At 43.3% G+C, this 129,935-nt stretch overlaps 1 protein-coding gene, 1 long non-coding RNA gene and 1 pseudogene across 3 annotated transcripts; 1 reads left to right on the plus strand and 2 right to left on the minus strand.

Moving 5' to 3' along the window:
* Nucleotides 1-16,192: 16,192 nt before the first annotated feature.
* On the minus strand, nucleotides 16,193-24,330 carry LOC308640058 (putative ATP-dependent RNA helicase DDX27). The gene is made up of 8 exons (XM_081312115.1): nucleotides 24,229-24,330; nucleotides 22,909-23,055; nucleotides 22,241-22,300; nucleotides 21,837-22,016; nucleotides 21,325-21,368; nucleotides 21,149-21,235; nucleotides 20,207-20,312; nucleotides 16,193-16,363 (listed from the first exon to the last, which is right to left on the minus strand). The coding sequence occupies exons 1-5, from the start codon at nucleotides 24,313-24,315 to the stop codon at nucleotides 21,354-21,356; spliced, it is 489 nt and encodes a 162-aa protein (XP_081168241.1). The 5' UTR covers nucleotides 24,316-24,330; the 3' UTR covers nucleotides 16,193-16,363; nucleotides 20,207-20,312; nucleotides 21,149-21,235; nucleotides 21,325-21,353.
* A 35,502-nt stretch (nucleotides 24,331-59,832) lies between these two features.
* LOC308640057 (double-stranded RNA-binding protein Staufen homolog 1-like) lies at nucleotides 59,833-110,166 on the plus strand (annotated as a pseudogene). The gene is made up of 10 exons (XR_014024369.1): nucleotides 59,833-60,082; nucleotides 85,295-85,433; nucleotides 86,501-86,666; nucleotides 97,995-98,093; nucleotides 103,601-103,808; nucleotides 105,235-105,378; nucleotides 108,298-108,444; nucleotides 109,577-109,652; nucleotides 109,822-110,066; nucleotides 110,149-110,166. The product of XR_014024369.1 is annotated as a double-stranded RNA-binding protein Staufen homolog 1-like (transcript).
* A 1,870-nt stretch (nucleotides 110,167-112,036) lies between these two features.
* Nucleotides 112,037-120,921, minus strand: LOC308640062. The gene is made up of 3 exons (XR_014020162.1): nucleotides 120,878-120,921; nucleotides 114,674-114,881; nucleotides 112,037-113,619 (listed from the first exon to the last, which is right to left on the minus strand). It is a non-coding gene; the product is annotated as an uncharacterized lncRNA (long non-coding RNA).
* Nucleotides 120,922-129,935: the final 9,014 nt, after the last annotated feature.

A 129,935-nucleotide genomic window follows, 5' to 3' on the forward strand; every position in this document is an offset into this window, starting at 1 on the left:
CTCTGCAAACTGATCACCAAATAGCATCCAAACTTCAGTCAGATCATGCTCCTACTCTGTTCAAAACCCTGCTGTGATCCATCTCATGAAAGTGCTCAAGGCCTTACCACAACCTACAGCCCCCCCTCCCCACCAACACCTTATCTTCCTGACCTAATTTCTCCCTGCTCTCCAGCAGTCCTGGTCCTTCTGCTGATCCATGAACACACCAGGCCTGCCCTGCCTCGGGACCTTTGCACTAACTGTTCCCTCTTCCTGACATGTTCTTCCTCCAGGTCTTCATTCAAATGCCATCTTCTTGCTGAGGATGTCCCTGGCATCCCCACCCACTTCCCTGCTTTCTTTTTCTCCATTGCACTTAGCAGTATCTGACCCATTATTTATCTCTCTCCTCTCCCATGAGACTGTGGTGGCAAGTATTGCTGTCTTTTTGTTGTTTCTTGCTGTGTCACAAAGGCCCAGCACAATGCCTGTCACATAGTACTCGCTCATAGTGTTGAGTGAAGGGGTGAATGAATGAAGTCGAAGAGGCCAATAATTGCAGAATTTGAAATCAATGTTAGTGAGGTGCAGATGTAACAGGGTGGTAAGTGGGGAGATGGTGGAGTGATCAAAGTGAGGGACATGTAGTAACAGAAGTTTAGTTCAAGGAAAAATGTTTATGAATTCTAATTTGAAACTCAGGATTTGCTGGCTCCACTTATCCAACTACTCCTGCTCCTGGGGAATAACTTCACTTTTCCCACTCCTTGCCATAGCTGCCCGTGGTTATCAGAGCAGGGATTGCAGCAGAAAGCAGAGTTAGGTGATACAGTGCCCCAGGATGTGGCCACATAGGGACACCAGGGCTTCATATCCCTGGTATCTGAGTCACTTATGTGATCGGAGTCTCTAAGGAGTCCACGAGATCTGGGAACTGGTTGGTGGCCCCATGGGTACCCTTTGCACAGGGCTGGAAGCAGGAGCATGCTTATCTCTGAGACTCCAGGCCTGTTGCATAGTGAGTCTCAAAAAATTCTTTTGAATGAGTGATATGGTGAACGAATAGGTGAGTGATCAGGAAAGAGTCAATGACTGGATGGATGGATGGATGGATGGATGGATGAGTGGATATGTGGATGGATGGGTGGATGGATGGGTGGATCGATGAGTGGATGATGGATGGGTGGATGGTTGGTTGAGTGAATGGGTGGGTGTATGGATGACTGAAACGATGGAAGAATGAAAAGAAGGAAGAATGGATGATGCTGAAGGGATACATGGAGGGTAGAGGGCAAAGAAAGGGGAGTTGGGAGCACAGAGATGAGTAGGAGACTGGATGGTGAAGAGATGATGAATGGCCAGGAGGAATGGATAAGTGACAGGTGGATGGCAGCTGATTGGATAAAAGAAATGGATGGATGGATGGATGGAAGAAGGAAGGAAGGGAAATGGCTGAACAGGTAGATGGATGAAAAGATGAGTGAGCTAATGAGAAGATGGAAGGAGAGAATAGGAGGCCCCGGGTTCAACCCCAGCACCACACACACGCACACACACACACACACACACACACACAGTAATAGTATCCCATAGGGTAGCCTGGGCCTCCAACTAGATATGACATATCAAGGATTTGCTCCCAGCATGCAGCAGGTGCTCAATAAACACTAGCTAAGGCTTATAGCAGTGAAAATGACCCATAGCTACACTGCCCACAGTATGGAGTTGCTCCCTTTCCCAGTAGGAAAAGGAGGCACATCACCAATGTGATGCAATTTCTATACAGTTCAAAAACCTGCCAGGTGTGGTGACACACACCTGAAATCTCAGCGATCTGGGAGGCTGAGGAAGGAGGATCACAAGTTTGAGGGCAGCCTCAGCAACTTAGCAAGGCCCTAAGCAACTTAGTGAGACCCTGTCTCAAAATAAAAGGCTGGGGTTTTAGCCCCTTCTGGATCCAAACCCAGTACCAAAAAAACCTTGCAAAACAGAACTATAGAGTGGTATAGAAAATACATAAATATATTCAGTCAACCACACTGTTTGCAGATTCTGTATTTGCTAATTCACCTATTTGCTAAAAATTATTTGTAACCCAAATCAATACTTGAAGTACTTTTTCAGTTACTTACTGACAAACAGAGTGGGCAAAACTTTCAAGTTGTCCAACAGGCACACTCCCAGCTGAAGTCAAACAAGGCCCTGCTCTGTCTCGTCCAGCCTCATTCAGAGATGACCACATGATGGAGACCGCAGGGGTGGAGCCCGGGGTCAGGGGGATGGACCTAGTGGGGCACCTCAGGCATCACTTAACACTTATCCCTCTGAAGGATTATAGACCTCCCAGCAAGCCTTAAGATTGCAATCCAGGAAGGATACGTGTGCACCTGTTTCCTCTGGGAGTCGGTTCAGCATTCATTCAGCGTTTTTAGACTAGAGCACCATGAATCTCGAGAATGGCCTGCAAGTGTGTATTGATATATTGATATGCACACAAATATGATAGGAAATACAAATGCCTAATTCAGTGTGTGTGACCTCTGAGGAGAGCAGCGAGGAAGGGGTGGGAGGAAAACCAGCTCCAGGGGCCTTTGTCAAGGTTTGTTTCGGAGCCTCCCTCGTAAAAGAAGGCAGGTGCTAGGGATCCGTGTCCTTGAGATGCTCCACACAGTGGGACATTCCTGGTGATGGGGCCCCTGGCCCTTCTGGTCCACATTCCAAGTCCACAGTCCCCAGTCAGGACTGGAGACATCAGGGAAAGGCAGGCTGGCAGAACCACGGAACAACTCGGAGCCAGAAACATGAAGTCCGCCTCCAGGAATCGCACACCAGCTGCCAGACATGTCCCTGGTCAGCAAGGTGGAATGTGGGGAGGGCTTGCATCCAGGACCTGGGGTCACTGCGCTGCAAAACTGGACAGCCTTGCTTCTGGCAACTGCAAGTTTTGTGTAAATTCTAAGAGGTTTAAAATTTAGGCTTCCAGCAAGCCGTCTTTTAACCTACCTATCCTGGCAGAGTTGAAGCACTCAGAGGAGGGAAGGAAGGAGGGAAGGAAGGAGGGAAGGAGGGAGGGAGGGAGGGAGGAAGGGAGGGAGGAAAAGGAGAGGAGGGCTCCCAGGGCTCCCACTGGCCAAGCGTGTGTGGCCGAGCGGTGTCTATCCCACACACACACACACACACCAGAATGCTGGTGCAGGGTCCCTGTCGCCAAGCACAGTGTTGTGCAGTGGATCCCAGAGGGACAAAATCTTGCTTCACAGCGAAGGATACAGAGGCTGACATCGCCCAAAGCCACCGCAAGGTGGCGCTGTTCCCACATTAAGCCTGCCCAGTTTTTCTCTGATGAAATTCTAGTGCAATAGAAAAGGGGACAAGGGGCGGTGAGGCAACTGCTCCTGAAACCCTGGAGACCCAGATGACATCGTGCCTGCTGAGCTGGCAGTGGCCAGACCGAGTTTCCCCATTCTCCTTAGACACGCTCTGCCGCACCCGACAGGCCCAGCTCACCAGGACGTGCCTTTATCAGTGGTCCAGGCTGACAAAGTCCTCTGAACCTCACAGGCATGGCCCCCTTGAGGTCCACCCTCCTCTCTGTCTACCCAAAGGACTTTTCTAGAACACAGTTCTGACCTGTCACCTGAATTCCCTTGGTGGTGCCTTTTTTGATGGTGGATCACAGATTAAGAATTTCCAGCCCTAGTGGCTGAAACCCAGATGCTCCTGAGAATTGCTCAAGTGTCAGCAGCCCTCCTATTTAACAGTTTATCCTAACTCGTTCTCTCATCCCCTCCAGCCTGCTTCCAGGGAAGATGAAAAATTACTTTTCCCCAGGGTATAGTCACAAGATCCTGGCTTGGCCTCACCCAGAACAGGGGGGGCAGGTGCCAAAGGAGCAAAACAGGAAGATAAAGCTCCCAGGCTCCCAGGCCCATCAGTCCTGCTCCATAGAAAGGGGACTGAGGGAGAGGGAGAGCTGATAGCACCGTGTGGCTCTGCAGGCCTGATCCCCCTGCCTGGTCCTGCTCCTGGACCCCAGGTCCCAGGCTGTGGCAGCAGAGTCCCTGTGGGTGGGGCCAAACTGGGGCTTCAGCTCTTCAGCCCTGGTCTCCTCATGGAAGCAGACAAAAGTTGGGGGGTTTTGTTTTGTTTTGGGTGCCAGGGATTGAACCCAGGAGCACTCAACCACTGAGCCACATCTCCAGCCTTTTTTTTTTTTTTTTAGAGAGAGAGAGACAGGGTCTCACTGAGTTGCTGAGGCTGGCTTTGAACTCGACAACCTCCTGCCTCAGCCTCCTGAGCCCTTGGATTACAGGTGTGCGCCACCACCACACCTGGCAGACCAAAAGTTTTTCCAAGACATTTCTTCCCCAAATTCAATCAGGAGGAAGTCTCATTTGCTATGATTTGGGAAGAAAACACACTCAAAATCACTCTTTCCTGGCGCTGCAGCTGGACTCCCACCACTCTGAGAAGGCAGACCCTGTCCCTATGGATCACTGAGGGGGCCCATGCCCTGCCTGCTTCTCTCTCTCTCTCTCTCTCTCTCTCTCTCTCTCTCTCTCCTAAAGGAACCTCCAGCTATCTGGGTCTCCTCCCTGACATAGAACTGGGTCATATCCACTTTACAAGGGGACAGAGTTCAGACATTTGTCCCTGTGGAATTTAAAAAGGACCCTCCCGACTAGCGACTCAACTAGAAGATCCCCCTAATTTCAGATCCCAGTGGGTGGGTACCGAGGGACTTTTACAAGAAATGCCTGGACCCACCGGAGTCCCAGGGTCACAGGACGCCTCTACCTGCCCGTTTGCTTCACGCCTCCCTGATGTCGCCTTCGCTCTCCTCACCCCTCCGCCCTCCCAAACCCTGCCAAGCATCAGCCCTTTCCGGGCTCCTGATCACCTTCTCCGTTTGCCTCACGACCCCCACCCCCTCCTGCAAAGTAGCGCGTGCGTCCCCTCCTCCCTCTGACTCCGCGGTGCCCACCAGTCGGGGTCTGTGTGGCCCACGCTCGCCCCTGAGCTCCGGGGCTCAAGCGATCCTCCCACTTCAGCCTCCAAGTAGCGGGGACCTCAGGCTCGCGCCCCCGCGCCCCAGCCAATGATTTATAAGTATGTCCTATAGGGTGTTCAGGTCACGCCTAGCCTTAAAGAGGTTATTAGCGAATTGTCTGAAATTCAAGTTCAACTGGCCGTCCTGTATTTGTTATGCCCTAAATCTGGCAGCTGACCCCTCTCCAGGCTCTCCCAGCCCCCAGTCTCAAGTTTCACAAGGTCCCCCTTGTGAAGGGGCCTGTGCCCTCTTGCCTGCGCTTGGCTCCGGCGCCCTCTGTGCCTCCCACTTCTGTTCCAGCCCCAGCGCCCTGCGCCTGTGCTGGGACCCGCCCTCTCCAAGTCCCGCGCGCAGTCCTCGCGCCCAAACGCCCTCAGCTCTCCACCTTCTCATTCCCGAGACCCGCTCGCCCAGATTGCGGCCCCGCGCATCTTTCCCTGACGGCCACGCTTTCCTCCTAACCGTCGGTGCCCCGCTGGCCGGCGCGCTCTCCTCCGGGTCCCCTCTGCCACCGGCTGGCGCGCCGCTTCCACGCCCTGATCCCGGCTGCGCCGCTCCCCCTCGGTGCCCCTGCCCCACTCCCCGACTCGGCTCCCGCTGGGGCCCCAGGCACACCAGCGCGTCGTCTGCTCCGCAGTCCCGCGCGGAGCCGCACGCCTAATCGCGGAAGTAACGCGGAGGCCCTTGGGCGATTAACGTCGGGTCGCGGCCACACAGCACCGTCCTTAAGGGGCGAGAGAGCGGCCGGCGGCGCCCTCTCCCAGGCCACCGCCGCCACTACGGCCAGGACTAGCTCCAGAAGCAGGATCCGCGCCACGCGCCGCGGGACCCTGGCCGAGCTCAGGCAGTGCATCCGGACCTCCAGGAGGACCGACCCAGGGCGGAGGCTCCCGGCCGACCCCTCCCGACCCACCTCGTTCGTCCTGTCCAAACTTCGCACAACTCCTTGTGGTGACAAAATGCGAAGATAATAGTCTCCATAACTTTGTAGAGCCCTCATTGTCCCCTAGTCCCGGAAGATAGAGGGATACAGGGGTCATCCAAAAATATTCTAGAAATATATTCATAAGGCAATGTATTTGTAGAAAACCACAGTGCATTGTTGAGGCAGTAACAGTAACAGCCACTGTAGTATAATAGCCACTGTTCTCTAATGATAGCAATACTACAAGAGTCACTGCTACCATTAATGAAATAAGAACAATAGCCACGACAATCGCCAAGTACAAGCCAGGAGCCAGGCTGTGTACTAGACTCTAATGTCATTACTGTCGCCCAAACCTGAGTCACCTGCATTTTTGCCACATTCCTACTATCTTAACTATCTTTTCCAGGATATTTCTTTTAGTGGACTCACTTTTTAAACTTCAAACAATTTAGGATTGCTTTAACTATAAGAGAATGAGAAAACAAGCCACAGAAAATGTTTGCCCCCAAAAAAAGCACATCTGATGAAGGACTGCTATCCAAAATAGACAGAGACATGCAGAGCCCAACAAGAAAACAAACAGCCTGATTTATACATGGGCAAAGGAACTAAACAGACACCTCACCAAAGACGAGGTACAGATGGCAACTAAGCATTTGAAAAGATGTTCAGCATCATATGTCATTAGAGAATTGCAAATTAAAACAACCAGCTACCACTTCCTGACTTATTAGAATGGTTAAAATCCAAAAAAACAGTGGCAACACCAACTGTTGGCAAGATGTGTGGCAACAGGAACTCTTGTTCATTGCTGGTGGGAATGTAAAATGGTGCAGCCACTATGGAAAACAGTTGGGCAGCTTCTTACAGAACTAAACGTCCTCTTGCCATATGAACCAGCCAGCCTGCTCCTTGACATTTACGCAGAGGAGTCACAAGCTTGTGTGCCTTCAGACGTTCACACCCAAATGTTTATAGCAGCTTTATTCATGATCACCAAAACATGCAAGCAGAAAAGATGTCCCCAGTAGGCAAAACAAACGGTGGCACATCTACCCAATGGGAGAGGAGCGCTAAAAGAAATAAACAATCAAGCCATAAAAAGACATCGAGGAAACTTAAGTACTGATTACTGTAAGAAAACAATCTGGGGCTGGGGCTGGGGCTCAGCGGTAGAGCACTCGCCTAGCACGTGGGAGGCCCTGGGTTCGATCCTCAGCACCACATAAAAATGAATAAGATAAAGGTATTGTGTCCAACTACAACTAAAAAATAATTTTAAAAAGAAAGAAAACAATCCGAGTCGGGCACAACGGTGCACACCTGCAACCCCAGCTCTCAAAAAGCTGAGGCCAGAGGATCCCAAGTTCAAGTCAGTCTGGGCAACTTAGCAAGACCCTGTGTCAAATGAAACATGAAAAGGGCTGGGGATGTTGGCTTAGCCTGAGAGCCTGGGTTTGATTCCCAGCACTGCAGTGCAGTGACACTATTCTGTTTGATACTATAATGATTGACACCTGTCATTACACATTGTCAAAACCCATAGAATGTCAAGGGACAACACCAAGAGTGAACCTAGTGTAAAGTGTGGACTTTGGGTGCTAACAAAGTGTCCCTGTAGCCTCATGGATATAACAAAGGTACCACTTTGGGGAGGGGTATCGATGGTGGGGAGGATGGGGGGCAGGGGCTCTGAGGACTCTCTGTACTTTCTGCTCAATTTTACTATGAACTTAAAACTGCTATTAAAAAGATTGTCTATTTTCAGCCAGGTGCGGTGGTGCACACCTGTGATCCCAGAAGCTTCAGAAGCTGAGGCAGGGGGATCGCAAGTTCAAAACCATCCTCAGCAATGGCAAGGCCCTAAGCAACTCACTGAGACCCTGTCTCTAAATAAAATACAAACTAGAATTGAGGATGTGGCTCAGTGGTTAGGTGTCCCTGAGTTCATTCCCCCATACCAAAAGAGAAAATTTTAAAAAAAAGATTGTCTATTTTTAAAAAGAAAAAGAAGAAAGATAATTATCATCATAAACGGAAAGCCTGCAATATTTTTTATAAACCAAGGGAGACAGAAGGTGGGTAGAAGGCAAGAGGATGATGCTCAATGTGAGCAAAACCCTCATGTGTTGGGGCAAAAATCAATAGTTAATATCTAAATCTGTTAAATCAACAAATGGCCACATAAGCTCCAGGGAAATAACTAGAAGAAACAGCTACAAAGGGCCAGAGCTGTGGCCATGACAACTGTGCCTATGAAGAAGCTCGATCCCCTGGTAAGTTACTTTCGAGTGTAGAAGTGCAGACACATTGTTCCACCAGCCCAGTCCTGGAGACCTAAAAAGTTGGTCTGTATTTGAGGAGAACTGGGAAAGAAATGGAAAGGGGGGGGGCTTGAGCATGAAGCCGGCAAACGAGGACATCAAGTGCAGTCTCTTTGGAGGATAGAGTGTTGACATCAAAATTACAAAATCCTGTACCTTTTGATTCAGGAACCCTTATGGATGGGGGGGTTCGTGTCTAGAAAATGTGAGTCCAAGGTTACCTGCTGCTCTGCTGTGATATCAAAAGTTTGGAGTCTATCTCGGAAGCTGGCCAAGGAGTGAGGGTCCATCTCTGCACTGGAATATTATGAGCCCCTGAACATAATAAAGAAGCTGTCTATGCAGTGATCAGGAAGACCTCTACAATGCATTATTAGGTGACAAAGCAAGGGGCATGATGCCATCTCTGTTTATCATCTCAGGCTGTTTATATTATGCACTGATTTCAGTGCAGCCTGTGTCTGGAAGGAGATGCGAGGTTGCCCTTCAAGGTGGGGACCAGAGTAGGATGCTAGAGATGGAGGAAGAGGATCCAGCTTTTCTCTCTTTACCTTTGGTGGCTTTTCACATTTTAATCACATGCTTTGTATTATCTCTTCAAATAAATGTGGGAAAAATGTGAAGTCATTGCCTCTGGAAAACTGAACAGGGAGTGGGAAGAAAGGGGTGGCTGCTTTTAATAGAGAGAGAGCACATATTAAAATGCAGTTTACAAATAAAGATTTACAAATGTTTCCAGAGAGAGGTCCCAGCAACACGGAGGCCAAGTGAGGACACAGTTAGGACCTCCTAACTGTGGTGTGTGCCCGAGACACAGCCCTGCGGTCTCCTATGAAGTCCTCAGCCTCCTTCGTCTGGTTTCTCTCTTTCCTGCCAGATTTGAAACATCCAAGTGACTGGTGACCCAGTTCCCAGAAAACCTCCCTTGCTGTCCTTTGCAAGGGCCCTGGGGGCTGCGAGCACTTGGCAGATGCAACATCTCCAGCCACAAGGAGAAACTTATCCTCCTGCCCACTGGACAGGGATGGTGGACACACCCAAGTGTGCAGCACCCTGTCTCCGTGGACCTGGGCTGAGTGGGCTGTGCTCCGGGTGAGGGCAGGGTCCCCTCAGTCTCCTTCACTGTTCATTTCTGTGTCCTCATCTACTGCTGTGTAGTGCGCCGCCCCAGACCTCAGAGGCTTCTTGTCATCTCAGTGTGCTGAGGGTTAACAGGGCTCTACTGGGTGGTCCTCACTCCAGGGTCCCCCACGCAGTTGCTGTGGTAAAGTGGCTGCCGCTGAGGTCCTCCCAAGGCTGGACTGGGTGTCCAAATGCTTTCCATTTTCACACACATGGCACTTCTGCCAAGGTGGCTGGGACAGCCAGGGGCGGGTGGGGCATCCTTTCCCGTCAGCAGGGAAGGAGCCCGTGCACTGGGGTGCCCCAAACAGCAGTGAGACTTCAGCTTCTCCTCTATACAAAGGAGCATCTCAGGGCTGCCAGGGGTATCCAAAGCAAAACTCCAAATGTTCCAGAAGCTACCAGGAGACAGGAGATGGAGCAAAGGGTCATTATGGGTAAGGAACCTCTTCTATCTTCAGCGCCTTCGGTGTCTTGGTGTCTTGTCTTGAGCTGACCCCTGCTGGGAGCATGAGTGGGGGACCACCTGCCTGGGAGCCAGGCGCTGGAAGCAGCTCAGAAAGAGGCCATCTTTTCTCAGTTTAAAAGAGGATGCAGTGCTTGAGGCTTGAAAGGAATCATAACAAAAAGACTAATTTACACGGCACTTTGAGTTTCATTCTTCATAACCACGACGGCCACACAGGGCATGGAAGGCAGCATTGAGCTTACATCTGTAAGAACTCTTACTACTCTGCAAGGATTCTGGCTGTGGATACGTACAGGGCAGCATTCCTCTGGGGAGCAAACTTCTGGAGGGTAATAGGCGCCCTGTTATCCACATTTGGAATATTCTATAGTTCCTCCCTGGAACTAGTAAGATGACTAATAAATGCTCAATGCCTAGCTGCTATGGTAATGTCCTTCGCAAGGAGGCTCTCTGCTAGAGTCTTGTCAGCCTCGACCTTAATCTCAGACACTCAGCCTCTGGGAATAAAGGCGCTCTCTTAGACAACACCAGTGTGTCACTGGGCCTAAGCCTGCCCACATAACAGTCACTTTATACAATGAGCAGTATGTGCTAATGACATCAATGACCTAATGTGACCTATGGATATGAATAAAGCTGGCAGCTCAGATGAGCCACTTTTACTTTGCCCTTGCCCCTTGCTTGCTTCTGTCTCTCTTTGTTTTTATCTACATTACTCAATAATAAGAAAGCAAATAACTCAATAAGGGAAAGAAAACAAAAGTTGAATGGATGCTTCACAAAAGAATATATTAAAAAATTGGGCTGGGGTTATAGCTCCGTGGTGGAGCATTTGCCCAGCATGCACAGTGCCTGGGTTTGATCCCTAATAAGGAAAAGACGAAGAAAAAAGGAGGAGGGGGCTGGGGATGTGGCTCAAGCGGTAGCGCACTCGCCTGGCATGCATGCGGCCTGGGTTCGATCCTCAGCACCACATACAGACAAAGATGTTGTGTCTGCCGAAAACTAAAAAATAAATATTGAAAAATTCTCTCTCTCTCTCTCTCTCTCTCTCTCTCTCTCTCTTAAAAAATATTAAAAAAAGAAGGAGGAGAAGGAGAAAGTGAAGGAGATGTGAATGGCCTATAAGCTCATAAGAGACGTCCACCAACTAGTCATAGGGAAAATGCAAGTGAAAATCACAATGAGACAGCACGTCACACCCATTAGGACACTTTTAATTAGACTGATCACAGCAGCGCCAGAGAGGATGTGGAGCCCATGGAACTCACTCACAGCTGATGCCATGCAGAATGTGTCAAACCACTTTGGAAACCAGCCTGGCAGATTCTTGAAGAGTTAAAAATGTATGTTTCAGTGATATGACCCAACCACCATACCAGACCCAACCACTGTACCCAGGGGTGTCTGCCCAAGAGAAACTATAACATTTTTCCATGCAAAGGTTTGTATACAAATGTTCAAAGCAGCTTTATTTGTAATCCCCACCCTACCCCACTTCACTCCCAGAAAAAAAAAAAGAGCTGGTGATATAGCTCAGTTGGTAGAGTGCTTGTCTTGCACACACAAGGTCCTGGGTTCAATCCCCAGCACCACACATACACACACACACACACACACACACACACACACACACACACACTTTAAAAAAAAACTAGAAGCAAACTAAAAAGTTCATCAACAGATAAAATAACAGACAAATTACAGCATACCCATACCATGGAGTACTACTCAGCAATGGAAAGGAACAAACTGTTGATATTGACAACATGCATGGCTCTCAAAATCATGAAGTGAGTGAAAGAGGCAAGGTGAAGATATGCACATGCATGTGTTGCCTGATTCTATTTATATAAAATCTACAAGGTGCAAACTAATTGGTAGTGACAGAAGTAATTACATAGAGGAGGGGCTGTGGGAGGGAGGAAGGGATGTAAAGGGATACAAGGAAACTGAGGTGCTGCAGGGGTTCTCTATTCTGATTGCGATGATGATTTCATGGACAGATCTACTCAAAAATAATCAAATTACACTCTTCAAATATGTGCTATCAGCTGGGGCTGGGCTCAGTGGCAGCGCACTTGCCTGGCATGTGTGAGGCACTGGGTTTGAACCTTAGCACCACATATAAATAAATAAAGATCAAAAAAATTTTTTTAATGTGCTATGTCGTGTGCTTCACTGATACTTTAATGAAGTTGGGGGGAAACTGAATCAAAATTAAAAAACAGCCAGGCACGGTGGTGCACACCACCCAGCATCTCTGGAGGCTGAGGCAGAAGGATGGAGACTTCAAAGCCAGCCTCAGCAACTTAGCAAGGCCCAAAGCAACTCAGTGAGACCCTGTCTCTAAATAAAACACACATTAGGGCTGGGGATGCGGCTCAGTGGTTGAGTGCCCCTGAGTCCAATCCCCAGTACCAAAAAAAAAAGAAAAGGGGGGGTCCAGTTTTTGCCCCCAAGCCTCAGCCCATTGCTCAGGAGGACTGCCTCAGGCCCCCAAATGGACCAGCTCAGTCTTCCAAACACAGACACCTCCTGGCTTTGAGCCCAGGGTCTCGGGGAACAAATTCCCATCTGGAAACGATGAAAAATGTGAAGGCTCAGACAAGGACTTTACTTACACCTTCTGTCTACATTCCAGGAGGGCCACAGAGCAAGACTGCCCAGGGAGATAATGGAGTCATTAATCTCTGTCCAAGCAGGGCACCCCCTGCCAGCTTCCATCTGGGCAGTTAAACCAGCCGCAGCCCAGGGTCAGCCTCCATGGTGTCTGCCGGCAGAGGAGGAGGGCACCGCTGGACCCTGTGCATGGCTGCTCCAGACAGGCAAACCTCTGGGCGACTTTGGGACAAGCAGGCTGAGCCGTGCATGAGTCCTCAGTCCTGACTGCTTAGTAAGGAGACCCAAGGCTCAGGCGGACATGGCCCTCCTGGGCAAGTCCTGGCTGGAGCAGATGCCTGACTTCAGACTGGTGAGAGGGCCCATTTGGGCACCCCTGTTTCTCTAACTTGACCCTAAATCTTAGCTCTTTGAATGCTGCCGGGTTACCTGGCTCACAGCTAGTCCCTGTTCCCCCACTTCTTTCTTTCCTCACTAACAGCACCGAGAAGTCTCAGGAGGTGCCCTGTCTCCCACCCTAGATGGTACACCTGGCCTAGGCTTCCCACACAGAGCCCGGTCCAGCAGCCACAGCAGCCCTGGGAGTGTGTGGGCAGAAGCTCAGGGACCCCAGCCCAGACCTGCTGCATCTTCACCCTAACAAGACCCCTGAAGATATGCGTGTTCATTCACAAACCTGACTGAGCAGGGAAAATGCCTGCAGAGTTTTTATGGTACCAAAATCTGGAATCCTTCACCAGAGCTCTTGCTGAAAGGGTAAAGTTTCTAAGCTGCAAGGCCTGAGTTAAAAAGTGAAGGACCAGGTATTGTTAAGTTCCTCTGCTACACCCAGAACCTGAAATTCCTGAGGCAGTTAAGACAACGCCCTACTGGCCATTTAGCCTAGGGCCCTGTGCAGCTTGTCACGTAGGCCTACAGGGCCCGAACCAATCTGTTTGAATGTGTACCCTGCTTAGGAGTGACCAATCACCCCCGCCCGACCTGTTCCTGCCCATGAATGTGCTAATCATGTATGAGAGTTGTTGTTCAATTTTCCCGCGCCTCATGCTGATTTGTTCTGATGTATGCAAAGCCCCCCCCAAAAAAAGTGTACTTAAGCACTGCTCGACCCCTCCCTGGGGCTCTGGGCTGCTCTCCCTTCTTGAGTGAGCACGGAGCCCCAGCACACTGGAATGGATCCTCAATAAACCCCTTCTGCAATTGCATGAGTCAGTCTCTTGGTGGTCTCTTCCTCCGACTTTTCGCCGGACCCTTACATTGCTTGAGTGGATCCAGAATATATCTGGACTTCAGTGTTTTTGAAGGTGGAGTGCATACAGTGTGTGAACTTTCACAAGACCCCTTGCTATTTTTTTACACATATATGCTCATTATCCACCACCCAGGCAAAGGCATAGAACGTTACTAAGACCCCAGAAAGTTCTCTCTTGCCCCATCAAGGTAGGATGACAAATAACCCGAAAGGTCCCTGGCAAACCAAAACAAGTCGGTCACAGTACTTCAAGGTCTGGACTTTGTTGGGTGTGTCAGAGTCACCTGGAGACCTTGCTAAACCAGATGGCTTTGCCTCAGCCTCAGAATGTCTAATTCAGTAGGTCTGAGGTGCAGCCCTGGAATCTGCACTTCCAGCAAGTCTCTCAGGGGATGCTGTGCTGCCCCCCCCCGCCCCCCCCCCACTACTGACTTTTTCAGAGATGAGATGAGGCTGAGAGGAGTAAATTCACTTGCCCGAGGTCACCCAGCCCAAAAGTACAGGCAAGTACAAAAAAAATTTTTCCCCCAAGCACTAGGGATTAAACCCAGGGGTGCTTTACCACTGAGCTATATCTTCAACCCTTTTTAAATTTTATTGTTATTTTGAGACAAGGTCTCACTAAAGTTGCTGAGGCTGGCCTCAAAATTGTGCCCCTCCTGCCTCAGCCTCCCAAGTAGCTGGAGTTGCAGGCTTTCCTCCTCACACCCAGCCCATTGTAAATGTTTGTAAATAAGGGTGTTGAGTCAGTTAATGCCTGACTTGGGCCTTGGATCAAGATTCCAAAATGTTCAATGTGGAACAGCCACTTTTTCTGGCTGCTTTCCCGATGCCCTTTGTGTGTCTATGTTTTAAGTAATATGTTTATTTAAGGACACAACTAATTCTAGGCCAGGAAGTTACCCAGGTGATGTCGTGCCTGGCTGGCCATGGTCTAAGAGACAGATGCCTGATCCAATGAGTTTTCCAGCTGCCTTTGGATAAAGCCCAGCCCCTGGTTCACATGGCACCCTTGGACATACAGGCAAATATTATTTCACCATTTTCTACCAAATGCTGAGCTGGCTGCACTGGTAAATGATGAAGTTTAGGTTGGAGCTGGTTGCGGCCCTTTCAATGGATGCTTAGCTTTACAGCTCAATTTTCCTTCTTGACAGAGAAAGTCTGGGAAATTGGAGCCCCATGATTTAGAGATCAGCAAAATTCTTCCTTCGCAAAGGAAACCTGTTGAGCCAGGTGTGATGGCACACGCCTGTAATCCCAGCAATTTAGGAGGCTCGGCAGAAGGAGCGGAAGTTCAAAGCCAGCCTCAGCAACTTAGTGAGGCCGTAGGCAACTCCCTGAGACCCTGTCTCTAAATAAAATACAAAAAAGGGCTGGGGAAGTGGCTCAGTGGTTAAGCACCCCTGGGCTCAAGCTCCAATTCAAAAAAAGGAAACTTGTTGAATGTTTTTGGAGAAATGTTTGGGGTTTAAAGTTTTGGTTCCACCTTAACAAATCCAGGTCCAGATAAGCGCGTGTTTGATGTTGGTTATGTGCATCAAGTTCATCATGGACAAGTTCCTCAACAGCTGTAGTAGAATGCAGGACAGAGTTCTGTGCGACTTCACCAAGTTCACTTCCATCTCAAAGCCTTTATCCGCCATTTCTTCCTTCCTTCCTTCCTTCTTTCCTTCCTTCCTTCCTTCCTTCCTTCCTTCTTTCCTTCCTTCCCTTCTTTATTTTTGGTACCGGGGATTGAACTCAGGGGCACTCAACCACTGAGCCACATCCCCAGCCCTATTTTGTATTTTATTTAGAGACAGGGTCTTACTGAGTTGCTTAGCACCTTGCTTTTGCTGAGGCTGGCTTTGAACTCATGATCCTCCTGCCTCAGCCTCCCCAGCCACTGGGATTACATTACAGGTGAGTGCCACCATACCCGGCGGCTTGCACTTTCTGTTCCCACTCCCAATGCTCTTTCCTTTCGGATTTTCACATGCCCAACTCTCCCATCATTCACGTCTTGTCTTACATGTCCCATCCTCGGAGGCCTGCCCTGAGTATTTATAGGCAAAATGGTCCCGGGTCATTTTCTTTCCCATCTCCCCATTTTATTTCCTTGATATCATTTACTACTGTCTGAATTATCACCTCTCTGTATTTGCTTCCTTGTTGACTGCCTGGCTACAACTAGAATGAAAGCCTGAGGTCAGGAGCCCCGTATTTCCCGACTCTGTCTGTTGAAAGGCCTAGGGGCAGCCAGGATCGAACCCAGGCCACACGCATGCCAGGAGAGTGCGCTACCGCTTGAGCCACATGCCCAGCCCCACATCAGCCAATTTTTAAGTGGACTCAAGAGAACATACAGGCCTTTCCTAGCCCCTGCTTCCACAGAGTGAGCCACATCCACCTTCCACCACATCACGGGTCCCAGGAACTGGCACCCACCCCGACTCACCCACAGCCAGACAGGTGGTGATGTTACAGAACTGGGCCAGTTGCTTGGTGACGGAGTGCACCTGGATGCCCAGCTCCCGGGTGGGAACCAGCACCAATACCCGGGTCACAGGGCCCTGGCGGGGCTTGCAGATCAGACGCTCCAAGACAGGCAGAGCAAAAGCTGCTGTTTTACCTAGAGGAGACAGCAGGGAAACAAGAACAGGTTTGGTTCACTCCATGTTCAGGTTTTTTGCCCGAGTACAGAAAATCTGTAAGTCCGGGCAGGGGAACATAAAATACCTTAAAAAAGTTTTTTTTTTTTGGCTTTCAAACTATATGGACTTATAAAACTGCATAGGAAATGTCAAAAAAGCATGAAAATAAAGAATAAAATAAATAAAATTGAAAATTACTCAGAATTCAGGTAAACTATTTTCTTTTTTTTAAATATATATATATATATATATATTTTTAGTTTCAGGTGGACACAATATCTTTATTTTATTTTTATGTGGTGCTAAGCATCGAACCCAGTGCCTCACACATGCTAGGTGAGCAGGCTACCACCTGAGCCACAGCCACAGCCCCAGGTAAACTATTTTCTTGAGTCGTTTTTGTTTTTTTGTGTATTAGGGCCTCATACATTCTAGGCAAGCGTTCTATCCCTGAGCCACATCCCCAACCCTCCCTTTTAAAAAAATATTCTTTATTTTTTTTAAATGGTTGCATAGCATTCTAGCATATGAGTATCTCTACTATAAATTAACTGATCCTTATAGTTGGATGTTTTGGTTGCTTTTCACTAATATACAATGCAGTGATGAATATTCCTTTTATATAAATTCTCTGCTCCCATGAAGGGCTTATCAGGGCAGGGCCAAGAGGTACTAGGTAGGATTAAAGAAAGACAACCTCCACCTGACCCCTTGACTCCCGTGACCTAGAACTAGCCTAGACCTCCTCTACTGCCTCAGACAATCTACACAAGCTCTACCTAACACAACTGTATCAACACCGATTTCCTGGTTATGATATTGACCTACAATAACTTAGAATGTTACCACTGAGTGAAGGATTCAAGGGACTCACTTCTTTTTTTTTTTTTTAAAGAGAGAGGTGAGAGAGAGAGAGAGACAGAGAGAATTTTTAATATTTATTTTTTAGTTCTCGGCGGACACAACATCTTTGTTTGTATGTGGTGCTGAGGATCGAACCCGGGCCGCACGCATGCCAGGCAAGCGCGCTACCACTTGAAGCCACATCCCCAGCCCCGGGACTCACTTCTTTATTTTTGCTACTTCCCGCTGACCTAAAGTAACAAAGTTATAATTTTTTAATCCACTGCTGTAGATATTAACTCAGTGGTAGATAAAGTATTTAACATACGCAAGACCTCAAATTCAATACTTAGTACCAAAAAAAATTTTTTTTAATTCTTTTTTTTTTAATATTTATTTTTTTTAAGCTGCAGATGGACACAATACCTTTTACTTTATTTATTTTTATGTGGTGCTGAGGATCGAACCCAGGGCCTTGCACATGCTAGGCAAGCGCTCTACCACTGAGCCACAACCCCAGCCCCTTTTTTTAAATTCTTTACCCTCTGAATTGTGTTGGTATCTCTTAATATCAGTTAAAAATATTAATTTGTCGTGTATGAAAGAAATAAATAATTTTTTAAAAAATTGATTTGTGCTTGGTGGGGTGGCACATTCCTGTAATCCTAGCAACTCAGGAGGCTGAGGCATAAGGATTGCAAATTCAAGGACAGCCTCAGCAACTCAACAAGGCCCTTTGAGATTACATACCCCTGGGTTCAACTCTAGACAAATGATGATGATAATGAGGATGATTTGCTACATGTAAACATTTAAAATATACAAGTAGGGCTGGGGTTGTAGCTCAGAGGTAGAGCGCTCACCTAGCATACGTGAGGCACTGGGTTCAATTCTTAGCACCATATAAAAATAAAGATATTGTATCCACCTATAACTAAAAAAATTTTTATAAAATATGGGGCTGGGATTGTCGCTCAGCAGTAGAGCGCTCGCCTAGCACAGGTAGGACCCGGGTTTGATCCTCAGCACCACATAAAAATAAAGACATTGTATTGTGTCCATCTACACCTAAAAAATAAATATTTAAAAATAAAATAAAATATAGGGCTGGGGCTGGGGCTCAGTGGTAGAGCACTTACCTAGCATGGATGAGGCACTGGGTTCGATTCTCAGCACCAATTAAAAATAAATAAAAAAATAAAGATATTGTGTCCATCTACAACTAAAAAAATAAATAAATAAAATAAAACATACAAGTAGATCACCAATATATAGGCATATATAAAAATTCACCAAGCTGCCAGGTGCAGTGGTGCACACCTATAATCCCAGCACTCAGGCAGGAGGATTGCAAGTTCAAAACCAGCCTCAGCCCCTTAGTAAGGCTCTCAGCAATTCAGCAAGACCCTGTTTCTAAAAAAAATACAAAAAAGGGCCATGAATGTAGTCCCCAGTGGTTAAGTGGCTCTGGGTTCAATCCCTGGTGCCAAAAAAAAAAAATCATCAAGCTATATACTTTGGATGCAATATGTGAGTTTTACAATATATAAGTTATACTCAATTGAAAAAGCAGTAAATGAAAATTAGCAAACATAAAAGCTGCCACAAGATACAATCAAAGGAACATCCTGTGGGTGCACACGGACTGGCAGGAAAAACATCCAAGATTACCCATTTAGTGAGAAAGGCCACACGCAGCCACATGTAGTCTGCTACCTTGGGCCGTGGCACATGCTGGTGCAGCTCTACGAACTGCACTTAAGTTAAATGTATTCAATTGCATCTGCATTTGCCAAGAAAAATGCAAACACTCTGAAGTATCTGGTGGCAAAACACATTAGTGGGGGAGATGCAAATGGGGCAGATGGGGGAGCTTTTCACTGTCCCCCTTCCCAATATATTTGCATTTGAATCATTACAAAAAGAGAAATGTTGTAGAAATTAAAGAAGCTAATTATTACAAACCATCATCCCTAAAACCATGATTTTGTCCCATGTTCAAAATACTGAAGTGAGCCAGTCTTCTCGACCTCTGCTTACACATCTTTATTTTTTAGTGTAAATTAGTATAGATAACTAAAAAACTCTTTTAACACTTTGAAGAGTGAATCCATATATTGCCAATCTGCCTCCAAAAAGAGCATGTGAATAAACTATGACAATTCTCAATTTGTCACAGAAAAAAAAATGAGAAAGAGGCAGAAATCTAACAAAACTTCAGAGTGCGACGTGGCACCTGTTGGTTCCCCTTCGCTGGCTATGTGGTTTGAGAGAAGGGACTAAACACTGCAAAGAGTGCCCCAGAAGGTGCTGAGCATACTCTGCCCCCTGTCATGTCACTTGTGCCCTGAAGAGAGCACTGAGGCTCCCTGGCCCACCCCCTGGGGGTCAGAGGAAGGCAGGCTCCCAGGAACAGGCTGACTTGCAGGCTGTCCTAGTCCTGAGACTACTGATTTGTAGTAGATGGAGTTTTGATTTTGTCCTCTTCGCAGCATCTTAAGGACTGGACTATTCAACCTGCTTTTCCCTCTGCTCCTTGCTGTGGCTGTAGGGAGCTGGGGCACAGAGGTGACCTTCTAGGAGGTCCAAGGCAGAGATGCCTGGGCTCCCATATGCACATGCCTCTGGGACTGGCAGTGCAGGCTGTGTGGCACTCTCTTGTGTCTTACCCCACCATAGAGGACCCTTCCTGTTTCCTCAGGTTCCCTCCAGCTACTGTCCTCTTGAGGGGGAGATGCCAGAAACAAACTCAACATTCTATAAAATGCAGCTATGAAGACAAAATGGAAACTCGTCAACTCAAAATTCCTCCACACCTGCAAAAGCCATTAACATCACCCACTGAACATGAATTTCTGAAGACTTTGTATATAGTTAAGAAATCCAAGCACATTTAGCAAGCCAGCGTGTGAAGTCAACTAAAGCCCTATTTGGGGTGTAACATCCTCTTCCACCACCCCAAGTCCCCATCCTTTCACCTGTCCCAGTGGCTGCACAGGCACAGATGTCCTTCCCCAAGAGACCCACAGGAATGCACGCCTTCTGGATCGGGGTGGGCTGCCTGAAGCCCATGGCTGTAATGGCCTGAAGAGAAGGAGACAGAGTCAGACCAGGCAGGGGAACAAAGAGGAGTCTCAGCAGGAAACAAACAGGTCTGCAGACAAGACCCTCCAGGACACTCATTCCAGACAGGACTGAGGGCCTGCAGGCGGTGCTGCGCTAGCCAGGGAAGACACATCCATAAACAATAGAAAACACAAAACCGGCCCAGGAGCCAGGTGCAACTCAGGAGGCTGAAGCAGGGAGAACATAAGTTCGAGGCCAGCTTCCGCAACTTAACAAGACTGGAAAGAACTTTGAGAGAGTCTCTCTCAAAACAACAAATAAAAAGGGCTTGGGATGTACTCAGTGGTACAGCAGCCCTGAGTTCAATCCCTGGTACCAAACCAAACAAATGAAACAAAACCACCCGTACCTCAGGAAACTCACAACCTGGGAAAAAGGAACAGACAAAAAGACAAACACAGTCCTCGGAAGGCACGTGCTACAGACCAAGATCACAGCAGCAGGGGGCTGGGGAGGTGGGCGGAGAGGTGGGTGCACAGGGGTCTCGGCCAACGCTGAGGGGGTGAGGGAGAACTGCAACCGATCTCTGGGAGAAGAGTCTTCCAGGGAGAGGAACAGCAAGTGCAAAGGCCCCGAGGAAGAGGCTCTCTGGCCGAGCGAGGCAGTGAGGCCCGAGAAAGAGTGCCAAGAGACGCCACAGAGGGGACAGGGAGGGTGGAGCCTTACAAGACAGTATAAGGAATTTGGCTTTTTCCCCAAGTTAAAGTGGGTGCCACTGGGGGACAGAGAGGGGCAGCAAGGAGCCCACCTGGGCTGCTGTAAGGATCCACCCAGCTGCCCAAAGAAGCCACTACCTTCAGAAGCGGCCTCGACAGGTTCATGTCCTGGAAGGAGAGGTTTTCATCATACTGCGATGCATCCTCAAAGAAGCCTCCTGCTTCCTACACAGGAAGACAACGACAGTTCAGCAAACGGGGCCCATGAAAACCCAACGACCTCATGGCTGCCCGGGCCCCAAGCCCACGCTCACCTGTCCCTTCTTCTTCTTCCTCCGCTCCTTCACTTTGAGTGTATCTATAGAGAGGACGCCTGCTGAGCACAGCGGGGGAACCAGCACCTGCATCTGCCCGCCATGTCCTCAGCACCGGCCTCACCCAACCTGACACACGGGGCTTCTGCCACCAGCCCCACTTCAAACATGAGGACCCCAGGTGCCAGCGTGATGAAGTGACTTGCTAAGGTCAGGCAGGAAGGGAACCTGGCAGGTGTGGTCCAGGCTGCCCACACTGTGTCCTCTCCACACATGGTGACACCTCCGCACAAACTTCTGCCCAAGATACCTCCTGGGCTACCTGGGTGAACCCCATGACGTGGTCACCTCAAATTAAGTCTGAGTCACAGAGGCAGCTGGCAGCTGTGTGGGACTGCAGATGGGGAAAGAGGAAGCCGCCATTCCATGTAACAGCAGCAAAATCCCAAAGACCCTGAAACCTAAGGAGGAAGTGCCCCGGGGCACAGGGACCAACCCGCCACCACGCACACCTGCTTTGGTGAGGATGTTCTCCTCAGCTGCCAGTACTTGCTCTCAGACTCCTCCTCTGCCGAGCCTGCCTCCTCCTCTGTCCCCGCCAGGTCCCCCTGCTCCGGGTCCCCCAGCTCCTCGGGCTCCGGGCCCACCTTAGCTTCCTTCTCCTCCAATTTCCCGGCCTTGGCTTCTTTGTCCTGGGGGATAAAGAGAAGAAAGCAAGAGTGATTACAAGTTTCAGGAAATTCACACTCTAAAGGGGCAATACTGAGTCTGGAGTCTGGGCAGACACTGTGGGACTCCTCCATGCACAGCCGTAAGAGCCCTGCACGCTGCACCCCAACCCAGGCTTAAAGAGACAGGCACAGCCAGGCTCACAGGACGACGCCTGGGGAAAGGTGACAAGTGGCTCCTGTCTCACCTCCGTTTTCCTTTTCTTTCGCACTTTCTCAATCTTCTCATCTAAGGTAGTGGCTGCCCTCTGCAGATAAAAATAAAGAGAAAAAAAGAAATATGCATGTAGGAGAGATATCAAGCAAGGTTTCTGAAGGTCAGGTCTTAAACATAGCTCTGTAATTTTTTAAGTCAAACAAGGTTTGTAATGTTGGGTGCTCCTAAACCATTGGGCTGCTGTTACCAGATTTTCTGTAAAAAATGGGACCTATGTTGCCCAGGTTGGCTTTGAACTCTGAGGCTCAAGGGATCCTCCCACCTCAGCCTCCTGAGCAAATGGGAGTACAGATGAGCACTATAAAATCAAGAGGGCATGTCTTAATACGTCTGAGTTCATTACCCCCCATTCCAGAAAAAGCTGTCATGTAAATTTTATAAGAAAATAAATATTTTTGATACTTCTAAACGTTAACTATAGATTTATGAATGTTTGTAACTAGCCTGCAATCAATCAATTTTGCAATATCTTATACTTTAGTATTAATCAAGACTATAGGTCCCCTGTGATTTCCGTTCCCCATCCCATACATTTCACAGGATTCTGGTACCTGCTGAATGTCAACAGGGCAAGAGGCTGTGATGTCGGGCTAGTCCCAAGACCCACTGTCTGGAGCTGCCTGTGACTGTCCATCTCACCTTCTTCTTGAGCTGGCTCATGACATCAAACAGGGCCCAGCTGCCATCATACATCCCCTCCTTCTCAGTGAAAACGAACTCAGGGTTGAAATCGGCACTGCGGTTCTTCTGCAAGGCCTTCTGCTTTCGGCCCAGCACAATGGGCCCCTGGGAAGAGGACAGGCAGGGTGATTGTGAGGTGAGATGAAAGAATAGTAGGAAAGGCAGAAGGAAAGGAGGATGTCCAATAAGAAAGTACAAACATACAAGGCTAAAATAGAGTGAGAAACCGACCAAGCTACAATTTTCAAGACACCTCTCACAGCAACTGACAGCTCAAGATGACCAAAAAATGAGTAGGTTTGAAGAAAATCTGATCGACACAATTAACAAGCTTCATCCCAAGGTACCTGTGCAAAACACCACACCTACCATATGAGAATGCACATGGAAACCAGAAACCTCGAACTCACAGAAACAGAGAATGGAAAGATGGATGCCAGGGGCTGGGGTGTTGGGGAAATGGGGAGAGAAGGAAGAAGCTGTCAAGAATGACTACAAGGGCTGGGGATGTGGCTCAAGCGGTAGTGCGCTCGCCTGGCATGCGTGCAGCCCGGGTTCGATCCTCAGCACCACATACCAACAAAGATGTTGTGTCCGCCAAAAACCAAAATAAATAAATAAATAAATATTAAAAAAAAAAAAAGAATGACTCCAAGCCTTCTGGCAGGATGGGAAGCTGAGGGAAACCAGAAACTGGGCCTTGTAGGAGATGAATCTGTAAAAGTCGTGGGACGTACAAAAGGCGTGTCAAGTAGGCAGGTGAGTCTCTGCAGAGGGAAACACCTGGGTGAGTCTCTGAACCGTAAGCACCTTCTTTGTGCTCACGGTCTGTAAATCATCCCACCTCAACGCAGGCGTCAGCGCCCATCTCGGTTCACTGCGGTCCCCAAAGTTAAACACCACATCTAGCACATGTAAGTAGTCAATTAGTGGCTTGATGAACAGGTGAATGGATGGATAACATTGCTCTCTGCGCAGGAACCAAGACTGATTTCACCTCTGGATCTCTATTACCCAGGGCCTGAATTAAATAGCAGGTCATTGAATGGATATTGAGTTCAGCAAAGCGACACATAATGGCACGGCCAACAGCAGAGGTGGGGAAAAGCTAACAGCGGGCAAACTGAGGAAGATCCCGGGGTCCGAGTGAGACCCTCCCCAGGGGATGCTGAGGATTCAGGGACAGCGACCTATGAATCACCGGGAAGGGAAGATATCAAGGACTCCCGAGGGTCTGCACCCTGACCCAGCCGCGCCCCCACCCCCGCCGGCTCTTACCTCCTCCTCCTCGTCTCCGGAGTCAGACTCGGGCTCCACCTCGTCATCTTCGCCAATGGTCCCGATCAAACCGAGCTCCGCCAGCATGCTGAAGCAGCAGCCACTTCCGGTGACGTGAGGAGCAGGCCCTCACTCTTCCGCAGTCTTCTCATCGACACCGCGCATGTTCCATACGTCACTTCCGTTCTAGGAAGGCCCGCCCACGCGGCTTCATTTCCCGAGCTCAGCGCGGCACGCGGCTGTGGGGGCGTGGCTTGTATGACGAAATCAATGGGCGGGGCTGGGTGTAAATAAAATTCCATTGTCTGTGTTCTCAGAAAATATGGGATTCTTTGAGGAGGGTGCGAGACTTGAAGGAAAACTTCCAAAGAGGTGTTTGATAAGCTGTATATGACTGTATTTTTGGACAAAAAATTGTGGCAGAAAGTACAACAAACGATTAGCCGTTATTATCCCTGGGTAATGGAATTCTAAGGGATTTTTCCTTAGATTTTTCACCCACAATAAACATTTACTTTCATTAAAAAAAAAAGTAAACATAAGAATAGCTAATGCGGGGATAGGAAAGATAGTGGAATGAACAGACACCATTACTGTATGTATACATGTGACTACATGACCAATATGATTCTGCACATGTACACTCAGAAAAATGAGACAATATATCCCACCTACGTATGATATATCAAAGTACATAGATGCATTCTACTGTCATGTATAACCAATTAAAACAAATTTAAACATTTTTTTAAAAAGAATAGCTAACGCTTACATAGCATTTATTATATACTAGTACTGATCTTAGTACTTTTGCACATATTCACTAACTTAATCCTTACCACCCCAGTCTGGAGGAACCATTCCTGTTGGCATTTTACAGATGAAGAGACTGAGGTTCAGAAAGGTCCCAGAGTCACAGAGACAGTTAATAACAAAGCCAAGAGTATAATCCAGGCAATAGCTTCAGTTCTTAGGAAAGAAGGACTCAAAGCATAGCAGAAATTTTCCCTTCATCTGCTTATGAAGATCTTACTTGTTAAGTCAGCTAAGAATACCTGATCCAGGCAATTCCCCCTGAGCACCACCTCCTAGATGAAATCACCGGTACTACCTAGCCTCCTTTCCAAATCAATATTTTCTTCTTGAAACAGTCAGACCACAAAAGTTGGATCCATTGTTTTTTTCTTTGTTGCAGTTTTGCCCATTTTTTTTAGAGAGAGTGAGAGAGGAGAGAGAGAGAGAATTTTTAATATTTATTTTTTTAGTTCTCGGCGGACACAACATCTTTTGTTGGTATGTGGTGCTGAGGATCAAACCCGGGCCACACGCATGCCAGGCGAGCGCGCTACCGCTTGAGCCACATCCCCAGCCCAGTTTTGCCCATTTTTAAGTGTACAATTTGATGTCATTAGTTACACTCACAATATTGTGCAATCACTTTCCAAAGCTGTTTCATCACCCCAAACAGAAATTCTGTAACCATTAAGCAATAGCTCTCTCACTCCACTCTCCTGCAGACCAGGCTAAACTCCCATCTACTTTCCATGCCATGAATTGACCTATCCTAGATTTCATATAAGTGGGATTATACAGTATCTGTGCTTTTGTGTCTGGCTTGCTTCAAAATCATGATATTTTCAAGTTCATCCGTGTGCTAGCATGTACCAGAACTTCATTGTGGCTGAATGGTGCTGCACTGTATGTAAAGACCACATTTTGCTTATTCACTCATCTGTTAGTGGGCACTTGGGTTGTTTCCACCCTTTGGCTACTGTGTATAATGCTGTGATGAACATTGTCACACAAACATCTATTTGAGACCCAGTTGTCAAATCTTTGGAGTATATTCCTAGTAGTGAAATTTCTGGGTCATATTATTTCACCCAGCTTTCTGAGGAACCACCAAACGGATTTCCACGAGGTCTGCACCATTTTACATTTCAACTTACATGATGTATGATAAGGCTTTCCATTTCTCCACATCCTCACCAACACTTTTTTTTTAATGATAGTCTCAAATGACTGTGTGTGTGTGTGTGTGTGTGTGTGTGTGTGTGTGGTGCTGGAGATTGAACCCAGGGCCTTGTGCATGCAAGGCAAGCACTCTACCAACTGAGCTATATTCCCAGCCTGCAACTTTTTTTTTTTTTTTTTTTGGTACTGGAGATTGAACCCAGCGGTGTTTTACCACTGAGCCATATCCCCAACCTTTTTTATAATTTATTTAGATACAGGGCCTCATGAGTTGCTCAGGGCCTTGCTAAGTTGATGTGACTGGTTTTGAACTTGTGATCTTCCTGCCTCAGCCTCCTGAGCCACTGGGACTACAGGCATGTGCCACTGGGCCCAGCATTCAGATGACTTTAAACGGTGGTGGTGGTGGCGGCGATGGCAGTGATCTTCGAAGCTTGTGAATGAAGAGTAGCTAACACTTGGTTGAGTGATAGCTCCTGGGGCAAAGCTTCTTCACCTACAGATCCTAAGGGACGGTCTCTCTCGTAAATGAAAATCTCCCTTGGGAGCACATAGGTACAAAATCTGCACAGCTTCCCAAAGTCCATCCCTTCAGTCCATGTGAAAACTCTTGTTCCAGACAGACAGTGGACAGCAGAGGCTCCATCTGATTCACCTTCCACCCAGCTCCGCCCTCCCCCAGCCAAGCTCCTGTCTCTACTCACGTCTCTGTGTCTCACTTGGATGTCTCCAGCAGCCTCCCTGGTCTCCCTGGTCTCGTTCTTGTCCAGAGCCTTTTGCATGGGCTGTTCTGACGGCCTGGAAGGCTGTTTCCTTGCTTCACGCCTGCCTCTTTCCCATCCTCAGGATTCTGTTGGAATGGGACTCCTTGGAGACGCCTCACCACCCAGAAACTGAAAGCGTTCACCTTGCAGAGCCTCCATCTCCTCGTCTTTTATTTCCCTCAGGGCATTTAACATACTTTGAAATCACTGTGTTTATTCATTTGGGGAACTCGCTTGTGGTCTGTCTTTGTAGGGAGCTCTGGGAGGACAGGTCCTACTCCACCTCGTCCACTGCGATGGTCCTACTGCTTCCTACAGTGCTTGCAGGGTGGGTGTTTAGTACATTGTAGGTGGATAAAGGAGGATGATGGACCTGGGTTTTCAGCCACACGTCAGTGTTTGCTCACCCCAAGTAGACGACACGGTGCTCTGGATCCTCCACCCCTACCGAGATCCGGAGAGCAGGAGTCATCTCTGCACAGAGGAGCCAGGCTCCCCAAATGCTCCTGGTGAAGGACCAGCACTTTGCATCTCCAATCCAGAGAAGACTGGGACTCTTCTAGAATACAAGAAAAACGTGACAATGTCAGTTTACCAGCAAATCTTCTGGATGCTTGTTCTCAACTTCTATATTTATATTGTCACAAGCAGGTGATAAGCAGTTGACAGAAGGCCCCTGTCACAGACCACTGCCTTAGAGCTCAGCACCACACGTAGTCGGTGTCAGTGTTGAGAGCACCAGCTTGGAACACTTGGGAATCCAGGACAGTCACATCACACAGGACTGAAGGCAAGGATGGAGCAGGATGCGGTGGCCACGCCTGTAATCCCAGCAGCTCAGGAGGCTGAGGCAGGAGGATTACAAGTTCAAGGCCAGAGTCAGCAACTTAGCAAGACCCTGTCTCAAACTAAAAACTAAAAAGGGCTGGGGATGCAGCTCAGTGTAAAGTGCTCCTGGGTTCAATCCCCAGTACCAGAGGTGGGGGGAAAAGGCAAGGAGGGGGATGAATAGACTCCATGAGTAAAGGATGAAGAGCAACTACATTTGTGTGCCCCACTTGGTAGCCACTAGCCACATGCAGCTATTGACCACTTGTAACATAGCTATAGGAGAAACTGAAGGTTTCATTCTAATTTTTTTTTTTTTTGTAGAGCAGATTGACCCCAGGGCCTTGTGTGTGCTAGACAACTGCTCCACCACTGAGCTATGTCCCAGTCCTAATTTTAATCTTAATTAATTTACACAACCACATGTGGACAGAGACAACTGCTTTTGATGGTGCAGTTGCATCGAGTTATGCCACTGAACACTCAATGCCACTCTCTCCTTTATATCTCCTGATAGTTGATAGTGAATCCATTTCCAGGAACTATCCCTCCTACCTCCTCAATTCTGGTCCGGTCCTGTCCGACTGCTTTCTCTCTCCTGCAGCTCAAGGGAAGACAACACCCTTCCAGGGGCATGCATCCTTGATTTCTCTTCTGCCTCGGTGCTCCCTCCCCTCTGTCCCTTGTCATCACCATAGCCTGCCAATGTCGTCTCCTGCAACGTCTGGCAACTCCATTTCTCTCCCCCACCTCTCATAGTAATGAACTTCATACACGGCGCGGCTCCCTGCATCCAATCAGGGTGCTTCCCCTGCCCCATGCGCTGTTAAAAATCCTCATGTGGCTTCCCAAGTTTTATTAGGATTAGTCAAACCCCTTCCTACAGGGCCTAGAAGCCTCTCCTTGGTTCGACTCCTTCTCACCTCCAACCCCTGAGTCAAACCCTCCCCTTCTCCCTTCTTTTCCTTTCTCACCCTGACTCTCTCTCCTTTTAGTAAAAGGCTTTTATGGTATCCTTTTAGTAAAAGGCTTTTTGATGCGATTCTCCTTTGGAGCAGCAGCTGCAGTTGCAATTCTGCTTCCATTTGTAGCCAGCTGACTGAGGGGCTCCCCCACCAGATTGTCCGCAACATGAGAACCAGTGCTTGGTCTGCTTTGGCTCCAAATATGATTTTGCTGCCTGGCACAATGATGGTGTTTATTGGTGATTTGATATCAAGGCAGTTTAGCAGGGAGGTTGATCGCACAGCTTCCTGGGTTCAAATCCTGGCTCCACCTCTTATTAGCTGTGACATTGGGCAAATTAGTTTTGGGCCTTCGTTTTCCCTCCTGTACAATGGCAACAGAATAAGCTGGGCCTGGTGGCACATGGTTGTAATCCCAGTGACCGTGGAGGCCAAGGCAGAAGGATTGCAAGTTCAAGGCCAGCTTGGACAATTTAGCACGACCCTGTGTCAAGATGTAAAATAGAGCTGGGAATGTAACTCCGTGGTAGAGGCTCCTGGGTTCAAGTCTAGAAACACACACACACACAGAAGGCGATAGAATGAAACTCGGGTCTCGAGTTGTTAGAGGACTACAAGTTTGGAAACAGCACTTGGCACATAGAAACACCTGATAATGTCAACTATTGCCGTTCAGTGAACATGCATTATTATGAAATACAAGGATGCTCCCCCACCCCCGGGGCTGAGATCCTTTTCCCCTGCATGTGGCAGTAATCATGACACCATGGTCCTCGCAGTCTCTGCCTTCTACTTCCTTCTCCTCGACGCAGGAGCAGATTTTTAAAAATGCAAATCAGATCCAACCACTTTTTTGTTTAATACCTCATTTAAGGGTCACAAAATCAAGGCCTGATGCTAATTCAGAGATACCAAGACATTTTTTTCCCTTCATGTCAAAAAAGTTCTCAGTCTTGGCACTACGATGACATTTGGGTCTAGTGGGGACCGTCCTGTGTGGTTGATTAGGGTGTTCAGCAGCATCCCCCAGCCTCCATCCACCAGACGTCAGTGGCATTTCTCACCCGCTGTGACAACCAAAAATGTCTCCAAATCCCCCTGGTCAACACCCTGCTGCTGACGTCGGAGCCTGCAGGCTGCAGCCAGCCCGGGCTCTACTGGGGATTGTCCACGGAGGCCGCCCGCCGGCCCTGGAAATGGTTCAGTTTGTGTGTAAGTTTGCAGGGCTGCCATAGCAAAACACTATGAAGGAGCGACCTCAGCAACGGTGAATGGGCTCGCAGTTCTGGAGGGTGGAAGTCCAAGGTGCAGACAAGGCTGCTTCCCTCTGAGACCTTCCTTCTCCTGTCACTGTAAGTGGTGTCTTCTCTCTGCGTCTTCTGCAGACTCCTGTGTGTGCCTGAGTCCCACAGTCCTCTTCTCACACCCCAGCTGTATGCAATTAGGGTTCACACTGACAGCCTCCATCCAGCTGAATGACCCCTCCAAATACCTCCCCTGGGGTATTGAAATACAGCGCCCTGAGGTCCAGGGAGTGAAGACTTCAGCACAGGAATGGGGGAGACACTGATTCACCCCTTCCTGCTCCCGACCAAAGCATCACCCACATCGTGACCGAACAAAAAGCTTTACTTTAAAGACACATTCAAAACAGCATCAAGGGGATGTGATTCACACTTTGTCCAGTCCACACACTTGTGTGCACAGAGTCATGCCACCTTGATCACAGCCTAGTTCTCGGACACATTCTCATCACCACTTAAAGAGACCCTGTGCCAGTGACTCCTTTTCTCCCCCCTCCTGCTGATCCTTGGCAGCCACTCACCCACTTCCTGCCTCTAGGGGTTCACCTGCGCTGCCCGCTTCATATGAATGGACTCATGCAACCGTGGCCTTTTGTGATGGATGGGCTTCTCTCACCTACAGTGATGCATTCAGGTTCATCCATGCTGGGTTGTGCATCAGAACTTTATTTCCTTTTATTGCCAAATAGTATTTCTTCATATGCGTATACCATGTTCCATTTATCCACCATCAGTTCATGAACTAAAACTTATGTTTTCTTTTTTTTTGAGATAGGCTGTCTATGTTGCCCAGCTGGTCTCTAACTTGTGGGCTCAAGTGATCCTCCTGTCTCCTGGGATTACAGGCGACTTTGAAGCCCATCTGGGCAATTTAGCCAGACCCTATCTTAAAATAAAATTTTTAAAAGGGCAGCGCATGTAGATCAGTGGTAGAGTGCTTGCCTGGCATGCATGAGGCCCTGGGTTCAATCCCCAGCCATACACACACACACACACACACACACACACACAGAGAGAGAGAGAGAGAGAGAGAGAGAGAGAGAGCGCACTAATGTACTTTTTGAGACATTGATATTAATATGCAATGTTGGTGAAGGTGTGGAGGAAATGGGCAATCTCTTATAATTGTGGTGGGAATATAAACCTGTAGAACATTTTCTTTAGAGGCAATTTAGCAAAATATGATAAGAACACTAACATGAGCATGACCCAGAAATTTTACTTTTTTTTTTTGAGAGAGAGAGAGAGAGAGAGAGAGACAGAGAAAATTTTTTAATATTTATTTTTTAGTTTTTGGTGGACACAACATTTTTATTTTTTAATTGTATGTGCTGCTGAGGATGGAATCCAGAGCCCCGTGCATGCCAGGCGAGAGTGCTACTGCTTGAGCCACATCCCCAGCCCCCAGAAATTTTACTTTTAAGAATTTATGCTTGGCTGGGGATGTGGCTCAAGCTGTAGCTTGCTCGTCTGGCATGCGTGCGGCCCGGGTTCGATCCTCAGCACCACATACCAACAAAGATGTTGTGTCCGCCGAGAACTAAAAAATAAATATTAAAAATTCTCTCTCTCTCTCTCTCTCTCTCTCTCTCTCTCTCCCTCTCCCTCTCCCTCTCCCTCTCCCTCTCCCTCTCCTCTCTCACTAAAAAAAAAAAAATTCTCTCTCTCTCAAAAAAAAAGTTTAAAAAATAAAAAAGAACAAGTGTGGAATGTAGCTAAGAGGGTAGAGCACCCCTGGGTTCAATTCCCAGTACCACATACTCACACTCACAAAACAGTGATTGCCCCTGGGTAGGGAAACTACAAAATGGTATTGGGGAACATATTTTTGTTCTTTGATTTTGTGTAGCTTCATCTAATTTTTTCAAATTAATAAAGTATGTTAGGGGCTGAGGTGTAGCTCAGTGGTAGAGCGTCTGTCTAGCATGCAAGAGGCCCTGCTTTTGATTCTCAGCACTGCAAAACCAAAATTTAAAAATAAAGTTATTAAGCTCCTCTCAGCTTCGAACCAGCCGTCCTCTACCTTGCTTCTTGGGGCTGGGACAGGGCCTGGGCTGGGGCTGGGGCAGGGGCGGGGCAGGCCTCCGCAAACCACCTTTGCACTTTGCCTACTGCCGGCTTTCTAGGACCTGCCTGCAGGGGGCGCTAGCAAGAGTCTGGCGACTTGGAGGCAGCAGGCACTAGCTCCTTTTTCCTTTTGACTGACATGCTCAAGTGGCAATTTATTCCAACTTGCAGGGACTTTTGTTTCTTTGTAGAACTCACAGAAGAGGTTCTCTGAACCCTCTCGAGGACGAGCAATGGTGAAGCAGAGCATCCTCCGCAGCTGTTTGGGTCCTCGCTCACAGGAGCTTCCCGGGACTCAGACGTAAGCACCAGATGGCTGGTACCTCTTTGTAGATCTGAGCTTCTGCTGCATGGGGCCCTTTCTGCAAAAAAAAAATATATATATATATATATAGTGTTTGTGTGCATGTCAGGGTTTGAAGCAGGGTCTCCTGTATGCTAAACCACCTGGCTATATTATGCCCCCAGCTCCCTTCTCTGTAAACTTCTGAGTTTTAATAATTACAGCCTCATTCCTCCATAATACTAATTGCAATTGTAATGCAATTGCCACCTCTGTAATACTTAATGTTGTTTTTTGCCTTTTACATTTCCAACATCTAGTATAGTGGTTTCAAGATATGTCTACAGATTCTTTGATTTCCTCCCTCCAAGAGGGAGAACTTAATTCCCATTGCTACTGGAGACTGTACTTATTATTCTTTTTTTTTTAAAGAGAGAGTGAGAGAGGGGAGGGAGAGAGAGAGAGAGAGAATTTTTAATATTTATTTTTTTAGTTCTCGGCGGACACAACATCTTTTGTTGGTATGTGGTGCTGAGGATAGAACCCGGGCCGCACGCATGCCAGGCGAGCGCGCTACCGCTTGAGCCACATCCCCAGCCCTTATTTCTGAAGAATATGATGGGGTTTGAGCCAGGCACAGTGGCACACACCTGTAATCCCAGTGATTAGGGAGGCTGAAGCAGGAGGATCACAAGGTCAAGGCTAGCCTGGGCAATTTAGGAGACTCTGTCTCAAAATAAAAAATAAAAAAGGTCAGGAGTGTAACTCACCCCTGTGTTCAATCCTCAGTACTATATATATGTGTGTGTGTATATATATAATTTATTTATATAATATATTTATGTTTATATTTGTTTTTATTTATATATTTATTTATATAATATGTTATTTATTTATAAAATAAATATTTTATATATATAAAGACTGGCTGTCACCTTGCTTGCTTTCTTGAATTACACTCTGGAAGAAGTTAGTTCCACATTCTGAGGATCAAGCAACCCATGGGGAACTGAGGGGCCTCATGAGGAATGGAGGCCCTTTGACAACAACCAGTAAGAAGGCCTCTGTCAAGAGCCCCCTGAGGCACCATCTTGAAAGTCCCCCCCCAGCCCTCATGGGCCTTCAGATCACGCAGCCCCTCCTGACAGGTCGGCTGTGACCTCCTGGGTCCCGAGTAGGTCCCGCAGCTCCACCGGTCCTGGATTCCTCACCCACAGCCACGGTAAGCTTAGGTGATTTGTTGTGCAGAAATAAGTGGCTGATTCCTCTGGCCAACAACTCTTCACACCACAGAAGCACGGTCACTCCAGGTGGAGTGGGAAGCTCAACATGAATAAAAGACACTGGTATAAAGATGAACCAAGAACTAAGGCAAAATTTTTTTTTTTTTAAAGAAACACATCGGCCCTCAAAAGTTTTGGGTAGCGTTCCTGAGAAAACAAAACTCCCAGAACTGCCACTCCTTCAGCAATGCTGGGGCCACTCATCCACCTACAGATGAGATCTCCTCCTCCCCAGAATGGCCCCCCTCCTACTTGTCAGAGCACCAGATGGTCCCAGGAGCACCGGGCATTTCCCTGCGTCATACTGGGGCCCTGGGAGCTGCAGCTTTGTTACATACTTAATAGATGGGCCAGATCCAGGCTGCCTTCCTGTCTTCATTCCTGAAGTGATTGACAAGGGATGAGATCCAGTTCGGTGTGAAAATCATGAAAGACTTACCCTAGAATGAGCAAGTCCCCTGAGATCCTGGAAGGACAACAGTGTTGAAGGCTTCAGAGATTTGCTTCACCTACCCATAAATCCATCCCAACTTTCACCCACAGCCTGCTCCCTTACCATGCTCATTTGATCTTTGATTCTTTTTTTTTTTTTTTTGGCAGGGTATGGCTACTAGGGATTGAACTCAGGGGCACTTTACTACTGAGCTATATCCCTAACTTTTTAAAATTTTCATTTTGACCTAAGTTGCTCAGGTCCTCACTAAGTTGCTGAGGCTGGCCTCAAACTTGTGATCCTCCTGCCTCAACCTCCTAGGCTGCTGGGATTACAAGCATGTGCTACTGTGCCCAGCTTGGATGTATGTTTTCTATTATCTGGGGTTCTAGGATAGAATTTTGGGTCACCTGTTAATGCTAACTTTTTTTTTTAGGAACTCCCAAACTCCTCAAAACACCATTTTTCTAAAGCCACCAAACCTCACTTTCCTTTACAGTGAATTTGATTCTTAGCTCAAGTTCCATATCCATTGTGCAGTGCTGTCACTCGTGGGCCCAGGCGCATGGAGACGCATCCTCGGGGGATTGGATCATTACTGAAGCAGCGGAAGGGGAATCTGGCGGCAGGCAAACCGCCTTCTAGAGCTTTTGCTGAGAAACACTACAGGTCAATTCTCTTCATATTGTTGGCTAAAGCGAGTCACATGACTATACCCGACATCCACAGGACAGACAGGTACAGTCTCTGAAATGCTGAAGGGGGAAAGAACCAGAAGCACTCAAAGAATGTCATTAATGGCTACTGTGGGGATGTTGCATAAAGACTTGGGGAGGGCCTCTGAGCTGACATGCACTCTGAGCCTTGGGATATCAGCAGCAGCCTGTGTTAAGATGACCAGGAGAGAGTCTAGGCAAAGAGAACAGCAGGGGCAAAGGCCCTGGGGGTGGAACCAACTTGTTTTGTTTGAGGAAGAACATTTACAGGGCAGAGTGAGTCAAGGAGACAGCAACAGGAGGGAGGTTCCTTCTGCACTCGAGAGCAGGAAGAAAATACCATCATATCTTAGGGAGCCGTTGGGATTTTGTTAACTTATAAAAGACAAAGTCCAAAGTCTTGAAGGTTAAAACACTTAGGGATGCCTAATCAATGTGTTAAAAAATCAGGATGGAGTCCACTATGAAGTAACACTGGGAAAACAAGCTGGCTTTCTCTCTTGAGCATAGTCCATTGGTGTGATTCCCTAGAAAGATGTGTAAAAAGGAAGAAAGAAGGAAAGAGCGAGGAGAGAAAGGCTGAGCGTGGTGGTACACCTGTCCTCCCAGCTACCTGAGAGGCTGAAGCAGGAGATCATTTGAGCCTAGGAGTTTGAGACCAGCCGGTGCAAAGTATGGGATCCTGGCTAAAAAAAAAAAGTATAAGCATTTGAGAGAAAGTATCAGAATTCAGTGAGAATACACTGTGAGAAAGGAAGGGGTGGGGCAGGAGCATGGAGAGAGGACAGTGAAGGGGACCAGGTGTAGCTGGAGAGGGTGAGTAACTTCTAAAGTTCGTAGCACAGTAGAGTAACTATGGTACTGGAGATTGAACCCAGAGGCCCTCAACCACTAAGCCACACCCCCAGCCCTTTTTATTTTCAGTTTTGAGACAAGTTCTCGCTACCTTGCCCAAGTGAGTCTTGAACTTGAGACCCTCCAGAGTTGCTGGGATTACAGGTGTGAGCCACCACATCTGGATAATGATATATTTCAAAATTTAGCAGGGATTCGAGGTGAGCTGGCCCTGGCACCTGTCACCGCATGGATCACTGGCTGATTCGGCTGCTCTGGCTGCTGGGTGTGTGCCCCTTGCCCCCTCACGCTCCACGTGTATCCCTCCTGAAGCTGCACTCAGTGAAGAGGACCAAGGTCCCCATACAGGAAGACCAGAGGACTTCTTCAGCTGAGAGTACAGGAGTAGCTGCGCTCCTGGCCAGAACTCCACCTGCGTCCTTAGGGCCAAACAGCTAGTAGAGAGGATTTTGCATGTTCCCTACACAAATAAAGGATAAACGTTTGGGGGATGGCCGCGGCAATCACCCTGATATGGTCATTACACATGGCATACATGTGCTGAAATGTCTCGCGGTATCATCCTTGAAGAAAAGAAGGACGGTAAAAACCATGTACCTGAAATGCTCCTCTCCATCCCCAGGAACTTGGCCAGGTCAAGGGAACAATGAGGGTGGATCTGAGCCAGAATGTTAGGTAAATATTCTCCCCAAGGACACCGGTTTTCTCTCACATGTGCTGGGAGTGGGGCAAGCTAGTGTCACAGGTAGAAAGCGGCTCTCTTGCCTGCCTGCCAGGCTCCTTGGGTTGCTGGTCATGCAATGGGACAGAGCAAGCTAAGCTAGTGATGTCACTGCTTCTGTAGCCTAACTTACAAAACCTCTGTCCCCATGGTAACTGGTGTGGAATGGAGGGCGCTGTGAGGACAAGTGCCACTCTTCCAGCCATTGGCCCCTGGACAAGGCACTGTGAGGGGGGAGCCTCTCTGTCCAGCCTGCTGCCCCTGGGCCTTCCCTGTAGGTGTTTTTCAATAAACCTCTTGTCTCACATGCCATTGTGGGGTACTCTCTTTGGTCTCTCAGCAACCTATACCAGTGCCCTAGCTGTGGACAGTACACATGCTGTACCCTATAAATATCTGCAATTATTATGTCACTTTAAAACAAGAACCAGGCACAGGGGCACATTCCTGTGATACCAGTTATTCAGGTGGCTGAGGGAGGAAGAACACAGGTTCAAGGCCAGCCTAAGCATCTTGGTGAGACTGTCCCAAAGATTGTTACAGAGGGTGGACGTGAAATGTAGCTCAGAGATGGGATGCTCCTGGATTCAATACCCTGAAGAAAATGAAGAAGGAGAAGGAGAGGGAGTGAAGAGGAGGAGGAGGAAGAAGAGGAGAAAGAGGTAAAGGAGGAGGAAGAGGAAGAGGACTGGAAAGTCTAAGGCAGGAGGATTACAAGTTTGAGGCCATCCTGGCCAATTTGGTGAGTCCCTCTGCAACTTAATGAAACCTTATCTCAAACTTAAAAAACAAAAAAAGTGCTGGAGATGTAGCTCAGTGGTTAAGCACCCTGGGTTCAATTCTTGGTACCAGAAAGAAAGAAAGAAAGAAAGAAAGAAAGAAAGAAAGAAAGAAAGAAAGAAAACAATTCCATTTACAATAACACCAAACAAACAAAATACTTAGGAAGAAAAGTAAGCAAGGAGGCAAAGACCGGTACACTTAAAACCTTAAACCTATAACGCATACTGAAATGAAACTTTAAAAACACAAACATAGTTGGGTGTGGTTACACATGCCTGTTATCCAGCAACTCTGGAGGCTGAAGCAGGAAGATCTCAAATTTGAGACCAGCGTGTGCAATTCAGAGAGACCCAGTTCTACAATAAAAAATAAAAAGAGCTGAGGATGTAGCTCAGTGGTACAGCATCCCTGGGTTCAATCTCCAATACCAATAAACAAAACAAAACAAACAACCCCCAAATAAATGAAAAAAATCCCATACTTATAGATTGGAACAGTTAATATTGTTAAAATGTCCATACTACTCAAAGGGATCTACAGATTTAATACATTTTCTGTCAAAGTCCTAGTGACATTCTTTGCAGAAAAAGCCATTTTAAATTTTACTCTAAAATTGGTGCATGCCTGTAATCCCAGCGACTCAGGAGGCTGAGGCAGGAGGATCACAAGTTCAAAGCCAGGGCTGGGGATGTGGCTCAAGCGGTATCGCGCTCACCTGGCATGTGTGCTGCCCGGGTTCGATCCTCAGCACCACATACAAACAAAGACATTGTGCCCGATGAAAACTACAAAAAAAAAAAATTAAAAAAAAACAAGTTCAAAGCCAGCCTCAGCAATTTAGCAAGGCCCTAAGCAACTCAGCGAAACTGTATTTTTAAATAAAATATAAAAAAGGATCTGAGGATGTGGCTTTGTGGTTAAGCATCCCTGGGTTCAATACCCAGGATCTAAAAAATAAAATAAAATAAAAATAAATAAAATTCAGGGGAGCCCCAAATAGCCAAAATTAATCTTGAAAAAGAACAAAATTGCAATTCTCACATTTTCTAGTTTCAAAACTTATTACAAAGCTGCAATGATCAAAAAAGTGTAGTACCAGCTGGGTGTGATGTCACACACCTGTAATCCCAGCCGCTCAGGAGGCTGAGGCAGGAGGATCTCGAGTTCAAAGCCAGCCTGAGCAAAAGCGAGGTGCTAAGCAACTCAGTGAGACCCTGTCTCTAAATAAAATACAAAATAGGGCTGGGGATTCGGCTCAGTGGTCAAGTGCCCCTGAGTTCAATCCCCAATACCACAAAAAAAGTGTAGTACCAATATAAAGACATATAGACTAAATGGAATGGAATAGAGAATTCAGAAATAAATCCTGAGAGCTGGGGATGTGGCTCAAGTGGTAGCGTGCTCGCTTTGCATGCGTGCGGCCCGGGGTTCCATCCTCAGCACCACATGCAAACAAAGATGTTGTGTCTGCCGAAAACTAATAAATAAATGAATAAATATTAAAAATTCTCTCTAAAAAAAAAAGAAATAAATCCTGAATATAAGTTCAAACTGTTAATTCCAATGTTTTTACTTTTATGATGATGGGGATCAAACCCATGGCCTCTTGCATGCTAGGTAAGCTTCTATCCCTGAGCTATATCCCCAGTCAACTGTATTTTTTTTAATTTGCAAACTATGCTTTTTAAATTTTTTTTTATTTTGTAGTTGTAGATGGGCAGAAAGCCTTTATTTTATTTGTCTGTTTTTATGTGGTGCTGAGGATTGAACCCAGGACCTCACGCTTGCTAGGCAAGTGCTCTACCACTGAGCCACAGCCACAGCCCACAAACTATGCTTTAAAAAAATTATTTATTTTTTAGTTGTAGTTGGACACAATACCTTTACTTCACTTATTTATTTTTTTTAAGTGGTGCTGAGGATCGAACCCAGGGTCTTGTATGTGCGAGGTGAGCACTCTACCACTGAGCCATAACCCCAGCCCCAAACTATGCTTTCAATACATTCATAAATAAAATGTCTTCCAATTTTTAAATTAATTAATTAATTTTAATTAGGTATGCATGACAACAGAATGAATTTTGGTTCATTGTACATAATTGCAGCACAACTTTTCATTTCTACGGTTGTACCTGATGGAGCGTCGCACCCTTGTGCAGTCATACCTGTACCCAGAGGCATGTCCATCTCATTCCACCATCTTTTTTAAAAAATATTTTTAGTTGTATATGGACACAATACCTTTATTTTTTTATTTATATTTTTACGTGGTGCTGAAGATCGAACCCAGTGCCTCCTGCGTGCTAGGCAAGCGCTATACCACTGAGCCACAACCCCGGCTCCCTCATTCCACCGTCTCTCCTGCCCCCAAGCCCCCTCCCCATCAACTGACTTTTAACAGGTGTGATAAGAGCATTCAACAGGGACAGGGCAATTTTTTCAGCAAATGGTGTTGGGAAAAGTGGATAGTCTAGCTGCAAAGAAAAAAGAAACAGGAAGAAAAGAAGTCCTATTCTTACCTTATGCCACATCTAAAAATCAATATAAAATGGATCAAAGACCTAAACGAAAGAGCTAGAACTATAAGACTCTTGGAAGAAAACACAGGGACATGTCATGGTGTCACCACATTGGATTTGGAAGTGATTTTTTTGGACATTTCAAAAAAGAAAGAGGTTTAGAGGCTGCCAGTAGCTTGGGAGAAGGAGAAGCGGAATAGAAAGTGGCTGCTAAGGAGTCCTTCATTTATTTTGGGGGTGATGCAAACATTCTGAAATTAGACAGTGGTGACCGTCCACAACTTTCTGAATATGCTAAAAATCTACTGAATCGTACACTTCAAAGGGGTGCCTTTCCTTTTATGGCATGTTAAATTACATTTCAATTAAAATAGATAAGTAATTCCATTAATTAACAATAACATGTTATAAAACATTGAATAAAAAAGAAAAATTGGGGCTGGGGATGTGGCTCAAGCGGTAGCGCGCTCACCTGGCATGCGTGTGGCCCGGGTTCAATCCTCAGCACCACATACAAACAAAAGATGTGTGTCCGCCGAAAACTGAAAAATAAATATTAAAAAAATTCTTAAAAAAAAGAAAAATAAATGAAATTTAAATCTAATAAAGAATAGAATATTTGCATAGTTTCAAAATATCTCTGCACAAAGCTGGGTACAGTGGAGCATGCCTGTAATCCCAGGAGCTTGGAAGGCTGAGGCAGGAGGATTGCAAGTTCAAAGCCAGCCTCCACAATTTAGTGAGACCCTGTCTCAAAATAAAAATATAAAAATGGAGCTGGGGATGTGGCTCAGTTGTTAAGCACTCCTGGGTTCAATTCTTGTTACCAAAATAAAATAAAATAAAACCTCTGTACAAAAGGAGAAAGAACAATTGAGCAATTATACAGATAATTATACAGATATGAAGCCCTGCAGATGTCATCTCTCTCAAGTGATCAAAGTGAACACCATTAGCAGAAGGACAAATCTCAGTCTTGTGGCATCTGATCGAATACAATGAGGACACAGCAGTATCTCGGTGATTTTGCAGCTAAAGATGTATAACCTGAATTGAATCATGAGGGCCCCTCAGTTAAACCCAAATGGAAGATCATGCTCCAAATAATTGCCCCCCAATCTTTGTAAGTGTCAAGGCATAGGGCACAGTGGCACATGCCTCTAATCCCAGCAACTAGGGAGGCTGAGGCAAGAGGATCCCAAGTTCAAAGCCAGCCTCAGCAACTTAGAGAGACCCTAAGTAATTTAGTGAGACTCTGCCTCAAAGTAAAAATAGAAAGGTCTTGGAATATAGTGCAAAGGTATAACACCCTTGGGTTCAGTCCCCAGTGCCACAAAAAAAGTAGGACCTAAGCAGCCAGGTGTGGTGGTGCATACTTGTAATCCCAGCGGCTCAGGAGGCTGAAACAGGAGGATCATGGGTTCATAGCCAGCCTCAGCAAGGACAAGGCACTAAGGAACTCAGTGAGACCCTGTCTCTGAATACAATATGAAATAGGGCTGGGGAGGTGGCTCAGTGGTCGAGTGCCCCTGAGTTCAATCCCTGGAACCAAAAAAAGAAAAAGAAAAAAACTAAGACAAAACAACAGAACATAGAGTGTGCTTCTGAATGCAAAGTTTACAAGAACAACACTGAAGAACTTTGCTGCAAAAAAACTTTATTGAACGAACTGGTAATACCTGAAAGGAATTTGAGGACTAAATGATACTACTCTATCATATTAACATTTTTATTCTATTTGTTTATTTATTTATCTATGGATTTATTTATACTGGGAATTTAACCCAGGGGTGCTTAGTCACTGAGTCACGTCCCTAGCCCTTTTTAAATGATTGTATTTAGAGACAGCGTTTTGCTAAGGTGATTAGGGCCTCTCTAAGTTGCTGAGGCTGACCTTGAACTTTTGAGCCTCCTGCCTCAGCCTCTGAAGCTGATGGGATTGTAGGTGTGTGCCACTGCTCCTGGCTTAGCTTAACATTTTTACTTTGATGGCTGAATCATACAGAAGAATGTACTAACCTGACAAACATCCACCGGAGTGTTTGTAGGCATGAGATGTTAGGCCAATATTTACTTTCAAATAGTTCAGACAACAACAAAAATATTTGAACCATATTAACTTTTCTGTAAGTTTGAGATTGTTTAAAAATAACACTAGGACTGGGGTATAGCTCAATGGTAGCATATATGCTCAGCATGCGTGAAGCCCTAGGTTCAATTCCTAGCACCAAAACAAAACAAAATAAAAAATTCTTTTTTTAAAAAAATTTATTTTTTAGCTTTAAGTGGACACAATCTTTATTTTTATGTGGTACTGAGAATCGAACCCAGTGCCTCAGGCATGCTAGGCGAGCACGCTACCACTTGAGCCACATCCCCAGTCCCCAAAACTTCTTACACTCATTTCTAGTAAGGTTTCATACTTTCTCAATCAAATTACTTTAACACTAACCTTTTCCTTAATTCATAATCTTCTTCTTTTTTTTTTAGTTGTACTTGGAAACAATGCCTTTATTTATTTTTATGTGGTGCTGAGGATGGAACCCAGGGTCTCACACATGCGAGGTGAACACTCTACTGCTGAGCCACAACCCCAGCCCCATAATCATCTTTATATATGGTTGAATATATCGATGTTTACTATTTCTTTGACACTAAAGTTTTTATACACAGTGACAGCATGCACACGGAGTCCTATAAGCTATTAAACCAGTTCGGGCTAACTCAACCAGGAAGGGATTCACTGGAAGGCCAGGAGATAGGTGGTAGCCCCTGTGGGCAACAGCTCTGCCCCCTAGAGAACGTGTGATGATCTCGGGCACTTGATTTACCTACTCGGTGCCTCAGTTTCTGCATCCATAAAATGGAGAAAATTACAGTATGCACTTCAAATGTACGTGGTCAGGGTTAAATTAATTAACACATGTAAAGCAGGTAAAACAGGGCCGGACACAGTTAATGTGACATAAATGTTGCTTATTGTCATTTGAAATTGTCCAAACAAGCTAATCAGTGACCCGTGCAGGCTCTGAATCCAAGTCCACCTGGAAGGCAAGCTTGAGCTCCTTACCACAACAACCCTTGACCACATGAGCTGAGCCGCGGTTCTCCCTCTCTTTTCCTGAGCTGATGTAAACCAAAGGATGTCCCTTGTGCCATCCCACCAACATTTCTTCCTCTTACATTCTCCCAGCATATAAACAAAACCTGTCCAGCCAGTCAGTCCCTTTGAGGAGCCCAGTTCGTGCCTACAGCCTCCGAAAGCTTTTGCTTCAACGGTGTACTTTGTTTGCCCTGGGTAAAGTTGTTCTTTTGAGCTGAGGACATTTAACCTAAGGAATTGCCTCCCTGGTCGTTGATCTAAGCCTGTAACAGCTGCAGCTGTGATGTCACCTTGCTTCATGCAATGTTTGCCTGTCTGTCTCTGAGATTAGTCTTCCTACTGGCATTTGATGGAAAATATCAGGTCGAGGGCTGGGGTGTAGCTCAGTGCTAGAGCAGAAGAAGCCACACCATGGGTTCAATGGGTTCAATTCCCAACACCATGAGAGAAAAAAGAAAGAAAAAAAAGGAGGAAAGAAAAAAATATCAAGTCAATATCTGAAAGAGTAATTGCTTAAATTTATTATGATTATTACATTTTTTTGGTATCAGGGATTGAACTCAGGAGCACTGGGGACGTGAGCCACATCCCCTGCCCTTTTTATTTTTTTGTTTAGAGACATGGTCTCACTGTGTTGCTTAACATCTTGATTTTACTGAGGCTGGCTTTGAATTCGAGATTCTCCTGCCTCAGCCTCCCAAACTGCTGGGATTACAGGTGTGCACCACCAAGCCAGGCGGTTCTTAAATTTTCTGAATCTTATGCTTTGACATCCAGAAAAGCAAGCTGGCCCAGGAGATGCCACCCTCTCCAGGGTGAGCCCATTCTGAGAAATGGAGAAGGGGTCAGCAGGGAGCAAGTGACCCTGAGTATACAGCCCCAATCACTCCTTATTTAACTTTCACATGCCAAGCCCACTTTTCCCCTGCCCTAAATCACCCCAGGGCCGGGAACCAGGCAGTAGAGACCCCCTGATGCCCCTGATGACCCAGTGCCCTCTTGAACTATTCCACCTAGCCCATCCTCCTCGGCTTGCCCTGCCCTGCCTTTTCTATGACGACCCAAGTAAATACTGCTCTGGCTTTGCCCTCCCTCCTGCCTTCTGATTGATGGTATCCCACAGTCACACCATGGAGCAGACATTAGGGACTGAGTATTTTTTTAAGAGAAAGTTTTATTTATATTCCTTGCTAAAACACTAAGAATATTAAAGAAATTGGTGACTGTGGATCTCTGGGTGAGGGTTGAGGTCACAGGACAGTGGGTGGAAGGGCTATACGAGCCAGATGCCAAATGCAGTGGGAGAAGGCAGGAGAGGGACCAGGACACGGCTTGATGACCCGTCCCTGCACTCCAGTCTCATTGCCAGCTTTCTAAGCAAGAGTGGCCACTTGGATGGAGTTCTTCAGTGTGACAATGTGGCTAGCCTCAGAAGCAGCAGAGGGACTAGAAAATGTCACTTTTTAAAAAATGAACATATAATTACTCCCTCAAATAAAGTAGCAGTTCTATTACAATTTTTTAAAAATGGAGTAATAGATATTATTAGAAAACAAATGGTCCCTTCCACATCCTAGAATACTTGTATCAGAAGATATTACAACAGGAATTCTAGTAGCTTCAAAAATTAAGGAGCCATCTAGAAAATATTTTAACTTATAATTTAACAATTAAAAGGCAAACAACCCAACTTAAAAACTGAGGAAAGGATTTGAATAAACATTTCTAAAAACATAGGGCTGGAGATGTGGCTCAAGCGGTAGCGTGCTCGCCTAGCATGCGTGCGGCCCAGGGTTCGATCCTCAGCACCACATACAAAAAACAAAGATGCTGTGTCCGCCGATAACTGAAAAATAAATATTTAAATTCTCCCCCCCCTCTCTCTCTCCCTCTCTCTTTAAAAAAATAAAAATAAAAATAGAAATAAAAACATTGTAACTGTGGTGATGGAAATATCAATTAATTTGATTGTGGCAATCAGTTCACAGTGCATCAAGATAGCAAATTGTTGACACTCCTGGAGTATACAAAATTTCTATTTTTCAATTTTACGTTAATAAAACTGGAAAAACAAATAGAAGTTCTCCAAAGATCACATACAAATGGTCAAAAAGTACGGGAAAGGTTGCTCACCATCATTAGTCATTAGTGAAATGCAAATCAAAACCACAAGGACATACAAGTTCACAGCACCCATGACAACTGCTGCCAAAATATGGAAAATATAAATTGTTGACAAAGAATGTGTAAAATTTTGAATTCTTTGTAGGTTGCTAGTGGGAATATAAAATGGGATGGCTGCTGTGGAAAATAGTTTGGTAGTTTTTCAAAAAAGAAAACATAGAGTTAGTGTATGAACCAGCAATTCTATTCCTAGGTAGACACTCAGAAGAATTGAAAAACAAGTACTCAAACAAATCCCTGTATGTGAATGATCATAGAAGCACTATTCACAATTACTAAATGGTGGAAAAAACTCAAAGTGTCCATAACAGATAAATGAATAAACAAATTGCAGTATATCCAAATAATGGAATATTATTAGGCTGTGAAAAAAATGTACTGACACATGCTATTGTGAGGATGAGCCATAAAAGTTCATTATAAGTGGAAGGAGTCAGACACCGAGGGTTAACGTTGTGTGATTCCATTTAAGTGAAATAGTTAAACCCAGTGAAAGCAGATTGATGGTTTCCAGAAGGTAGTAACTGTTTAATGGGTACCAGATTTCTTTAAGAAGGAAAAAAGCCAGCACAGGGGCACATGCCTATAGTCCCAGTGACTCAGGAGGCTGAGGCAGCAGGATTGAAAGTTGAAGGCCAGCTTCAGCAACTCAGCCAGGCCCTAAGTAACTTAGCTAGACCCTGTTTCAAAATAAAAAATAAAAAGGGCTGGGGGTGTGGCTTAGTGGTATAGTGCCCCTGGATTAAATCCTACCCCTCCCTCCAAAAAAAAAAGATAAGGGGAAGAATTAGGGATGATATGAAAGTCATTTTAAGCTGGGTACAGTGGCACACACCTGTAGACCCAGATATGTGGGAGGCTGAGGTGGGAGGATCACTTGAGCCCAGGAGGATCAAATGCCAGTCTGGGCATCAGAATGAGGCCTCAGCTAAAAAAAAAAAAAGTAATTTTACCATTTATCAAGATACAAGCCATATATTTTTTTTTAAATTTGTTTTAGTTGGACACAATACCTTTATTTATTTATTTTTATGTGGTACTGAGGATCGAACCTGGCGCCCTGCCCATGCTAGGTGAGCCATCTACTGCTGAGCCCTGACCCCAGCTCCAACAAGCCATAATTTTTAACCAATAAGCAGGATGCATGTTTACATGTTTATATAAGGTGTGTTCTCTTTGTAAATTAAACCCAACAAAAAGTATAAGTGCCAAATCAATCTCCTCCCCCCCCCCTCTCTCTCTCTCTCTCTCTCTCTTTCGTGTAAATAAAAGTCTATGTTAGAAAAAGAGTTGTGTGTTCTCTGACAGCTCTAGAGTTTGGAAATCTAGTAATGTAGCATTTTTCTTCACCAGCAAGAGGAAGAGGGTGAGGGAGAGAAGGGGCAGAGAGGCGGGGGGACAGGGGAGACAAGGAGAGAGAGGGGAGCTGGTTTCCCATCTAGGTCTAAAGTAACTAGGAAACGCAGTTTCCCCTGGTCTGTGAAGCACTCCATTTCTGAAGGTGGCTGATTTCTAACCTGGCATTCCATACCCAGCCAAACTGTCTATGAAGTGTGAGGCTAGAGTAAAGATATTGGCAGGTTTGCAAGGAATCAAAAAATTATTTTTTATGTCCCTTTGTTAGGTAGTGAGTGGAGCATGAGAGAGAAAACCCTGCAAAAGAACTCGGGGAATCCCGGACACAGGGACGTAGAGAAGGAAGCACCAGTGGGTGCCCCAGTAGCCCAGGGATCTAGAGTGCTAGTCAGTAGGAAATGGAATTAGAGGGTCCAGCATGTCGCCAAGGGAAAAGAAAGCAAGGTAGGGAGGAGGAAACTTAGAGGTTACCTGCTGTTTTTAATCTGTTGAGAGGTTTCCATTTCCTTGGGAGATTCTGTGGATCAACTGTAACAATACATAGACAACTAAGTGAGCCAATTTGTCGAACAGATGGACCCCATGGGGTGTAGGCAGAAAGTGAGTTTATTCTTGGATGCAAAGTTTATTCTTTGTTCTTTGCATGTTCAATTTGTCTTTGTGAAGTCAGTTCTCCCCGCCCCCCTCGAAGGAAGCCTGGGGCAGGTCCTCTGCTGGTTTCAGTCACTGTCAGGGTTGCTCAAAACCCCAGACTGAGTTCGAAAATTAAGATGTCCCCACATCTCCAGGGCTGGGGTTGTAGCATGGTGGTAGACCACTTGCCCAGAATGTGTGAGACCCTGAGTTCAACCCCCAGACCTCCATAGGTGTGCGTTAAGTTAAACCATATGACATGGCCACTTTTGTGAGTCATAAGTGGTTGAATGTTGGCAATTTCATTGATTTGTTTAAATCATCTCCCCTTTGGTCCCTTAGGCCTGCTGTGGGCTGGCCAGCTAGGGAAGACAGGGAGCCTGGGGTGGGGGCCTCTCTTTCCCTACCCAGGCTGTCCGCTCCCCCTCCACTCTTAGGCAACCTCTGACTCCTCCAGGAGCCTTGGAAGCCGGAGGGAAAAGAGGTGGTGGGGGCACTCTTTGACCTTGGCAGGTCTTACAAGAGCACTTGTGCTCATTCATAATGAGAAATGACTTCCATGAGGCCAAGGCCTCCATGAATGACCAGAACGCGTTCAATCCTTATTGAAAGAATGAATCCCTTTGGCGTGGTCCCTCCTGTATCACACAGAAATTCACCCTCCCATATACAAGTTACCTTAAGATAAACAAGGGATTCTGCTCCAGGATTGTTTTAAACTTATATTGTGAGGGAGTTGTTTCTCCCCACATTGGGTTATTTGATATTAAATTTGAGAAATAACCAGTTCAGTTAAGCCAACAGGGGCTTCTTGTTGATCTGGAAGTAACTCACGGTATTTACTTCTCACCTCACTTCCCTTGAAACCCATAACACTGCTGTACAAATCCTGTCAGGTTTTTCTAGACCAGTAGAAACAAACAGATATGTTAAACTGAGCACTGTGGCCCAAGCCTGTAATCCCAGCAGCTCGGGAGGCTGATGTGGGAGGACCATAAATTTAAGCCAGCCTCAGCAATTTATTGAGGTCCTAAGCAACTAAGCAAGACTCTATCTCAAAATAAAAAATAAAAAGAGCTATGGATGTGGCTTAGTGGCTAAATACCTCTGGGTTCAATTCCTTTAAAAAAAATACAGTGAATATAAAATCTACCATTTGCCTGAGGAGGTATGCAAGAATGTTGATAATTGTTTACTACAGTAAAAAATGACATCAATCTAAATGTCCCTCAGTATAAGGCTGGGTAGATATAAGATGGCATATCCATTTTATGGCATACTATGACAGCAGTGAAAATTAACAAATTATAGCTTTGTATATAAATATAGATAAGCCCCTGCAGAATGCAGTGTTGAGTAAAACGAGCAAGTCACACAAGAATTCAAGTGGTATGAGGTCACTAATATAAACACTTAAAATTATAAAACAATATTGTTTTAGGAAGTCTTCATTTAAAGTATAAGCATATAATTTTGCCACACCACAGGACAAGCAAGCACTATGCTATTTAGACTTTTGGTTTCCAAAACTATGAGCTAAATAGACTTCTTTTCTTTTCCAAAGTCGGCATGCCTCAGATGTTTCATTATAGTAACAGAAAATGGATTAATACAATATCTCAATTAGAGATCACTTTCTTACTTCATTTCCCAGGTACTCAATTCTCTTCAAGCGCAAATACAGTTATCACTTTTTTTTTTAATACCAGGAAGTGAACCCAGGGGCACCTAACAAATGAGCCACATCCTCAGCCCTGTTTATTTTTTTATTTTGTGACAGGGTCTCAATAAGTTGCTCAGAGCCTCGATAAATTGCAGAGGCTATTTTTGAACTGGGATCCTCCTGCCTCAGCCTCCCAAGTCACTGGGATTACAGGTGTGGGTCACCTGTGTCTGGCTATCACTTTCTTTTGTATAATTCCAGACCTCTGGAATCCAGAGGTGCTCTGGATTACTAACAAATGTGATGTATACCTGTGGAAAATTTTCTGAATTTTCCTCCCTTGATCAGTTTGATTAGAGGCTTATCAGCTGTATTGATTTTCCCCATCCCTCCAAGGAAGGAGAATTTTTAAAGATGAATTTTCTCTATTTTCCTGCTTTCAATTTCATCAATGTCTGCTCTTTATTTCTCTTTCTTTTTGCTTGCTTTGGATTTGATTTATCTTTTTCTAGTTTCTCAGGATGGAAACTTAGGTGACTGATTTGAGATTCTGTTCTTTTTTAACTTCACTCCTTCCTCCTTCCTTCTTTTCTTCCTTCCCTCCCTTCTCTCTGTTTCCCTCTCCCCCCACCTCTTTTGTAGGGATTGAACCCGGGGTACTCTACCATTGAGTTACATCCTCCCTTTTTAATATTTGAAACAACAACAAAAATTTTTTTTTGAGACATCTCTCTAAGTTTCCCAGGCCAGACTCCATGTTGAGATCCTCCTGCCTCAGCCTCCTAAGTAGATGGGATTACAGCCATGCACCACCTTGTCCAGCTTTCTGTTCTATTATAAATATTTAATGTTTCAAACTTTCCTCAAAATATTGCTTTAGCTACATTCCAAATTTTTGATATATTGTAATTTTATTTTAATTCAGATCACAATACTTTTAAATTTCTCAACCGTGCTAGAAACAAACTTACCAACTAGAGTGTAGCGGGAGGTCCATTTTGCCGTGGCTGCAGTACCAGTTAGCACGCCGCCTTCTCAGGTTGATTGTTAGCTTAATTTTCCCACCCCCATCCGGGAGGTCCATTTATCACAGCCTTCTTTCCATCCTGGATCCTGGTACATTCTTGTTGACTTTCACACACTTTCAGATAGCAAAGTTTATTTTGTCAAGGATCAGAAATATTCAGAATCATGTACCTACCACTTTAGTAGCATATGGAATATTTCAATCACCTAAACACCTAAAAATTCTTCAAGGTAGCCTTGCTGAAGTCAATGACATTTCCCTTTCCCAATCTTTGATCTCTGGTTTGTCTTTATGTTCCCCGCCCCCCCCCCCCGGAATGTCATATAAATTAAAGCAAATAATATATAGGCTTTTGACCTAGGTTTTTCTTTTCCTACCTAGAGAGGCATCCACGTTGTTTAATGAGCAGAGCTTCTATTCCCCATTACAACGGAGAAGCGGATCATTGTACAGATGTACCACGTTTGTTTATCCATTCACCTGTTGGAGGACATTTTGGTTGTTTCCGTGTTTGGGCTGCTATAAATAAAGCTACTGCAAATATTAGGATAAGGTTTTAGTGTGAACGTGTTTTCATTTCTCTTGAGTAAATGCCCAGGATTGGGATTGCTGGGTTGTATGGCAACTGTATCTAACTTTCCAAGAAATTATCAAGGGCTGGGGCTGGGGTTCAGTGGTAGAGTGTTTGCCTAGCACGTGTGGGGCACTGGGTTCAATCCTCATCACCACATAGAAATAAACAAAATAAAGGTATTGTGTCCATCTACAAAGAAAAATATTTTTTTTAAATAAAGGAAGTCTGTACCACCTTATATTCTCATGAATGACATGGGAACAATAACTAAAAGTGCTTGCTCTGAATTCTCCCATTTAGTATTGTTGTTCTGTACTGGGAATTGAGCCCCAGGGTCTTGCTAAGTTGTGAAGGCTGGCCTGGAACTTGTCATCTTTCTGCCTTTGCTGCCCAAGTTGCTGGGATTACCAGCCTATACCTTGTATAGGTATAGGCTGCTATTTCTTTTTCTTTTTGGCAGTGCTGGGGATTGAACCCAGGGCTTTGTGCATGCAAGGCAGGCACTCTACCAACTGAGTACATCCCAACCCTCCTGTTGTTATTTCTAAGAACAATATGTTATTCCTTTCCCTGAGCCATCTGTTACTATGTTTCATTCATGTTTCTATTGGATTGTTAATCTTTTCATTATTCATAGAATCTATATGTTATAAAATTTGGCTTTCCTGTGATTGAAATGTAAACTTTTTTCCACTTGGTCATTTATTTTTTTCACTGCTGATTATATTTTTCTTTTAATGAAGTCAAATGTATACATCTAAGCCAGATCCACAGATCTCTTCTTTTTTCCATATTTTATATTGTCACATTGTAATTGTACAGAATGGTGGAGATTCCTTGTTACCTATTTGGACATATACACAATATAACAAGATAATTTGACCCATATCTTTTCCCAGGATTTCCACTTTCCCTCCCCTTCTCCTTCCCTGGGTCCCTTTCTCCTACTCTACTGATCTCCCTTTAATTTTCATGAGCCAGGGGCTGGGGATGTGGCTCAAGCGGTAGCGTGCTCGCCTGGGATACCTGCGGCCTGGGTACGATCCTCAGCACCACATACCAACAAAGGTGTTGTGTCCGCCAACTAAAAAATAAATATTAAAAATTCTCTCTCTCTTTAAAAAAAATTTTTTTCACGAGCCATAGATATTTTTATTTAAGGGTCCTAAATTTGTCATTATAAAGTCTCTTTCCCCTTTAGTCATGAAAGAATTCTTCCAGCCAGGCCTGGTGGTGCACACCTGTAATCCCAGCTACTCTGGGGCTGAGACAGAAGGATCACAAATTCAAGATCAGCCTGGGTAGTTCAGCCAGACCCTATCTCAAAACAAAATAAAATAAAAAAACCCAAAGGGGCTTTGGATGTAGCTCAGTGGTAGAGCACCTTTAGGTTCAATCTCCAGTAATGTGGGGTGGGGGTGGGGGTGGGGAGAACTCTTCCAAGATTCTTCTGGCCTTTTATAGTATTCTTTTTTTTCCCATTTAAATCCTTTATTCATTCATCATCTTTCTTGGTACACAAGATGTAAGGATTTAGTTCCTCCCCCTTCCTGAAGGCTACCTTTTGGTCCCAAGCTATTTAGTGAATGAAATCCATCTTTTCCTCAACAATTCAAAATAACACCTCCCCATCCCCCTATACTGGGAATTGAACCTAGGGACACTCTACTGCAGAGCATCCCATCCCTTTTAATTTTGTTTTGAGTCAGGTTCTTGCTAAATTGCTGAGGCTGGCCTTGAACTTGCAATTCTCCTCCCTCAGCCTCATGAGTTCATGGGATTACAGGTGGCGCCATTACACCTGGCCTCGAAATACCACTTTTACTGAAATATTAAATTCATATACATGTTATGGTCTATCTGGGAACTTCTCTTCTACCAACTTGTGGAACTAATCAGGCAATTAATTGTTTTAATTAGTAGTGCCTGGGCTGGGGGTATAGCTCAGTTGGTAGAGTGCTTGTCTTGCATGCACAAGGCCCTGGGTTCAATCCCCAGCACTTCGAAAGAAAAAGAAAAATTAGTAAGGCTTTATATTGTTTGCCATTTGCTCAGACATTTTCAGAATTTTTTTTAGTTTTTCTTATTAATTTTTCCATAAGGGGGCTGGGGATGTGGCTCAAGCAGTAGTGCGCTCGCCTGGCATGCATGCGGCCCGGGTTCGATCCTCAGCACCACATACAAACAAAGATGTTGTGTCCGCCGAGAACTAGAAAATAAATATTAAAAATTCTCTCTCTCTCTCTCTCTCTCTCTCTTTAAAAAAAAAAAAAAGAAAAGAAAAATTAGTAAGGCTTTATATTGTTTGCCATTTGCTCAGACATTTTCAGAATTTTTTTTTAGTTTTTCTTATTAATTTTTCCATAAGGGGGCTGGGGATGTGGCTCAAGCAGTAGTGTGCTCGCCTGGCATGCATGCGGCCTGGGTTCGATCCTCGGCACCACATACAAACAAAGATGTTGTGCCTGCCGATAACTAACTAACTAACTAACTAAATAAATAAATAAATATTTTAAAAATTCATCTATTTACAATCCTGTTTGTGTTTTCACTGGGATCTCTTATATATCTATATTAACTGATATCTTAAAACTAGTCAGAGGATATCTAACCAAGAATATAGCTTACATTTCTCTTTTCTCAAGTCCTTTTTGGGTCCTTCTGTAGAATTTAATATTTTTCTTTATGTGTGTTGTGTACAATTCTTGTTAAGTTTATTCCTAGGTATTTTTTTTTCATTGCTTTTGAAATGGGGTCTTCCATTGTGTCTTCTAATTATTGACTCCCTGAGCTTTCAAAGATCAGTGAAGCTATAGTTTTTCATCAGTGGATGGAAATCTATCATGCACCTACTGTCTACCTAGTGCTACATTAGAGGCCAGGGACACCATGGTGACAGTCTGAGTCCCTTCTCGCCTGGGAGTCATGTGGCTAGTCCTACCGAAACAGTGATACTTGGCAAGTAACTGAATAATTATAAGGGTGCAAAGTTCTCTTAAGAGGCTAGGGGTGGTGGCAGAGCAAATCTGTCAGGTGTTAACATCTGGTAACATCCTCACCCAGGGCTCCAGTTACCACCCAAACTCACTGACTTACGAGTCTGTAAACCTGGCCGACTCTCCTGTGAGTTCCAGACCTGCCTGCTTGCTGGCCACTTCCACCTTACTGTACACAGGCATCTCAAGCATGAAACCTGGAAAAAGAAAATCCTTACCCTTCAGATATCTAGCAGTCATTATTTTTTTAAATGCCTTATAATCAGTATTTGTTTGTTTGTTTATTTGTTTGTTTATTGGTACTGGGGATTGAACCCAGAGGTGCTCTAACACTGAGCCACATCCCTAGCCCTTTTAATTTTTTTATTTTGAGACAGTGTCTTGCTAAGTCCTTAGGGCCTCACTAACTTGCTGAGATTGGTCCCGAACTTGGAATCCTCCTGCCTCAGCCTCTTAAGCTGTTGGGATTACTGGCGTTTGCCAGTCTCCTTGTAATTAGTTTTTTTTTTTTTTTGTAGCAGGGATTGAATTCTGGGGCACTCAACCACTGAGCCACATCCCCAGCCCTATTTTGTATTTTATTTAGAGACTGGGTCTCACTGAGTTGCTTAGTGCCTCACCATTGCTGAGGCTGGCTTTGAACCCACAATCCTTGTGCCTCAGTCTCTCGAGCAGCTGGGATTATAGGTGTGTGACACCACATCCGACCTGTAATTAGTATTTTATTTATTTATTTATTTATTTTTTAAAGAGAGAGTGAGAGAGGAGAGAGAGAGAGAGAGAGAGAGAGAGAGAGAGAGAGAGAGAGAGAGAATTTTTAATATTTATTTTTCAGTTCTCGGCAGACACAACATCTTTGTTGGTATGTGGTGCTGAGGATCAAACCTGGGCTGCACGCATGCCAGGCAAGTGCGCTACCGCTTGAGCCACATCCCCAGCCCCTGTAATTAGTATTTTTAAAGGATACATTTTATATATTACAAGAATTGCCTGAATTCTGATATCGAGATTTAAGAGTGTGAATGTACCATGACTTTAAACACACAATCAAAGCCATTCATCACCGCTCATCAACCTGCTCTACCAGCATTCCGTAGCCGTTACTCGGGAACATCCGTCAGATGGCTTAAGATAACCCCCTAACCCACCTAAGGAGCGTTTCCTGTATTTTACATGGATGTTAGTTTTCCAGGTGATGGTCTCTTCACTTTCTTTTTTCCCCACTTTGATTTCTTAAGTACCCAACTCTGCAAGCATGGTTCAAGGGCTTAGCCTGGTTCAAAGAGAACGGGGGAAAGGATACAACCAGGGCTAGCAGTCATCTGATATCTCTCCTGCCCTCTCCCCCATCATATCCATGTCCCCTACATTCTGCTAAGTAACTCCTGAAACCATCCACTTCCCTCTCACATCCACCATCACCTAACCCAGGCCACTGTCACCTCTCACCTGCTTGATGGTTGCAGCTAATTCGTGGAGCCCCACTGGGACCTCTCTCCAGTCTTCTCTAACCAGACCAGCCAGAGGATCTTTGCAAAACTAAAATCTGAGCATCTTGCCTGGCACAGTGGCGAACACCAGTGATTCCAGGAGCTTGGGAGGCTGAGGCAAGAGGATTGCAAGTTCACAGCCAGCCTCAGCAAATAAGTGAGGCCCTAAGCGAGATCCTATCTCAAAAAATTAAAAGGGCTGGGCATGTGGCTCAGTGGTAAAACACCTTTGAGTTCAATCCTCAGTCAATCAATCAATCAGACAATCTCACTCCCTATTTCAAACTCTCTGGTTGCTTCTCATTGCTCTTTTTTTTTAAATATATTTTTAGTTGTCAATGGACCTTTATTTTTTTATTTACTTATATGTGGTGCTGAGGATCAAACCCAGGGCCTTGCATGTGCAAGGCGAGCACTCTACCCCTGAGCCATAACCCCAGCCCCTTCTCGTTCTCTTAACATGAAGATAGGTCATCTTAACAAAGGTCCATGAGCAAGATACTTTTTTTTTTAAGAGAGAGTGAGAGAGGAGAGAGAGAGAATTTTTAATATTTATTTTATTTTTTAATTCTCAGCGGACACAACATCTTTGTTGGTATGTGGTGCTGAGGATCGAACCCGGGCCGCACGCATGCCAGGTGAGCGCGCTACCGCTTGAGCCACATCCCCAGCCCGAGCAAGGTACTTTCTGAACTTTTCTGGTCTCCAGTCTCCTCTGAGTCACATTCCCATCTACTCTGAATGGCAGCCACAATGGCTGTGTGTGTGGTGTGTGTATTTTTAAAACCTGGGTCTTACTATGCTGCCAAGGCTGACCTCATACTCTTGGGCCCAAACTATCCTCCCACCTCAGCCTCCCAAATAGCTGAGACTACAGGAATATGCCATTGTGCCTGGCCCACATGCTGTCCTTGATCTTTGCTGCTTCCCTATCAGAGGTAGAGGTAATTTTTCTACCCTTGGATCTAGGCAGGATTGAGTCTCTTGTGCAGTCAACAAAGCACAGTGGATTTTGCTCTCTGTGATGTCCAAGGTCAGATCACCTGAGCAACGTGGCTCTGCTTGATGGGTGAAATATTTACCCTTAAAGCTTTCAGCTGCCATGTGAACAACTGGACAACACTGAAGCCACCATACCGTGAGGAAGCTCAAATTCACTCCTATGGAAAGATGAGATAGGTTGACTCTGTTGTAGTTTGTTGCTGGTTGCTAATAACAAAACACTGGAGACCCGGTGATTTACACAGAGGAGGCTGGAGCTGGGCACATGCAGAGGCACACGACTAGAATTTCAGCTACACCAGAGACCTAGGAAGGAGGATTGCAAGTTCAAGATCAGCTTGAGCAACTTAGCTAGACCCTGTCTCAAAATAAAAAAAAAAAAATACAAAGGCTTGGGATGTAGTTTAGTAGTAGAGCATGCCTGGGCTTAATCTCAGGTATTGCAATAAAAAAAAATTAAAAAAAAAAAGAGAGAGAGAGAGAAGGGGCTGGGGATGTGTCTCAGGTGGTAATGCACTCACCTGGCATGTGCAGGGCGCTGACTTCGATTATCAGCACCACATTAAAAAAAAAAAGATGTTGAGTCCACCAGAAACTGAAAAATAAATATTAAAAAATTCTCTCTGTCTTCTCTCTCTCTCTCTCTAAAACAAAAGAGAGAGAGAGAAAAAAAAGAGGTTTATTTTCCCTCACTCCCAGTCTGGGAAGCCCATTATCAGGCAGCAGCATCTGTTCAGCCTCTGGTGGGGAAGGTGCTTTTTCAGTGCTTGGTGGAAAGTGGGAAGGCCAGTGGCTCATGAGGAAAAGGGAGGATACCAGGATGGACTTGCTTTGAACCAAATAGTTCTCTCAGTAAATCCAGTTCCACAAGCTGCATAAATTTGCTCATGGGAGAAAGGCACGAATCCATTTGTGAGGGCCCCACCCCATGACCTGACTGCCTCGCACTAGGCCCAGCCTCCCAACAGGCCCCTCCTCCCAACACTGCCCTATCGACAGTCAAGTTCCATCATGAGTTTCAGACCAGGAGTTTCCACCATGAGTTCCACCATGAGTTTCAGTGTTCACACTGTAGCAGACGTTGAGGCCTTGGTCAGACTCATGTCTTACTAGACCTATGAAAGAAAGCAAAACAATGATCGCTATTCCTCTAAGCCACGGAGTTTGGGAGTGATTTGGGTTGGAGCAATAGTAACCAGAACCCGGGCTACATGCTGTCCTTCCCAGGGCATGCCCCGCTGGAAACACTCTCTGGGTCCTTTCTGCCTAGTTACCACTTACTTATCCTTGGGAGCTTTGCCAAAGCTGTAATGCTTCAGGGCATTTGTTCCCTGAACCCCTGTTATGGTTTGGATTTGAAGTGTTCCCCAAAAGCTTATATGTGAGACAATTCAAGATAGTTCAGAGGTGAAATGATTAGATTATAATATTTAACCTAATCAATAAATTAATCCACAGATATGGGTTACTGGGTGGTAACTGTAGGCAGGTGGGGAGAAGCTGGAGGTGGTGGGTCACTAGGGGCTTGCGTTTGTGGTTTATATTTTGTCCCTGGTGAGCAGAGCACTCTATGCTTCCTAATTGCCCTGTTCTGAGCTGCTGCTTTCCTCTGCCCTCCTGCCATGACCTTCTGTCTCACCTTGGGCCAAGGGCTATGCAGCCTGTCATCTATGGACTGAGACCTCTGAAAACATGAGTTTATCTGACCAGGGCCAATGAGCCCTCTGTGCTCTAAACCTGCCCTGGGTTGGTGCATTTACACAGAAGGGCAGGCATTGCAAATGCAAATGTCAACAGAAACAGGAAAGTAACATCACTGAGGCACGGTCAGGCCAGAGACTGTGGTGCAATGAAAAGGACACGTCCCACCTGTAGGGTGCAGTGCTTCCCAGTACGCTCTGCACAGCCACATGGGCCTCCTTAGTCCAGGAAGGATAGAGAACTAGATGATTATGTGTTAGAGTGATAGCAAGTAATTTTTTTTTTTTAGATTTCTTTTTTTTTAGAGAGAGTGAAAGAGGAGAGAGAGAGAGAGAATTTTTTAATATTTATTATTTTTTAGTTCTCCGCGGACACAACATCGTTGTTTGTATGTGGTGCTGAGGATCGAACCCGGGCCGCACGCATGCCAGGCGAGCGCGCTACCGCTTGAGCCACATCCCCAGCCCATATAGCAAGTAATTTAAACTAAAAACAAAAAAGAAAAAGAGTCCCTCCCATGAAAATCTCAAGATATAACACTCCCCGTTTTGAGAACTACTCTGAATTTTGGCTTTGTGTAACCAAGGAATTATATAATAGGGTTTCTTAGGCTTGTATTTTTCTATTTGGACCTAAAGGCTGAGAGTCAAGTTCTCTTCCAAGGTCCAGTTGACCTCTTGATTACTGCCAAGTAATTTAGGAATCATTTTTTTTCAGTTGTAGATGGACACAATACTTATTTATTTTATGTGGTATTGAGGATTGAACTTGGTGCTTCACAGTGCTATGCAAGTTCTCTACAACTGAGCTACAACCCCAGACTGCTTTCCTTTTTCTTGGAAAGATGGAAATAAGAATTAGTGACTATAAAATATGTTACTCTAAATCCTGTGTTCCTTCCAAGATAAACTAGAAATATATATATTTTTTTAATATTTATTTTTTAGGTTTTTTTTTAAGGTGGACACAATATCTTTATTTTATTTTTATGTGGTGCTGAGAATCGAACCCAGTGCCTCAACCATGCTAGGCAAGCACACTACCACTTGAGCCACATTCCCAGGCCTAGAAATATTTTTAAGAAGAAACGGGAATAAGCAAAGCTCATGAAAACCCAAGGAGAAGTTGATTTTTTTAAATCAATAAATCACCTTTCTTATTTTTTAGCGTTCCTACTAAAAAAAGAAAAGCAAAGGATTTTCCCATTTCTTTCAATGTAAACAATCACCTTCAAAGAGACTGATTGTGCCCGTGACCCCAAATTTGCTTTAGGGAAACCCTTGAGTATCTGCATCTTTACTGGTGAGTTAAGGGATCCATTCTGCTTGGAAGTTAAATTTTGAAAGAAAAAAAAATCCCTTTCAGGAGAGGACTGAAATTCAGTTTAACTGAATTTGCTTAGGACTGTCTTGGATGGGCACTAAAGGGACTGACCTGTGACTGTTTTGGGTGTCATGAAATTCAGTGTCATTGTACTTTACACCAAGTAAAGTAAGGAGGCCAGGCGCAGAGGCGTTCTCTAAGGCTTGGGCAGCCTTCTGAAGATTTTTTGGAGGGCTTCAGCCACAGTATCTCATGTTGTAAATTTTACAAAGCCAATTACATTTATTTGGCAAGGAAGATTGAGCAATAGATTGAGAGAGATCGAAAGAGATGGAACTCGGGGCCTTGCACATGCCGAGCACGCTCTGCCACGGAGCCACCGATTTTATTTAAGAGTGAAGAAACAGGCCCTAGGGAGTCGCAGAGTTCCTCATTCACTGTTTCCGGACCTCGCTCCATCCGTGTGTCTTCCTAGAGCTCCACAAGCGCCCCCTCCACCGGCCTGGGGCAAGAGAGCTGCTAAGAGACGACGAGGTTATCTAGGGCTGGGCCAAAGCAGCAGCGAGCTGGCACTTCCGCTTTCTGTCTCACGTAGCAGCTGATTTTATTTGCCCTGTTTCCCCCACTAGAACGGAAGCTCCACGAGGGCAGGGATTTTTGTCTCTTCTCTCCAGTCTCAGTTCTTCGAGCAGCACCATCCTTACACATAACAGGCGTTTAACAAACTGTATAGAAGGCGGAAAGAGGGATTGGGAGCGGGGAGAAAGTAGTGGTTGAGAAAGGAGAAAAGGGCTGACAGACGGAAGGAAGCAGGAAGCGTCAGGGAGGGCGGGGAGGCCCGCGGTCTAGGCAGCGCTTTGGGTCCCCACAAGCAGCGCGCGACTCCTAGCCGGACTACAACTCCCAGCAGGCTTCGCGGCCCGCCCCTCCGTGGCTCCCAGCGTGCCTTGCGAACGCAGGCTCCGCGCAGTGCCTGCCGGGACTTGTGGTCTCCGCCAAGGGTGGGGGGTGGGGCCAGGCATGGAGGCGGGCGGGGGCCGGGGGCGTGCGCCGGCCCCTCCCCCGTCACTTCCTGCCGGGCTGCGGGCGCCCGAGCGACTCTTCAGCATTTGCGCCGGCGGTCGCTGCGTCTCTCTCGGCTCCCCCTTCCTTTGACCCCCGGCCCGGCGGCGCCCGCCTCCTCCGCGGCCACTCCGCCTCTTCCCTCCCTCCGTCCCTTCCTCCTCTTCCTCTTCCTTCCTCCTTCCCCTCCTTGCCGCCGCCGCCCAGGACCGCCGGCCGGGGGACGAGCTCGGGGCAGCAGCCAGGTGAGACGGCGGGCCGGGCCGGGCCTGGCGGGGCCCGCGTCGGCGCCGCGGCCGCGGGGCAGCGGGCGGCGGGCGGCGGGTGGGCTAGGCCTCGGCGGGCGCGCGCCCGGCTTCCCAGGCGCGTCCCCGCCCGCGGGGCCTTCCCGGAGGAGGCGGGTCCTGCTGCGTCCCCTGCCCGGCGCCATCGTTCCTCCTCTCCGGCTCGGACCAGAAACAGGTGCCTCGGCCGCCTCGGCCGCCTCGGCCCCCTCGGCCGCCTCGGCCCCCTCGGCCCCCTCGGCCCCCTCGGCCCCCTCGGCCCCCTCGGCCCCCTCGGCCCCCTCGGCCCCCTCGGCCCCCTCGGCCCGCGCGCCGAGGCGAAGTTGCTCCGGGCGGGGTCCCCGCCGCGCAGACCTCCCGGCCCGGGCCGGCGGCGCGGTGGGTGCGCGCTCCAAGTGTCCAGCGGGGTGCAGATGCGGCCACCGAGAACTCTTTGTGCCGCGTCGGAAGAGGGCTCGCGCCGCGGCTGCCTCTTCAGGCTGTTGGGTCCAGCGACGTGGGGCGTGTGGAGCGCTTATCGGAGCGCCAGACCCCTGCGCGTCCCGGCACACCGCCCGCGGGGTTTGCGAGCGATGCGGAGGTGTGCGGCGGGGGCCGCGCGGACGGAAGCGGACCTACCTGCGCGGTGGGCTCCTGGGGCAGGAACGCGCTCGCCCGCCCGCTCGCCGCCAGCGCCGGCTTTGTGTTGTGCTCGCATTGGCTCCACCGGGACGCTCCGTAGCAGGCGGGCGGTAAAAGGTACATGCTGCTATTTCCATCGTCTCTGTTTGACCAACTGCAGGTATTCGGCTCTCGCGGTATGCGCGACCTGTCCCCGTTTCTGCCATCAGCCAGCTTCTCGTTGTCATTCCATTTCTGGGAAAGTTGCTGGCAGAAGCTTCCCTTGAGTTCAGCAGACCTTTCTGAAACACTCGCTGAGTGTCAGGCTCTGGAGGGGAGTGTACCATGTTAGAAAAATGTCCTTTCACGCACTACCTGATTTCTCCCTTTATAAGCCACGACTTGGCTTTGATTCCTCCTCCGTTCCTGCATGCAGACTTCCCTTTGAAGCCCTGGCCCCTTCTCCCTGTTGCAGTATTGCTTGTGTGGAAGTTTTCTTCTGTTCCGGCGCGCGGTTCAGTTTGCTCTGCCACTGTTGTTGGGGACCTTCCTAAGGCCACTCTTCCCTTCTGCTTATAGCTTTAATTGTTGATAGGATGGAGGAAAAAGACTTAGACGAAGTTTTGTTGGATTTTGATCATTGAAGAATCGTGTGCTTACCAAATGTAGATTACATTGCTACTTGTTGAAGTAAAAACTAAAAATTCAGCTGGAGTGCAGAGAGAGGAGTTTGGTCATCACAGTGACAGGTGGGATATTAAGTACACAGAGTTGCATAGGTATACCCATCTTTGAGGAAACACAACTGGTAGATGTTAAGGTTTACCAGAGTGTAACTGTGTGCAGTGTCGAGAGTGATTCTCCTATACCTTAGGATCCTTTTAGGCAGTAAATTTCCTCAGTGAACTCAGATTGGTTTTTACAGCCATCTCTCAATGATGCTGTGTCCTCTTTTTCTTTTCTTTTTAAGTTATTGATGGACCTTTATTTTTATTTATTTATTTATATGCAGTGCCTCTCACATGCTAGGCAAGTGCTCTACCACTTATCTATAATCCTTTTTCTGACACTTTCCTAGAATTTTCTGATAGAGTCAGGAAATAGTTTCTAGTTTAAAATCATTTTTCTAGTCTAAAATCTTTGTTTAAATGACTCCCCCGGCCACAATCTTATTACTGGGGATTGTACCCAGTGGTGCAGAACTAATATCCATAACCCCCCCCCCCCCATTTTATTCTGAGACAGAGTCCTGCTAAATTGACCAAGCTGGCTTTGAGCTTGCCATGGTCTTGCCTTAGCCTGTGACTGGCTGAGAGTACATCCATGTGATGCTTCTCCTTTGCTTGAAAAACTTAAAACACTTGACAATGGGAAGCCTACCTTCTGCCATATTTACGAATTATAGTGGTGCCAGGGAAGTGGTGTTGATACACTATATAACATAAAAGTTTTTTCAAAACTTTTTTTATTATGTAAAATATACAAAAGTCAAATAGTATGGAGGACCTTATGTATTGGTCACTCAACTTGACAATTATTAACTCATAGCTAATGAGTCTTATTTCCTGTTGTGCTCCTTCCCCTAAACTGGATTATTTTGAAACATCCTAAATACCATGTTACAATATTAACGATTTTGACTTTTACCAAATTGCTCCAGGCTGTTAACCTTTTACAAAAATTAGTATTCTGGTGGTGTTTATTTATTTATTTTGCTGGAATTCTCATCTCAGGTTTATATGTAATTACTTTGGGGGGGGCGTTGTGTAGTTGAATTGGCTCTTTTTTTTTAATTTTTTTTTAAAGAGAGAGTGAGAGAGGAGAGAGAGAGAGAGTTTTTTTTTTAATATTTATTTTTTAGTTCGCGGCGGACACAACATCTTTGTTGTTATGTGGTGCTGAGGATCCAACGCGGGCCGCACGCATGCCAGGCGAGCACGCTACCGCTTGAGCCACATCCCCAGCCCTTGAGTTGGCTCTTGATTCAGTGCTTTCCTCTCTTCAGTCATCCAGAATTTGATTTTGTTTATTTGTGCACAAAAGCAACACTTCTTGAGCTGTGTATGACCAGTTGAAAAGCAATCAGAAATAGATTCCCCTAATTTTGTTTTGGTGGAGACCTATGTGTTAAGCCACTTTAAAAAGTAGCTTTGGGTCATAGTTAAACTACAATTAATAATTCATAATGAAAACTTGCAGTTTCTTTGTAGTAGTTGTGTAAATATATTGCTTTTATCTTAGATTAAGTGTTTAGCAAAGAATAGTTGATTTAAAAATTTTTTTTGTTGAACTTTTCCCCAAAGATTCCCCATCTGTATAATTTACACACAACAAATTTACTAAGTATAAATGAAACCTTAATTTTTGTCAATAGTATGAAATCACAAGCATAGGTGTTCATATTTTCTTTCTTGTCTGAGAAGAAATACCTTTTAGAATGGTAATTAACAGGAATACTATAAATGTTTGCCATTGTTACTGAATTTTTAAATTTCTAGTCATTAAAAGTTTCCAGCATTTAGACCTGTAACATTGTTATTTCAGCTCTGTAGATTTACATTTGAGCTTGATCAATTACAGTGGAAATGTTATACATTATGTTTTAGTTATTACAACCTGGGAGGTGGGGAGGGATATGACTCTTAAAATTAATTTAGGAAAAAAGCCCAAATTTAATATCCAGTAAGGACATAAACATTTTAAAAACTTGTTTAAGCTAAGACTTGAAGTAAAAGTTTTTTAAGTGTTTAGAATTGTTACCATAAATATAGTGTCTTCAGAATAAATTGCTCTCTTTTTAAGATTCAGCCAGAAAGCCCATTTATATACAAATTATTTTCAGTTTAGAAGTGAACATGACTCATGGAACGTTTTCCCTCATTTTTGAAGGAACCATCAGTTATTCCGGGTATAATCACAAAACTGCTTCTTCATCCGGAGTTGTCCCCAATAAGACGGTGTGTATTTTTTTTAACCTTTATTTTATTTATTTATATGTGGTGCTGAGAATCAAACCCAGTGCTTCACACATGCTAGGCAAGCACTCTGGTCACTGAGCCACAACCCCAGTCCCTACAGGTGGATTTTTAACACAGGTGGCACAACAGGAATCCAGTTTGAAGGCAGCTTTCTTTGAGGCCCTTTACTGGGAGGATAAGAGTGAAATTCACCAGTTGGAAGACCAAAGTCACATGAAAAATGTATCTTTGAGGGATGTTCTAGTCCCATAGGGTTTATTTTTATGAGCCTCCAAACTAGATGGTCTTATTTGTTGTGATACTTGGTGAAACAAAATTGCTCAATTTGAGGATATATAAATTCTTCCTTCTCGGATGAGAGCTTTTGGATTTGCTTTCTTTTGTTTTAGATTGGAGTTTTAGAGACTTTAAAAATGTTTACAGAAATTTTATTACAGATTTGTTTGACACTTGATCTAAAATAAATTGATTTCTGGTAGACATCTTTGTCGTTGGAATGCTTCTGAAATAATTTCCTATGTGAACTTTGTTTTTAATAAAAACTTTATCTGAATCAAAACTAGCATTTATACTATTTCAGAAAATATAAGTTAGAGATTGGGTCATAAGAAGACATGTTTGTTGCTGTATTTTCCCCCCAAGATTTTATTAGGAAAAATTTCAAACATATACGAAAGTTTATGTGGTGCTGAGGATCGAACCCAGGGCCTTGCACATGCTTGGTGAGCGCTCTATTTCCCAGCCCCAGCCCCAGCCGGGTTTTTTTTTTTTTTGGATACATTTCAAAGTAAATTGTGACAGCACATGAAATACTTCAGCATGAATATTTATTACAGTTTTTGTTGTCATTTTATATTATTTATTTTTGTGGTGCTAGGAATTGAACCATGCAAGGCAAGTGCTCTACAAGCTGAGCTCTACAAGGTGACCCCAAACCTGATGTCATTTTATTTTTTTGTGGTGCTACCACTGAGCTACTTATCTAGCTATTCAACTTAATTTTAAATTAAGATAGCTCTATAAGTTACTCTAAAAGCCAAGAGATTTGTTGATTTTTATTTCTAGTTTTGCTTTAACTCTAGAACTTTCTGCTTTTAAAGCAAATTGTTTATTGAACTTTTGTAGTAAGATACTCATCTATAAATCAAGTATTACAAAGCTTAAGTCTTGTTGACCAAATCCTTTGTTCTCACCTACTAAAGATATAATAGGATTATAAATATATAGCTCTGTTGATCTTATCAAATGCCACTGCGTGGATGGCTTGATTATCTTTCTTGTCAACAACTTAATGCTCTGAATTAAAAATTTACTGTAAAGAAAACTATTATTTTAAAAAGAGCTAAATAGGAAATAACATTTTTTGAGTATTTACATTCCCTTAGTAGTGAATCAGATTGATGTAAAAGTAATGTCACCAGGTTAGTGGAGGCAGAAACCAAATCTCTGTTGATAACCTATTTTCTGGGAGTAAATGTAAAGTTCCACTTTTTTGTTAAGTGCAATAGTTAAGGGACTCCCTCAAAGTGTATTAACTGAAAACAAAAGTGGAAAAATCTACCCAAGAAAGTATTTGCTTTTGATTAAAAATTAGACTTCTAAATATTAAATCTGTGACCCACCTGGCTTCTGTTTAATCGAAGATCTAATTTGGGAAAGAAGTATGAATAACTATGGGGTTATAACAGTAATGGAAGCAAAACTGGCCATTTTGTTATATGACAATAGAAGTTTTTTTGTCATGTAGGCCAGACTATAAAGGCTATGAAATCTATTTAAGGCCCCTGGGGTCTTGCCCCTAAATGAAAGTGACTGTGAAGGACTAAGCCCTCACTAGGTTGCCTCTGTATTTGATGAGCTGTGGGATTGGTCACCCATTGAGTGGGTTGATTTTAGTCAGCATGTTCTCTGTTCCAATATAAAAATTTTTTTTACAAGTAGTATGTAGCTATAATTTATATTATGGATGTTTATTTGATTGAGAACAACATTTGTGAATTTGATGGGTAATATTTTCTACTGTTTATTGAGCTCTTACCATGTGCCAGGTTAGAATTAGAATTACAGGGTGAGGGTTATTCCATGCAGAAAAGGAATCTAAAAGATCAAGTTGAATTTATCTAATATAAAAGCTGCATTTCATCGAGCCTTCTTTTGTACTAAGGATTGAAGTAGACCCCTTATGTTGTATTTCTAATACTCTACAAGCATCTTTGCAGAGTAAGGATACTGAGGCCCTTGAGTGGCCAAGTCACTGGGCAGGGTCCTGCGCCACCAGGTGTTAGTGCCAGAGCATAGGTTGGTGGAGCTCCAAAGCCAGTGCCCTTTCTGTGCAGCTGTGCGACGACCTCTCTAATTGTGCTACCTCTCTGATCTTGCTTGGCTGCTTTTGTCTAGGATAATGGATTCTGCTTATCCCCAGTGCAACCCTGGCTGCCCTGGGATAAAGTTTTTTTTCCTCCCAGGATGAACTTTGTTCATTGGAACCTTAGGTCAATTTGAAAGAAGGTCTGCTTAGGTAATACTCAATGTTTTAAATCGGCCCTTTTGTTTGTTGTGTGAAAAGTTTAAGATAAAACTTTAAAGCTGATTCACAGGTTTGTGTGTGGAGGGAGGATATTTTAATAACTTTGGTTGAAGGACACTCTCTCCGGAATTATTATAACTCACATTGAAATTAGTTGAAAATTATTATTGACTATTGTCAAGGTTGCTGCTAAGGAAATGAGTTTCTTTTGAATTATCATACTTTGCTTTATTGGAAAAGAGTTAACTAAGTTTCCAGTTAACTTTGTAGGATAGGTGTTTGTTGCCCTCTTTACTTCCCAGCTGTTTCTAAGATCTGACTCCCAGCTAATGGTGCTTAAGGCAACGTCCTGTTTAGTATTGAATTGCTTCCTAAACAGTTTCTCTTTTACTTTCTTTGAAGCCATGGTCTCCTGAACCAGCAGTCCCTCTGGTTCTTAACCAGGCAGTTGTCCCTCAGGGCTACTTTTGAAAGTCTGGGTCAGTGAAATTAAATCTACCTTTGGGTTTGTGCTTTTAGGAGATGGTGTATGAGATTCCATTCTATGTTTAACCACAATTGAAGCTAAATGTGTCTCAATCATAAAAAGGTGTTGGAAATGTGTCTTTCTTGGTCATGAAGCAAGCAGATAATGCTGCTTAGGTTGTTAGAATATTGTCTTCACTCAGGGATGAGTTTTAAGACCTCAGTGGGTCTTGTGTCATTCTCTCACATCTTTCCTTTTTCCAAAGTCCTGCTTTCTATGGATTAAAATTAATTAAGGCATGGCTTTTCTACTTTTGAAGATTCCACCCTGAGATAAATAGGACCATTGTCTATTGATGCCATTGTGATCTTATGCAGAATGCTAGGCAGTCCGCTGTCCCAAAGAAGATAATTTATATGCAATGATAAGTTTGATTATGCTTGGAAGCTTACATTCTTTGTTGTGCAATTTATCCAACCTGCTCATTGAGGCTCTCTGACCCTTTACCTAGATGACAATCAAATAGAGATAGGTAAATAAAGTGTCCTTTTGGTTTGTAGTAGGGTAAACCTGTATAGTCTGTAATATTTAGCTGTGACTACTGCTAGATTAGTGATTTCTCTGTTGAGAATTTATTTAAGCACTAACCATAAAAAAGAGTAAAGTAAAATAATATTTTTGTATGAGATCCTTTCTAAAATTTGCTACATTTTTTTGTTAATAGAGTACTTTAATGTGCTTTACTAGTAACATTTTATATCAGTTATGGTGTAACTTAATAAAGTAATGTGTAACAGCTCATTTTAGTGTGGTATGTCATAGTTGCATCTCACCTACATTACCAGTTAATCCACCCAGGAATCATGTGATTACTACTTTAGTAATCTTATGCAATTGATGGTGGTAGCTCCATTTTATATATTAAAAAGTTGAGCCTACATCTAACTTGCTGAGGTATATTTTTGAGTGGTGGAGTTGGGAGCCAACTCAGATCCCTGTCAGGCATCTTCCATCATGCCCTGCAGGGTGTGCCAGCCGGCTCGCTCTTCTTCTAAACTTACTGTTCACAGCCAGGGAGCTTTTATGGTGTTAGGTGTCTTTTTCAGTAATGAGGTGATATGTATTATAAAGTATTTGTTACTAATGAGAATGCTACTGGGATTACTTATTTTAAAAATTTGTATTGGGTTCAAGGTTTTATTTATACAAATTCCAGGAGGACAGGGACTGTATCTTATTTGTGCACATGTCTTTGTCCAGAGCCTAGAGTAGAGCCTGCAAACAGCAGGTGTTGATGTGAATAAAGCAGTGAATTAATTCACTCTCTTGCATTCTCGTATGCCTTCTTGAATGGGAACTAAGGGAACTGGACTTTCCCTGTAGTCTTTCTTACCTCTGCCATTGCTTCGAGTAAGTGCTACATAGGTATTTTATTAATAATCATGGTGGTTTGTATTTTCTTTTGAAATTGATTGGGAGATTTCTAAAAATGGGTTTGCTCACAGAAGCACGAATGTAATATATCAGTCTCTGCTATGGGGAAAGATGTTTGAGATTCAAATGGTTGTAGACTTTCTGTATTTATCCTCTTTTGCTGTTATTGATGACAGTTGTTTCTTCTCCCTGTCATTATGTTGGGTATGACTCTAGCAGCTGCGTATTCTTTTTGGTACCAGAGATTGAACCCAAGGCCCCTTAACCACCAAGCTACATCCCCCCATTTTTTTTAATATTGATTTTTTTAGTTATAGTTGGATGCAGTACCTTCATTTTTTTTTTTAATTTTTAATATTTATTTTTTAGTTCTCGGCGGACACAACATCTTTGTTTGAATGTGGTGCTGAGAATCGAACCCGGGCCGCACGCATGCCAGGCGAGCGCGCTACCGCTTGAGCCACATCCCCAGCCCAGTACCTTCATTTTTTAATGTGGTGATGAGGATTGAACCCAGGGCCTTGAACGTGCTAGGCGAGCACTCTACCACTGAGCCCCCACCCCTGCCCCCAATCCTTTTTATATCTTATTTTGAGACAGGGTCTCATTAAGTTGCATGGGGCCTTGCTGAGTTGCTGAGGCTGGCTTTGATATTGTGATCCTCCTGCCTCAGCCTCCTGAGCCGCTGGGATTACAGGCATGTGCCACTGCACCTGGCAGCAACTACATTTTCTATTCTAATTTTTTTTCTGCTTTTGGCTAAAAAATTAGATATGCAAACTTAAAATAATTGTTGGGCCTAGCAGAGCAAGGCCTGCGTTCACTGTGTTTTGTGGTCTTAGGTATTTGTTTGGGCTCCAAGACTCTTTTTGGTTCTCTTCATGTCAGTTTTGGATAAGAAAGGTTATGGAAAAACTGTGAGGTCTAGATTGGAAAATTGTTAGTACAGGTTGGATATACCTTGTCTGACATGCTTGGGAGAAGAAATGTTTTCAGATTTCAGAATTTTTCAGATTTTAGGAACTTATTCATAGATTTACAGATTGAGCTTTCTAATCTGAAATGCTCTGAAATCTGAAACTTTTTGAGGACATTTTAGATATTATTTACAATAAAAAGAATCTAAGCTATTAAGATACTAGAGAACAGATGAGAGCTCATGATTTTATTTCTGAAATAATTTAGACAGTGAGCAGCAACTTTTTATTGTCTGTTAAGCCAGAGTGACAGTGAGAAACCAAAATGAGCAAAAACGCTTTCTGTGATAAAAATGCACAAAGCAGCTCATGTCTGGAATTCTATTATGGACTATTGCCATTTAAAGGGGAGGGGGAACCTTTAGATAAATCAGACCTGAAAGTTTGAAAGTTAAATTTTGTCATTTCATATCCAGTTCTAAAAAATTGATTGTGATTTGTACTTACTAAAGATAATGCTTTTCTTGTGTTTTGCAATTTAATGTAATATTGCTTATGTGCACAATGCCTTTTGGTAATTTTTCCACCTGAATGCATTTGTATTATCAAGCATATGGCAAGGACACGATTAAATGAAATATTTAGCTGATAGTTATTGGGGGGCCCTCACAAGTTTGAAAATCAGGCTTGTGTGATTGGATCGTATATGATATCCAGTTTCTTTAAAAAAACAAACAAACAAACAAACAAAAATCAAACTATGAGGTAGCCAGGGCACTCTCATCAGGAAGTAATTGAGACTGAAAAGGGAGAGTTCTGTCTCCCCTGTTCGTGTCCCTGTGAGGCGCTCTTCACCCTCTTCTCAGGCATTGTGTCTTTTGTAGAGTCTGCCATGTGCTGCAGACCATGACATCATGCTTTCAGAAATTTTCTTGCTTGTAAATTTTAGGTTTTCCCCAAACTCAAGCAATATGTGTCTTCACTTTCAGAAAAAAAGATGTCCCCTGGTAAATTATTGTTTCTTATTTTCCAGGAGTTTCCTAACCACATAACCTCTCAGAACTGAGCAAAACAACATTGTTCCTGGAACGCCCTCTTTAAGGTACACATAAATTTGACTTTATAATTTCAGGCTTGTCTTTTGTTGGTGATGCTTTGGAATAAGATCTTCATTAGCCTGTGTGGAAAATGATTTTTTAGAAATGTCTGACTATAATATTAGAGAAACAGAAGACATTTTATGTAGTTTTAATTTCTTTTTTTTAATTTTTTGATTTAATCAGAAAGTAATGCAGGAAAAATTGTTGGCAAGAACGTAAAACCCTCCAGCCAGCATTGCTATATATTTTAAACTTACCTACCAGACTGAGAAGGGACCACTGAAGTTGTCATTAAACATAGCTCCTTCAATCAGCATCTTGACCATAGAAGCTTTTGTGGTTTGCTTTCTTTTAAAAAGCCTTTGATTTCTCAGGTTGTTTAGGTTAAACTTGGTTTTCAAACTTGTGGAACTAATTCAACATTGTTTTCTGTTGTGAGGTAGGGTTATAAATCAAGCTCCATTTACCACTGGCAGCTTGTGATCATCCAGACAAAAAAAGAGTTTTATTGAAAGAGTGTTCAGGATTTTGCAGTCTCTAGTCAGGGTACTGCAGAACACACTGCATGTGTTAACACTGCTTGTGTTTGTTAGCACTTTGCCTCTAAGAACTGAAAGCACATCACCAAACTGTCTTTGAAATAGTATTCATAGACAAGTTAACCTACTTGGGGGAATGAGGGAACTAAATACAAGGAAATTAGAGAAACTGTACAAAGTTCAGTGACTGAATTTACGCTCATCACACTGAATTTGTATAATGCTATACAAAAAATTGTATTACCAGGTCTCAGGATTCCTTCAGTATGTTAGCTCTCTGATTGCTTTAAGTGAGGCTTTGTCAAATATCCTATTACAAAGCTGTCTGGGAAACTGAGGCATAGGGTAGTGGATCACCAAGAGTTGGACATAAAATTACCATCTGAGTTGGGTGTGCACTGAGAGCCACAACTACAGGTTTGTACTGCTTTAACATTGTTGGTTATTGTTCAGCAGCAAGTCTGGTTTCTGAGAAACTGAGTTAGTTTTGTATGAAGATGTTGGTCAATACACTCATGTTTCTAGGTAAATGGCACATGGTTACAGATAAAATGTTTCTTTTCTGAAGGGATAGGTATTCATTTGGCTGGTTGAAAACATTTTCCTGTGTTTTTCATAATTTTAGAATTAAAAACTGTATTTATAGGGCTGGGGTTGTGGCTTGCCTAGTGCATGTGAGGCACTGGTTTAATACTCAGCACCACATAAAACAATAAAGTTAAAAAAAATTTAAAAAGTTTTAAAAAGATTGTATCTACAAAATTAATGTGTTTGAATTTAGTGATTTTTAAGAATGACTTATTGGGAAGAGGGTGAGGGAGCTTGATAAGGTTTTAGGGCTAGAAATGAAAAATAAGGTTTATGGCTTGTTAGACTGTAGAGGCAAATTTTTTAAACTTGAATATGGTGTTATGGTTTTTCTAGGGTAAACAATTAATAATGCATTCTCTTTTAATGTTTCTTTAAACAGACCACCCAACAGTCACATTTGTATGGAAAGAAAATCTTCCTTTGCCTACTTGGCATTGGGCCAAGTGTGAGACGGGCCACATTCAGTCACTTATACTGAAGGCAGACATCTTAAACAGTCTGGGTTGTTTCCAAGTCATTATTTTCAGCTAATTTTATTGTCTTCCAAGTGAGAGTCACTCCTCAAGAATAATTCTCCTGTGTCTTTCTCTTGAGCATCAAGTACATAGTGGTCCCCCCCTTTTTTTTTAAAGTAGTTTGGCCATATTTCTTTTAAATAACTTTTTATTATTTTGTAATTTCATGTGCTTGACATTGACTTTAAAGCTGTCATTTTGAAAATGATTATGTAGAATGATAGTGGCTGCCATGTATTTATACTTGTGGCTGTACTCACTGTAGATGTTTGGATAATGTTTGGAGCGAAAGAATATTTCTTGGGGAGGTGGGTGGGATAGAGGGAAGCAGTGGAGGGGAGTGAGCTTACTTACAGAAAACCTATATAGTCACATTGTGGTTAGAAAAATGGGTCTGAAAATGATCTTGGAAGTAACTCTTGGATATATGGAATGATTAGGCATTTTAGGTGTATTTCAAGGGTTTTGAAAAGGATTTTATATTTTAGGAAAAGTGACCAAATTTCTCTGGGGATCGAGTTTCTCAAAAACTAAAGGCATTGGGAATATAGCTCAGTCAGTAGAGTGCTTGCCTTGCATGCACAAAGCCCTGGGTTCAATCCCCAGCACCCTCCCCCTGGGGGGAAAAAAACCACTAAAAAGAATAATGAATTTATACTTGGTTCTTTAAAGATCTCTTCTTGTGTCTTTGATAGAAAGTTTAACAAGTAGTGCTTGCTTCCGTGACACATACTAAAATTGGAGTGATACTGAGAATAACATGGCTCTGTACAAGGATGACACACAGATTTGTGAGACATTCCATATTTTTGTGTTGATATTGAGAAAGCATTTCTTCGTTTTACAAGAAAGTTGTAAATAGGTTCTTTCAGCACTTGGGAATGTTCAGTTTGCCATTTATGGATTCACATGTAGTAGATGGTTAATAAATTTTTGTTGAATATTGAATGAATTTGTTCTAAAATTGCAATTGGTATTATTAATGCTCTCATCCTCCCCCATACTGGGGCTGGAGTCCAGAGAGTCAACTGTGCATGCCAGGCAAGCACTTCTGAGTTACACCCCAGCCTGTTGATGTTTCATCATGGTAAAGAACTGGAGCGCTCCTTTGTATCTGTGTCTCATGTTACATGAGATTTACTGAAGGACTTGCAGCGGGTGAAATGTTTGTGGTAATCTTAAAAGGAAGTTTGCCCAGAATTGAGATACCGTCTTTTTTTTGTTCCTTTTCTTTCTCTATTTTTTTTAAAAAATCACTTATTACAAAGGAGAATGACGTGTTCATTACATAAAAGTGTAGCAACAACATTATAAGTCATGTTAATTCAGTTAAAGCTGGTTAATGGAAATGCTTAATTAGTTATACTATGAAGATTTTATAGTTTGTTACTTGACAGTAAGACTAAGCACTATCGCAGATAGTTTTATAAAAACTGTTTCTAAATGGATCTGCTCTGCCTTCTTCTGTATTAAATCACTAGGACTTTGTGCTCAGTATGTTCTAGTGATTGTGGATTTACTGCTAAGTGAGGCTTCTGGTACCTTTTAAGCACATCATGTGTAATTTATTTTTTAATTTTTATATTTTGGGTACTGGGGATTGAACTTGGGGGCACTCCACCACTGAGCCACATCCCAAGCCCTATTTTGTATTTTATTAGAGTCAGGGTCTCACTTAGTTGCTTAGCACCTCACCATTGCTGAGGCTGGTTTTGAATTTGCGATCCTCCTGCCTCAGCCTTCCTAGCAGCTGGGATTACAGGTGTGTGCCATTTTACTGGCCACTTCATGTGTAATTTTAAAAAGGGAGGGGTGGCTTTCATAGGGATCACAGGCCAATGTCCCCCTTCCTTATAACCTACAGAAAGTTCTTGACATTGTGAAGTGATAGCTGCCACCTAAGGTGAGACGGTATTTGGGTATGGGAGGACAGTTTTGGAATTAAGGAGTCTTTTCAAGGAAACACCTACAACTCCATTGTTTCTCCCCTTTTTGTGTTGTGGTGCTCATGTATGCTCCATAAACAGGACTGAGAGGAAGCCTTCCTGAGCTGGTGGATAAAGCCCCTAAGATTCCTTTTTGGTGGGGAGGGTACTGGGGATTGAACTCAGGGGAACTCGACTACTGAGCCACATCCCCAGCCCTATTTTGTATTTTTTTAGAGACAGGGTCTCACTGAGTTCCTTAGGACCTTAGTTTTCCTGAGGCAGGCTTTGAAGACTCATCCTCCTGTCTCAGCCTCCTGAGCTGCTGAGATTACAATGCTGAGCCACTGTGCCTGGCTCTTAAGAAGACTTTTAATAAAGCATTTTGATCTCTTGAGTGAGTCTTTAATTTATCTGGTGGACATTTAAAGGAAGAGACTGACATTTTCATTTAAGGATGAAAGTACGGGTAAGCAACCCGTTCACAGTTTATGTAGAAGCAGTGGCCCCAGATAGCCATGATTCCCCGAAGGCTGCCGTGAACTTTATAAATAGCAATAGCTAAAGCTTTGTTTGTTCTTTGAATTACCGTAAGTAAGCTTTATTTATTATTATTATTTTCCCCATTCACAACTACAAGGTTTATCCTGGTGTCTCTGGCCCCTTTACACAGAGATAGTGACAACCAAAGAATATCTTCAGACATTGGCAGATGTTCCCGAGTGGACAGGATTGTCTCCTTGAAAACCACTGCTTTACATTTTCTTTCAGGCTTAAATGAGTCACATTTAAGTGTTAAATGAGCAATTGTTTTATTTGTCAAATGAGTAGTGCTTGGTGAATTTTACTTTAGTTTTTGCAGTGTTAGGGATTGAATCCAGGGCCTCCCGCATGCTAGGCAAGCACTCTTCCACTGAGCTACACCTCAGCTTACTGCTTGGTAAAATTTAGTGTTGGTCTTGTTAGAAGTTTAAAATTTATTAAGTACCATCTCATTGGAGAATTTAAGCATTTTTTTATTAGTAGTTTTTAACTACTTGTTTCAACCAGTTGTTAGCCGTCTCCTCCAGGTGACTTGAGGTGAACATTTTGGGGGCAGTTTCTTAACTTCTGGAAACCCCACGTATTTATGACTGTAACTGGAAATGCTGGCACAGGGCCTGCTTTAGACAGCATGGCCAGAAAGGATCCCTTTGGGCCCCACCCTTTCTAATTTTAGATGTTCATTCAGAGTCTTAGACCCAGGGCAGAGTTGTTGCTCCTTCTGGGATGGGGGTAGATTCTTGGCTTATTTTCTGACCTTGTGACTTATTCTCAGTATCATGAAGTTGTGAGTACACTGTAAGTGATTTTGTTGTTCTTGTTGTTAAACAGTGCTCTCTAGGCAGTGGGGAGGGAGATGAGTGGGGAAGTGAGGTATTTCTTATTTTGGCAGCTGAAGGAAAAAAATGAAACAAGATCATGGCTTTCTTAAAAAACATTCTGGACTTGTTTCTTGACACTGGCAACTTGTCTGCTAAGACTATTATCTAGATCGTCAGTGGACCGACCGCCCCTGTTGTTTTGTTCTGATTCTTAGAGTAAGAAACTTTTGAAACAGCAGCACTGCTAGGGATTTTGGTAAATAAGGTAGTGCTTTGCCTTGCCATCCCAAGTTACATTGCAGCTGAGTTTCTTTTGGGTTTTGTAGTCTTTTTTGTTCCTGGGCAAGAGAATATGTGGCAGGACTCCTGTAGTAACTTATTTGCTCTGCTCATTGATCTTTTTCTAGGTGTCTGGCTTTAAAAATCATTTTGAAACTTTTTAAAAAGTTAAAGTAACAAGCAATTATGTTGTAATAGAACTTCTAGTTAGTCAGTGTGTTGGCTTGTCTTTGGTTGGCTGTTTTCCAGAGAGACCTGTCATTTCTAGTCTTTGTTGCTACACTGGTTATTTGTGACTTGCTTAAAACAGTTTTCAGCTTTTTGAAGGATGGAGGTGACTGTAAGGAGACTGTTCCTGTTTTTGATTTGTGAAGAAATTTACATGCACGTGTAATGATGCCTTTGCAGCCCTTCTAACTTAAAAAAAAAACAAAGTGAACAGTCTCCCATGTGCGCCACCCCTGGCCCCAGGAGCAGCACCAGCAGTCTGAAGTCCACCCCTCTCCTCTGCATCTTCTTCACTTTCACCTGTAATACTTCAAATATTATGGAATGGTCTTTGCTATTCTAATCATTCCTTGTGGGTGCAGCAGTTTTCTGGTTTAAGGTCTATAATAAAATGAGACCACCTGATATAAACAGATTAGGAAAACAGATATGTCTTCTATCATCATAAGAAAAAAGAAACAGCAAAAGTGAGAACTTCCTTCCTTCTTTTAGTCAAATAAAGGAAATGCTCCAAGAGTACCAGTCTGAGCCTACAGACCTTAGACAGAAGCATTGTTTATATTAATCTGGTGATGGTGTTACTAACTTGCTTCCAGTTTCTCATAATTTAGAGACCAAAAACCTTTACTATACCCATATACTATAAAAACAAAGCAAAACAAACCTCTCCATGCTTTTAAATTTGTACTTTTGAGTGTAGGCTTTAGTTTGCAATTCCCAGTATTCAACAGTAAGTACTCTACCCTACTGCCTCTCTGTGAAATGAACATGCAGGACATGTGGGTATTAGAACTCATTCTAAAAACACTGTAGGACACACAAGGTGAGACAACTTGCTGTATACCATGGAGAAACATTTCTAATAAATCGACATAGCTACATGCTAAATGGGACTATTTTCATAATTAAGTAGGTAACACCGATTTTGACTGAATTACATATCTCCTCTATAATTTACCTTTTTATTTTCTTTCCCTTACAACTTTTAGGTAGAACTTTAGACTTCATAGCACTGAATTAACCTGCACTGAAAGCTGTTTACCTGCAGTTGTTCACTTTTGTTGAAAGTGACCATGTCTCAAGTCCAAGTGCAAGTTCAGAACCCATCTGATGCTCTCTCAGGGAGCCAAATACTGAACAAGAACCAGTCTCTTCTCTCACAGCCTTTGATGAGTATTCCTTCTACTACTAGCTCTCTGCCCTCTGAAAATGCAGGTAGACCTATTCAAAACTCTGCTTTACCCTCTGCATCTATTACATCCACCAGTGCAGCTGCAGGTAAGCTTATGAATCCAAGTGTCTTCTGTTTCAAATGTTTTCTCAGCTTGTTTTCTGATCTGTCAAGTAGGTTGCAGGTGTAGGTAGGGCTCACATTTACTTTCAAGGAGCAGAAGAGAAGATAACCAACCATGCTTCTGTATCCAGATCTAGAATACTGGTTGTGGGGTTGATGGAACCTCATGTTGACAGACCATTTGTAATTTGTGAGAAAGATGATTGGAAGCTGCTTACACTGTAAATCCTGGTCTGTTATAAAGTGGTAGGTGAAAGAATTGAACAGTAAGTACCACTTTGGACAGTTATTGTTCTATGGGAAATTTTACTTTTAAAATTATTTCCCAGAACTGATGATTCTTGTTTGTGCAAGCCTTTCTGTATGGCTACAGGATTTTATCCCAAGAAAGGGGCAGCCAGATTCACTGGAAGGCAAAAGAGTATGTTGGCATTTTTTATTTTGAACAAGTGACTTTAAATTTGGGAGGTTCCAGAGGTAGTTCAGAAACCACAGTAGGACCAATTAGAAATGGAATAAAGAAGCAGAGATTAAAAAAATGTATATGTGTATATATATGTATATATATTTAGAAGCATTTAAATCTGGTTATTAGGAAATTGAAAATGAACTAAAGAAAAGACTCAACACTTGGTGGGAAAAAAACCTAAAAATGACATTATGTCTCCCCTTTCTCTGCAAAGTGGCAAGACCAATTAAAGAAGTGACGTATCAGTATGGGCCTCTCCTTACCAGAGTCACCTTGCAGCAAAGTTTCCTCAACGCTGCCTCATTGCCTGGCAGTTTTCCTTGAATTTCCTCCTTTATCCTCTCATTTCCTTTATTTTGTAAATCTGTTCCTCCAGCTTTGCTTCTCCTACTCAGATGCATGGCATCTTCCAGAGAACCTCCAGGATTCCTTGGACTGCCTCTCCAGATGGCATTCTTGACTTGTCACCATTCTCTAGAGACTCTGTTTCCCCAGATTTGCTGTGTATGACTGTTTTAAAAGGAAGAGGCACAGACTAGTTCAGTCCTGTGGAGTTTATTGCTTTTTCTTTTCATGTGTTCTTTTACCCACATTGTATTGACTTTGTAAAACTCCTGCCCACTGTGGCCATTTTATTTTATATGTGTAATTGTCAGAAATAGATCATTGGAGGTTGGCAGACTCTGGAGAAAGGACTAGGGATGCTCCAGGAATGAGAAGTTGGGTCTGTGGAAAATGACAGACCTGTTTGAGAGATGGTATTGGCATGTTGAATTTGGTGAAATACCGACAGGCTGCATCTGATAGCTGCCACGGTAACCAATTTGTCTCTGCTCAGAAGACTTCCTTGCTACCCGTCTTTTGGGTTGCAGTAGCAGTGCACCATCAGATTCCAGATGTTGCTTGCTTGCTGAGGTTTGGTAATTCCTCTGACTGCTGTTCTCTCTCTTTGGAAGACATATCTGCTCCTTGGTTACATGGCTTTAACTAGTTCAGAAAAAAACTCAGTGGTGTCTTCTCTATGTTTGAGCTCCCAGCATTGTTTGCAGATTTGCATCAATGCTGCTGATGTCCTTAGACTTTCGGTTTGTTCTCCCTCTGTTTTTATATCCCTGGGGGAATAGCAGTCTTGAATACTCCTAGTAGATTTCAGCACTCTTACGTTATTTTGCAGTTCCTTCTGACGTGGCAAACCCCAAAGAGAAAACCCCAGTGTGTCTTGTGAATGAGTTAGCCTGTTTCTCCAAGATTCAGCCTGAGTGTAAGCTTTTGCGTGAGCAAGGTCCAGCTCACTGTAAGGTAAATATTGTCCACCTGCTTATGCATTTGTAACCCACCAGGAAATTTTCTTTTTTCTTTTTTTTTTTTTTTACTACTTTTGAAAGTGGTACTGTGATTTAAAATGTGTTTTCATACTGTTAAGGCAACAGTGCAAATATGTAGATTTTTGAAGAGTTGGCTCTTTTTTCATCCTTGTGGATTAACTCAAAGAAAATATGTGCTTCTTTGGGGGATATTTGGCTTTTAAAACTCCAAATAGTGTGTGGTTGTTTAGGATTCTGAATAGACATTCCCAAGTGCTGTGATTGATTTCCCATGAGTTGTCCAGGCCCTTGGTTGCCTCCTGTCTGTGGCTGTCCTCTGGCTCCTTTCCTGTTTGTTTGCACGTAGACAGACAGGGAGAGGTAGTGCGTGTGTGCTTGTGTGTGTGTGTGTGTGTGTGTGTGTGTGTGTGTGTGGCTGGGAAAGCAGTGTGCCACTTGTTAGCAATCTAGGTCAAAGGTTTGATGATGAAAGGTAGAAATTGGTCTCAGTATTTTGGATTGTCTTTAATTTCAGTTATCCTTGTCACTTTCTAATCTTAGAGAGTGAGGACTGGTTATGGCTTTAAGTTTTGCTAATTATTATTGCTTTCGGTTCTTAAAATTTGCTGCCTGTGCTAAAGTTCATTTTAGACTTTAATTTTGGCATATCTGGCTTTATCTTTTTCGGAAGTGGTACAAAAGGATATGGTGTGGGTAAGGAATTGGGCCATCTGTTTCTGATCCAGGCCTTGCAGCAAAAATATTAAGGTTGAGTTACTTCCTTCATTATGCCTTATTTTTCTTCACATGCAAATCTCAGGCCTTGAATGAAGTTAGATTTCATTTTACTGAAAGTAAAATCAAGCTCCATGGTAAATAGGCACCACAGTATACCTGGGTGAGTTGCCTTTGGAGTCAGATGGCTCTGGGTTTGAACCCTTACCAGCTCTGTGACCTTGAACACATTGCTACTTTTTTGAACCTCAGTATCCTCATCTATAAAATGGGGATGATAATACCTACCAATTAGGTTTGTTGTGAGAATTAAATGTGAAAATAACAAGTATGGAGTGCAATGCCTGGTTCTTAGCAAATGCTTGGTAAATAGTAGCTACCGTTATTAAGCAATAATGTATTTAAGAAAAACAGAAGTTTCACACTTACCTAGTTTTAAAATGTTATTCTAAAGCATAGTTATGTTTGAAGTGTTCCTTTGTATTTGGAGGACAGTTAGTCATTTTCTGTAACTGTTGTGTTTCTTCTACAGGATTTTTTTCCTTTTCTTTTGCAGACCTTAACTTTGGGATTCCCTTTACTAACTATTTTTAGTATTTTTTTGGAACATGTACTTTCTAACTTGAACTTTAGCCCCTTAAATAGTTTCACTATATTATATGTTTGTCTATAACTGCATTTTTTTTTAATCTACAAGTTGTTCAGAAAAGAAGTTCTTCTCTCCTTGGTGATGGTTAAGAGTGTTTAAAAAATTAGAAGTCTGATGTACTATCAAAACCCAGATTCTAACCTTACTGCCAGACTTCTGCATAGAAGGCCGCAGAGTGGCAGCACACTGGAGGGCGGGTCCTGGGGACTGGCAGAGCTCGCTGTTCATGAGGTTAACTGCTTTTGTTTTTTAGCATTTTTCCCCTCCCAGCTTCTTTTCATGAAATGATCACCAAAATGACACAGGGATGACACTGCATTGTGGGCTTCTGCTATTGGATTTCTAGGCCAGCCAGGGTTTTGAGTTATGCTGTTTGGTACTTCAGTGAGTAACCGTGTGAACTGTAGTATGTAGAGACCCCTAATGTTTCAACGGAAATAAAAATTCTTTAAATTTTCCTATGAGTAGAATCAAGATTCATGGAGGGAACCTTGAAGTTAAGACCTGCAAGAAAAATCTGCTGTGAAGTCAGCACCATTGCCTTAGGCACCAAGTTTAAATGACCTAGACACAGCCAAACTGGTGTTTTCTCTGTGAATTATTTATAAATGAGAAAAAGTGATATCTGGTGATAAAGGAAATCAGAAAAATAAAAGCTGCAGTTGATTTTGTTAAGTTCCAAATTTTGTAGTGTCTCAAACCTTTTGGGGGCGTATCAGGCAGAATCACTTTGGGAACCTACTGAAAATACATCAGCCCAGATGTCCCTCCTGCTGTTTGGGGCCAATTCTGGGAGTGGGATCCCGTGTCTGTGCTTTTGCAGGCTTTCCCCCTGCTGCCTCAAGTGAAGCCACAGTTGAGGAATCACTATGCAGTGATGTTTTTTGACAGAGTATTAGTTTAATAGTGATGGGATTGATAGAACCTAATTTTAAGAATGGAGATGTGCATTTGGAGCACCTTTATAAAGGAAGAAAGCCTTGCCTTCCTCGGCCTGCATTGAGGTCAGATTGAACTGTTTTGAAGGCCTTACCTTAGATTTGGGTTCAGAAATATTTTCAGGTCTTTGCTTGCTGTGGGACTGATTTTCTTCTGAAAGTGGAGGCAGTGTCTGAATAGTATAGTCTTAGGATAGTAGAGGACAGCAATTTAGAACTTTGTCGGCATTCCCAGGTTTTTTTCAGGTTTTTGTCTAATGGGTTTACATTTTAGACGAGTACTCAAACACATTACATTGTCTTAATTTGTATGATACTAATATGTTTAAATCAACTTTGCAATATCTCTTTATGAGAAGTAATTGGAAGACACTATTTGGATGTCTCCCAAATAGTTAGTTGTTTGTTTATGGTACTGGGGATTGAACCCAGGGGTGCTTTACTGTTGAGCTACTTCCCTAGTCCTTTTTTTTTTTAGGTTTTGAAACAGGTCTTGCTGAGTTGTTCAGAGTTTATTAACATTTAAGAAAATAGTCTTTAGACTCTCTGCTTAACTCCATCTTTCAAAGAATAATATTTTCATGGAGTGCTGTTCAATTCTAGTCAGTGGATACTAGAAAAACTTTTTCTGCTTATAAAAACAATAGGAAGGAAAATAGGGTAAAAGAATAAATTACTAAGGCAACGACCAGGCCTTGTAGCCATGACCATAAAATGTGTTCCAGGTCCAAGTGACATGTTACAGCTGACATCAGATTTCTTGAATTGAGAGCTTATACTTTTTATTTGTTGGTATCTTAGTACCGCTAAGGTTTGGAGATCAGCACTGGGAAACTGAAAGAACTAGTATTTAAAAAAAAAAGCCCAACATAGCAGGGCGTGGTGTGCATACCTGTAATCCCATCAATTTAGGAGGCTGAGGCAGGGGAGGCTTGAGACCAGCCTCAGCAGTAGTGAGGTCCTAAGCAACTTAATGAGACCCTTCAAAATAAAAAATAAAATGAGCTGGGGATATAGCTCAGTGGTTAGACACTTCTGGGTTCAATCTCCAATACAAAAAGAAAAGACAAGCTTGGACTGGAGCTGCTGTCAGAACTTTGAAAGAAATATTTTTTTCTAAACCCATAGCGTGCCCTTTTTATAGCAAAGGAAGAAAATAGGTATTATGTGTGGGCCAAGACAGGTTCCTTTTCCAAAGTGTGTCTGGAAGTACCTTTTGGTATGCATGTGGATAGTTTCTTAACTAACTTATAGGTTTTGAAAGCACAGATCCTACACTGTGGCATACACCCATCTGTTGCTTCATTTTGTTCATTTATTTTTATGTGATGCTGAAAATTGAACCCAGGGCCTCAAATGTGGTTGGCAAGTGCTCTAACACTGAGCCACAACCCCAGCTCAGGAATTCTTATCCTGACCCTAAAGCAGCAGTTCTTTTATTTATTTATTTGCTATTTTGTAGTTGTAGATAGACAACATGCCTTTATTTTATTTGTTTTATTTTTATATGGTGCTAAGGATTGAACCTAGTGCTTCACACATGTTAGGCAAGTGCTCTGCCACTGAGCTACAACCCCAGCCCCTAAAGCAGCACTTCTCAGTCTACAGTCTCTCTTCTGATGGTCTGCTAAGCTGATCACGGGCAGGAGGCTTCCCCAAATCATTTCTAAGATTTCAGAAAAGCATAAGGAATGTACGTTTTTTTTCTTTGATAAGGTTGTACATATTATTAAGAACATGGATTTTAGGTGGGATCATGTCAGGTCAGTGTGTAATACTGATATAATCTGTTGATCAGAAGCGCTGATGTCAGTAATGTTTCCTGATGGTTCAAAAGGAACTGAAAATAACTTAAATCTTTACTTATATATAAGTAGGAGGTCATAGCTCTTTAAACAAAGGCCTCAAGCAGGGACAATACAAATCAAGAGCTATGTCTGTGGAAAGTTGGGAACTACTGACCCAAAGGTTGTGGTTGAAGTGGCTGTTTTGGCAAAGTCCCCTCGCATGAATGAAGTCTCCCCAGGCTGGGGGTAGGCAGGGACTAGTCTGGAAAGTCTCAGTCAGACCTTTCTTTTTGCCTTTGATTTCTTTCCTTTTTTTTGGTACCAGGGATTGAACCCAGGAACCCTTAACCACTGAGCCACATCCCAGCCCTTTAGAAACAGTTGGTAGAGTGCCTGCCTTGAATGCACAAGGCCTTGGGTTCAATCCCTAGCACCACAAAAAAAAAAGAAAAAAGAAAAATAAAGAAACAGGGTCTCGCTAAGTTGCTTAGGGCCTTGCTAAGTTGCTGAGACTGGCTTTGAACTCTCTACCCTCTTGCCCCAACCTCCCAAGCCACTGGGACTACAGGTGTGCACCACTGCACCTGGCTGCCTTTAATTTCTTTATGGTAGTCTTCGAATTCATTCTCTACTGCAGGTAAATTCTCTGGGTTGTGCTGTTCTTAAAATGATTTAGGCTGTACTTAAGATGCAACTATATAGATTTTGTATAAAGTAGAATTCTAACACAAGGACGAAAGGCTGGTGACTACTGTGACCCTCTGGTTGTATAGACCCCAAGGATATTCTTAGAAATTGGAAGCCAAGTGCAGTGGCACATGCCTTTAATCCCAACTGCTTGGGAGGCTTTGGCAGGAGGAGTGCAAGTTTAAAGCTATTCTCTGTAGCAGCGAGGCGCTAAGCAACTCATTAAGACCCTGTCTCTGATAAAATACTAAGTAGGGCTGGGGATGTTACTCAGTGGTCGAGTGCCCTTGAGTTCAATCCCCAGTACCCACCACAGCCCCCCCCCCCAAAGAAATTTGATTAATGCACTGAGTTTGGTCAAAAAAAAAGTCTGTTTTTTCTTTGTTTTCCTGTGGGGGGGGACCCGGGGCTGGGATTCTAAACCTAGGGCCTCATGAATACTAGGCAAGCTCTCTACTACTGAGCCACAAATCCCTGCCCCATAAAGAAATTTTTTTTTTTTAATACCAGAGATTGAAGTCGAGGACACTCGACCCTTGAGTCACATCCTCAGTTCTGTTTTGTATTTTATTAGAGACAGGGTCTCACTGAGTTGCTCAGCACCTCGCTTTTGCTGAGGCTGGCTTTGAACTCTTGATCCTTCTGCCTCAGCCTCCTGAGTTGCTGGGATTATTGGCATGTACCACTGCGCCTGGCCTTGTTTTTATTTTTTGAAGGATTGCTATAAATGTGCTTGTGCACTGTCATTGACCTTTTCAGGCTGGTTTTCTTTCTTTTTTTTTTTTGAATGGGGATTCAGCCTAGGATGCTTATATTCCTGAGGCACATCCACAGCCCTTTTTATTTTGAGACAGGCCTTGCTAAGTTGCTGAGGCTGGCTTTGAACTTAAGGATCCTCCTGCCTCAGCCTCCAAGCTGCTGGGATCACAGGCATGTGCCACTGCACCACACTGATTTTCTTTTTAAATGGTTCATGAAAGTTTATGAATTGCATGAACAGAGAGAACAGATTAAAAAATTAATAGTGTATATTTTCTAAAGACAAATATGAAAATTCTGAGGTAAAGACTTGCTCTGTGGTGAATGAGAGTGGAACTCATTTTGCTAACAAATATGATCACTAATCAAACCCCTTTGTGATATAAAGGATGGAGGTCATCTGAATATTGTTTGGACCTAAGCTGGCTTCTCCAGATGAACTTACTTTGCTGTTGCCTCAGTGATCTTGACCTGGGGTGCCTGCCCATTGCATTGTCCTTCTCCTGTGTGTCTCTCAAGCTCAGCACAGTGCTTTGCATACAGTTAGTATTTAATAAATGCATTATGCAAATAAGTGGTATGAACAAACATACTTCTGCATGTAAGCCAATAATAGTAAATCAGAACAAGCAAATTTATATTGGTAAAGCATTCTCAACTATAAAGTAATTTGGACAGTGAAGCAGGTGTTTTTTTGGTAGTGCTGGGGATTGAACCCAGGGCCTTGTGCACACGAGTCAAGTATCCCCAGCCCAAGCAGGGTTTTTAAAGTGGGAAAACTGATGCGTATTGTAACTTATTTCTGACAACTGTACAGTAGGGCTTTTACTGGTAGTGGGTTAAATTGTTGCGCTCTCCGATAGCTCTACAAATATATTTTATGCTGTTGCCTGTGTATTAATCTTGAGAAGTCACAGGAGATTCTTGGATTTCCTGACCTGATTCTAGCAGTGAAGTACTCAGGCCCTTTTTTAATGCATCATGAATATAATTAGTAGAAGGTATGCTGTTCTTTTTTATTTTAGTGATCATCATTCTTCTGTCAGGAAAAAAAAAACCCAGTTCTTTGTGTTGATTCTGTGTTGCAGAAAGCATAACTCCTACTGTTCAACTAAATGCACTGTGCATGAAACTTGGAAAAAAACCAATGTATAAGCCTGTTGACCCTTACTCTCGGGTGCAGTCCACCTACAACTACAACATGAGAGGAGGTGCTTATCCCCCGAGGTACGTATGTTTGGCCTTTTGTAAAATACAGGTAAAAATATATCTGATCTCTTACACAGACTATTATCTGTGAATTATATGAATAATGACTTTGTCTTCTTTGGGCCTGCCACGTGGAGAATAAATTTTGTACTTGTGCCTTTGGAACTGTTTTAGTGCTTTTTTAACTTCTGTTTTTGGAAAGAACCCAATCATATTCCTTATGAGCACTGTTCTTGGGCCCCCAGCAGTCTAGCTGGAGAGCACCCTCGTATCTACTTTGTGTAACTGAATCGTATTTGAACATGATTCCTACAACACCATGATTCTCAGCATTTGTAGATTTCTTGATTATTGTTTATTTGGAATCTTTTGACTTTTGAACTTGTATGTTTTGTAAATGGCTTTGGTGAACTAAAATATTGACACTTGAAAATGTCCCATGTTGAAAACCTGCTGGAAGTAATAAGACATAAGACATTGACGATAAAAATGGAAGTATTTCTTTCTCTTCCTTCTGCATTTTAGAAATAGAAGTTTGAAGTGCAAGAAAGCAAACTCTGCAAGGTTATGGACAGGTGGGGCTCCTAGAAATGAGAATCCTTCCTTTCTTTTTCTGTGCTGGGGATGGAACCCAGGGCCTTCGGCATGTGAGGCGAATGCTCTCCCACTGAGCCACCCTCATCTCACAATGAGGGTCCTTTCTAACAGACTTCCTATGGAGACAAGCAAGAGAAAATCTAAGCAGAAGCAAAGCAGATTAACTTTCTGTTTCAGCCAAAGTCTAATCCATTTTAGATTTTGTCAGAATAGGCTAGCATTATAAATTAAACTAATGTAATTTATAAGCCCTTGTGTATTAAATGAAGTGTGAATTACCACCCAGTATTTAGTTTTATAATAATTGGAATTCATTTTAAAACTTTTACAAAATTTCTGGACATATTGATACATTATTTTTTGTTGTAGCAAGCGAATGTTAATGTGATTAGGTCATAATGAAGGAAATATTTGGAATTTGCCAGAGAACGTATGGGTGACTTATCAACAACTCAAAACTCATCTTCTTAACTCCCTTTTATTTTTAGGTACTTTTACCCATTTCCAGTTCCACCCTTACTTTATCAAGTTGAACTTTCTGTGGGAGGACAGCAATTCAATGGGAAAGGAAAGACGAGACAGGCTGCGAAACATGATGCTGCTGCTAAAGCCTTGAGGATCTTGCAGAACGAGCCTCCGCCTGAGAGACTGGAGGTGAGGAGTAGCAGAGCTGGAGTGCCGGGTAGGAGCCTGTCAAGGTCCTTTTTCTAAGGTGTATTGACAGCTGCCTATAATTTTTATTATTTGATAGTCTACACGATTTTGTATCCTATATCTTCTTGCCCCACCCCACCTTTCCTTTTTCAATCTCTTAGCAAGAAAGTCAGATGTTTTCTGGTTCATTCCTGACATGGTTGAGTGATGTGAGTGTGGGGTAAACACATTAGAAAGACTGGACGAGTGCTGACTGTTAGGCTTGCCAGAGTCTGCCGACAAGGTACCAGGTCAGAATTTTTGACCTGTTTTACGAGGTCACTTTTTATTTTGTAGAAGTGATTGCTATTCATTGTTGTGTAACAAACTATCATAAAACTTAATGGTGGTTTGAATATCACTAGGCATTTATTTTGCTCATGAATCTGTGATTGAGTTAGGACTTGGTAGGGGTGGTTTACCTTTGCTCCATGTAGCTTTGGGGACCCACTTTCAAAATGGCTCACGTGGCTGATAATTCAGTGCTGGCTGTCAGCGGGAAGCTAAGCTGGCTTTTTGTCCTGGGAACCTCAGTTCTTCTATTAGTGAATCTGCAAGAAATGCTTATACTTTCTCAGGGTATGATAGCTGGGTTCTAAGAAGGAGCATCCTAGAAGATGGGAAATGGAAACACCTTCCAGTTTCTTAATGCCAGTGCCAGTATCACTTCTGTTATTTTACAGGGCAAGCTAGGCACAGCTCTCATTCAAAGGAAGGAGATAATGGAAACTTACATTTAATTTTGCTTACCTAGAAGTAAAAAAAAATCACATTATTGCTAGGTGTGATGGTGCAATACCTGTAATCCCAGCTCTTTGGAAATCTGAGGCAGGAGAATTGCAAGTTCAAGGCCAGCCTGGGCAACTCAGATCCTGTCTTAAAGAAAAGAGGAACTTTGGGGTATAGCTTGGGGTTCAAATCCCTGGGTTCAATTCCCAGTACTTCACCCCACCCCACTCAATTTATATAAGTCCACCATTTTAACCATCTTAAATGTACAATTCAGTGGCTTTTAGGACATTCGCAATGTGTAGAACCCTACTTCTGGATGAGAGACATATCAAAGAATTTGGGACCATGTTTTAAAACCACCATGACAGGAAAATGATTCTAACTTTTTGTGACTAAGTAGGAATATCATTTTTAGGAAATCAGTGACTCCATTGCTACTGAGGTGACAGGCCAAAGCTTTAGTGACTTTCTGTGGTAAGGTAGAGTTTTATCACAAATTCAGTCACCAAAGGTCTAGAAAGAAAGCTAGTGAGTCGAGAATGTTGAGGTCATGGTTCTGTGTAATCCAGTAGGGATTGTTATCTAAAAATGCCCATGGGTGGCATTCTACTTTTCCTCCCCAGGTAGCAAGGTCACAAAGAAGATAGTCTTGCCCAGAGCATAGGGCTAAGCGTGTGATGCCAGGTGGGGACGCACATAGACCCTGGGCAGCGCCTTGCTGAGGTCTGACCTATACCCAGCTGGTGGCAGTGTGACAGCCCAGCGCAGGAGGGTGCACTGTGGCTTCGTAGCTAGCCACACAGGAGCACTTGGTGTTTCTTTTGTTTACAGTGTTCCCGTTTTCCATCTTCATCACATATCCTAAGTCCAGGGGTCACAAAAGATCAAATAAAAGAATCAAATGGTAACTTAAGAGAAGATGATTTAATGAAGTTAAAAAGAAGAGTCTCTCAGTGATGAGATTTGTTAAAATACCAAAAGGGTAGTGTGGTCTGGGTTATGTTGGAGACCTTTCATCCTTTTCACTTGACTTTGATGCTCATGTAATTGCAGTCAGATGGAGTAGGTATTTCTCAGTTCCTTCTAGCCAAAGTTGATAGATGATTGCTGAATGGTGGTGTGTGGGTTGCCTGCATCAAAATCACTTGAAGTCTAAGAAAAAATTCCTAGGCCTACCCCACTCGATTCTAAAGCAGCAGGGCTTGGGTAAAACCCAGCAGTCTGGCTTTTGCTCTTGTTTACTTGCTCTTGGGGTCAATGTAAAGCAGGAGCTGAGAACCGTAGCTCCTGAGTATTGTCAGTGCTTCACAGTTACCCTTCGAGTCCTCCTTGGGAGTGTTCACAACATTGCTACAAAGGAATGTACCTGTGGGTGGGTGTCTTGGAGTCTGATGCGTGGGCTGGGGCAGTGGCTGTAGCAGACGCTTTCCAGGGCAAGTTCCTTGAGGAGCTTTGCTGGAGTGATGTTTCAGTCTACTCACGAACCTTGGCTTCCCTTCTCTTTGCTCCTGAGCAGCTCTGTATGGTTTGAAGTAGAGACAATGCCTTTCGGAAATGTCTAGAAGACGGTGATTGAGAAACAAGGAATCAGAAACTGGGATGAAAGTTTTTCTTAGAAGTAATAAATCACCTAAATGTACTGCCCCCTTGATTTTGCCAGGCCATCTTTTTGGTGGGGAGCAGGGAGTAAATATAGCCTTTTTTTAATATTTATTTTTTAGTTTTCGGTGGACACAACATCTTTAGTTTATTTTTATGTGGTGCTGAGGATCAAACCCAGTGCCCCCCGCATGCCAGGTGAGTGCGCTACCGCTTGAGCCACATCTCCAGCCCAAGATAACCTTTTAAAATACAATTTTATTTTTTTTAAAAGTAATGCATGTGAGCCAGGTCATGGTACACACTCCTGTAATCCCAGCTGCTCAGAATTTCTGAAGTAAGAGGATTGCAAGCTTGAGGCTACCTGGGCAATTTAATGAGACCCTAAATACAGTGAAGAACAAAGTTGTGGATTTAGCTCAGTGTTACAGCCTTTGCCTAAATGCATGAGGCCCTGGGTTCAGACCCTAGTACAGAGGGAAAAAAAAGTACATATGAATTATAAAAATTTTTGAAATAAAAAAAGGAAAATAAAGAATTTATAAATTTGCTACTTGTAGTTAATCACTCTACATGTTTTGGTGGATGTTAGTACCCACATAAGTAAATACACGCACCTGTCTTATTTCATAAAAATGGAATGATATGGTATAGTAACACCTTTTCCACTAAAATGTTTATCATGAAAATGTTATTATGTCACTTACTTATAATTCCCTGGGGGACTCCTTTAACACATACCTAAGAAATTTAAAAAATACATATTTGTAGTTATAGATGGACACAATACGTTTAATTAATTTATGTGGTCCTGAGGATTGAACCCAGTGCCTCAAACATGCTAGGCAAGCACTAAGCCATAACCTCAAGCCCCGGTAAGAAATTTTTAATGGCTGTAAATTGTTCCATTGTGTAAATATAGCAATGCATTTTTTCAGGAGGCCCTTGATTGAAAAGCTAGATTATTTGCAGTTTTCCTTATGATGAAATGGGTAGTGAAGAATATTGCTGTAGTGAAATCTTTATGTCCATGGTATTTCCGTGAGCCATAATCAGAGGAACAGAATTTTTTTTTTTAAAGAGAGAGTGAGAGAGGAGAGAGAGAGAGAGAGAGAGAGAGAATTTTAAATATTTATTTATTTTTTTAGTTCTCGGTGGACACAACATCTTTGTTGGTATGTGGTGCTGAGGATCGAACCCGGGCCGCACGCATGCCAGGCGAGCGCGCTACCGCTTGAGCCACATCCCCAGCCCGAGGAGCAGAATTCTTAACCAAAGACATGGTGATATGTGGCTTCAGACCCTGCCAATAGGGTGTAAGCAGCCTGTTTTCCCTTGTAGGAAATGATCATGTTACACGTATAGTCAGTTTTGCTGTTGAAAACTTGTAGAGCATGTGATTGCGCAGTGGTCAGTTGCTCCTCTTCAGGAGACAGCTGGCAGAGTAGCATTCTTTGTCCACTGCAGGTTGGTCAGGTCCCTCCTCCACATTATGCAAGGCTTGCAGTGAAAACTCCAGTGTCCTGCATGGGCCCCGCCCTCTAGAGCCTAGTGCAGTGGAGCCATCAGACATTAACGTGAGTATCATCAAAAAGCACAGTGAGTGCTAGGAGGGAGGAGTGGCAGGATCAGAAGGGCACTAGTGCTGTGTCCTGGGGTCTCCCCGGGAAAGTCATTTCAGCTGAGACCAAGACAAGCAGAGGTGCAGGACAGCACATTCCCAGAGAGGGAGCAGTGGGTACAAAGGTCCTGAGCTGAGAAGGCTCATGAGGTTTTGTTTTGTTTTAGATATAAAGTTTGTGTTGATAAAGGATGACTTATTCAGCATGTCTGAGCTGTTATGAGCAGGACAGTCATGGCTGTAATATCTGCAGTAGAAAAACCCAGGAGCTATCTTCAGTGTTCATTACTAGGGAAATGGTTAAGTAAATGGAAACATTTATTCCTGGGAGTACCAGGGTGTGGTCGATCTGCGTAAGTGGGCATGTAAGGGGGCCAGAATCTACAGTGGTAGGCAGGATACAGGGTTGTTATGCCTACAGTGTGATCCTGCTTATGCTCAAGCAAGCAGAGAACTCCCTAGGTGGGTGTATATGTATGTGTGCATATGCATAGTGAATATTTTGAAGGTTATAGAAGACTTTAGATGTAGTTTAATCCTGGTGATAGAAATGGAAGATTTTTTTATTAAAAATTTTTTAATACTTTCTATATTTTTGTCAAAATAAATGAATGGAATTTTGCTGGTCTTGAGTCCTTATCTTCTCTTGGGACAGGGCTACATTTAAGTAAGACTAAAACTAAAATGGAATATCTTCACCCTCATGCTGCCAGTATCCAGTGGACCCAGTTTTCACTTTTGAGCTCCTCTTCAAGCCCTTTAAGGAATGATATCACATGACTCTTATTCTTTTTCTGAGATCTTATAAAGAACTAAGGGAAAACATTTTATAAAATAAAGTAAAAGTCACTCTCTCTCAAAATTAGCACATGTCCTTTTGGATCTTTTTGTCCATTTTTATATTATAGCATCTTCAGAATCTTAATTTCCCTATGTTTTGGAACATTTTGCCATTACTTATCCTACATATTATTTCAACACTGTTCATCATTTGTTTCCAAGTTTACTAAATAAGGCAAAAATCACCAGAAAATGGAGGAATTATGAAATCCCTAGCAGACGATATGGTAAATCAAATAATGGTCATTATTGCATCATCCTTTAACATTCTCAGGGCCTTGCCCAATGTATTGCAAGAAAATGTAGCCAGGCTCGGTGGTGCACTCCTGTAATCCCAGCAGTTTAGAAGGCTGAGCAGGAGGATCGCAAGTTCAAAGCCACCTGCACCAACTTAGTGAGGCCCTAAGCAACTTAGGGAAACTCTGTCTCAAAATAAAAAGGGCTGAGGATATAGCTAAGTGGTTAAGCACCCCTGGGTTCAATCCCTGATACCAAAAAAAAAAAAAAGACGGGAGACACCATCCATTGAGTCTCCTCTTTTGCCTTTCACGGAACCCAGGTGAGAATTCAGGATTTTCATTTTCCCATCCATAGTGGAACGAGAAGATTGACAGAGGAGGTCTTTTTCAGTTTTTAGTCTGGTTGGAAGAAAAACACAGAGGCTGATGGTGGCCCTCCACAGGCAGTCTTAGAGGGCACTTGGAGCAGCTAAGTGAGGTCTCAGACTGAGCCTGCAGATGATGGCTTAGTTAAATGTCCTCAAACCCAAGGACTGGTGAGCAAACAATATATTTCTGTGGCAGAAGAAAAGGAAATGTGGAATACTCATTTAGTCTGTCAGGAAGGACTTCCTTAAACAACAGTTATCAACAAGAACCTGGGCCATCTCGTTCAGATTAAAAAACAAAAGCACGTGTAACAACATTTTTTCATCTCTTATGATGTTTGACTCCAACATTTATTTCTTAACACTTATCTACAAAATAAGTGGACAAATGTGTGCAAAGGTGATTGGAAGGGAGTAGATCATATAAAAACAACAAAAAATCATTAGATTGATCTTTTTTGGTGTCTGTAAATATAAGTGAAAACATTTTGCAGCTGAGGAGCAAAAAAAGATGGTTGTTCTTTCTTCAGCAGCAGTTTGCATCTGTTTGAGAAATAGACAGGACCACACAGGAAGGATCAGAAGTCCTGATAAGCGAGAGCCTCTGGTGTTTGAACTCTGGTGTTCTGTAGTGGGTGGCGCTTGGCTCAGGCAGGACAGGAGATAGGTGGGGAGTTGCATATGGAGTGCCCATACTAGGAATGAATGCCTTTCAGACCAGAAGTTTGGGGAAAAAGTTTAGGATTGCTGTTTTGAAATTCTTGTTAAAATATCAAATTAAATGACTTATCTGTTTATTATGCCTGTTATTTGTAAAAGTGACTAAATACAGAAAAATAAAAAGGGTTTATTGGAGCCAGATAATAAATGGTGATGAATATTTTTCCTAGCATATTGAGGGTCAAGCATAGTTCAGAGTGTTTTTTCTTTTTCCTAGTGTTGCTTAGATTTTAATACTGGACCGTACACTAGGGAATTGATGTTAACAGTACTTCCCACTCGTGAAGGGAAGACTGAGGCCTGCTAAAGGTTCATCATCTTACTGGGGATGATATTTGTAGATATGAGTCATTTGCTGCCTCCCCACTTGCAGTATTTGGTCCAACCCAGATGATGTGAAAATACGTACATATGTGTGTGTGTGTGTGTGTGTGTGTGTGTGTGTGTGTGTGTATAATTTGAGTATTGGAGATTGAATTCAGGGGCACTTGACTCCTGAGCCACATCCCCAGCTCTATTTTGTATATTATTTAGAGTTAGGGTCTCACTGAATTCCTTAGCACCTCACTTTTGCTGAGGCTGACTTTGAACTCAGAATCCTCCCACCTCAGCCTTCTAAGCCACTGGGATTACAGGCATGCGCCACAGTGCCTGGCTATATAAAAAATAATTTTATATATAAACCATGTAAACATAGTTTATATACTTATTTTATATATAAAATAATATAATCTCACTTTCAAATAAATGTGTATGTCATTTCCTGTTTTGCATTTTTATTTCACTGGCTGCTTTGTCCCTGTTGACATTCCTCTAGAAGCAATGGCTTAGAGCAGTGAATTTTAAGTCTGGTTGCTAGTAAAATCACCTGGAAACTCCTAAATAAATACTATAAAGTGGATATCCAACCCACAGGAACTTGAATTCATTTGTCTGGCGGTGGCTTCTCTGCCAATCCCTTGGAAACTCCAAAGTGACTCTGGCACTGCTCTGGTTGAGAATGACTGGCTTTAAGGTTAGAACTTGGCACCAGATCCATTATTTTCATCAGTCTTGTGGAACCTCAGTAGAAAAGTAGCATTACATTAATATAAACCTGAAAACTTTGAATATACGATGTTGATAAAGGCAGGCAGGAGAATGATTTATGTGAATATTCCAAACATAAATTCATACTATAGAGTTTATCCATTAAAAGAACATCGCTGGGAAGGCTACAGTCCCATGTGGTGGGTTGTTAACTGCCATGGGAAGGCTGGAGAGAAGGCTTCACTGCTTTTCTTAAAAAATGAGCTGGTGCTGTAGCTCAGTGGTAGAGCACTTGCTTATCATGTGTGAGGCACAGGATGTGATCCTCAGGGCTGCATATAAATAAGTAACTAAAAGGTATAAAAAATACAGTAACATTTTAAAAAATTGATGTCACTAGTACTTAATGTGGGTATTTGTTAAATCTGGGATTTTCTGTTACATTGTTATCTGTATCCTTCTGTGTGCTGGAAATTGTTTAGAACTAAAAATAAAAGTTAAGGGCTGGGCTGGGGATTGGCTCAAGCGGTAGCGCGCTCCCATGGCATGCGTGCGGGCTGGGTTCGATCCTCAGCACCACATAACAAACAAAGATGTTGTGTCCGTCGAAAAAACTAAAAAATAAAAAATGTTAAGGGCTGGCATTGTGGCTCAGCAGTAGCACGCTCACCTAGCACATGTGAGGTTCTGGGTTCAATTCACACCACCACATAAAAATAAGTAAACAAAATAAAGGTATTGTGTCCAACTACAACTAAAAAATAAATTAAAAAAAAGTTAAAACAAATTGCATGATCCCAGCTACTCAGGAGGCTGAGGCAGGAGGATGGCAAGTTTGAGGCCAGCTTGAGCAACTAAACTCTGTCTCAAAAAAAAGGGGGCTGGGTAAAACTGGGGGCCTACCTCAGTGTAGAGTGCTTGCCTAGCATATGCAAGACCCTGGTTCCATTCCTAGGACTGTAAACAAACAAACAGCTACACAACCATAATAGCCAAAAACTACTAATTGGTCTGCAGAATGAGCAACACACTTGAAAATTGGGATATATGCATGGCTCTTGAGGTCTTCTGTCAGCTTCAGCCCCTTTATTTCCACATTTTGTTCTGGTTGCACATAAGGGGAACGTTTGTGTTGACACAGCTACTTAGCATGAGCAGACTTTTTCTTTTTTTCCAAACAACTTATTTAAAAAAAAATCTTTGGACACTCTTGAAATAGCTGTCAAAAGGATTTCTTATGCATAAAAATGAATTAAGTTGGCACAAGTTAATGTTTTGACAGTCTCTAGTGTGTTAATATTTGTTAGGAAGCACATACCTTTTTGATAGTTGCTTTTTTAAAAATTGATGTGAAGTGTACACATGGAAATTTTTTCAGTGTACAGTTCAGGGGCATTAAATAGATTCTCAGGGTTATGCAATCACAACTGTCTATTTTCAGAACTTTTTCATCATCCCAAATAGACACTGTACCCCTGAAACAGCAAGTTCCCACTGCCCTTCCCCCGTCCCTGGCGTCCGCTGTTCTGTCTGTGCACCTGCCTGATCTAAGTGCCTCCAGTGGACATTTGTTCTCCCGTCTCGGCTTTTTTCACTTACTATCATGTTTTTAAGGTTCATTCATGTTGTGCAAGTTCCAAGTTTTGTTCCCTGTGAAGGCTGCATTTTGTATTTAATCATGAATATTCTCCATTTTGTCTGTCTCCTTGAGTGCCAGTGGACACACCGGGTTTTTACCTTTCAGCTGTGGTGAACGATGCTGCAGTGAACAGCGGTACAGATTCTGTTCAGGGCTCCGCTCAGGTTCCTGGTGTACACCTAGAGTGGGACTGCCGTTCTGGGCTTCACTTTTTTTTGGCGGAGGGGAGGGGAGGAGTACCAGGGATCGAACTCAGGGGCACTCGACCAGTGAGCCATCCCCAGCCCTATTTTGTATTTTATTAGAGACAGCGTCTCACTGAGTTGCTTAGTGCCTTGCTGTGCTGAGGCTGGCTTTGAACTCTGATCCTCCGGCCTCAGCCTTCCAGGCCACTGGGATTATAGGCGTGTGCCACCGTGCCCGGCTGGGCTTCACTTTTGGATGGAGCACCCAGCTGCTGCATAGCAGCTGCACTGTGTGCTGCCCCTCATGTCCACCAGCATTTGCTCTTTTCTGCGTTTTTGATAGTAGCCATTCCTGTGGGCATGAAGTGGCGTTTTATCATTTTGTTTTGCATTTTTCTAGTGACGTGGAACATTTTTTTAAATTAATGTCTTTTTTAGCTGTAGGTGGATACAATACCTTTATTTTGTTTATTTATTTTTATGTGGTGCTGAGGATCAAACCCAGCTCCTTGCATGTGCGAGGCAAGTGCTCCACCGCTGAGCTACAACTCCAGCCCCGACGTTGAGCTTATACTGTTTTTTGGCTTGTACTTTTTCATGTACTGTCGGTCATTTATGTATCTTTGGAGAAATTCACGTTTTTGAATTGGTTTATTTTATTGTGTTTTTGAGTTGTAGTTCTTTGTGTATTCTTCTTATGAACCCTTTATCAGAAATTTGACTTGCGAATCCCATCCTGCAGGTTGTCTTCACTGTGGTCTTTTTTTCCTTTGAGATAGGCTCTCACTCTGTTGGCCAGGCTGCTGTTGAACTCCTGGGCTCAAGTGATCTCCCACTTCCACTTCCTGAGTAAACAGGGCTACAGGTGTGCACACTAGCCCAGCTTGCCTCCTTCCCTCTTGGTAGTGTCCTTTGATGCACAAAACTTGTAATTTTGATGGACTATAATTAATCTGTTTTTTGATTTTGCTTGTGGTTTTAGTGTTACATTTAAAAAATCTTGCCAAGTCCACTGTCATGAAGCTTTTCCCCTCTGCTTTCTTCTACCAGCGTCACAGCTCTAGCTGTTTCACTGAAGCTTATCAACTTTGAGTTCATTTTTAAATATGATGTTAAGTAAAGATTCTACTTAATTACCGCCCCCAGGAGTCTGACACAGGAAGATGGCTTAAGCCCAGGAGTTCAAGGCTGCTCTGCGCCACATAGTGAGATCTTGTTAGAAAGAAAAAAAGGCATCTTCCTGCTTAGGGTTAGTGGACCATCAGAATGTTACGGGAATAGTGAAGAAGCTCAGAGTAGTGAGCCCAGGCTGGGAAGGAAAGCACCACCGGGAAGGAGAGAAGGACTCGTGAATGGCATAGGGGATCAGTTCATTTTGTCTGGAATTATACTCTAGATTGTAGCAATTTTTTTTAAACCTAGGTTTTCTCTCTCTCTCTTTCTTTTTTTACTTTTTTATCATAGCTGAATGTGTTCATCCAGTGTGGTTGGGAATCTACCTGATAAAATTAAGGAACTGTCACCTTGGATAGTCTTGCCCTCGTCGATGTAGCGCTTTCAGCTGGGAGTCCTGCCTGGGAATCCTGATCTTGGAAACAGGACTTTACAGATTCTCTGACAGAAACTCAGAAGCAGTAATGTGAAGGGCAACCATTCCTCTGCATGTTTGGGCACTTTGCTGTTGCCAAGCTCATCTAGTTTCTGGTGCCATCGCTGCAGTGCAGTGTAAAACCTGGGATCGCCTCGCAGAGGGGATGTCCCTCCCTGCTCCTCTCTGGTCCTGTTTCTGGCTGCAGGGCTGTAAAAGCACCTTGTTATAAAGATAGACTCTCTGCTCTATGTTGAGGACAAGATTTCATTAGTTTGCATCTTGAATTTTGCCAGTGCCTGAGTATAACATGACAGTTATAACTTTATGGGATTTTATGGCCAAACAAAAAGCCCCCGTGTGCACATTCCACACAGACCTGTGTGTTTGACTCTCCCCAGTAGTGGCCTCAGTGCTCGAGTACATTGGAGGTCACGTCTTAGGCAGCACAGGTGTCTCGCGGCAGCGCGGTTGGCTGATTGATACCACAGGTCTGCTGTGTGCGCCTCGTTATGGTGGATCTCTGAGGTACTTTCTGACCCATGTTGGACAGAGTCCTTTTTTTTAACCTTTAAAATTCAGAAACACATGGTGTACATGTGACCTTGGTCACTGGTTTACTGTCAAGTTCATAAAGACAGGGTTCAGTGCCTTTAAGGTTTATTACTGAGGCTGGTATGTTAATACTTTTGATAAAAGATAACTATTAAACAGTTATTCTTCTTTTAGATGAATGGAAGAGAATCAGAATAAGAAAATCTCAATAAATCTGAAATAAGTCAAGTGTTTGAGATTGCACTTAAACGGAACTTGCCTGTGAATTTCGAGGTAAGTTTATTTCTCATGTAGGACTTTGTATTATAAAACACTGTAGAATTCCTCATAGGCGTGATCCCCCCCCCCAGTATCATTTGAATAATATAAAATGTGAACCTCCACATTTAAGATTCAGAGTTTCTGTTCAGCAAAGCAGTGTTATTAATTTCTCCTGGAGTCTTTAACCTAGGGGTGTCCTTGGCTCTGTAGCCTGGTCATGCGTGGCCTCAGTTCGTCTGTGAACGTCCTGAGGAGGCTGGCAGAATAGTGGTCTCTTTACTCACATACTCTTTAGGACACAGGGAGGGTTCCTTGCATTCATCATTCTTAAAAGCATCTTTTCCTCCAAAATATTGACAATTTCTTTTAGTGTCCCAAACAGCCTTATCAGTAACTTTGAAAAAGATACTGGTTTTGTCATTGTCCATGTCTGCCCCCTGATCCATCTGTTTAATCACTTTCATTGGTTGTTGGGGATTTTGTAATCTAAAAGCAATTTTAGGGGCTGGGACTGTGGCTCAGTGGTAAAGCGCTCGCCTAGCATGTGAAAGGCCCTGGGTTCGATCCTCAGCACCACGTAAAAATAAATAAAGGTATTGTGTCCAGCTGCAAATTAAAAAAAAAAGTTTCTGATTAAAATAAATAAATAAATAAAAGCAATTTTAAGGGTTCCTTGTTCAAAATTGAAAATAAAATTCATTTAATGTTTTCTTCAGAAACAACATAGTCTGTCCATAGAATGGGAAGGTGAAGGAGGATTTTTTTTTTCTCTTTTGAATTTTCCCTTATGGTTTGATGCATGGCAAATTTATTCTTCTTGATCCCATACTTTATCATGGAATTATTTTTGCAAAGCCTATGTGAAGTTTATAATCCTGTAAAAAACTTTAGCTTTGTAGCCTCTTTTGCAGTTACAGGTGACCCTCAAGATTTCATTGCCTGTCTTCAACTCTGTACCTTCTCCTCTCATGTGCTAGTACCCTGAACTCACCCCATATTTATTCCCTCACCTGCCCCTGAGTGAGGCCAGTTTCTGACCTACAGCCTTGGGTGCTTTCTGCTTGCCAAGCAGGACTGGTCTGTGTGCGGGGATCTTCCTTGTCCCCTCCATTGCCCCGACACCCCCCCTCTACCCTCCCTGGTTCCAGCAAGCGAGAGGAGGCTCTGTTTCCTCCCTCCTGGGGTAAGAGCCTCCTGCTCCTGCAGGCCTTGCCACCTTTCTCCTTATGTTGGGACCGCAGAGACGGGGTCGGGGAAGAGGGGAGAGGGGACAACTGGTTGTTGAGTAGGGATTAGTTGGGACCTGCACCCCAAAGTATTCACAAGACCTCCCTGGGCACCTGTTGTAAGAGAGGGAAGAAGTATCCCTTTTCTCCCCTGCTTAGGGTTAATATGACAGGAAAATGTTTTTTTTTAAAGATTGGAGGGAGGTGTGTCAAGACTGGGAGAGTGGAGCTACCTGGCCCTCACGTCATCTCAGGGTTAGATTTAACTGCTCATGGGGAGGGCCTGGATTTCTGTGAAGTTTGTCACCTGCTCACAAGAGTTGCTGCCCTGCCTGAGAGTTGTAGAACTTTCTGGAACTTTCTGCCGTTCTGTGCATTTTCTCTGTGGAGTCTGGGGTGGGGACCAGATTGCTTCTCACCTCCATTTTTCTTTATCTTTCAGATTTGTCTTTGAAACCTGTGTTAAGGAATGTGTAACGTTTAAGAAGTAGTCACATAAGACAAATTGTAGGAGTGCCCTCTGGTGGTTTATATCTTTTTAAATTTTTTTTTGGTAGTTGTAGATGGAGAGCATGCTTTTATTATTTATTTATTTTAATATGGTACTGAGGATCGAACCCAGTGCCTCACATATGTGCTAGGCAAGTGCTTTGCCACTGAGCTACAGCCACAGCCCGGGTTAATATCTTCTTAATTAATACTTTTAAAACAGTTTGTTGGTGGCACAGAGTTTGTAATATGAGTACTTTTCATTGTGTAACTCCTGTGTCAGGAGGTTCATATTCTTTATTACATTGAGCAAGGACTCTGTTTTGCATCTAGAAGATTGCCTGGTGCATATTTCAGATGCTTAGGAACTGTTTCCTGAATAAATTAACATAGTAGTCAATTTTTGATAAGATTTTGGTTGTAAAGTCTGTCATGTAGGAAGATAGATTAGGTGTTGATAGGAGAAGGCAGGAGCCATCGAATAATGTTTTGGAAAAACGAACGCAGCCTGCCTTTGATGGAACGGCTTGGCTTGGCTTGCGGAAGCTGTGCAGACCTCACAGGCCCTGGGCGTGCCCTCGCTCAGGGCAATCACACCCCCGAGAGCCTCAGGAGGTCCCTAGGAGATGGTGAACACACTCCTTGGGGGACAGGGGCTGTGATTTGAAGTGAACCATAGGGTTGGCTACCCTGTGATTTCAAGTCTGGTCTGAGGATGTGGAAAGCATTGTTCTGGGAAGGAATATTCCAGAATCTAGGTGTTGGCGTAAGGGGCGCCTGAGGAAGTTTTTTTGTCAACCCCTACAGGTGCCTGTGTAGTTTGGTTCTTCGCAACACCTCCTTCTCCCTGAAGGGAATAGGCTTTGAAGGGGATAGGCTTTGGGGCTGTGGTGCCTCTTGACCCCCTTCAGCCCTGCACAGCCAATTCTTGGGCTCAAGCTCTTTCCTGGACAGTTTTTCAACCTTTTATTTAAAAAAATTTCAAACCTATGGAAAAATTGCAAGAACAGCATAGTGAATGTGTCCTTCACTTAGATTCAGCAACTGTGAACATTTTACCACATCTCCTTTTCTTTTTCTGTAATATTGTTTTAGTTTCCGTTTTTATTTTTGCTGAATCATTTGAGAGTAATTGTCAGATATGATGCCCTTTATTTCCAATATTTCAGCATGTATGTTTTAAGAGTGAGAATATTCTTTTAAAGAAACACAGTTAGTTTGCCTAATAGGGTAAATTCAGCACTCTGCACTACCATCACCCACACATCGTGTGTTCACGTGCGGCCACTTGTCCCAGTGGTGTCCTGGATAGAAATCTTTGCTGCCTCTAGTGTTCAACACAGCGCCTCACCTCAAATTTAGTCAAAGTCTGTTTGCTCTCCTTTAACCTCTGTCAGCTCCTCAGTCTTTGACTTGGACATGTGTAGAGGTCACTTGTAAAATGGTCCTCATTTGGGGCACATCTGATTGCTCATGCATTATGTGTGCTTTGGCAGGACACCTCAGGAGTGATGTTGGTCCTTCTCAGGGGTCACATGTTGTCTGTTGGTTTCAGGGCTCTACACCAGGTGTGGGGACTCTGGAGGCTATGCCCTCCCAGCTTCCCCTATAGCTCCAGGCAGTGAGGATCCTGGAAGTGTCACCCATCACTGTGTTCAGGTGGATGATCTGCATTTATGCATTGGCGTTCCACTGTCAAGAGAACTTCTTCACCCTCTCTTGCATTATAGCTGAATAGATGTGTTTCTTTTTATTTTATTTGGGGTATTTCTCCTTGTCATAATCGTTCATTTTGATGCCCAGAGTGCCCCTCAGGCTGGCTCCTGTGTCCTTTGACTTGCTCCATCACCTTGTTTGGTGTGTGGAGGGTCAGGTTTCTTGAGGTAGTTTACATGAAGTCACCCTGTTTCTAGCGTGGTGTGTACATAGCTGTGGGCACATGTCCATCAGGATGCAGGACATCTCTTACCCTGTCAGCCTCTGGTGGCTGCTAATCTGAATTCTGTCCCCATAATTTTGCCTTTTTTAGAATATTATGGATATGTATGGTTTTGGTTTCACGTGCATGCCATGTTTTTGAGCCCTCCAGATGTGTGCATTGGTAATTTATTCCTGAGTAGTAATCTTGTGTATGAGTGTGAAACAGCCTAAGCATTGTCCAGGAGAGGGGCATTTGAACAGGTTCCTTTTGGGGACTGTTAAGAATAAAGCTGCTGATATTCTTCTGTAAGTTTCCTTGTGTATATGTGCACTCAGAATCACTGAGTTATAGGGTAGATATTTTAACTTCAATAAAAAATTGCCAGTTTCCCAAAATGACTGTACCGATTTGCATTCTAACACTTAATATTGTAAATCCCCCTCTCCGTCCCCAGCATGGTAGGCAAGTGCTCTGTAGCACTGAGCTGAATCACTGGTCTTTAAAAAATTTTATTAGATACATATCTGAATATGTATCTGCCAACTTTGTGGACATCAGGTTTTCTTCTGAGACCTTTATGGTTTTAGCTTTCACATTTAGATCTGCGATCTAGGTCTATGATCCAAGTAAAGTTTTTTCTTTTTTAAAATTACAGGACAGGGTCTCACTGAATCACCCAGGTTGGCCTTGAGCTTGCCATCCTCCTGCCTCAGCCTCCCAGGTCACTGGGGTTACCAGTGTGTGCTGTTGCACCTACCTGAGTCCAGTTAATTTTTGTTTATAAATCAGTGATCACGGCTCAGTCTCCCCAGCACCTTGCCGTGTGGATATCTAGTACCTCTTTTAAACTTTTTGATTGCTTTTGTGTTTGCTGAAAGTCAAGTGACTATCTCTGTGCAGTCTATTCCTGTACTTTGTTCTGTGGATTTGTTTGTGTATCCTTACTCAATATTATGACAGTATAGCTGCTGTAACTTTAGAGGAATTCTTGGAATCTGGTAGTGTAAGTCTTCTAATGTTGTTGCTCTTTTTTTAAGTGTCGTGGCTAATATACATTGGATTTGATTTCTATTTTCCTTCCATGTGATTATGTGATTGCTTCAGTATATAGTCATTTCTGTTGATACTCAAAAGATGTGTCTCCTGCAGTGTGTCTCCATTCTGACCCTCCCACCTGTGGTAGCTTATTGTTGATTTCTGCTTTATCCCTCCTGTGTGTCTTTTTGCAAAAATAAGCATATAAACACGTGTCTATATATAATTTTTATGTATTTGTGAATACATTTATAAACCTTTTTTCTTAGAGTTAAATTACTTGGCCGTATACTCTCTGACTGTTCCTTTTTTCTACTTAATATATGCTGGAATTCACCTTCTATCAGGGCTTAGAGATTTTTTAAATTCTTTTTTTACGGTTGCTTAGCAGCCAGTATTTAGCAAGCTCTGTCTTGGCTGGAGACTCCGAGCAAATAATAAACTTGAACTCTGTGCTGCAGTGATTTCTGGGCTTTTCTGGGCCTGCTTCTGCTGGTTGCAGTGGATCACACTGAACTCAGGACCTTGGGGAAGATGTGAGCCATTCTGATGGGATGGAGTGAAAAAGTCCCCCTTTCAGGCCTGAGTGTTTAAGGCTCAAAAACACTCAGGCCTGAAAGGGGGACTTAAAGAACATAAACCAGTTTGAAAAGTAGGAAGAAAGGGAAGGAGAGGCTTTCAGACCCCAGGGCTTGCTGTCCTGCTGTAGATGTGCCTTCGTTTCGTGGTCTCTGTCCCAGTGCCCTTGACCTGTGTGCTTCACGAGGAGAGAGTGTGCCAACCAGTGTGCCCCACAGCTTTTAGCAAGCATCTGTCACACTTTCACTCAGTCTTTCCCTCTGACATAGGTGGCCCGGGAAAGTGGCCCACCCCACATGAAGAGCTTCGTGACCAGGGTTTCGTTTGGGGAGTTCGTGGGGGAAGGGGAAGAGCAAGATGATTTCCAAGAAGAACGCGGCCCGTGCTGTACTCGAGGAGCTCAGGAAGCTGCCCCCTCTGCCTGCCATGGAGCGTGTGAAGCCCAGGATCAAAAGGAAAACCAAGCCTACAGGCAAGGTGCGACCCTTTCCGAACAAAGGGCCACTATCATTGCCCCACGGGGTGGAGGGTTAGAATCCTGGTGGTGGCTGTCTCCAGAGCCAAAGGGGCAGGACTAAAAGCACATGCTAGGCATGATAGACACTTTACAGATGCCACACAAGAGCCACAGGTCAGGTAAAGACAAGGACACTGAGTGGGTGCAGGACCTCATGCCTGCCTGTGGGGCATATGGGTGAGTGGTGGAGCCTCTGTGCAGTGACCAGCTGGGTCCTGAGGTGGTGGGAGGGACATGTGAGGCAGGAGGGGAAGGAGTTTACTGAATGCTGCTTCCTTTTGGATTTTGAGCTCTACCAATGGACCTGTCAGAACATATGGATCCCTCCTCACAGCCAGAAGAGGGACGAGGTTCCACTGGGGGACGTGTGGAGTGCTAGGATTTTCTTCCTTAAACATTAGCATTACACTTTCCTTTGTGCTTAAGGGGTCCTGGAAATGCTCCTGGTAGTGGAATGGATGAGGAGTACTTGGCACAGAAGCAGGCCAACAGGCAGGAAGTAGGATTCTTAGCTTCTTCCCATCAGATGGAGGTTTTTTTTTTTTTTAAAGGGGCAGGACTAAAAGCACATGCTAGGCTTGAAAAAAAAATAACTTGGTGTAATGGTTTCTGGATTTTAAGTCATTGTTAGGGAAGCTGGAAACCATCATAGTGTGGTCTATCCTCCACATCTGTGTTTCCCATCCATGGAGTCCCTCAACCTTGGAACAAAAATACTTGGGAAAAAAATGTCTGGTGGCATTATACAGAGCTTTTTCCCTTGTCATTCTTCCCTAAACAATACAGCTTTACGTGGTATTTGCATTGTTATAAACTGTCTAGCGATGATCTAAAGTTCGGGAGGATGTACAGAAGCTCATGTGCACACTGCACCATTTTACATAAGGGACGCGTGCAGCTGGAGATTTTCGTGTTCTTGTAGGATCGGGGAACAATCCCCTGCAGATATTGAGGGACAACTGTACAGATTTCTGGGGGAGTTTTAGAAATGGGAGTTTCAAATTTTTCTCTTTATTTACTGTCATATATGGAAACTTTTTAAAGAGCAGGCACTCAGCTTGGTGTAGTGGCTCATGCCTGTATCCCAGCTCCTCTGTAGGCTAAGGCAGGGGATCGTTTAAGGCCAGCCTGGGCAACACAGTGGAAAAAAGAAAGCAAGCCTCCATTGCAGTGATGCTCGCCTGTTGAGTGAAATATTGATGTTGCTTTGGTAAGACCTCACCTCAGGATGATCAGAAAGTCATAAACATCTGATGAATTCTGAGCCATTAAGTCAGTGTGAGGTCTCATAGCTCCTGTCACATGCTGACGCTGACTCTGAACCAGCCGGGTCTTTCTTGGGAGCAACGTGGCGCACGGTTTCTCCATATAGCGTTTCTTCCTCAGCTACAGACAAGCCCAGAGTATGGCCAAGGGATGAATCCCATCAGCAGACTGGCCCAGATCCAGCAGGCCAAGAAGGAGAAGGAGCCGGAGTACACGCTGCTCACCAAGCGAGGCCTCCCCCGACGCAGGGAGTTTGTGATGCAGGTGGGTGGTGTGGCTGGGTCGCCCTTCTCTGACCACAACCAGACCCTGTATAAGTCCAGTCCAGGGGCTGGGAGCTTTCCTGAGGAGGCCAGTCCACTCTGCCATCACGAAGAATGTGCTCCTTGCAGTGATGTGGCAGTTTAGAAATGCCCACTGGCCGCTCACCTCAGGTGCTGCATGTCCACGGGAGGAAGGTGGAGAGAGCGCTTGCCTGGTGGGTTCTGGGCGAGTCTTTCTTCCTCATCTCCTTGGAGGTTTATGATGATCTTTGCAGAAGATCAACAGATCTGTTCCTGTTCCGTGTGCAGGGCCTGGACCATGGAGTTGGCTCTTCCTTAGACTAGGGTGACACTCACAGGGGCACGGAGGGTTTCTCCTTGTGCTGGGTTTATTAAACAGTTACTTCTCATGGGCACCTTAACTTACTTGAAACCTGAATTTAATTATTTTCTAATGAAAAACAGAATACAGCAGTCTTTCCCTATTCTGAGGTTTTACTTTCTGGAGTTTTACCCTGGTCACCCTGGGTCTAAAAATATTAAATGGAAAATTCCAGAAATAAACAATTTGTAAGTTTTTTTTTTTTAAGAGAAGAGAAGAGAAGAGAAGAGAAGAGAGAGAGAGAGAGAGAGAGAGAGAGAGAGAGAGAGAGAGAGAAGGAATCTTCTTTGTAGATGGACACAATACAATGCCTTTATTTTTTTTTTATGTGGTGCTGAGAATCAAACCCGGGTCCCACGCGTGCTAGGCGAGCGCTCTACCGCTGAGCCACAATCCCACCCCAACAATTTGTAAGTTTTAAGTTGCACACCATTCTGAGTAGCAGGGTACCTTGAGCCATTCTGCTCCCTCCCAGAAAATTCTTTTGTCCAGCGTACGCACGGTGTATACTCCACCTGCTCATTCACCATGTAGTAGCCACATTGATTACTAGATGGACTGTCATGGTGTCAGGGCCTGGTGACTGCAGTGTTGGGCGTCCACTGAGGGGTTGGAATGTGCCTTCTCAGATAAAGGACCTGCTGCATTTGACTCTTGTGTGGCAATTTGCAGCTCATGAACTGTCTGTCATCCTGGTGTTTCTTCTGCTGTGTCAGGAGACGAGAGGAAATGAGCCTCACATTCTCTAAGAGGAAACCACACTTTGTGGAGAGGATCGGTTTGCCCGAGACCGGTGGCTGGGAGACAGCCAGATGGGAATCATCCTAGGACCCTCTTCAACCAGGGAAGGGTTTCCTTGATCCTGTCCTTGTGACATTGTGCTTTTGGTTTTAGCAGCAGGGTACCTTGGTCAGGACCAATTTAGGAAGAGGGTGTAAGCAGGTGTGCCAGAATATGTTTAGCAACCAGCTTTTAGGGAAAGGTGGCATGGCCGGAAGGAGGTGCCCAGGCAGATGTTTCTAGAAGCACATGCACGCACATTTGGGCATATTCTAGATTCCACTGATGGAAAGGGGTGTGGCACACAGCTTGGATAGGATTCTCTTTTATTTATTTATTTTTATACATAACGGTAGAATGTATTTTGACATATCACACATATATCGAGTGTAACTTCCCATTCTTGGGAAAGTTATATTGTTGTATGTTCATATATGAACATAGGGAAGTTACGGAAGACCCATCCCCCCTCCCTCACATATAATTCTCTTTATCATAAATTTCATACACTTAGAACTTCATTGTGAAAATTACCAACACCAGTGTAACAGAATCAGCACTTAATGCTTTATTACAAGTTCCGGTTTAGCTGGGCACATCTGTGATTGATCTCAGCTACTTGGGAGCATCACAAATTCAAAGCCAGCCTGGGCAACTTAGCAAGACCCTGTTTCAAAATTTAAAATAATAAAAAGGGCTGGAGATATAGCTCAGTGGTAGAGTGCCCCTGAGTTCAGTCCTCAGTACCAAGGGGGAAAAGAAAAAACTGTATCCAGTTTAGCAAAGAGGTTGCTCGTGTTATCGACAAATCCATAATTTAGATTTTAATTCTAGCATGAATTTTTTTTTTTAAAGAGAGAGTGAGAGAGGAGAGAGAGTGAGAGAGAGAGAGAGAGAATTTTTAATATTTATTTTTTAGTTCTCGGCGGACACAACATCTTTGTTGGTATGTGGTGCTGAGGATCAAACCTGGGCCGCACGCATGCCAGGCGAGCGCGCTACCGCTTGAGCCACATCCCCAGCCCCATCTAGCATGAATATTGGTTGATGGTTTTGTTTACCTTAACAAATAAGATGAAAGGAAAGCCATGACAATGTGACTTTGCCCATTTATAAATGATCAGTGCTTTCTCTGCTGAACTGGATAGCTTTTACAGCCTAGCAAATGCTTCAGTTTCTTGTAGAGTTTAATGGCTGCAGACTTAACATACTTTTAAACTTAATCTGCATTAATAACCTTTTCTCCATCACTTTTAAGTTCAGAATTTGTCAGTAAATAACTTAATATCAAATAGGAACACTGGTGGATGTCTGTGCTGCATATATTCCCACAACAGCTGATTGCAAGTTTTTATAGCACCTCTGGTCTTGGAGTTCGGAAGAGAGATGTGCGGTGGCAGAGAGGCGCACTGTCGTATCCGACTTCCTCACATTGATATGATGATGGGCAGCCCCTCAGGAGCAGAGATGGCTGAAATGTAGTCAAGTGGGATGTGCTGAGTTTTGAGTATTCAATATCTCTGTGAAGTATACGCTTATGTCATCTACGGTTTCATAAAGGCCATGTTTAACAGCCAGCTCTCTAAATTCCTAGATATTCAGTAACTGGCTCCCGAGGAGTGGGGCAGGCAAGCTGCAGAGCAGCCTGTCAACCCTGCCATCCAGCTTTGCCCGTTGCCAGGTTCCTTGGCCAGCATGCCAGCCCATGCCTGCTTGTTGCTGAGGGTAAGCACTGCCTGTTCTGACTGCCTTGTTCAGGTGAAGGTGGGAAACCACACTGCAGAAGGAACGGGCACCAATAAGAAGGTGGCCAAACGCAACACAGCTGAGAACATGCTGGAGATCCTTGGTTTTAAAGTCCCACAGGCCCAGCCCACCAAACCTGCACTCAAGTCAGAGGAGAAGGTAAGCGCTCAGGGTCCTGCTTACAGCATGGCTTCCTCCCCAGCCCTGGGAACCCCCGGCACCTGCGGGGCAGGCCCAGGGCGAGGTGTCCCCCTCCTCCCTGCAGCATAGCCGCTCTGCCAGCAGCCTCTGAACAGTTTGGACCAGATAGTGCACTTGGGGATTTCCTGCCCAGGGGCTCCAGACAAGGCTTGGGGCCAAGCACTTACGTGTCAGTGTCCTTGCAGTCTGTGGAGACTTCACTGGAGGGCAGCTTGTTCCTGTCAATGTTTGTAGGATGATGGGGCCCGACTTCAAGGAGGGTGATTCTGTCATTTGTGCTTTGAAAGTGAAGCCTACAGGAAAGATTGATAATGCTTACACTTCTATTGTGGAGAAGGCTTTGGTTTTTCTGGGCCAGTGAGCTGGTGTGATATTAGGCCAAATCTGTGGTATTGGGAATTCTTTTGTTTTAATAGAACACAAGATGAAAGTGATCCCATATTGAAAAATCACTTTTGCCAGCACGGCCTTGGATGCCCTCTTATTTCCAGTCACTGACAACCTGTTGGGATAAACCTGAAATCAGGAGTGGCCACTCATCTCTGCCAGTTGTATTGATAAAGGCCACACAGTTCATCATTGGGACCCCAAACATTTGTCATAGAGTTGGTATTTTGGTTTTTCATTTCAAAAATCTTGTAGAGCATTCATTAGCATCCTTTTCTTTTTAGTTTTCAGAAAGAGATCAAATTTTAGATAGCAACATCCCCCTAAAGTGTTACCTTAAGAAGTGTCAACTGATTCCTAGGTTGGGAATCGGCTCCAGGAAACAGTCTTGATACGTGGTCAGCTTCCATCTAAGAGCTCCTTTCCCACTTGGATCTGCTCTGACAGACTAGCACCTTCTTCTGGTCAAGCCCCCCACCTCCACCCCCACCCCATGCTCTGAGGGAGAGTGGCTCTGCCTGTGTGGGGCTGTCGCCATCCTAGGTGTTCTGTGGATGGGCAGGTGTCGGGTAGGGCAGGGTTTTCCCGCTGAAGACCTCGTTTGAGCCAGTTGGGTTTGTAGTTCTGGGTAGCAGGAACTGCGATGTCAATGGCTTCATTTATACTCATACCTGTCCTTCTCCCCCCCCCCTTCCCATTTAAGACACCAATAAAGAAACCAGGGGATGGAAGAAAAGTAACCTTTTTTGAACCTGGCTCTGGGGACGAAAATGGGACTAGTAAGTGTGATCTTCGTGTGATCCAGATGTGGTCCTGGGGATTGCATGCTTCCTGAGTGAGCGGTGTGACTCGTGGTGTTTGGAGCTGGGGTGGCGGGCAGTGGGTGCAGTGTGGGGCGTCCTCTGGCGGTGTATGTGGGTTTGTGTTTATCTGTGTGTCCCTCCTCAGGTAATAAAGAGGACGAATTTAGGATGCCTTATCTCAGTCATCAGCAGCTGCCTGCTGGGATTCTTCCCATGGTGCCCGAGGTCGCCCAGGCCGTAGGAGTTAGTCAAGGACATCACACCAAAGATTTCACCAGGGCAGCTCCAAATCCTGCCAAGGTCACGGTAACTGCCATGATAGCCCGAGAATTGTTGTACGGGGGCACTTCACCCATTGCCTTCCCTAAGATGAGCGCCCCCTGCAGACCAGTCTCAGGCCAGCCCTCTGCCCTTCCTCTGGGTTGTACTAATGTGGGCTGCGCTGTTCTCTCATTGTCCTTCTTTCTGGGAGTGCAGCAAACTCTCCTGAGTCCCTGGGACCCTCATCATTTCTCAGGAGTCATTCTTCAACTTCCCAGACTACCTTGCAGACAAGAAAAATGCTAATGTAAGTTTTCCTCTGGTGTAGTGTCAAGGAGGTGTTAGGATTTGCACTGAACAGGATTTTAAAAAGGAAGTTGATATTGCTGTTCATGTAAACCCCACTTCCAAAGACTTGAAATTAAGTATAATAGGCACAATCTTGCCACAGAGCTACTGTTATTCCTCTACAAAATCAAAGTTTAACAGTCAAGGCAAAGACAAAGGACATCGATTTAAGGTAAATTATAGCTAAATATATATAGGATCATATTTTATATCTTTACAAATACCAAGCAAATTTGCTGATATTTGTGATAATATATGAAAGCACAGTATTAAGGATTTTCCATTCATTTTAACATTTGGCTAAAAACCATTCATATTTCTCCACAGCAGGATTCAATATTAAATATTTATTCAAAAAATTTCCAGATTGGATTTGTTCCCTTGGATTTGATCTATGAAAATCCTTTGAGAAGTTTAAAGATGAAGGCAATAAAGAATATTCTTGCTTCTATAATGGCCCTGATAAGTCCGTTCTGCTGTTATGAGATGTTAGATAAGATACTTCAGGATACATCTATGATGATGCATCATCTGACAATAACTTTCCCCAAACAGGAAGAACTTTTTATATGTCTTTATTACTGTTCTACGGGAATGTCTACTAATGGGTCTACAACTGATTTGGGATAAGCAAAAGACATAAGACAGTTGGTAAGTAAAAAAAATTAAACATTTGGAAAAATTATCAATATCACTAAGAATGATACATTACAGTCTTTCAACTATCCAAATAGAAATAATTTTAAACACAGTTTGTGATGATTGATTGTATATCTTTTTCTGACAAGTGGCTGTTCTGTTCATTAGCCCATTTATTGATTTGATTGGATTTGTTTGTTTGTTTGGTGTTAAGTTTTTTGAGTTCTTTATAAATCCTGGAGATAGTGTTCAACATCTCTAGCAATTAGAGAAATGAAAATCAGAACTACTCTAAGATTTCATCTCACTCCAATCATAATGGCAGTTAATAAGAATACAAGCAACATTAAGTGTTGGGGAGGATGTGGGGAAAATGCACACTCATACATTGCTGGTGGGACTGCAAATTGGTGCAACCAATCTGGAAAGCAGTATGGAGATTCCTTAGAAAACTTGAAATGGAACCACCATTTGACCCAGCTATCCCACTTCTCAGTTTATACCCAAAGGACTTAAAAACATTCTACAGTGATGCAGCCACATCAATGTTTTAGCAACACAATTCACAATAGCTAAACTGTAGAATCAACCTAGATGGCCTCCTAGATGAATGGATAAAGAAACTGTGGTATATATACACAAGAGAATATTACTCAGCATTGAAAGAAAATAAACTCATGGCATTTTCTAGTAAGTGGATAGAGTTGGAGAATATCATGACAAGTGAAGTAAGCCAATCCCCAAAAACCAAAGGCAGAATGTTTTCTCTGGTAAGTGGATGCTGATCCATAATGGGAGTAGGGGGTAGCATGTGAGGAATGGAGGAACTTTGGATAGGGCAAAGGGGAGGGAGGGGCAGGGAGGGGGCATGGGGGTAGGAAAGACGGTGGAATGAGATGGACATCATTACCCTAGGTACATGTATGAAGAAACGAATGGTGTGACTCTACTTTGTACAACAATAGAAATGAAAAATTATGCTCCATTTGTGTACTCTGAATTGAAATGCATTCTGCTGTCATGAATAACAAATCAGAAAAATTAATAAATTAATTAACTAAAACAAACAAACAAAAAACATTACTGTGTTTAAAGAGATGAGGCAAGAGTTGAGACCATCTCAGCTACTGGGAAGCTGCCAGAACATGTGTGCTGGCCAGCCTCCCTGTGCCCCTGCAGATCCAGATTCTGCCCTCTTCCCTTCTGATCTGTGTCCTGGGGGTTTCAGTCACCTTAACAGAGCACATCACTGGGGCTCCCTTACCTCCATCTTCTTGTTAGCCTCAGCCACTGGGAGACACCACCAGGAGAGCAGTGACCAGGGGTTGGAAGGCACCATAGCTAGGAGTGTGAGGCCATTTTCAGGAGCCTCAGAGCTTATTAGTTTTAAAGAATTGCCCTTCTCCTTGCTTTGTTGGTAGTGGCCTCTCACACTGTGAGCCCTGGGGTTCTTCTCCATCTCCTACTCATTCCCCTTACCTTGGCTATACTGTATACACTATCCCCACATTAAATCCTTCTTACCCATACCTTTTAGGTTTCCTATCTATCTCCTGCCAGGACCCTGAAGATGTGGCACATCTCACTCATAGGACCATACAGATCCACACAGGAACTTAACCAAGTGAAGACATTCTTCATTACAATCAGTTTCTACCCTGTCCTTCCATTGTGAAACCCTGTTGCCTTTGCCTCTCTTGTACCTGGTCACTCTTTTCCTTGTAGAGCTCCCTATTTTTCCGTTTGGGAACCACACCTCTTTATCTGTCAGTGCACAGAACTTAGGTGAAGCTGTTCTCGGTACCGACTGGAGCTCCACATATGATCCAGTAAATCCAATTAGATTTCAATTCAGGACCTGTGTGGGAACGACTGGAGCACAGAGGCCTCCACTCATGGAGATAGCAAGGTATAGGAGAAATAAACCTGGAGCTATCAGGCCAAGGAGAGAGGGCTTGACTGAGAATAAACGTATAAAGTGGACGGGGAACACAGAGATGGAGGTGTGCCTAATATTAGTATTGGAATCCTTGCATCCTAGCATGCCTGAAGCTCATAATTGGACATCCTAGTTATCAGAGTCTATATGTCCATCTCCCTTTTTCTTGAGTCGAGCATTTTGTCACTTGCAACTGTAAGATTACTGACTATAAGGCCTTCTCCCAATGAAAACATGTATTTGGGGAGAGTGAAAGTGGAGAGTATTCGAGAATGGGCCTTTTAAAAATGTGTTAATCATTCAGATTTATAGTGTTGTTTGTAGTCAGGGCCCTAACACTGCATTCATGGAAGATTGATTGAGGGCTGTTTTTATGATTCTGATGCTTCCACTACCCGTGTTGTCTCTTTAGTTCTCTAAAATCTGTAAGAGATGGGACAATGCCAAACCAAAAGACCCACGGTATTTTGAACTCTGAGGTGCAGATCCATGCGTGAACTGGTGCAAACAAAGAACAATGGTGGCCAGCAGCCGAATGCCATGTTTAAGTATTGTTTTCAAGTGCCATTTCACTAGGCCTTCTCAGATGACAGGGTTCACTGGCAGGAAAACTGTTATTGCAACAATCATTATCCCCATTTACTGCCTATTAGAATGTGAGTCACTGGGAGGTCAAACTGTCCCCAAAGCCTAGTGTTCTAAGGTCAAACTCGAGGTACAGCAATCAGGTGTGAGGACAATGGCAAAGGTTCAATCCTGTGAAATGAAGAGCATGGTAACTCTCAAGAGATGGCACAAAGAGTTTTACTATCACCAACACATCACATACCTTGGGGAAAGAAATCAGAGTGACAATGACAACTTTATGCAAAGTTCTTTCCCACAGCTGTCCTCTGAGATGCAGACAATCTCTTCATTAAAGATACCACTTCTCACTCATTTGTTTTAAAGACACTACTTCTCATTAATTTGAAATAATTCTAGATTAGTGTGGAGTTGCACAAACAGTACGGAGAGCCCCGTGTGCCCTACTCCCGGTTTCCTCTTGTGGTTATATTTTACGTATTACTGTACGATATCAATTGGGATTTGCCTGACACAAAGTAGGTGCTCATCAAAAATGACATTTAGAACTGTCTGGCTTAAAAATGCAAATAAAATACAAGATAATACATGAGTCATCACACAGCAGTTGCTTAAGAAATTATTTTTTAAATTTTTTTTTATGTTTTACTTTTAGGTGGACACAATATCTTTATTTTATTTTTACATGGTACTGAGAATCGAACCCAATGCCTCACACATGCTAGGAGGGCATGCTACCACTTGAGCCACATCCCCAGCCCCAAGAAATTCTTGCTTTTACCATCATTGCAATCATTTAAAAATGTGTAATTCAGTCATCCCTATAGGACCTGTGTCATTTATAATGAGTATGCTCATCAAAAACCACATAAAACCTTTGTAGCAAAAATGTTGACTTCTTTGCTCAAGGCAACAGTTCTTTTGAGTTTGGGTTACTTTCTCTGCCCTTCACAATATCACCATGAAAAATCAAACTCTTCATCAACTAACTCATTCATCTATTCAACAATTGGTGACCCTGTGACACCTGCCACATATTCATATGTTGGGGAATCAATGCTGATTAAAACAAATTTACTATATAGTGCAGTAAGGCATGCAGTCTGTTGGAACGGAGAAGAAATCTACATAAACTGCAAGAGAGATAATCAGACCGTGAAAGGAGACAGGTGGTTACAAGCACTAAGGGGCTAGGGAAAACCTTGGAGGGCGCCGTTTTCCTTACCTTTTCTGCAAGCCAGCCAAGGTGCCTGATCTCTCGGCTTCCAGCAATGCCTGTTTTTCCCAGCTGCTCTCTGACCTCAGCAATCACTCGGCTCACCAGGTCACTAACATTGGCATGAATGGCACTAAACCAGGCCTGAGCCGTGGCTGAATCCTTGCTCCTTAGTATCACAGTGTGCTTAGCATCTGGAGAGTGGATTTCAAGCTGCCTGGAGAAGAAGAGAAAGAAGGATTAGAAAGGTCCCCGGCAGACCAGGTCTCAGAAAGATGAGCTAATTCTTTCCTCTTTTAGACATTTTAGACTGTGTCAGCATCTCATGATTTACCTTCATGGTCCCACCATTCATTCATTCACTCATCTTGTTCATCCACAAATGTTTATCTATCACCAAGACACTGATCTACGTATATACAGGGAATGTGTTGTGCAACACCAAATCACCTGAATTGAGGATATCTGTTACCCTTAATCCTTCTTATCCAGCTTACTAGAAGTATCATCAAGACTTCCAAACTGTGAGCTGATACTCATTCAATCCACAGAGGATTTAGTAAGATACATCACAGATGTTACCAGCAGGAAGGAGAACAAAATATCTAGCCACATGTTTAATCCTACTGCCCAGTGTTAATCAATTGAGAATATTTTGGAATAAAATATGTTCAAACATTGTAATCTTTAGGAACCATGTTGGTGGTACACTTAACTACCACTTAATCCTTGGACTCCTATATCCAGGAAGTTAATTATCCTAGGAAGGGGTAACAATAGGTAAAAGTGCACTAAGATTATTGTATTTTAAGCCAAGCACCAAAACTTATGCCAGAACTCAAACTGGATCACCTGAGATACAGAGTGAAATAGCTACTTACTATAATTGTGGTAAAAAGGAGGAAATTCTAGATGGGTACTTTGTAACTTCTTAATTTGAAGTAATTCTAGATTAATGTGGAGTTGCACATTGTGCGGAGAGCCCCACATGCCCTATACCCAGTTTCCCCTTGTGGTTTTATTTTACGTATTATAGTACAATATCAAAACTAGCAATTGACATTGGTACAACAGGAGTGTGCAGTTCTGTGCCATTTTATCATGTGTATATTTGGTAAGCACACTGACATCGAGATTCAGAACTATTCCATTGCCACAAAGATCCTCCAGCTACTCCTATATAGTCACATGTTCCCCTCCTCATCACCATCCTAAATCCTAGGCAGTCACTCACCTGCTCTCCATCTCTATAATTTTGAGAAAGACACTTTTTATCATAGGGAGGAAAATATCTTATTTATTACTTCATATATGCCAGAAATAATATCATCTATTCATTCATGTTTGTATTAGAAAAATATGAGGATTAGAAAATTCAAAACTGATTAAAATTTTCCACTTGTTCATTTCCTTTCATTCCTTAATAGTATGCTAAGATTCCCTGAGACTTTACTATGTGCTAAGTAAAGTTTTAAATCCTTTTATGTTATTCTATCTAATGTTCCTAATAGTCCTATAGTCTGATAGTGTTAACCCTACTTAACAAGAAAAAGCTGAAGTTTGGAAAGAGAAAGACGTAATTTGCTCAAAGTTGCTCAAAGTCACATAGTTAGCGATGCTGGGGTGCAGACCCTTGTAATGTAGGCTCAAAAGCCAATGGATTCAAATTCTGCATTAAAATGTCTCTGCTTTAAATTGAGGACGCCAAACCACTATCTTCCACTTTGGTCTGAAGTCCAGTATAAGCCTCAACAATCATGCCCAATAGTGTCCTCCTTAGCTCCTGAGTTGCAAAATCAGTTTTGCACATCAGCTGAAAGTTAGTAATCCCAAGCAACCTGCCCTCATTAACATTTGAAATGAACCTTTGAGAGTAAACCTTTTAAGTTATAAACTTAAATTGTAGAAAAAGGAATGATTTGGAAAGTGGGATGTCTCTAGAGGAGTTTTAGCAATTCACATTCTTGGTAAGAAATTTGCAAAAGAAGTCTCTTTAGTGAGACTAAGTTTTAAGCGATAAAACAGGGAATCTGTAGATGTCATTGGTCTTCAACTAGATGGAAGAAACCCTTTTGCTTCTCAGGTACTTTTCAAAGAAATGGGCAATAAATCTTGGTGGAATTTTCTTTCCTTCCAAAATTATTACTCTTCAGTGAAGTTGCATGGCAGAGTACAAGCCAGGATTTTCGAAACGAATTAAAGAGGGATCAACTTGCTTTTCAGAGTATTCCATCAATATTAATTAATTCAGGAATTTAAAATATGCCAATATTTTATGTACAAGGTTTTCTTACAAAGACCTGCACTTAATTGTAAAGAAATGACACTTAGGAAGCAGCCATTCCCCAGCAAGCTCTTGCGCGCGCGCGCTCTCTCTCTCTCTCTCTCTCTCTCTCTCTCTCACACACATACACACACACACACACACACACACACACACACACACCATGGTGCCAGCAAAAACAAAAAGAGCATATTGTCTCTAGAGATGCCAGCATGGTCCTAGGAGAAAGGTGACTTATAAACAGAGTTACAGTCTTGTGATGTGGAGGCCCTTTCTTGCAGATTTTGACAGCATTTATCATTATTATTAATTTTTAAATACATAGCACATGGAAAAATGCACAAATTGTATGTGTAAAGCCTGAATGGATATTTATGTAACCACTACTTAAGAAATAATAAATATAAGCTTCCCAGGAGTCTCTTCTGTCCTTCAGTTCTAGGGTCCAACCTCCAAAATAATCATTCTTAGAAGTTCTGTCTCCATGGATTACTTTTGTCCCTGTAATTCTCTAGTACTTTTTTTTTCATTTGTTGTGTTATGGCTTGGATCTGAAGGCTCAGGTGGCTTGGTCTGTAATGCAGCAATGCTCAGAAGTGGAGCTCTGGGAAGTGACTGAATTAGGAGGGCGCTAACCTCATCAGTGTGTCCATCCACTGAGACATGCAGGGCTGAATGGTTTATCTGGAGGTGGCAGAAACTGTAAGAGGTGGACCCTGGTTGGAGGAAGCAAGTCACTTGGGGTGGACCCTAGAAGGTTGTTTCTTGTTCCTGGCCCTGAGTTGTTCTCGTCAGACAAACACAGTGACAAAAAAAACCTGGTGAACACATTGTGGTTGTTGCCTGAAGTGTGAGGAGGATCCTGAACTATGTCAGAGGCAATGTTTAACTACCCGGTCCCACCCTTTTTAGCACTGGTTTGCCAAGTGTGGCCACAGACCAGCAGCATTCATATCATGTGGGAACTTACTGGAAATATTAGAAATGAACATTATTGGTTCCCCTGGGGGGTGGGGCTCTGCAATCTTCCTCCAGTAAACCTAATGCAATTCAGGTTTGAGAAGACCTGCCTTAGAGGTTCATAAGAAAAATCATTGAGTTGGGTTGGTTGCCACACTTCCTTAATAGCCTGGGTAGACTTGCTGAATGGTGAATTGCACTCTCCCAGGCCAGTTCTCAAAGACAGAACACATAGAGAGGCCTATGGCTTTTTACAGTTAAAAAATTATACACACACACATACACACACACACACACACACACACACACATATATATATATATATATACACACATACATACATATAAATCAATCAAGCAGCAAAGGTTCTCAATCAAAAGTATTCCTCAGAAACCCTTGAATAGTTTTTTTTAACCATTTAGTTAAATATAGATGTTTGGACTCCGTCCCAAACCTATTGAATGAGACTCTCTGGTAACTAAAGCCTGGGTATATGCTTCACAGGTTCCACAAGTTATATGAATTAGAGTCATGGCAATCCCTCTAAGTCCAGGCTTGAGCTCCCTAAAGAGCTGTGGCACCTCTGGGTAGTTGTTACCAGAAGGGCAATAGAACAATAGAATAGAGAGTGTGTTAGTAATCTATTGCTGAGTAACAATTTTACCCAAAATTAATAGCTTAAAACTTCAAACATTTATTATCTTGCAGTTCCTGTGGGTATTGAAATAGGGCAGTGGCTTAGCTGGTTGTTTCTAGTTCAGGGACCCTTTTGAGTTTGCAGTCAACAGGGGCTGCAGACATCTGAAGGCTTGGTTGGGGCTGAGGGTTAACTACTACCATGACACACTCTTCTGGCTGTTGGCAGGAGGCCTCATTTCTTTACCACACGGAATCCTCCAGAGGCTGCTTGAGTGTTTCATGTAATATTTAGTACCATAAACTAAGAGATTTAACTTGGTTTCCCAAACTAAGTGGTTTGGAGTCATTCGTCACCCCCCACAAAGGAACTGCAATGCCTTTTATGACCTGGTCTCCAAAGTCTTATCATGACTTCTGACTTTTTTTAGAGAGAGAATTTTTTATTATTTATTTTTTAGTTCTCGGGGGACACAACATCTTTGTTGGTATGTGGTGCTGAGGATCGAACCTGGGCCACACGCATGCCAGGCGAGCGCGCTACTGCTTGAGCCACATCCTCAGCCCATGACTTCTGACTTTTTCTTTTTCTTAGATGTGAGTCACTAAGTCCAGTGCACATTCAAGAGGAGGAGATTTAAGCTTTTCTAGGATACAAGGAAGAATATCGTAGAATTTTTAGACATATCTTAAAACCACTAGAGGGAGACTTCTGATGAAACCAAATTCTGGAAACAACCTCTTTCCAAATGGAGAGGGAGTTCTTGGTGCTGTGGACCTGCAGCGTGTAAAGAGCTTGCTGATTCTCCTGGAGATGGAGAATACCATTCCCTTGGAGCTGTGGCTCTGGATTGTAAGATGAGGCATATAGAGGTATTTTGGTAGGGGTCAATGTCAGCAGAAAATGAGAAATGATCACTCATTGGCGCCATATGTGAGTAGCATGAACCCAACAAAAAATGATGATGGGTGAATGTTGATTGAACTGGGGAGGGTTTGATACAGAAAAATATCATTTGCATAATGAAGAAATCAAAGAATTCAGTAATGTACATTCATCTTCTTCCCCTCCAACAAAATTCAAAGATAAAAGGGATATAAACTTCCTTTTTTGGAGGGGGGGCGGGTAACTGGGGATTGAACTCAGGGACACTTAACACTGCTCTATTTTGTATTTTATTTAGAGACTGGCCTCATTGAATTGCTTAGCGCCTCCCTTTTGCTGAGGCTGGCTTTGAACTCGTGTACCTCCTGCCTCAGCCTCCCAAGCTGCTGGGATTACAGGTGTTCACTACCTCACCCAGCAAAACTTCCTTTTTTAATACCAATAAACTCTACAATCTAAAGCAAATGTAATTACCTGATAGTCCTAAAGTCTACAAATCCTTAGAGTGAAAACTCTAGATTCTGGATAAGGTGGTCTTATGTACACAAAAAATCTCCATTACTTAGTATAAACTTAAAATATATACATACACATACATACATTTATTACTTTATTTCATTTTACTAAAATCTAGTCCACTACAATGAATATTCCACTGCATAAAGAGACAAATTTCTTTCCTGGGGTAGCTGTGCAGTGGTTTCTCCAGCAACCCACTTTCTGGAGGTGGGTTATGGATTCAGATTGGCTCTGAGACTTGTTGGTTGGGAGGCATTACTCAAATTAATTAACCACCTTAAATCCTCAATTTCTTTATTTGCAGAATGGCCCTATTTATTTGCCTCTCAAGAAAATTGGGAAGATTAAATGAAATAACATATGCTTGAGATTTACAGTTCCAATCTCATCTCAATCAATATTTCTAGTTTATAATGTATAATCTTCTCAAATTTGTGTAAAATAAAAAGGTAGTAGTTTCATGAGGCAAGGAAAGACCTTCAGAGCAGGCTGTGGTTCCACTCCGTTCCAGAACACTTGGACTTAGAGGAAAATGCAAGTCCCAAGAAAAACTAAAAAGTCACACAAAGACTATTTGTAGCATCCTGGAATGGAAAAAATAATAATAATTTAGTATGCATGACTCTTCCAAGATTTGGAAAGATTTGGGACAAAGCTGATAATGTCATTCCTTATCCCATCTACCTTTGTTCCAACCACCAGAGCTACATGAGGCTCATGTTCAGGAGGTTGGGTTAATGTGAGTATGGCTACAACTAGAGCTAGAACCATCTGTGTTGAAGTCCCTTTTCTTTCTTATAGCCTGAGCTAACTTGTGACTAGAGGGCTGAAAGAGATTAAAAAATGCTGTAATCTTTCTCCAATTTGTTTTGATGGCAACATATTTAAAAAGAATCAACTTAGGGTCAAATATTAGTGGTACACATACCTTTAAAAAGGCAGCTTCAATTCCAGTAATTACTTAATCGATCTATAAATGTAGAGAGGGAGAGAAAGATGGGGGAAAGGACATAGGAAGAGGGGAGGGAAGAAGAGGAAGAGAAACATAAGAGAAATAAGAGAAACTCAAGGGTGAGAAGCCACAACTAAGGAGTGTGTGAAAAGTACCTAAGTCATGGTCAATGTCCTTAAAGTCAGAGAGCCAGAGATGTGGGATACAATGGAAGCGAGAAAAGCACTAGAGAGGAAAGAGAATGGTGTGATCTAGTTGATGTAAAATGATCTATAGAAACTATGCTTGTAAATACTCAGACCCTTCTTGGAGAGGTGTAGAATCAGGTTCAATTAGGAGGGAAACTGAGTGATAGGAGACGACCGGGGGAGGCCGGGAGAGTTCATTGTAACTTAGCAACTGTTGAGGTTGGTTCCACTGCATACATCGTGTTTTTCACTGTATTTAAACAGAGCAGGAGAAGGAAGAGCAGCAGGATTATTAGTAAGCTGTCATTTAATCAATAGTGATTAAAACAGCCTTGAGTCAAGTCCAAGCTCTGTCGTTTATGAGCTATGCCTCCTCACGGACATCTGTGACATCAGTTTCTACTCCCTAGTCTTTTAGTAACATCCTCTTCCTATGTGGTCTGGGAATGGAGGGTTCAAAGGTTGTAGATGTGAGCCATTTGGGCCAAGGAGATTCAAACCCAGAAATTCTGTTGGAGTCAGTGCTAAAGAAACGTTGTCCCTCACCTGTCAGATATATAATCACAGGTCTGCTGATGGCCATCATGCCATTAAAAGAGGAGGCTCTCTGCAAATAAAGCCAACACAGAGGAAAGCAGAACTGAACATGAGAGACAGGAACTCAGTTCTACCTGTCACTGTGGCTATCCTTGGACCCTTGCATGTTCCCCTTTCTTGCTTGAGTCAGTTCAGCTACTGGTCGAATACAACTAAATTGCCTGACCCATACACGGATCATAAATAGGTCACTCAATTTCTATGAGCCTCAATTTCCTTCATCAACTATAAAACAGGGGTGGTGGTTATCAGCTGATAATAATAATAATTAGAGAATCCAATGAGATAATAATTCTGCAAGTGCTTAGTGACCTATCAATCCTGATGTTAGTAAGTTGTCATTTATGCACTTAGCATTTTAAGTTCTTGACTTAGTACCTGGGAAAAAGAACCATGTTAGTGAACATAATGTTTTTTTTTTGTATTTTCTAAATATGGAGCACATAGATAAACAAGTTCACTCTCTTAGCTACACAAACAGTAGAGAGACAAGGCATGCATATTAAAATAGAAAATTCCAATAAATGTCTGAGGTTATAAAATGCAGCTAGAAACATGAGTGATATATTTTTTTTGGAAATATTCTATTCCAGTACACTTACAAGGTCTAGCATGTTGGGTGATGTATAGACAAGTGGAGTACACGGTCTCTGTCTCCAAAAAGCTCTTCATGTATAATAAGTTGAATAGTATCTCCCCAAAAATTCAGGTTGATGTGGAATCTCAGAATGTAATTTATTTGGAATTAGGATCTTTGCAGATCAAAGTAAGGTGAAGGCTGTGATGAGATCCATCTCATTATTTCATGAATGCATTCACTGGATTAGACTGGATCCTAAATCTAATGACCATGTCATTATAAAAGACAGAAAGGTCATAAAGAGACACACAAAAGAGGCAATGTGAAGATGGAGGCAGAAACTCACAAAACACAGCTCCTGTAGGAATGTAGCTATCTAATGTTCATTTCAACACACTTGGTAGTTAAGAAATCTTCTTGGCAAAAAAAGCTTCCTCTTGCCCACATTCAATGCTACAGCCAGAAATAAAAGGAAAAAAAAGCATTCTGAAATGAGGAACCCAAACAAAGGCCCTGGGAGCCCGCTGGCCTATAGGTGGCCTCTAGCATGCTGCCTCTTCCTTCTTGGAGTAAAGAAAATCCAGATGACTCTCTTGCTAGTGGACGAGTCCTACATTTCTGGAACTGGGCAAGAGGAGGGAGGGAAGAGGGAGGGAGGAGGGACAGGAGCAATAAAGTCAGAATGGCTGATTGGAGCTATTTTGAGCAGGCTGGTCTTTTATAACTCTTATTTTGTTCCCCAGTTGAACTGACCACCGCTTGATGAATTGTGTTGATCTGTAGTTCAGCGATAAAGTTCTCTTTTAATTCCCTGCTGAATAGAAATATTTAGGGCAATGCCACAGCTGTGTTTATTCTCTCACTCCACCACAGTTATGTAAATACTGCCTATGGAACTATTTCTGATAAAGGCCCATACCAACCCCAAGGAATTATACGCTCACTCTAGATGTCTGCCAAGATGAGCCTCTTCCATCCAGCTTGGCACAGCATATGAATGATATCACAGCTTCTCAGAGATCATTTGGCAAACCTCACAATGAAAGAGTAATTTTCTTCCCCTCTTGCTCTCTCAAAGGCTTCCACTGAGCTAAGTAATATTTCCCAGCATTCTCTGCTCCTCTTGTTTGGAAACATGAGGCTGACACCTAAAATGTGAAGCCTCCCAACAAAAAACTAATAGATAAAACAAAACTTGCAACCTGGCAACGAAGGTTTCACGTGACTTTTGCCTTGAAATGTGAAGGTGGAGAAAACATGGATGAAGCTAGTCATGGGGCTGGGGCCATGGGAATTAGGCAGAAAACAGACCACATAGTCATTATGGTTGCGTCCAGTTCCACAAATCTGTGACCCCTATGATTGACCAAAAAAAAAAAAAAAAAAAGATACTTCCCAACAGACATGCATTAATAATAATATCTCTGGATAGTGGGATTTTAGATAGTTTTATTTCTATCTTTATGCTTTTCTATATTTTCCAAATTGTTTTTGCAAAGTAATCAGAAAGAAATTAGAGGAGAAAAACGTTTTTTAAGAAAAACAAACGATTGCAAATCTTTAGCAATAATGTCATTAGTGAAATGATTCACTAGGAAAAATATGTTCTTATGTGAAATAGCTAACACCAGAGGGGAAAAAAAAAAAAACAAGATTAAAATGTTAAAATGGGCTGTAACTGAAAGACCTGAAGGAGATAAAGACTGGTACTAAGAACATGCACTATGAGGATGAGCACTTGTCCTGGGGGTGGGTGTGTGCAAACTCCACCAGAAAACATGTGCACTTTTCTCTTTTCATTCTAATAATCACAGGAGGTGGGAGCTATGACAGGTGAGAAGATGGCCCTTTGGAGGGGCCAGTCTTTTTCAGTTATTAATAGGAAAAGCTGGGACTAGAACCCTAGTTCATCTGATTCCAAAACCCAGGTCTTAATCATGATTCTCTGTGGTCATTTCAAAATGGTAAAGGTCCGTGTGTACAGGTGTAGTCCCCAGGGTGATGGTATGGGCAGATGCTGTGGGCCTTTAAGAGGAAGAACGTTACTGGGAAGTCCTGAGGTCACTGGGGGCATGCATCTGAAGCTGATTATGGGACCGCAGTCACTCAGCCTTTCTCTGCTTAATGGCTCATGATATGCTCTCACATATTCTCCTACCATAATTTACCACCTTCTCCAGAGACCCAAACCAATGGGGTCACCTGAACTTGGATTCAAATTTCCAAAATATTCTCAATAAACTTTTTCTCTTTATAAGTTAATTGCCTCAGGCATGCCATTGTAGGAGTGAAGCTGGTACATGCTCCATTTAGCAGGATGCTTATAAAATGTGGTATATCATTTAAAAGAGTAGGGGACATTTTTTCATATTGTTTGTTGCTCAGTATCTTTTGAACTCCCTTCCTGTGTTGTGGAAAGTTTTCCAGATTATAAACTCAACTTCCCCAAGGCATATGCCAGAATTCAAAATTCTATCCTTCTTTGCTGCTAGGGAACAGAGTCTCTTTCACAAAATAGAAACTCTGAAGGAGTCAATGTAAGGATGTGGGCGTGCATGGAATCCATCTTTGGGCAGGTATGGGAGGCATCTAGCTCTCGGGGGCCAAGCTTGGCCAGCCTTGTATTTAGTGCAAGCTGAGGCAGTTGTGTGAGCTCGGAGGTGGCTGTCAAGTGGGGGTGGCAGCAGGGGTTATTTCCCCTAGTACAGCCGTTACAATACGGTTGGCTAGGCAACTTCTTGGCCTGAAATCTTTGGAAAATAGATAAGAACCCGCTCTCCTTAAAAAGAGTTGAGACTATTGCCTGAAAGCAATCCCCAGTTAAGAATGTAGATTTAGGAAGCAGGTTGCTATGATAAAAACTAATGAGATCTTCTAAAGAATGTGTCAAGTGTGAGCAGGTAATGCAAAAGCAGCCAGATTTGGTGCTGTCTTTCACAAAATCCTATTTCAAAAACAGGTCATGCATGATATAGTATTCTGCTAAGCTCTGAGGGAACCTGACAGTATCTCTCATGTTGGCTAGGTTTCAGTTTTTCAGTAACATAAATTTACAAAATATGTGAAGAATTTCAGCACTTTGACCTTTCCTAGGGGAATGATATCCTTATCAAAGTTTTAGAAGAGGAGTCAGCTAAAGTTAAAACTAGAGAAAAAATTTCCCCCCCACTACATATTTCATCTGCACCTCAAAAAAATTCTGTGGTTTGACCTTGCTCAGCAGATTAAACAAAAAGCCATCTAAATATACAAGGTGTGAAGGTAAATCAAATAAGTGTACATTTGTCTCTAGACTCTTAGTACACTGACAACAATGTATCCTGTGGCCCAGTCCAAAGCATAGCCTTTGGTATCTGAGGGCCTGTTGGGGTAGGGTGGACAGATTTAGCAAATAAAAATGTAAGTTGCCCAGTTAAATTTGAATTTTAGATAAACAAGGAGTATTTTTTAGTGGAAGCATGTCCTATGTAATCTCTAATGGTAGAGATGGTGTCAAGTACATGGATGAAAATGTATAGAAAGTGGGGTGCAGAAGTGCCTACTTATAATCCCAGCTACTCAACAGGCAGAGCAGTATTTGAGGACAACCTCAGAAATTTAGCGAGATCTTTTGTGTGTGCAAGAACACACACACACACTTACACACACATACACATACACACATATACACACATAAATAAATAAATAGTTCTGGAGATAGAGCTCAGGGCTAGAGAACTTGCCTAACTGTGTGAGCTCTTGGGTTCAATCCCCACCCAATACGACATACACAACAAAAGGAGGTCTAGAAAATAAAATGCATAGAATTTTATGGTGGATAAACTGTGAAGGGTGGAAAGACGGAAACGTCAAGGTATTGCCTAGGTTTCTGTATTAGAAAACTGAATAAATCACAGTAACTTTCACTAAGAGAAAAATGATCCAGATTTGAAGAGAAATATGCATTTGGCTAAATATCTCCATTGTCATCCATATCTCATTATAGCCACAAATTTGTAAAATCTACAGACACCAGCTACTCCCCAACACTCTGCTTTTGGTGATTTTGCTTTCATGACAACATCCGCTCAGTAGTACAGGTTGGGTAAGCCAATCTTGCTCTGTGCATCCTGTCCTCTTGTATGGAGTCCCGTCTCCATGTTTTATCAGTTTTTTCTTGGTGATATCTCCTTTTCAAAACAGCCGCACAGTAAGCCACTGGTATTCCCTCAGGAAAGCTGAGACAATCATTTGCCTAGAATAGGTTATAAGCTTTATTTTCTTGGCCAACTTTGATAAGGAAGCTGAGGTCTCACTCCAGGCTCAACTAGGGGAAATGTTCTGATCATCCATGAATGTCTGCCATGGTCTTGGAAGTGATGTCTACTTATTTCTACAAAGTCTTTTGGCAGAGAGCTTTCCAGAAAGCTCCTGGTTGCCCCACCCTGGAAGAGAATCCTGGCTTTGGGTCATCTAATCATCTCTTTTCAAGGTTTATCCTTTCACAGTTTACCTTCCCCACTAACCTAAATTCTTGAGGGCACCCAAATATCAGAATTATCTTACTGTCACCCCCAGCACCTGACACATGGGAGGGTACACTAGAAGTATTTACTGGGCTAAATAAATAGATGGCTGGGTCTTTGTGTGGTGCCTACTTTTCTAGTCAATGTTTGGTAACTGTCCATCTTCACAGTTGTTTTTCCCTTATTGCATTAACTCTTTCAGACTTGATCAACTGAACTGAACACCACAGCTAGTGTACTAGTCAAACGTTTTGGTGTTCCATGGGAATCTAATTCCTACAGATAAAATGCAGCAACTAATTCAGAAATGGTTACCTATTATTATATTGTTGACCAGAATATTTGCCACAAGTGATTTTCTTGGACTGAAATAACCAATGTGTGATCTTGTGAGCATTTACAGGTTTAGATGTAGAGGGAGATGGCCTTACAGATGTTCAAAGCAGGACAAAAAGGTGACACAGAAATAAAACAAGGAGATTATTCATCCGAAGTGCTGCTATCCAAGAGGCAGCAATATCAGTGGGTACCATAGAACTCACTTATGGGAAAGTTTTGTGTAACATAATGAGATTTATCTGTCTGGCCCACTTATAAAATTGTGAGCAAATGCCTTTTCATTCATTAATTTATTAATTATTTTTGAGTGCCTGGCACCTATCAGGCATGGCATTAGGCACGTGGAGAGAAGGAGAGTTCAACACAGATATTGTTCCTGTAATCACTGTGGTTACAGCCCATTGATCTGGGACAGGCAAACACTCTCTTAAGCTTTCAAATAACATGAGAAATTCCTAAAGCAAGAGAATAATTTGCCTTTTTTAGAAGCAGAAAATCTTTTCCTAAATTGCCAATAAATGACTTAAGCAATAATTAACTGCATGATGTTGGCAGTTGCTACAGGTACTAATAGTACTTCATCATCCCCAAAGAGTCACACAGACCTTCATTCTGAATTCCTACCAAGTCACTCTCTGGGAGGAAGGAGGACAAAAAAAGAGGAGAAGATAAGGGCAAAAGCATTTTATCTCTGGGGCCCTTGTACAAATAAAGATGTGTGTATACACACATACACAGTGTGTGTGTGTGTGTGTGTGTGTGTGTGCGTGTGTGAGTGTGTGTATGGTGAGTATATATATTATATATATTTTGTATATACATGGATAGTTTCTATACATGTCCCCAAAGGCCCTTATGCTAAAGACTTGATTGCAGTCTGTAGTGCCATCGGAAGTCAGTGGTGCCTTTAAGAGGTGGAGCTTAGTGGAAGGAAGTTGGGTTATTACCTTTGAGAGGGAATTGGAATCCAACCTCTTTGTGTCTCTTTCCTTCCCAGCCACCATCAGGTGAGCAGCTTTGCTCCTCCATGTGCTCCTGCCATGATATACTGTGCCACTACAGGCCCCCAAACAAAAGAGCCACTGACCATGGACTGAAACCTCCAAAACCTTGAGTTGCAATAAGTTTTCATCCTTTTAAGGTTGTTTTCTCAGGTTATTTTGTCACAGCAACATAAAGCTGACTAACACACAGTGGAAGGCAGCAACTTCCATGAGACATTAGTGTCCATGAATCTTTCAGCAATGATTATTAGTAGCTGTTACCCAGTAGGGAAGATGGTCCTGGGAGAATGTGGAAGAGGAGACATAAACTGGATGATCCAGAAGGATCTGAAGAGGGTCGACCACATGAATGGATCTAGGGAATTGGATTCACGAAGTAGAAAAGACCCCAGGCCATTTTAGTTAGCATGGGTGAACTATAGAGAGAGAAAAAGCAGAAACCAAAGTGATCCTGGTTACATGCATGAACAAATGAATGACCAAGGTCAAAATTAATAATGTGTTAGGAATTAGAGGTCATTTAATCCAACCATCCATTTCACAGGTGAAAAATCAAAGTTCTAAAGAGAAATGGTTTATCCAGGGTCATACTTGCAGGTAGTAATATTATGGAACTTTACATATAGATTTCTGAACAGCTAATTTCATATGCTAAAGGTAATTTCATATTCTTTATGATTTTCAAGTGGAAGTCCTAAATTTGGGGCTAGTAGCTTTTTCCATATTTGAAACATTCACTGATGTACTTTGCAGATAGTTTACCATCAAGGTCTTTATGAAAATGACAGCTTCATAATTATTTTCTCTGTGAACGCCTTTGCTCAAAGACACTTTCACCTCTTTTGTAGATAGCAATAATCATTTTCATTACCTGAAGGATTTAAACAAGCACAAACAAATAAATCAGCTACTCATAAAATTGCAATTTTTTAAAAAAAAATCTATATCTGAACTATCTAGACAAGTTTTAAATTGTCACACTGGTTGCAAGAGAGGGTGAAAATCAAAATAATGCAAATGTTCATCCCAAGTTCTAAAAGGTCATGCTATATGAAATTCAATCTTCCTCATTCTTACAGTAAATGCCAAAGTGCCAGACAAGTTGGGAAGAGAGTCGGTCTCTCTGCAAAGCCGTGAAGTTGTGGGGTTAGATTTGTTTTGTTTTGTTTTGATTGCATTAACTATTTTTTTTTTTTTGGTAGAAAATATGTGTGAAATAGTAGAACAAGAAAATTGTTATAAATGATGGAAATTAACTGAAAGCTTTCCAATTCTTGATGTAGAGGTGCATGGGGAGGAGGGGAGCAAGTCAGGGAGAGAAGAGGATGTCATGGTTTCTGCATTTGCTGCAGGGGACACCTGTGCTCCTGCGGTGGTCAGATGTCTGCCTCTGCCTCGAGGCCTTCCAAACATGTGCTCCCTCCTGATGCGCAAGTCAAGTGACAAAACTGTATCTCCAGCCTTGCACCTCAGGCAATTTGAGGAAGTGGACTGCTTTTAACCAAGACTTAAATATATCCTCTCTGGGGGAAAAATACCAATAAACTGAAAGAAGCCCAGCTTTTGGGATAAGGCAAATACAGATAAACTTTTGAATCATTCATTCAAAAATATTTATTAAATGCCGCTCTCTGTTAGGCAGGCCACTAGGTGCTGGGGAGACGGGGCCAGACAGTGTGCCACAGCCTTCAAGGAGCTCATTGTCCACAGGGACAAGAAGGTGTCTGAGGGATTTGGCAGACAAAGAACCCCATGACCACATGTGCCATAGTGCTTGATGTCATTAACAGAGCCAGTGTGCCTTGGTCCTGGACTGGCTAC

Source organism: Spermophilus citellus (assembly GCF_964194105.1).
Source record: "Spermophilus citellus genome assembly, contig: SCAFFOLD_297, whole genome shotgun sequence".
NCBI classification, from domain to species: Eukaryota; Metazoa; Chordata; class Mammalia; order Rodentia; family Sciuridae; genus Spermophilus; species Spermophilus citellus.

What these genes read in the sequence shown, in the direction of transcription:
- LOC308640058 (XM_081312115.1), bottom strand. Translation starts at nt 24,315, where the DNA reads ATGCTGGCGGAGCTCGGTTTGATCGGGACCATTGGCGAAGATGACGAG. An exon ending in TGAGCCAGCTCAAGAAGAAG is followed by an intron (nt 22,301 to 22,908) that starts GTGAGATGGACA and finishes TTTTATCTGCAG; the next exon opens with AGGGCAGCCACTACCTTAGA. An exon ending in GAAAGAAAAGGAAAACGGAG is followed by an intron (nt 22,017 to 22,240) that starts GTGAGACAGGAG and finishes TTTATCCCCCAG; the next exon opens with GACAAAGAAGCCAAGGCCGG.